This window comes from Psittacula echo, assembly GCF_963264785.1.
Source record: "Psittacula echo genome assembly, chromosome: 4".
In the NCBI taxonomy this organism is placed as follows: Eukaryota; Metazoa; Chordata; class Aves; order Psittaciformes; family Psittacidae; genus Psittacula; species Psittacula echo.
Genome location: NC_137738.1, coordinates 113,377,758 through 113,493,067, shown reverse-complemented (window position 1 = coordinate 113,493,067; position 115,310 = coordinate 113,377,758). Strand labels below are relative to the sequence as shown.

General features: G+C 41.4%; 5 protein-coding genes across 9 annotated transcripts; 3 read left to right on the top strand and 2 right to left on the bottom strand.

The window, feature by feature from the left end:
- Positions 1–7,059: 7,059 nt before the first annotated feature.
- On the top strand, positions 7,060–12,179 carry PROKR1 (prokineticin receptor 1; the record flags this gene model as incomplete). Its single annotated transcript, XM_080615650.1, has 2 exons — positions 7,060–7,556; positions 11,483–12,179. 2 exons carry the CDS (start codon positions 7,060–7,062, stop codon positions 12,177–12,179), a joined length of 1,194 nt encoding a protein of 397 aa, XP_080471776.1.
- A 7,787-nt stretch (positions 12,180–19,966) lies between these two features.
- Positions 19,967–44,783, bottom strand: APLF (aprataxin and PNKP like factor). 4 transcript variants are annotated; one of them, XM_080614652.1, is made up of 9 exons: positions 44,644–44,783; positions 43,149–43,300; positions 41,580–41,706; positions 38,031–38,266; positions 34,993–35,381; positions 28,753–28,878; positions 26,752–26,798; positions 25,322–25,360; positions 19,967–20,937 (listed from the first exon to the last, which is right to left on the bottom strand). In XM_080614652.1, the coding sequence occupies exons 2-9, from the start codon at positions 43,179–43,181 to the stop codon at positions 20,732–20,734; spliced, it is 1,203 nt and encodes a 400-aa protein (XP_080470778.1). In that variant the 5' UTR covers positions 43,182–43,300; positions 44,644–44,783; the 3' UTR covers positions 19,967–20,731. The 4 variants fall into 4 exon arrangements, with proteins under 4 accessions (XP_080470778.1, XP_080470780.1, XP_080470779.1 ...); XM_080614654.1 differs by having other exon boundaries at positions 38,088–38,266; XM_080614653.1 differs by lacking the exon at positions 44,644–44,783 and adding an exon at positions 44,489–44,619.
- Positions 44,784–44,926: 143 nt separating this feature from the next.
- Positions 44,927–47,601, top strand: FBXO48 (F-box protein 48). Its single transcript, XM_080614656.1, has 2 exons — positions 44,927–45,230; positions 46,811–47,601. The coding sequence occupies exons 1-2, from the start codon at positions 44,949–44,951 to the stop codon at positions 46,970–46,972; spliced, it is 444 nt and encodes a 147-aa protein (XP_080470782.1). The 5' UTR covers positions 44,927–44,948; the 3' UTR covers positions 46,973–47,601.
- Positions 47,602–57,298: 9,697 nt separating this feature from the next.
- On the bottom strand, positions 57,299–74,310 carry PLEK (pleckstrin). Of its 2 annotated transcripts, none has more exons than XM_080615256.1 (9): positions 74,153–74,310; positions 70,824–70,982; positions 65,758–65,939; positions 64,459–64,550; positions 63,859–64,043; positions 62,638–62,742; positions 60,899–60,982; positions 60,210–60,279; positions 57,299–59,263 (listed from the first exon to the last, which is right to left on the bottom strand). In XM_080615256.1, exons 1-9 carry the CDS (start codon positions 74,198–74,200, stop codon positions 59,124–59,126), a joined length of 1,065 nt encoding a protein of 354 aa, XP_080471382.1. In that variant the 5' UTR covers positions 74,201–74,310; the 3' UTR covers positions 57,299–59,123. The 2 variants fall into 2 exon arrangements, with proteins under 2 accessions (XP_080471382.1, XP_080471383.1); XM_080615257.1 differs by having other exon boundaries at positions 70,824–70,979; positions 74,153–74,288.
- An 8,988-nt stretch (positions 74,311–83,298) lies between these two features.
- Positions 83,299–89,133, top strand: CNRIP1 (cannabinoid receptor interacting protein 1; the record flags this gene model as incomplete). Its single annotated transcript, XM_080615967.1, has 3 exons — positions 83,299–83,477; positions 84,168–84,312; positions 88,969–89,133. 3 exons carry the CDS (start codon positions 83,299–83,301, stop codon positions 89,131–89,133), a joined length of 489 nt encoding a protein of 162 aa, XP_080472093.1.
- Between the last annotated feature and the right edge of the window lie 26,177 nt (positions 89,134–115,310).

Below are 115,310 nucleotides of genomic sequence, written 5' to 3'. Positions count from 1 at the left end.
TCAAAGGCTTTTGAATATGGGGTATGAGTAAAAGAGCTTTTGAGGAGGAGGCCAAATGCAGACTTCTGATCTGGATCAGAGATATTAAAATGAAGAATTTAATTTATCTGGTGCAACTAAGAAACATCTAATAGTTTCATACAGAAGACATGAGCTCCACATTACAAAATTTCTTCACCAACAGGCCAGGAAACCATTTGTCACACATTATTTATATATACGTAACACAGCCCAGGAACAACAAATTAGGTGATGATCCTAAAATCTCTTTCCAAAAGGTTGTTCTGTGTGAGCTACTTATTATTTCAACTTCATTCTCTTAGAACAATATTCAGAAATAAAAAGAACCTGACTACCTTCTTCAGTTGTAAACCTTGACTAATAAGTATCCTTTTGTACAATGAGCACAGAGGTAGAAGCAGAGGAAAATATCCAATTTCCAGGTAAAATCTCCAGAGTTTGAGTTTGAAAAGGCATTTCTAGAAATTCCAAGTAATTGCAGTAACATTCTTTAGAGGCCAGTATCAAACCAGAACATTTCAATTCGCTAAACTGATTTTTATCTTCAACTGGCAACAAGTTTCCAAGCACTCATCTTTGTTATTCCAAATATCTGGCATAGAACAGGCACAACTTACAGTGATATGGCCTTTTAGAATCTCTGGAAATGGTCTTAACAGTTGTAGTCTCAAATTAAGCAACCCCTAAGAGCTAGTGGGACTGGGACTATTGACAGGGAAGAGTCTTAGCAGAGAAAGAAGCTGGTAAGTGAGTGGAGCAAAGGAGGTTCTCTCAGCAATCGTCTGCCTTGCTGCAACAGCAAGGTGATGCACTGCTGCACACTGCTGCTGCCTGCAGCTGGCACATCAGTATCCACCAAGCTATGAGTGTGCCTAGGCAGGATTTGGGGAGAAAAGCATTTAAAATTTGCCTTTCAAGAGGGTTCTGCTCCAGAGAACGGTTTGTGGTAACAGGGATTTGCTCTAAGGAAGACTGAGTTTAAAAAAAAATATCACAAAGCCTAAGAAACACATCATAAATAAAGGAAAAGGAAAAAAAAAGTTATATTTAATAATTAAACAAACTATTGAATGTTTAAAGGCTGAAATGTTGTTTTTGTGGTCATTCATGTCTTACTACTGTGGCATCCAAACATGTGCACAGTCCCTGGGCTGGTCTCTGCTTTCTACATTGCTCCAAAGACTGTCATTTTTGCTGTAGGTAAGATGGGCCTCTCTAAGTATAGGTGGTAACTGACAGTTAGGAACATAAGCTTCTTACAGATATTTCTACATACTTCATAGACTATTATTGAGGGCAGGGGTGGGCTTCTCACAGAAGAATGCCATGCTAAGCTGAGCTGAGCAAAATAAACATCATCTTCTTACACATTCACAAAATTAGGAACAAAGATGACAAAAACAAAAAATACATGTTGGAGGAGAATTCAAAAGTGAAACAAAAGGAACAAGTAATAGGAAAGGGGCTTCTATTTGGAAGAAGGTTGCTGATTTCTCCTGGGTCACCTTGCACCATTAAGTAAGCTCTGTGCAGCTCTGCTAAACCTTGTGTCATCTGGCTGTGAGATCTGCCTTAATGCCACTGTCTGCAGAAACCTGTGCAGCTCTGAAAGGGAAAAACCTTTTGGATGAAGGCGCCATGTCTGCTGTTTAAACAGGGCTGACAACCCTCTCTGCAGAGTGTGCCTATGGCTATTGACAACCTGCACTGCTGCTCCTTCGGATACTTTGCCCCTTTTCCCAAGCCAAGAAGTGATAACACTCCGTAAAAGAGCAGGAAAAAGTGAGTAAGAGAAAAGCAGCATGATGACATAATCCATTAATAATCGCTCTGCTCTCTCCTGCTGTCTGATCCTGGGCTCTGCAATCTCTGCTCTCTCCTTCCCAGGACTTCTCCACAGCCCACGTCACCATCAGAACAGCTGAGTATGGTGAGATTACTCCTGTGTGCACCTTTTTGCCAAACTCCATCCAAAAGTCGTTTTCCTTTAGTACCGCAAGGCGTGTTTTCATGTATTAGGAAAATATACCTAACTCTTCACGTAAGTAAGTCTAGTATCCTCTCAAACACTGCTGTCAGTTACACACTCTCAGATTCAGTAAAGCCCCTGAGCTGAATGTCTGGTTAGAATACTGAGCAGAAATACACAACCCATGAGTGCTGCTACCTTATGAGTTTTTTCTCCAGAAAATCACAGGATGTCTGATGCTTTTGTCACATTTCACCAACTGATTTGCATTAGCAACCTTTGTAAAACTCCGACTATACTTTATGCAAAGCTTATGTAAGTCCCCTAGGATTAATTACCTCACTCAGAGTCCAATTTATTTAGCAATTAGGAATAAAAATTGACAGTAGCTGGTGAATTTGCTGTTTTGACATGAAAGGCCAGAGTCCTTTAGGTCTGTTGCCAGGCTAAATGCTAGTTTTAGAAATTCATTATTTGAAAGTCTCTAAACAAGTATTTTAGATTGCAATTTTTTTGCATCATTTAGCCTCCAAATAACTTCCCTGTTCAAACTGTGAACATACTAATGGAAAAACCAAACAAACAGGAATGTAAATTGTTGACATGGTAGCTTTCAGTATCAACTTTTCTTTCTCAGCCTGAATTCTTCAAACTGGTAACACTGGTCTCAGAAAATGCATTGTGATGCTACGTCAAATCTTGTGCCACCATCAGGGAACCACCAGTAAATGTTATCAAGGAGAAACCTTGTCATCATCATCATCTAATGGTTTGGGTTGGAAGGGATCTTACCAGTCATCCAGTTCCAACTCCCCTGCAACACACAGGGACACCTTCCACTAGACCAGATTGCTCAAAGCCCCATCCAACCTGGCCTTGAACACTTCCAGGTATAGCTTCTCTGAGCAACCTGTTCTAGTACCTCATCACCCTCACAGTGAAGGACTGCTTCCTAATATCTAATCTAAATCTACCCTCTTTCAGTTTAAAGCCATTGCCCCTTGTCCTATTGCTACTTGCTCTTATAAAAAGTCCCTTTCCAGGGATGTCTCATGCAGAATTCCAACACCAGAATCATGTGTTCTACAAAACAATGGGATCTTTGAAATAAAATGCAATAGAGTGTGATCATGAGGTAAATGGATGTCACATATGGGCTGTAAGGAAGGATCCCTCAGTCTCCTCAAACCTCCTAGTGCCCTGTTTCAGGAAGAGGAGACCTGTAGACTGCAAAGCCCCAGGGCTGGGCAATGCCGGTAGGATGAAAATCCCAGCTGTGCACAGAAAGACAAAGATGGTTGTCCAGGCCATACTGCAGCCTGGCCATGACAGGGAGCTGCTCTTTCAGCACATTTACACCAGAAGTCACAAGAGACTGCGATTTTCGAAGGCAGCCTTTGGGACTTTTTGTACAGCATCTATAGCTGGGAAATCTTTCTCCATACACCCCACAGCTTTAGAGTCTTTCCACTACCATCAGCCCTTGTTGTAGTGGGGCAGGTTATCAGGACAGTTATGGAAGCTCTAAACCCATCTGTTAACTTTCATTCTCCCCATTTCGCTCACGTGTCAGGACTACTGGTTTCATTGTCTATTCAACAACTTCTATTCAACTATAAAGCACCACCTTGCATAGCACATTCAAACCACAGAATTTCACAGTATTACTAGTATTTTCTGAGAAACAGCTTAACACATATAGCAAAATTACTCAGAGTATGGTAGATGAACAACTGCCATATAGAAGCTACGTACAGAGCATGAATCTAGAGCATGAAGGGGCTGTAGTTATCAGGGTTCCAATACCAACCTGTCAATGGGGATAGACAGTTCTGTAGCAGCTGAGGTTTCAGCCTAAAGCAATATAAGTATTTGGGTATCATGCTGATTGATAAACTCACTAGATAACTTAATGTGAGAGAGCTGAAGAAAGCCTTAAAGAGATCATGCATCGTCCTAATGTAAAGCTTGAAAGGGCTCCCTTCAGTGTATTAGCTTTTCTTAAGGGACATATAAAGTTTATGTGGCTCATTTTAGGGATCTTTCACACATGGTGCTGATGTATGCATTAAGTTCACTTTGCCTCTCCCTATACTTACTATGTTTACATTTTTTGTGATGGAACTCAACAAATAGACTGCATCTGATTTCCTCATTGCTCATTTGGTTGCACCCTTTCAGGATATTGAAATCTCTTGATGGCTTTCACCTATTGCACCGTTAAAATAAAGTCAGGCAAAGTATACACTGTGAAATCCTCGCTTCTGTCTGCTGGCTCCAGATAGTGGTGACTCTCTGACCTTCCACAGGTTTCCTGGAAGAAATGTCACATTAGTGGCCCTTTTGCCCCAGACATATTTCATACTAACAGATTTCTTTCCTCATCTGTTTCTTATACAGCTAAGTGTCCACTACCTCCTGAAACCTAGGTTTCTGCACACCTGCTACACTCTTCATGACCTTCGACAGTGCCCTATGGTCTCATCCACTGGTGACCATGTAATGTGTCCCAACTATGCACCTTGGAAAATATCATCTAATGTGATTAAGCCCAGAGCTGCAGAAGAGGACAGGGATCTGCTGCGGATTTCCTTTCTTTCTGGAGAATTGGGAAGCAAGAGAACTGCTCCCCGAGGTGCAAGTGCTTCAGAGCAATGAAGAGGCAGCATTAGCAAAGGACACCAAATCCTTAAGGATTCACTGCCCCTCATCCACTCTAAGTAATTCCCTGAGAGGGCAAGGAAAGCTGTCAGGAGTCCTGTGATCTATGGCTATTCAATGTTTGACCCTCCTTCTGCAGAAGCTGCCACAGCTGCAGTCTTAAAGACAATAGCCGGGGAGAGATACATGGAGAAAGGTCCCTAGGAAAGTAATTTCACCCTCCTTCTTCCCCCTCCTCTTCACTGGGAGGTTTGTGTTTTGCTTCTGTGTCACATCAGGTGTAGGTAGCTGCTGCCCAGCACAGACAAAAGTCAAGGAGCAAGTGCAGACTGGGATTTTAAACCTTCCATGCTCAGACTTGATGACAAAGCCACTCTGCCAGATTGATGCATTCAGGGGGCTTAAAGCAGAGTAAAAAAGGGCTGTGCTCTATTGTCACCGTATCGCACTGCCTCTTTAAAATCAGAAATGCGTGGACAGCTTCAAGGTGCCTCCCACTGTGAAAAGGCTTTAGATGCATGCACAGAGCCAGCGGAGCCATCCTCCCCTGAGCAGCAGGGCAAACCTGCTTGAGAGAGAAATGATCATTCAGCAAAGTCCTCTGGCTGCTTTCAGTGATCCTTTCTCTGCTCCTGTGACAGCAGCACATTTGCAGGGGACAAACCTGGAGGCTATCCCCGTGGTGCCTGAGAACTCCAAGAAGATAAGAGCAACTGCAGGTACAGTTAGTTGATTGTGTTATGTCAGTTTGTGGATGATTGTGTTGCCTGTATTTATTTTAAAGCTGTCTCTTGACACTTTGCAGGGAAACCTGTCTGGAACAGATACTACACCTTGCTTTGACCAATATACAGATTTTTGCATCCGAGTATTTGTTTAGTACTTCTCTTAAATGAACATTCACATTTCCAGGCAGCTGTGGGGATGTCTTGGAAAGCAGTCAGTTGTTTGAACTGCTATTTAGTTTCAGGCTTCAGTTTTCTGTTATTCTGTTATTCTGCAACTCTTCAGTTTGAAAAGCAATGTGGAGACAGAAGTTATGAGAGTTTCTCCTGAAATTTGCTAAGTATTGGTACATCAGGGTCGGAGGGTTCCAGGGAAAGAGGGGGACAATAGCTCTGCTGTGTAGATTGTCCTTTGTAGCCATGCTGGACATTGTTTGATAGCATCCAACACCCTGAAGACCTACTGCTTCAATGCAGAGAAGAGGTAATACCCCCCGATTCTCTTCTAGGATGGGGTGGGACTGTCCTGACAGCTGGGAGTTTGGTACGATGATTTCTAGATGTGCCATGGGAGGAAACAAGAAGACAGCCTTCCCAGCATTTTGTTAAAGAGGCAAAACTAGGGAGTGGGTTAGATTTTTATATATCAGTGTGGAAAATAAATCAATTTGTAACATTTGGTACAAGCAGCAGTACAAAGAAGGAAGCCTGTTCCTCCCAGTCTTTAACAGTTCAAGGCACTTTGCTGGGAAGGCAAATATACCATTCACAGGGAGAAGATCTTGTTTAAGGAAGATTTTCCTTTTCACCTCAAGAGTCTGTGGATGCAAAGCCCTACAAGCTGGTTCACAGGACAAAATCTTGTTGACACAAATTGGCAGAGCTCCACAGGTTTGGGAGAAGCAATAATGGATTATGCTGGCTGAAAATTTGGTTCCCCCACTCAGTTAATGGCTGCCAAAAGGAAAGTGCTGGCTTCACTATTTTCCCGGGGTTTGGCAACTCTTGCTTAATTAAGAAATGTACTTAGAAGCCAGAACATCAGTCCTGTTTTAATTCTCACCTACCACATCAGTCTGAATGACACATCTGGAATAAAGCAAAAACTTTTGTCCACAAGGCACGTCAGATACCCTTCAGCAAATTGAGATGTCATCTCATTTTAGCTTTTTTACCTTGCACAGGGATGACAGCACTGTGGGCTTAAAGGCTGGTGGAGGTTTAAACTGGATTTTACACTCCTCCTATATCATCATTTCACTGTGTGCTGAAAACAAAACTTCACCATTGGTAAATAAAAATGCTGGGTGTAACAAGCAGTGTATTACACAACTCAAGGGATTTTATGATAACAGAAGCATCCTTTCACAGAGTATTTTTTCCCACTGGGCACAGCCAGCAATAGAGCTTTTGGGCATTAAGGTGGCTATTGCTCTGGCTCCAGCACAGTATTTTTTCTGTAATTTCCTCTCAGGAAATGTTTTCCTCTTTTTGCTCCCACAGAAGGAGATAAATGAGGCTGTTTCTCTACAATCTTATGGGGACAAACACAAGGTGACTCACTGCTCAGAAGGAAACTTTGGATGAGGTCTCTTGCCTGCCAGCGTCGTACCCTGCCACACTGGGTAATTCCAACACAAAACCAAGGGCCAGCCAAGCCACATATGCCATAACAAGACAGCCATGGCCATGGAGCAAGCTGAACATAACTCAAATGCCACCGTTAACCCTAACTTTGCTGCAATCTACAATCTCCATGACGGGGATTTAACCTCCTTGCGAAACTTCTCCTTCCCTTTCAATTTCAGCTACAGTGATTATGACCTGCCACTGGACAGTGAAGATGACATGACCAAAACCAGAACCTTCTTTGCAGCTAAGATTGTGATTGGGGTGGCCCTGGTTGGCATCATGCTGGTCTGTGGCATCGGTAACTTCATCTTCATTGCTGCTCTTGCCCGCTACAAGAAGCTGCGAAACCTCACCAACTTGCTCATTGCCAACCTGGCCATCTCCGACTTCATTGTGGCCATCGTGTGCTGTCCCTTCGAGATGGACTATTACGTGGTGAAGCAGCTGTCCTGGGAGCATGGCCACGTCCTCTGTGCCTCAGTCAACTACCTACGGACAGTCTCCCTCTATGTTTCTACCAATGCTCTCCTGGCTATTGCTGTTGACAGGTAAGTGGGATGCTACGACTACTACACAAGGAGATGGCCAGAACTGCTGAGGTTGGCTGTCCACATTTCTGGGGTTTTAACATGGTATGCTGTTCCGCAGGGTTTGCTGTTGCCAAGGTAGGTACTATGCAGACCTGGGTGTCTTATTTAATAAAGATTTTATCATATAAGGTCATGACATTCCTCCAGAGAAAGCTTGGTGGAAATTTCTTGATTTAACTTTTCAGGTGAAAAGGACGGACTTATTAAAATGATTTTTTTTTTTTCATAAAAATATGTTTGATTCAAGTGTAGGAGAGGATTTATAAAATAAGGGAAAAAGGAGAAAGAAACAGACAAATCAGAAACATGCAGAGCAAGGGGTGTCCATCAGCACTATATAATCCTGATCCAAAACTGTACATCTGTAAGGTACTTTCACTACTGGCCTACGTAGCTTTTCTGATTCTGAACAGTGAAGTAAATACTCCTCAGCAACAGAAATAGCTGACTGGTGATACAGAATTTGACAGGTGAGTTTCCAACAGGGTTATTGCCTTGCTGGATATTTCTTTCTCCCTCTACAGTATTTTCACAGGTTTTGTTTTGGTGTGAAAGAGTCAAAAATCAGACTTCTGCATAGCCTGCAAAAAAGAGTTCTTATTGCCTATCATGCTGTACAGGAAAAAAAACCCCAACAATCATTAAATTAACCATTTGATGGTACTGAGGTTCTGGCTGGATGCTCCATCTCAGCAGTGGATGCTCAGTGAATGTGGCCAGGACTTTCCTCTCCGTTAAATTGCTCTCCTCTCATGCTGTCCTCTCTTTTTACACCTCTTTGAGAATGACACAGTGGCAAGTCACAAAAGACCCATAGGTCATTTATGGCACTGTCCAGAAAGTGATAAAATGCTCTTGCAACCCAGTTTAGCAGAGATTTTTCTACAGATTTGGAATAAGCAGAACATAATGATATCCACCTGCTATACTACCTGTTTTATGCTGCAGTCTTGAGGTATGGCTATGCCTGCTTCTCTCAAGGAATTTTAACAATATAATTTAACTATATTCTTTCTTATTACTCTTACTCTCTTAGCCTCATGCACTGTGGACTCCACATCAGTCGTGCCAGACTTATGTCGACATGAAGCTGATCCTCAGTGCCTGCAGCCATCATAAAAAGCCAGAGACCTGCAGAGTAAACTCTTTATGGAAAGGCCATCACAACAAGCCATTTTTTGTGTACAAACACAATCTAAATCTCTGTATACCCTCTGTATATATGTATGATTCCCCTCCATCCCCCTTCACTTTTTTCCCCCAATTTCTCTCATATGCCATTTTATGCTCTAGCCTAATATTTCACAGTTTTTGGTACCTGATCCAAAAGGCTCAGGTCAGTTAATCCTGCTGATGGTTGCGTAAGCATAGCCTGTGCGCAACTGATTATGCTGTTATTGATGTCCAAAGAAGTCTGTGGAAAGACTCTGGGAATGTTCAGAGATGTCCTGGTGTGGCAGAAAGTACAATCAGCCCCTATGAAACAAACTCTTAACAAGCGTCTAACAAAATAACCTTAGAACAGCAGCTGAGGACTCAGGGTTAAGCTTCTAAACGCTATCATGTATGCATTACCATTTTCTTTTTATTATCTTCTTGAACTTCTAAAAAATCTTCTTGGAAAGCTCTGCTAGTGCATCCCAGAATGATGAAGTAACATGGGTCACTGAGCCCTTATGCCTGCTAACAAATCAGACGATTTCTAGCATATCTCCCCAGGCATCTTTAAAAACAATCCTGGAAATAATTAATCACTGAAGTTTGTTGAAAGAACACACAGTTATGGTTCCACTGCAGGGTATGTTGTTTTGTTGTTGGTTTTCTTTTCTGTGAGCTTTTGACTTGGTAAACAGAGAGAAACCTTGTTCATTTAACAATCAACCATTCCATGTTGGTTAGGTCATGTGGGTTGTTGACTTCAGTCTCTACAAAGAATAAGCCCCTAACAAAAGTTTTCCCATGCCATTTAAAAGGGCTCACCTTTGTAGAGAGGGTAAACCTGTCCCACAGGATTTCCCTCAGGTGGGGCTCTCTTTCATCTTCCTTGATGTCTATTCACATGAAAAGTAGGAATTTTGCATACTTAAGGACACATCTACACTAGAAAATAATGCAGTGTGAAAGGACAGGACCTGAAGAGCAAGAGTTCATGCCAAGGGTCCAATGTTCATGCTGTAAATATCTGGGGGGGGAGCTTTAGTGGGTCCCCTGGACTGAACAGTCATGGGCACGTGCTGTGTTTTATGTGCATGTTTGGAGCACATCTTCCAAGGCAGTTTCATCTCAACTCAGCTCATGTGCTCCAAGACCATTTCACAGTAACAGCCCAAGTGTGGGAAGCAATGAGAATTGGAAAACCTACCACAAAAGCTCCCTCCTGACTCTCTTGTGGAGATTTACCCCATCCAGCCAAATGTTCTGCCGAGCAGATATTCATACCTATGAATGCATACACAAACATTATTCCACAACCTTGTTTCCACAGGGCCTGATCTAAAAATATTCATTTATCAGATCACAGTGAGGCTGATTAATTCTGCTGCCCCTTGACATCTAACCTGCACTATTAAGAGTGACAAACAATTCATCTGCTTGTAAGATCCGGCTGATGAAAAGCACCACTGACTTTCCATTTTATTTTAGAATTAATATATCCTGTGGATGCTATTTATGTATAGCCTCTACATGAATGAGGAATTCCAGGTTTTGAAAAAAACCTTTGTGTTAAATACAATTGTAGTGGGAACTCTGGAATGCCTCTGATAAAAAACTCCTTTTAGCAGAAATATCCTAATCTTTGTGAGAGTGTACGCTAATGTAAGTTCTTCCTGCATCTATAGCTTCTTAAAAAATCACCAACCCAAACTCCAACAAAAAAACCCCAAACAAACCAATATCCAGAGTGAATGCCATTTGGTCCTAGCCCCCTTTTAGCTGAATTGAGGGCAACTGATGAATCTTTCAAGTAATGTACTTCCATTTCTCCTCACTTTTTTTGTGAACCAGTGCAGTACACTTTAGCTTTACAGCCATAAGGAGTGCAAATACTAAACTCAAGTTTTATGGTTTGGCATATTACTTAACATAGCATATTTAAGATTAATTAGCAATATTCTCCTCCAACACATGAAATAAAAATTTCCATGGGCAGAAAAATGATACACAATCCTTTGCTGGTGGCTTGAAAATACACTCAACCGTATCCATTCGTTAACATCAGCTTCAGCTCTTTGCTTCTTGGTAAGAAAAAGCATATTTAAATAGTTCTCTGCCTCGGGAAAACATTTTTCCTGCTTCTACATGTTTTTATTTTTACCTGTACCTGACCAGGTGTAATTACTTCACGTTTCAAACTCATTTCCAGCAAAGAGTTTCCTGATGCTGTATCATGGCACGTCCTGAGTACAACATCACCTACGTATTGTGCTAGGTCCTGCAAACATATTTGCCAGTAACAGGCATATTACCTCTCTTTCCCCTTTCTACAACTCCCAGACATGTTATCTGTGTTAAAAGGAAAAGCTTGTGATACCAAATCAGAACTTTTCTAGTTTGATCTTGTTAACAGGAGTGAGTTTAAGACCGAAGCCTTAAAGCTACCCTCAGACACCTTAATGTATGCTCAGGTTTTCAGATTGACAAGTACCTACTGTCCTAACCTTCAGCCACTTGCTCCAGAGTTTCTGCCTAGATTTAGGAACTCGGCTCTTGGCTGCTACTTTGGAAAATTTTCTTAACTCTCCTCACAGATAAATTTGTCAGGCTCTCTCCTTCTCTCAAGAATGACAGCAATTTCCTTCTGCCTAACTCTGTCCACTCCGTATTCCAAACTGTGCTTTGATCAATAGTGTCTTCAGACTTTATTTTGTGTTTGTCTGTTCTAGGTATCTGGCCATTGTTCACCCACTGAAACCACGCATGAATTATCAAACAGCAACCTTCCTAATCGCCTTGGTCTGGATCGTCTCCATACTTGTAGCTATCCCATCTGCATACTTTGCTACTGAAACAGTGTTGTTTATAGTGAAAAACCAGAGGAAAATTTTCTGTGGTCAAATTTGGCCAATTGATCAGCAGATGTACTACAAATCATACTTCCTTTTCATCTTTGGCATTGAGTTTGTTGCACCTGTGATTACAATGACTTTGTGTTATGCCAGGATCTCTCGAGAGCTTTGGTTTAAAACCGTACCAGGATTTCAGACAGAACAGATCAGAAAGAGGCTTCGATGCAGAAGAAAAACTGTTATGGTACTGATGTGCATCCTGACTGCCTATGTTCTCTGCTGGGCACCTTTCTATGGCTTCACAATTGTCCGTGACTTTTTCCCCACCATCTTTGTGAAAGAGAAGCATTATCTTACTGCTTTTTACATAGTTCAATGCATTGCTATGAGTAACAGCATGATAAACACCATGTGTTTTGTAACTGTAAAAAATAACACCATGAAGTATTTCAAGAAGATCATGTTGCTCAGATGGAGATCAACATACAGTGGAAGCAAATCTAGCACAGATTTAGACCTGAGAACAAGTGCAATGCCAGTCACAGAGGAAGTAGACTGCATAAAACTGAAGTAAATTTTTTGCCATTATAATCTCATATAATGCCTCTTCAGAAACTTCTCCCTTGGTTGTGGGAATACCCACCAGTGGTGAGCATCCTAGAAAAGCAGCCTACTATGCACTTCCACCAGAACTCTTTTCACTGGACTGCTGTATAATTCTGTAACTCAGACTGATGCTGTGCTTCAGCCATTTGTATATTTGGGATGTAGACACTCATTTTAGAGTTGTTTAAAATTTAAGATGAACAAAAAAGTTGAATGCATTAAAGCCTATTACAACGATGGAAGAGTTAATTGCTGATCCTAGCAATGATGTGGCTTTGTTTCTTCTTAAGAGAAATCTCTTAACCCCTTTTAGCTTATCATTTGTACCTTTAAGCTATTTGGTGTTCTTTTCCTTCTGCTCACAAGAAGGAGGATGGCAAAAAAGTCCATTTTGCTTCATGTCACTCTTTAGCCTCTCAGTTTACTCCTCATGATGAAGCTCCTTGAAGTCTACAGAGCACCAGCTTTCTATTGTCCAATGTGCAGCATGCTTTTATGAAATGCACATTCTCTACAAAGCTAAATACTGTTTCAAAGTCTAGTGAAAACCTCAAGTTTCTTCCTGTGGTATCTTGTTTAAGAATGTTTTATCAATATTCCACTCTGTAGTTTTATGTAGTGTTACTCTATTATGTATTTGGAAATGGCGCAGTTACATGTTGAAGGACCTGTTCCCTTCTCTCACCTTGAGGCATTCTAAGGCCAGCTTCTGCTGCCTCAAGCCACTGAGCTCTTCAAAGAACCCACCACAAAACCTTACAGATGGGGAACATGTACAGATTGCCTAGTCTACCCCTCTGCTCAAGCAGGGTCAGCTAGGACAGGTTTCCCAGGACTGTGTCCAGTTAGGCTTTGACTGACTCCAGGGATGAGGACTCCATAGCTCCCCTGGACCATCTGTGCAGTGTTCAACAGCCCTCACAGTAAAATCATGTTTTCTAATCTTGAGATGGAATTTCATGTGTTTCAACATGTTTTTTGGTGGAACCTATATAAATCTATAGTGCATTAGTGGGAAAAATTCCATCCTGCTGAACCAGGCTTAGATATCTTACCAAGTCTGTGTACACCTTCAAAATAAAGTACAAGTAGGGCCAAAACAGCACAGATATCATGAGACAATCTGTCTTTCTGCAAGCAGCAGAGACAGACTGTAGGCTTCAGCAAGCTACTCGCTGATTGAGTATCTCATTGTCTGGTCAAATGAGAGGCAACAACTCAAGATGAAGTCTGCATTTCCTCTCTCAGTGCTGTTTTTACTATTCTGATTTTGTGCAACTAAAGGACAGGTGTTAAACTGATAATCATGATAAAGCAGGTGACAGTACCAGTAATACCTACTCATGTAAACTACACATAAGATATGGACTTTTGTGTATTGAAATGAAGTCTTTTTTATTGTGATGACAAATGCTTCCTGTTTTAAACTATGTGGTATAGCCTACTTTTGGAGTAAGTGGCTTTTGTAAATAATTTGTCTATTTGTGAATTTAAAGTGAGCAGCAAATCCTGCTAATAAACATGGAGTAAACAGTAAACATGGAGTCAATATCAGCATTGTGATTTATTGGTTTTGTATTTTTCCTTGGCGACCATTTTCCTACCCAAGTGACGAGTGTGAATTTTCCTATTAGACAAACTATCAGCCTGACCAATTAAATTTAATTGCAAAAGGATATTCAAATCCATTCAAGTGCCCCAATGTCATTAGCTGCTCTTAAAAAATGCACATTGGAAAGGGTTTCATAATTTGCTCTCTTAGACAAAACAATTACTAAAATCATTCTTCAAAATGACATTTTGAATAGGCTAAGTACTGAATCCATTTGCTTCCCAGCCTGCCAAAGAAATTTAAGGGACTAGAGCATTGCATTATTTCATCATCAAGAGGCTTAATGTTGCAACTTCTCCTGAAATCTTACGGTTTCTTACAAAACTATGCTCCCTTATTTGTCTTCTGAAACCTATACTAATTATAGGAGTTTAGCTAGTAATATTAGAGTGCCCTGATACTCCTTTCACTTATTTTCATAGACTTTTCTTGGTGCAACAAAGTCAAATAGCTGACAATTTTCCACACCTGGAAATCCACCTCAGACTGAATTATGTAAAACTAAAGAAAATAAAAGCTCCACCAAGCAGTATAGAAACAACCAAAAAAATGGGAGAAATAATTGCTTTAAAATTCAGAAAATCCCATTGAGAGCTCCAAGAGAGCTCTTCAGGTCCAGCCCTCCCAGTGTTCTCAGCCATCACTGCACCCCTGTCCCTGCAAGGGTAGTAAACCAGCAACTGCCACAGCCCCTACTGCAGATTTAGGTTTTGGCATCTGCAACATTGCTGTATTTTGGCATTTTGAGGTCTTTCCATCAGCAAAGCAGTGTTTCAGGCTGGACCACTGGGTAGGGTAGGAAAAAAAGCTGTTCTTTGCCCTCAACTGCATTTGTCGTGAGGAGTATCCCCAGAAAGAGGGGTATTCCCACTGAAGAAAGGCGATGTTCCCCTGCTCCCTGATAAGAGCATCCACATAGCCACATTGCCCTTCACCTGTGTCTGCACCAACTCAGAACACACCAACACAAGTCACAGTTTTCACTTTCAGGGACAAATGTCTGCTTCTAACCTGGGCTCCAGCAACCAGGCGCCCAGGGCAACAAGCCCTGCATGAGGACAGAAAACCCATTTTGTCCCCACAATGCTCATTCTGCCTTTGTAGTGACAGGTCCCCCTCCATCTTCCAGGGCCTGCCTGGCTGCCACCCATGACTGCACTTCCATGGAGAATTTGAAAGACTGTTAAAACCACTTAACTTCCTTTAAGTGCTGAAGTGTGCAGCAGGGACAGGCCCTGACCTGAGTGGCTCACTTGGGCAGGGGGAAGCAGGTAAGCCACAGTCCAACCACAGCAGCCAAGGGAGAGGGCCAGACCACATGCTGCCTATAGCTTAAGTTGTGCAGGAAATAAAAAGAACAGAAAGGCTTTCTTTGTAGCCACACAAGTTAGGCTAGGGAGCATGGACCTGCTCCAGAGGTATCCTCCCTTGGGTCTCTGATAGCTGCCTCCTGTCCAGCCCCTCCTTGCAGAAACACTTTCACACCTACACTGAATGACAACATTTAGTGAGGGAATGGAATATAGACTGCATCTATCCAGTGCTCTGTTTGCAAAAGCCATGCTTAAACAGAGAAAGAATAGCACAAGCTGGAAGGCAGACATGTCTCCTCTGTCAACAACGAGAAACAGCCCCTTCTCGAAAAGCTCCAAAACCATAGGTTTGCTTCCTTTTGCAGCAGCTCCTCCAGGGATAAGCAAAGGTGAATCCAGTCTCTGCTCCTTCACACTAGCTCTCTGCAAAACAAAATATAACTGTAACTAGAAACTAAAATGGTGATCTTGAATAGCTAAGAGAGGATTAAGAGAAAAAAAAGCAGTTATTCTCAGCTACAGGCAGTGGGAAAATGAAGTATGTTATTTTAATAAACCAATAGCAGGAAAAGAAGCTCCAACCATTGTCCCTCTACCAAAGAATGACAACCTGCAAGACCCAAGGCGAGGGTGGCTTACAACATGACACGAAATTTCTGTGAGGACTGACTGACTGACTGACTCAGGAGCTCAGACCTAACTGTGGTTTATTGAGCCTAAAAGACTTTTCTGTGGCAACAGCACCCTCCAGCTGCTGCCTCTGCAGCACAGCATCATGCCTACATCACTGAAAACTGCACCAGCTCGCACCAGCCACCTTGGTGACAGGGACATGCAGATATTCCCAGTCCTCCAATGCATAGCAACATATGCTTCAGCTTTCATCACTTGGGCACCTAGGCACTTAGCCAACACTTCTGGTGTCTGCATTCTCTCTTGGTGTCTAGAATGCATCCTGATCAGCTATGGGAAGCAGGGCAGGCCTTCTCCATTGGCTGTACCCACATGCAGGGAGCTTCCATCCCTGCCACCTCCTGCCTCCCTTTCCTCCCATTCCCCCACCGATCTTCCAGGCGTCTACATGGACATCAATGACATCAAGCACTAGTCAGAGGTAAGAGCCGCAGGCCCTGGTAGTATTCTCCTCAGGAAGAGGAAAACAGGAACAAATACATCCTGCTGCTTCACACCATCGGGCTGGTGACACAGGCAAGGCTTTAGCTCCTGTGACCACAGGATCCTTCCTTGAGAGACGTGCTGCTGGCCCAGAGACAGGGTGCCCTTGACTCAGCAGGCAAGGGAGGACTCTGCTTGCACTGCAGACCAGACTATGCCTGAAGCAGAGAGTGCAACATACGCCAACAGGAAAGCAGGAACGTTTAAAACGTTTAAAACGTTTGAAACCTTCAGACAAGAGAGAAAAAGGCAGAGAGAGATGCATAGAGAGGCAGCTTTGGCTCCCTGGCCAAGGGCTTTAGGGCATCAGCATCCCAGTGGGAAGACACCAATGAGAAAAGACAGCAAAAGCTGCAAGAACCATGAAAACAAACACTCCTGCATAAGGCCATCACCCTGCTTTCTGAAAAGGAAAGTGTGTCTATGGTCCATGAATGTGCACCAGCCCCAGAAGCTTTGTGTGCTTCAACTGTGTCCTCAGAGCATCATGGATCCTCACAGCAGGATAGTAAGAATTCACTGTTAAGAGGTAAGAGGGGTACAGAAAAAATCAAATTCCATTGAAAATTCATTCATTTTAAACTCAATTCACATTAACTAATCAGTTAAGTTCCAATTGCCACAAAAATACTAAAAACAAAAAAATAATCTGAGATTTCATGTGTATTCAAGCAGTCACAACAAAAACAACGACAAAGAGGGAATGGTGAGAAAGGAGCTAAATGTCCCCATTTCACATAGAATAGAATCATAGAATAAAATCAGAGAACAGTTAGGGTTGGAAAGGATCTCAAGGTCACCTAGTTCCAACCCCCCTGCCATGGGCAGGGACACCCCACACTAAACCATGCCACTCAAGGCCTCATCCAACCTGGCCCTGAACACTGCCAAGGATGGAGCATTCACAACCTCCCTGGGCAACCCATTCCAGTGCCTCACCACCCTCTCAGTAAAGAATTTCTTCCTTAGATCCAATCTAAACTTCCCCTGTTTAAGTTTGAACCCGTTACCCACAGCTGGAAAGTCATCAAAGAGCTGGTCCCAGTTGTATACAGCAAAGAAGCTGAGTTTGTAACCAGCCTGCCCTGGTCCCCTCATCTTCATTCCAAGCTCAGCAGAAGGTGCTGCAAGAGACAAGCTGCATTAATACAGCCCGTTCCAGAGATTCATGTCTGGGCTGCCAAATGTCAGACGCCAGCAAACTCAACAAATGAGTACTTAGAGGGAAAACAGTGAGCAACCCAGTGCAGTTCAGTCTAGACCCTCAGGACTTTGACACATACAAGGGTGGGGTGACCTTTCTGGAAGTGAGCCACCTCCTCCCCCTGCAAGCCACAGGGAGGGAAGAGTGACAGAAACCAGACCACAAGCAGAAGCACATTTGCAATATGGCTCTGAAATGAAGACTCCACACCAGCTTTTCAGTCAAGCACCCCAAAGCTGGGTGGCAACATAATTAAGCCCACTCAGGCAGCTCCTGCTTGCTGGGGGTAGGGGATGGACATGGCCATGGGTATTTCCCAGGCCAGGACCCTTCTCCCCATGCTCCCCAGGCACAAAGCCTTGCCCTGATTCTGCCCCACAAACCCCACCCATCGATGGAACTCAGTGCATGGGCCAGGCCTTATTTATTCCACACAAATAATTCACTCTGAAGAACAGGATTTGAACATGCTTGCACCTATAAACCTTCCCACCTGCCTCTTACGTCAACGCTACAGCCATACCAACTCCGCCAGTTTCCCACTGCCAAGGTGGGGCTGCAACAATCTCTGTTCGGGTGGAAACAGGCAGCATTCATGGTCCCAGCTTCTGACCCCAGGGCTTAGCCTCCAAACTGCAGGAACCTCACACCTCGAACACCCAGTGGTACACCCATCCTCCACAGCCTGGAGCACACTTGGTGCCCATTGCACTGCTGGGTCCTCACTGCAGGCCCGCACAGGCTCCGCACCCCTGGGCAGACTGCCTGCCACCTGCTTCCCTGCAGGAAAGCAGCTTTCTCCCCTTGACAACACCCCGCGCCACAGACCTGCTCCTCGGGAGCGCTCACTGAGGCACCATCCCCACAGAGCAGCTTCCCCTGAGGGGACTCCACCACAGCAGTCTCAGCTGCCCGCAGGTATGGCCTGGCCCAGTTGCAGGACCCTGCACTTGGCTCTGTGGAACCTCATGAGGTTCTCCTGGGCCCATTTCCCGAGCTTGTCCAGGTCCCTCTGGATCATCCAGTTCTAACCTTCTGCCACAGGCAGGGCCACCTTCTACTAGACCAGGTTGCTCCAAGCCCCATCCAACCTGGCCTTGAACACTGCCAGGGATAGGGCAGCCACAGCTTCTCTGGGCAACCTGTGCCAGTGCCTCAGCACCCTCACAGTAAAATATTTCTTCTTACTTTCTAATCTCAATCTCCCCTGTATCAGTTTAAAACCATTCCCCCTTGTCCTGTCACTATATGCCCTTGTAAAAAGTCCCTCCACAGATTTCTTGCAGGTCCCCTTTAGGTAGTGGAAGGCTACTGTAAGGTCTCCCCAGAGCCTTCTCCCAGGTGAACAAGCCCGGCTCTCTCAGCCTGTATTCACAGGAGAGGTGCTCCAACTCCCTGAGCATGGTCCTGATTCACTGAAAAAATATTCAGTAACTTGACGTATGAGTGTCTGCTGAGTGTCTGGGTAGTCTCATCTGTACCTCAAAGAGAGCAGGGTCCATCAATATACCAATATCCTGGAGACACAAGGTCAGCCCTCCAGAAGAATAAAAATATATCCTGCTATTAAGGAAATAATACAACTGGAAAATATGCTTTAACAGAGATAGCTTCAACCTACCAGTATAGAGCAGCTATATTCCAGCTTTGACTTTCCCAGTGTATCAATAATAAAACTTGATCTAATATGCAAAACCAAGAATTACTTCTAAATTTGCTTTTTTGTGATATGTATCTGTGAGCCTCCAGTGATAAAAGAGACTATTTCAACTTTTAAAAGTAAAGGGGCGTAGCTCCTGAGAGCAGTTTAAATAGCCATTCACAAAATAATGCTGTTAGAAAATGCTCCAGCTTGAGGGAGGTTATGGTCACAGAAACCATAAGACATTGTAAAAAAACACCTACTAGATTCTTTCTGCATGAAAAAGCTTTAGTAACCAGTATGCTGATGGCCAACAGAAGCAGATGTTCTTCAAACCTGAAACAGTTGCCCATCATCAATGTTTATATTTTTGATATCTGGAATGTTCGAGTGACACTTCTGACACACAACTGGCAAAGATGATGCAGTATCCTAAAGCAACCCTGCACCAGCTAGCAGCAACGGACATCTAATGTAAACAGAGAACATTTTGCCACCCAATTGAAAAGCTTGAGTGTATTTGGATGTCTGTCTTCAGCCATGATTGAGCAGATGTTCACAGGGGAACAAAGCCACACAAGAATGCTTACCCTGCTGAATTTCAGGACAGTGTCCAAAACCAAGTGCCAAATTCACATGGCTCCAGACATCTGTCCTGAAACATACTAGAACTTTTTAAACTTACTTTTCTGAAAGCTCAGGAAAGTTGTAAATACACTGAAGGCAGGATCTTCCAACAAAGTCTTTAGGAATCAGAGCCATAGTTACAGGTTTTTCCCACACTATGTTACAAGTTTAATTGTGCAAAAATACAGTCACCAAGACTTTGGATTTGTTGTGAACTGAACATAATTCCAGTGATGTACAGACACAGCAAATGATACTGCTGTAACGAGAACAAATACACCATAATTGTTGTGGAGACAACCGAGTGGTTTGATACACTGAGATGCAGTTCTCAAGTGATTTTAAACAACCTGTATTTAACTACTGTACATTAAGAGAATCAAAGAAATGACACCTAAAACGAAAGCCAGGAGCAGAATAATGAAGTTTAAGACTGCACCAACTTAAAAGAACATTAAAAAACTGGTTTAGACAGATTCTCCAGCAATGGCCAAGTAGGTCTGCCATACTGCAGGTGTGAAGCACAACCCCTCTTCATTCAACACAGTGTGTGTATACATATATATATGTATTGCATTTCAGCAAAACAAAAGGCTTTCCTAATGCAAACGTTTCTTTTAAGTATAGGAGGGTGAAGCATTAACAACCTTTAAAATTTTATTTCAACCTAAAATACACCAATGGTGTTGCAAAAGAAATAGATGAGGGGGAAACAAACAAAACTTTCAGAGCTCAGTCCTCTGGCTCCACCACTTAATGAAACAAGGAACCCCAACAAAATAATACATACGGAAATGAAAGGCTTTGGTGAATCCCCTCACCCCCATTAAAATCTTTCTGTAATGCCTACATCACTGAGGAAAAATCAGTTTTCAAAGCAATTCCTGTCTCTGCACATCCATGTTTTAACACAACCAGATCAGACATGTAATGTTGTTCTGTGCAGCTACATTTTGGTCTTAACAAATCTGCGTGCTTCTTGCAAAAGTGTTTCAACATCTTCATTATCCTTGTCTTCTGAACTTGGCTCCCAGTCAGAGTCTTCATCAATAGGGTCACACTCCTCTTCCTCATCATCTATAAAGCTGTCATCAAGGTCATATTCATCTGGTTCATCATCACTGGCACCATCTTTCTCCACAACCCTTTTTCCTGTACAGACAAAAATGTCATATATTCATGTATCATAAATACAGAACTGGAGACCTTCCAGAGACCATATAGTTAGTCTCTCTCCTCAAGAGGAGAAAGAATCAACTAAAGCACTCCACCCAACACTAATAATTCTGAGTTTGATTTTCAAGGCTGTCATGAAAGCTGTACTATCTCTCTCTGACCTCTACTGCAGCACTTACCCACCTGATCACTTACAAGTTTTTCTTACTGGCTTTACTTCCAGCACCTGGAAAACAGTATCAGGCCTTTTGACAACATCTTCTGGTATCAGAAAAAAACCAGAATCTGATGTCTTCTGATCACTTTTCTCAAGGAGTTAGGCACACAATTTTCCTAGTTGTCTTCCTGCCACTTCTGTACCTAAACAATTGATCTACCTTGCCATTTATTTTCAACCAAGGCTTTCTGTCTTCATCCACCCACACTTACTTAGGGCTATTTTATACTCTTACTCTGGCACGGCTTTTAACTCACATTCATGTCTTTCCTGAGTTTCAGGTATGAGAAGGGAATCTGCTATATCACTCACCTCCTATGTTCTCAACTTGGATCCCTGCTGGATAGTCTATGCTTCCTTTCTGAACATGGGTTAAGGAAACAACAAAAGCAGAACACTTTTTCCTGAGCTAGCTGCAACCTGTTTTGCAGTCCAGTCTATTCTATCACACTGCTTCCTAAGCTGCTGTCCATCCAGCTTCTTCACAACTTACATTTTGCACTCAAATTGGCTTCTCTCTTCACAGTATTTCACAAGGCTCTGTATTGACACAAAGACTCAGAAACCTCTGTTTACAAGAAATGGATACTGTTCACAGCATGTTCCTAACTCTTTACACAGCTTGTCTTGAAGCATTCTTTTAATTGCTCAAATACGTTGGCACATTTAAACCCATTCCCCAAGGCAGGGTAATTCTGCTATTTGAAGAAGTCTTACTTACCTAACTTGGCAGTGTCTATAAAAAGCTGCTGCCATAGCAGCACTGCCTTCTCCTCCTATTTATCAGTAGCTGTGAACCTTTAACAAGATTATTTCTACTGCTTCCTGATTTTGGTAGAAGTGCATAACCCTTGTTCTACAAGCCTACGCTATCTCCCTTTTTCTTACATGACCACAATTCATAACCGGCCAAAGTCTATTAATATTCCAATAGTGTTATTCTGCACTTAAGTCATACCTCTGAATAAACCCATCGTCATTCCTCTTCTTCCCAGCCTCTAATTTTTGCATTCTTATCTCATCTAGAAATAAATTATCTGTATGAGATCACTGACAGGTTATCTGTTGAGCAGTTCTTATCATTCAGATGAAACTATAAACATGTTTGGGGTTTTTTTAACTCAGCTACAGACCCCAGTCCAAATCATCAATGTTTGTATTAACCATAAGCATTTCTTAGCAACTTCTTGAAACCTCAGGTCAGAGCTCTGGGCATTCAAGCTATGTGTATCATGGGCAAACAAGAACACCAGCATCTTAGACAGTCAGATCACATCCTCTATCAGTTACATTTTTCTACTAGTGGGAGCTTTACTATTTCAGAATTACTTTACAGTCTAAGACTTTATAGCAACTCTCACCCAAGGTTATCAAAAGCATTAGTCAAGGTTCTCAAAAATACACAACTTTATGGTTGAATTTTCTACAGAGGCACTGAAAGAACTCCTAGAACAATGTCAGCCATGTGACACAGCCAATAATGTAACTGAGAAATATCCCATGGCTGGCCATATTCTTGGAAGGACCGACTCTGCACCACCTAGCACAAGATCCTGAAAATGCCAACTGTCAATTTCAGATGTAATCCACTATTGTTTACCTGACTTCAGGGGAAATCAATCACACCTATGCTTACACATACCAGAAGAGTTTCTTACAAGAACCGCAGACTATGGTCCTGCAGAGTGAATTATGTCTTGGAGGGAAGAGATCGAAACAAAGATGCTAAATACAGTAGGAGCAAAATCCCTCTTCTCAAACTAAACTTATGAAAATAATAAGCCCAAAACCTTCTTAGCAAAGAAAAGCTCTTCTTCACTTTCACAGCACTGTGGGTGGCATTTTATAGCAGAAGTAGGAATTCTGGCAAAATACTACTTCCGTGTTTTTCCTACAAATGTACAAGCAGCATACTATGTTTTTCATCCCTGTACATCAACAGATTGCATCAGTGAATGATGCATTTCTTTCTACGTCTTTCCACTCCACTTCTTTCCACTACAGTTTAATTCAGCCCCACTGCCCCTAAAGCTGCTCGCTCATTGGGTACAACTCTGCCTTTTCCCTAGTAGTGTATTTATACAGATGACCTTGAAGCTTTCTCTGAAAGCATCTCCTTCATGTGGGGAGAAAAAGCCTGTCAACTACCCCTTTCAAAGAGTTATATTTGCAAGCGCTTAGCAACTTGCTAGAAAACCTACAAGGAAATGCGTAGAAGAATCCTGCATAGCTGCAGCAGGTCATTCAGCTAAGTAGCAGCAGTGCAGTGAGGTCATTCAGTAGTAACAGTTTATTACAGCATAACTGACCTTTTTCTTTTCTTCCTCCCTTACAACTATTCCCCCCAGTAATTAGCTTTCTATGATTTCTCAGAACATACCACATTCTCTACAGGCAATTTGTAATCTGTCTGGTAACAATTAGACTAAAAATGTTAAAACCCAACCATGTCAAATGCCAGGTAGATAGTACCCTTCTTTTCTTGGCTGGTGGAGTTTAAATACACTTGCACAGAAATTAATGGTGTACTTAACAGTGTAGTTGTGCCAAACGGCACAGAATAAAGGTTAATGGCGCCCTGACTGTCTGTGACCTTACATGGCTCAGTGTGACTGCCTCAGACGTGATGGTACCGAGCACAACCTTTTACAAGCTTTGTGCTCAAGAGAGCTCAGAAACCAGTCAACAAGACATTGGGAGAAAAAAAATATCCAACCAGTAAATGTGATCAGCACTTTAATAAATGAATTCCTTTCTTTCCCATGTGTAGAATATCAGTTCTTCCCTGGTTGCCTCATTATAAAATCTTAACCCCTCACTGTTCTTACAATGCTATTAACAATTCTTACTGTGTTGGAATACACATTTCTACAAGGGAAGAGTGATCAGGGTGAGGCTGGTACTTTGCATAATGGGATGTGGCAAAGCATACAGGTAACAAACAAGCCTCAGAATGTCCCAGTTCACAGATACAATCATATCAAGCATTCAGTGATGGCAAAAATGCACGCATACATGATAAGGAAATGGGATGGGAAAGAAATTTCTCGATAGAAAGTATAAAAGCAACTTCTTGCATCCATCCACAACAGAACTGGAGGCAAAACCACTTTGCCTAGAAAACTAACTACAGCTATTTCCACTTTCATTTATTTTCTCTAGAAAGCAGGCATCTCTAACTTGAGGGTTTCTTTAGGAAATGCCCAGCCACACCTTGGTGACCTCAAGGAAGACAAGCCAGTTCCCACTTCCATTTGAGACGCAGCAGTTCCACTTCCTCATGCCTTGTTCAGGCCAGTGAACGTGAAGATGGCATATCACCAGACTTTCAGACTGCTCTAAAAGTTCACTTTTAAATTGCTTTAGAAAGACAGGAAGCTGAGATACAAAAAAAGCTGGAAACAGACCTAAAGGGTGTATAAAACTGGAGTTTATGCACCTGCAACATGTGAGTGAACACTGTTGGCAGCAGCAAAGCAACCTTAGGTGCGCCACTGTTACCAGTGGGGAGATATTCATCCACAGTATTACAACTTACATTATTGCGACACTACACTACAGCTTGCCTGTACTACCAATAATCCTCACTGACAACAAGAAACTAAGAAGGACATATCTGTAGTTTAGCATGAAAGCTGCCCTCAACTCAAAGGCATTAACCTTCTACACTTTAGTCCTAACAAGCCAGTATCTTACCTCACAGTAAGTATAAGAAAAGCTCATAAGCACATGCACAGACATCACCCAAAAGTTATTTAAAGTTTAGTGCAATGCAGAAGGAATATCTCAATGTTTAAAGAGCAATCAATCTTTACAGGGCAAAAAAACACTAGATTCCTTTCATCCTATTATGACCCCTGTGTAAGGAAGGAAGAACTGATTCAGCCACATGTGTCTCCTTAAAACACTTGTTTGTTTTCTTGTCTGCTTCTAGGGAAGTACAGGTATGCTCATCCAGGAAGCCTGGTACGAATTCAATTTCAACACTACTACTTTTAAAATAGCAAGCTGGGTTTTACTAAAATAACAACTACTTCAGGTATACACTACCAAGCATCTACAGCACTATTAAATGCCAGAAAACCACTGCAGATCTGTGGTCTCACGCTGATGTGCCCATTTATAACATTAGAATATACTCACCATTTTTTGAAGTTCTTTGTCGGGTTGCTCTTTCAGTTACTAAAGAAAAGAAACGTATCAGTCAGGGCAGACTACAGCCTAGCACAACAGTTATTCATAGAGTTTGCTACAACAGAACACTGACCTATTAAAATTAATGCTGCAATGGTTCTGTTCTATCTACGGTATGAAAACTACTCTGCTGCCCAAAAAAATCCAGATGAATTGTTCTTACAATTATGAACCGTGCCATCTGCAGACAAATATCATTAATATTGGTTCAGGGATTTTTTTAAGCAGAAAATTGACATACCAAAGCATTTAAGTATTTTACAGCATTGTTTCCATAAATGCAATTTTTCCTTAGTAATACCATAATCCAGATTCTTTAAAGTAAAATACCTTGTCGTTACATTTCCACAACTGTTCTGCTCTGAACTACTGCTCACTGCATTGGGATTTCAAGTGGAAAAGATCTCCAAGTCCAAATAATCACGAAAAAGCACAAGAAAATGCAAAGTATCTCTTTGAATTTTTTTACGAACAGACAAAATGTAAACAGTACATTCCCGAGTTTTTCAACAAGCCTCATTACTGGAATATAAAACAGGAGTAGAAAATTTCTTAATAGAAACTGAGATTCATTTTTAATTATATTCTCTCCAAGCCTCAAGAGAACATATATGCAAAACTCGGTTCTCTCAATAAGAAAAACACTGGTTAAAAATAAATAAAATTAAGAAATAGGTGACAGATCTGCTTGTAATGTTTGTTTTAGAGCATCACAAGACTTGAAAAATTGTGTGGTACCTGAGGATTTCCTATCAAAAGAAAAATAAGAATAAAAAGTAAGTACAAAATCATAAAATATAAATCTTTATAAAGCATAAGATATTTCTCTGTATATAATTTGCTATAGGGATGGGAGAAAAGCTATAAAAATCATTTACTGCTGTATCCACTCGAAATGTGGGGAAATACTTCAGTAACACCTAAATATATTCCATCTTTTCACTGCAATACTTCAGCTCTGAATGAAGGAAGCAGAATACAGAGATCTGGTAATGTTACACTATACTGTGTTTAATTTTCAATAAAACCTAAAACTCACGAAAATAGCCACTTGTCACACAGCATTTTGTCAATTCCTAAGATACAAATCAACCAGACTATGTCAGTTGTGTCTGAGCCAGCCTACCCCTCTTCACTTGAAAAACGTGTAAAAATGAATGCAAGTCTGCGATGGCCAAGAAGCCTCCTTACCACAGATAAGGGCAAGACCTCACACTTGAGAAAAGCAAGGGTGCAGGGCAATACAGAGTAAGCTGCAAATGCAGTGTTACTCACTTACAGTAGATGAAAGCATTTTATTACAAGTGTTTTTTATATTTGTTGCTGGGTTTTGGGGGTTTTCCCCTTGACTTTGAGCTGTATTGAACAAATGTTCTCACCTGGAGGTGCAGTGTGCTTGTATTCTAGCTTGTGCTGAGGATTCTTTCTGCAAAGAAGAAAACCACATAAGTGTAGAACAAGATAGTGAATCAAGCTTAACAAGACCAAAATCCCTTAGTATTTTTGATCCAAGACTCCTTGGTATTTTATGAATCATTTTCATTACTTTTAAAAATAAAGTTCTGTGACCAGTGCTTTACTGCAGTGTCTCAGCTTATAGAGTGAAAGAAAACAAATCAGGTTAAGAGAGTCTTCCTCTTATAGAATCATAGAATAGTTAAGGTTGGAAAGGACCTTGAGATCACCTAGTTCCAACCCCCCTGCCATGGGCAGGGACACCTCACACTAAACCATGTCACCCAAGGCCTCATCCAACCTGGCCACTTGTTACAGCATTAAAAAATAATAGATGTCTGATCAAAACCAAGACATGAGACAGTTTCCAAAGTTGTAAAATTAGATGCATTTGTTCAGTGAGATAAGAACTGATCCATGTGACATGCTTGAAACTGGAGATTCATTTCTGCAGCAGCAGAATTTTTTTGTGCATTTTACAAAATACCCTTGCTGTGAAGACTACCTCTAAAACTAGTTGCTTATTTATGTTCTCTAATTTTTCAAAAGCAGAGCACAGTCAGTCCTCAGTAGAAAAAACTGTTCTTATCTCAAAATAACTTGTGACAAATTCACATGCTTCAACTTGATTTACAATTCTATTGCTACTGCTGTCCCAAAGTAGATTATGCGTGCATTACAAGTGATGGCTATCTGAATAAAAAAACGGAAGTACAGCTTCCTACTAGATACACTGCACTGAAACATGAAGAATTGCCTATTCCACTGGTTTACTATTGTCACAAGCATCAGATCGTTCAATCCCTAACCAAGACACAGAGTCTTGATCATTCAGTTATGCTCCCTTCAAATAGTAACCAACAGATAAACACAACAAATGTAACACAAAACCCCTTTTTTGTTGAAAGAATTATCATTGCCTCGTGGGTGCCTCCTTGCCTCTACCCACCAAAGAATGAAACACAGATTAAAAAATGATCAATTAATACAGTACACAGGTGTTCTTATCTGGAAGGAAAGAGTTTAGTTTTGGATAAAGCATCTCTTGTACTCCTGAAAAGGACGTTGGTGATTTCACTACTGTTATAAAGCCAGCTTTCTCATCCCAGGATGAGAAATTCATCTCATAGATGCTTTTCAGAAGAGAAATACTTTCTCTGCATTAGCTCAATATAACATGGCTTTTTCTTAAAAGTTACCATCTTTTTGTTCCATTTCAGAGAGAACACACTGTTTAGGATCACCACACTTTCCGGGAGACAGAGGAGAAAATGCTTCTGCTCAGGCACAATCTTTATTCACAGCAAGTGTTATTTTCAATACACCCCCACAGAAGTGTCGTTGCCTCAAAACATATCCTTTGTCCATTTTATCAATTAAAAAATAAAATAAAATAAAATAAAATAAAAGTGTAAACCCTAGGTATTTGGAAACAAATGGAATAAAACAATCTTTTGAGGAAAATCTGTAGTGTTTAACAAAAACAGCAGTCAGCCATAAACTGGATTTTATTGCTGTGACTAAATTATGTTTTATAACAAATCAAATATTGATTAAGAGGTTTTGTACAAAATCTCAACAAATACTTTATCAAAATTTAAGCTAAAAGTTACGTAGCAAGAACATATAACAATAAATTATTGCTTATATAAAAGAAGAAGAGTTTACTAGATGTTGACAAGTTTAAAAGTGTTGATCTTTAGGTCACTGAATAGTTTCCAGAAGTCAAGTTTCCATGTTCACCAGCTCACACAGGCTCTGGTGCTTTAAAGGCAGAAATTTACTGTCTGCAGTAAATTTCAGAAGGCTACAGCCAAGATTTAACACCAAGAATTACTCTTTATTCTATTGTCATTTTGCAACTCCAGGGGAGATCATTCTTAACCTGTAAATTAAGATAACCCATTTTGTACAGCATTTCTTACCTGTAACAAGCTGTTCCATATGGACACTCAGGTCGGTTATCATTGTTATCCTGAGCTATGATCTCTGTTTCATAATAGTCATCATCATTAGGGTGACTGAACTGCTGAAAGTGAACAGGATTCTTCCTGCAAAAAAAAACAAATATTGAGAACTGACTGTTTCATTTAAACACAAGAAGTGAAGATAAGAAAGGTGTTACTGAATCAGTGACAACTCATTTTTCTGTGGTTACACGAAGGCGAGCTCTTAATATTCAACTTTATGCAGAACGTAAGACCTCCTTTCAGGATAACAGGAGAAAAGTTTTTTCTCAGCATATGCTGCAAAAGAGTGTAAATCACAGATTTTCCTCTTTGCCATCAGCTTTAAGTTGCAGACCCCCAACACATACGTCATCTACTGATGTAGTCTTATAGCATGAATATTACTCAGTGGCCAGCTTGCTGAGTCACAATTCCCTCTGGAGCTATTGAAATACCATGGAAAACAATACTGAAGTCTTAGCTCAAGCTGGAAGAGCCAACGCACAGCAGCAGAAAAACTGCTGTATTTGAAGACTCCCCACATCCTTGAGATTGCCTGTTAGCTCAGGCTCTATTATTTCTGTTCTGTATGCGAGTTACTGCCTACATGAATATTTAAAATGACAGAATATTATTCTAGATGGAGCAGTCTGCTGGACATTGCACTGATTATGCTGTCAAGTTTGCCTTGGCTACCACGACATTTCATTTGAAATGTCAAATTACAACGATGTATCATACTACATAACTACTCTGTATGCAGTTGAATCACACCAGTGTTAGTGATGACAGCACGTTACCAGCATCCAAAACTTCTTGCTCTACCACACTTACGCAGTTGAATCCAAGGTGAGCAAGTATTGAATACCAATATACACACCACTGAAAGAACAATTCTGCTTCTGGGCAACAGCTTTGACTGCAACCATACCAGACAAAGCAGCCATAAACATCACTTAGAGAAACGTTTGCTTTATAAAACTTCTGCAAGTGATGTTGAAAAGAACAGAGAATAACACATTAGGACTTCAGGAGAAACCCATGTGCCAGATCAAAACATACTACAAAACATTATGTCAAAGTGAACATACTGGTACCAACAGCAAATCTACTTTTCCTCTATGATTTATTTTAAGGACACTTTCTTTTCAAGCATAATATTTAAAAGTAAGAAATATGAGCTAATTTAATAAATGATTTTCCAAAAGGCATCCACAAAATACTTCAGTAATTTACCACACTAATTCCCAGAGTACATAACCTTCAGCGTGTGCAAATTATGAAAGTGAACTGCTTGCCTCAAGAAGGAAGAATGACAACTCTGAACTGCAAAGTACTTACTGCTTTAATTTACATTTGTTACAGCTGCATTTAGAAACACAAAGCCAGAAACATTTATGTAGCTAGCTACATATACAACAGCTCCCTCACCCATCACAGGCATTCTTTCCTTTAAATTCAAACCGACCTGTTAGGAACTTCATAGGCAACAGCAAATACTAATTTCAGCATTTCAACTACTGCCATCAGAAATAAAAGCTTTTGTTACAACTTTTGCAAAATGATTACTTAAGCATTGTGAGCAATACTGGTCATTCAGGCTTCCTTTTAGGCATCTGAAAAAATTAGATATTTAGTATTAATACTTTAAAATCTCCATTTACCTGGTATCTTCCACTCGGGAAACTCAACAAGAAAGCTACAGGTGAACTCTTTCATGCGCTACTTATGAGAGAACCAATGTCTCTTGGATCTCTTTACACAGGTGATAGACTTACGGTCCCAGTGTTTTCTGTTAATTTCTGCAAACTACTGGGTAAATAAATACAGTTTCACTAAAAATCATAGAATCATAGAACGGTTTGGGTTGGAAAGGGCTTTTAAGATCTAGATCCAACCCCCCTACCATAGGCAGGGACACCTCACACAAGAGCATGTCACCCAAAGCTCTGTCCAATCTGGCCTTGCACACTGCCAGGGGATGGAGCATTTACCACTTCTTTGGAGGACCTGTTCCAGTGCTCCACCACCCTCACAGTAAAGAACTTTACAGTAAAGTAAATCATTGCAAGGTTGCATTTACCAGTCTTCGACAACAACTTCTCAGGAAACATCACTTCTTACACCAAACTCAGATTGGCTGTCTACTTTTTTTCCCCATTTAAAAAATAAATGAGATGAGAACAAGTCATTTTAGAGGCTACTTCCTTTGTTTTCTGAATGTATAGAGCTTACTTAGTATTAGCAATAGCAGCAAGAATTTTCAGTAATTTGAAACACAATTCACCTTCTCAAAGGGATACAGAAGCAACTAATGTTGTGTGAAATTGTGGATGCCTCATGTCCTGCAGTGTTCGAGGCCAAGCTGGACTGGCCTTTGAGTAACCTGGCCTAGTGGAAGGCGCTCCTGCCTGTGGCAGGGTGCTTGAACCTAGACAATCCTTAAGGACCCTTCCAACCCAAACCATTCCATGATTGTATTTAATTTATTCCTATAGTAAAATACATGTAGCATCATAGTCACCAAGGAAAGAAGGCCTAGTAGCTGTTGATTATCCAACCTATTGTATTTCAGGAGATATCCATTTCCTTTTAAAAAAAAAAAGAAACAACAGGATCTTGATGTATGCTCCCTATCACAGGGCTTCAGGATTCTTCGGACCAGTTGATGATGCTCCTCAAATTATATGTTACCTATGAAGTACTTTACACATGTCCTGCTTCAGACACTCAGGACTATTAGAAACATCATATTTTATCTTACCTTTACCTGGATAATTTGTACTCATTCCACTTCTATGTGTTGTGTAACAATATCCAGCAAAATAAACAGAAGCATAGAATTGCATAGCTTGTATTAAGCAAACATTTTCCCTCCTTGCAAAAATCTAAAGCCTCTTCCTTTTATTAAGGGTTTGGCTGGTTTGAGGGGGTTTTATTTTTTTTTTTTGGGCACAAGGGATTTGAGTGGTAAGAACACAACATCTATCACGCTGTAAGTTGCACTCTGAAGCTAATTCGTTTCACCACAAAACCTCACTGCACAGGAATATGTTATTCGTTTGATCAAAACAAAATTATACTCACACAAAAATCAATTAATTAAAAATCTATTTTAAGATTAAAGCCTTACAACAGCTGCCTTCTCAAACATGCTTACTGCAACTTCACTTTTACAGAAGCTTTGGATTTATGTGCTTTCCCTTGACGATGCAAAAAATCATGCAAATAAAAGTTATGCAAATAAAACTTATCAAGTTCTTCAGAATCAATGCGGTCATCTCAAGCAGAAGTTGTGTACTGCCTAGTGAAACATTTAAGACAGTTTTTCATCTGTGCAGCTACCAAAAGGTACTTAGAAGCTTTTCCTAAAGCAAGTTTAACTGATTAGTTAAGAATCCCTGGCTCTTCATAATCACATGCAGAGAGCCCTGACATCATAAGAGCTATTTTCTAGCTAGTAAGGAAACTAGTAGTGAAAATGTAATGAATTACCAGCATTAGTTATAAAGCCACAGAATTCAAACCTGAAGTTATGCCACAACTTCATGTAACATGTTTCTAAGTTCTATATTGTAAGTCTTATTAGAAGACAGGACTCAAAAAAAAAGATACAGGTTTTCAGCTGACAGATTTACAAGCTTAAGGTGAAAGGAAAAATACTTATCTTCATCAACAAGGAGCAAAGCATTTAGATGAATGCACATACAAACCCAAAGTTCTGGTTGAGCATGCCCTGCTTTGACAGCTGTGAGAAAGCTTTTTACACAGTCAGCAGAGAAGAGGTCTACCTACCCTTCTGTGCAGCCCTTGAAAAGGAGGGGTGGGTTTGGATCTATTTTTATTTCTAATTTCCTATTCTTCTAACTTTGAAAAACAAGCAGCAGACAAGAAAATGAACACAAGAGAGTGCTGAAAGAGTAAGTTCCTTGACAAAAAACATTGCCAGATATAACACACAGAACACTTGCCTCCTAATAGCAGTTTCTTTCAACGTGGTAAAGCTTCAGGCTACCTCAGAAAGAGAATCTGACACTGAAGGACAATGAAAAGAAGCATTCCCGGAGTGAGGGGTGTGCATGAAGCTTGAGTCTTTCAAAAGCAGTGTTTTCATATTAATAAATTCAGAAACTGAACTACGGGTTACAAAGTTATTTCCTAGATGTTTAAGATGTTAGAGAAATCTAATACAATTAATAGAACATTCAATCTTTTCTATTTTACTGTGTACCAAACATGCTGGAGTTCTATCCAAGAGACAAGCATATCTTAATATGAGACTACAAAATAAAGACTACAACACTGAAGAGCATGTAGTTATTGGATAAATAACATTTTATGAATGACGAACCTCGCCTAGAAAAACAAAACTTCAGGGAAATGCTACGGTTACTAACGCAGTACTCATTTAAGATGTTGACTTGTTAGATGTTCTTGTTTGAAGACACCTTTCACAAAGTTAAAAGTCATGAAGGAGAAAGAACCCAACTACCTGTTGTACTCAAAGCAACTCCTCTTCCTTCACAACTCTAAAACTAGTTTTTGCACAAGAAAAACACTATGGAATGGAAAACTGTGCATATGCTATCAGTGTGCTCCTTCAAAGTATCCACTCACGTTACACTCAGGTATGTGTTGTCAAAAATATGGGTAACTGAGTGATCTGCTTTACTCTAACACAGCTATCTCTTCAATGCAGAAAGACTACTTGGTGGTCTTGCATCAAAAACAAATATTAAGACAGACTACAAAGCGTATTTCTTTTGCTGCAAACAAAAAGTAAAATTCTCTGTCAAAGTAAGATTTTGTTATGTGTTATTTCAGAGCATTCTTTTTTCTTATAAGGCAACACTTTCCAAAAGTATTGCTGCCAAATGTTTTAGAATAAAAACCCAAGAAGAAATGTGCACATGCAAACTCCTATTCCATATTACCTGTAACTAAAATCTGCTTTCCTAAACATTAGGAATACTTCACCATATCAGAGCATTAAACCAGCTTAACCTACGCATACAAGGAAAATCTTGTCTGAGCAAAACTAAAGATAGCTAAAGCAAACTAGAGGCTGCATTTGTACTACTGGATCAGCTTAACTGCCTAATAAAAAAGTGTTCTCAACATAATCATTAAGGGCAAAAATTGAGATATGAGACAGAAAGGCACATGCAAAGTGGAAGTCTGATGTGTTCATTAACACAACAGCTTTATGCTACTGATACATAGTTATCTGCAGCAGCAGGCACACCTCACATACACAATAAGCCATCTACTTGTGCTTGTTTTCTAAACCTCGCTGTTTTTTCCTATTGCTCAAGCCCACTGGGGGAAAAGAAAAAAAGAAAAAGAAAAATAATTGTTAACAAGAAGAAGAAATCACAGGACATCACCCACACCCCCCCCTTTTTCTGGATTACCCTTATCTTTTGTGCTTATAATGAACATGGATTATCTAGACCTCAAAATCTTCTGAATGCACTTCTCAGGTCACTGGTCATTTGCTAGCACTCAGCACTAGTGCTTTGGAACTTCATGGGAATATTTGTATCACACAAAACATGTCTGTATTTCACCATAAATTGCGAGGTAATGAGTAGCAGAAGAGAGAGTTAAAAAAAAAAAGTACTGCTCTTCACTTGAAATACTACCAAAGACACTAAGCAGATAAGCGTTAATATGGAGTTTGCAAGTATTCCGTGTTCTGGTTTTAGGAGGAGGACTGAAAGCTTAAAAAAAATAGGGATGACGAATAGGTATTTAAAGTATTCAGATCACAAAGCACACAATAACTTCAATAAATACAAGCATCTTTCATAAAAGTTTCATCTGCTAATAAAACAAGCCTGTTGCTCATTTCAACCACCTACATCTCTTCTCCCCCTGGTACCTGTAACCATACACACATGGTTTTTATTTCTTTTCTTTTTAAAATGAACCTTTTCTTGCTTCTTATTTCCTACACCGTCTTTTAATTTGCTGAAGTACTTCACCCCTTGTTTGGGTTACATTAACAGTTACCTGCTAATGCAAGACATCCTGGCTCCTCCTTTCATACTTTAAAAGTTCCTGTTACACCATTTGCTTCTCATCAGTCCTCTTTTTACCACAAGTTTTATTCTCAAATCAAAGCTTGTAACAACTTTACTGTTTCCTCTTCCATAGCTAATACATTACTTCTTAATAACAAGCCAGCTTAAGCTAGTTTTAATTTTGCTTTACCTGTAACAGCCTGATCCATACATGCAAGGTGTCCTCTTATGCTTGATTTGTCTGGAGCTTTCTGAAGCATCTGCACTTCTGGTTGAATCAGAAATTTCAGTCTCATAATCCAGATTTGCATCAGGCTCAAGAATCCCTTCCTGGGCATCAATATTTTGGGAAGTCCTGCCCCAGTGAGCTTGTTGGCTTGTAGAACCAGTAATCGGCTCTTTGTTTTCTGTTTCCTCAATTCTATTTTCTTTACTGGAGATCTGACCTACTTTTTTGGACCGTTTACTATTCAGCTGCCTATCATTTTTTTCCAGAGAACTTCCATGTTTTTTAGTTCCAGTCTTGCCATTTCCTTCCATGTTTCTCATGGTATTCTCAAGAGGAAATCCCGATGTATTCTGTGGAACAAGGTTACATTTTGAAGAACCTGAAAATTTACACTCTTCAGAATTAAAAGCTTTAAGGTCAAACTCTGCCTTATCATTTTCAAAATCAGAGAACAGCACAGGGTGGAAAGGACCTTGAAAGAAAAGTCTGGTCCAGCCTTTAAAATCTTCTGCTCCACTTCCCAAACTCCAGTTAGCTGCTAAATACAGCTGCTGAATGAAAGGCTCAAGTGAAGTACACACACACACACACTTTAAAGAAAAACTTATCCAAGAGCAACCATCCTCCACTCCATTTTCCTCAAACTGGAGTCAGGCTCCTCTCTCACTTCCTCAGTTTGTGAATAATCCAAGGACTTTAGTTTAAAATACTTATTAAAAATGCTGTTCCTGAAAAATGAATCGGGATTATATGTGTGAAGATATAGTAGGATCTAGAAAAACACACATTACAATAAAAGATTCAATTTTAATCGCTTAAGTACCAAGATATGTGGAATATATATTTCTCTACATAAAATATCATACGGGAGATACACGGGAATTCATGATTTACACCTTGAGCTTAATCCCACCACAATACATTGTAAATGCCTCAGCTTGTGACTCTAAATCATAAAAAGTTGTCAGTAAATACCATCAGGCAAAGACTTCAGTTTTGACAAGTGCTGCATTTTAAATTTTGGTGCAATGTACATTTAAAATAAGAGATGTGCGCTTTAAAAAAAAAAGTATACGAGATACATAACGAAGAAAGGAACATTGTCCTAACAATTGACACATTACCTGAAAGTATAGTTATACTGAAGGCTGAACTATTTTAAAACATTATAGAACTATTTTAAGGTCTCTGCTTTCTCCAGTTTATTATCTTAAGTTCTCCTCCAGCGAATTCATACTTAGTTTACACATGTGTTTGGCAGAGCTTGAAAATCGGCTGGTGGTTTCCTATTTTATTTTGTTCCTTTTATTGCAAGCCCCACAAAATGGTTAACCAAAATGAGAGACAATTAGATTTGAGATGGAATGTGATTAAGAAAGGGCAAAGTCCACATTAGTATCAACTGATCCTGACAGCAGCATATTCACTAATTCAGCTGGAGACAAAGATGACTCCTACCGAGACTCACAAAATCAGGCTCAGCAAACAACTGCAGCTTCATTAACAAAATGAGGACTAAATTAATTTGCCACTCCGATTTGCAACTCATCTACTACACACTTCAATCCACTGCCTCTATTGCATATAATGAGACCAAACACTTTCACATTTATTAGGTACTAATTAAAACCAGGTTGCAATCAAGGAAAACCGAAGCCATCAGCACTGCTGGCCCTGGTTCTAGCTCGTATGTGACCGCATTGCCACCTGGTGGCTGCTGGCCCTGGAAGAATTAACACCCTTTTTACTTCTACCCTTCAGCAGATTTTCTCAATCACCTTAAATATAACAGCAGGAGCATGATTTTGATATCAAAACTCCAATCGTATAGAGCTGTCTCTCATTATTACTTTTGCTTGCACTAACCCGTTAGTTTTTTTCTGCAAAGTTCTGAAGGCAATTTCTTACACTGTGCTTGGGATAAAAATGACTAATTAAATTATTAGGAGAAAATAAGTAAAGCTTTACACTTAAAAATTGCAAAATGAAGTAATTCATTATGTAGTCACTCACCTTGTAATTTGACAAAGAGAAAACAGCACTGAAGCTGGTATTAACGCAGCTAGTCAACAACAAAGCTCACTGCTCTTTTCAGATAAAGAAACCACTGTGCTACAGCAAAACCAGCCCAGCAGGGTATGCTCTCCATGAGTAGATCATTTCAACTATCCTTAAGCTTAATTAAAAAACAAAACCAAAACCCCAGTAGTTTTCAGTGTCAAAAACAATGATGCATACCAAATAATAGTATTTTATCAGATCCTCGAACAGATCCAGGCAATTCTAATGCTAGAGATTAAGAAAACCTCCCCAGGTTGTTCACTTAAAGGAAACACCAGTGAAAGCCTCTGTCTGCTCTCACCAGAATATAGTTTGTTTGTCTTTGATAATGATCCTTCTCTTTTCATTACTAGCAGGGTGCTATCACCAAGTCTTTTACTGCCTGTAAACACAGCTGTACTGAGGAAACACAGGGGTTGACCAGCTGGACTGAAGTATCTGTTCGCTCATTGCCACAGCTTATTTTGGATTTCAGGGAGCTTTTTTTCCTCCTTTTTTTGGCTCAGATTTCAAGATAGTGGCATAAGCACACTCCATGCTACCTTTCTTCAAAACATAGCAGTTGCTGAGCCACATACCCTGATCTTCTGATCATAAAACTTCACCAACTACAATGGCTCTAGTATGGACAAAGTCCAATGCTGCATTACATCAGTGTCATACCATCACCTGTCCCTAAAGAGTTTTCAGAAAGAAGAAACCATGCACCAAGCCACTGCTAGAAACAGTACATTGGCCCATGTCTTCCAGCCTCTTGCTATAAAGCTGAAAGTCTGGTATTTCTATTGGAACATTTGGGGCCTAAGTCCTAGATCCTGAGAAGGAGGCGCTAGAAACCCAAGACTCCGAAGGCTTCCATGATCCTTGCCATAGACCTGGCCAATGGACTGGCATTTCAAAACAACTGTTAAAGAACAAATCACAAGCAGAACACGTACTTCTGTTGTAGACCCAACCTTCAACATGACGTTGCCAACTACACTCTCAATAATTACCCGAGACAAAGGAACAGGGATGGAAAGACAGCTTCTTTTCTTTTGATCTTCCTCTTCACCTTCAAAATCCTCTATAGTTTCTTCAGAAGCTGATCTTTTTTTCTGCTGTGCATTTACTTCTAATTCTAATGACTCCATATTACTTTCTCCCCATCCTTGGCCTTTTTTCATTCTATTACCTTAAAAGAAAAATTAAAGGGTACTTTTAGAATGTAATTTTACAAGAAAATCCTTACCATGTTAGAAATCTAAAGCTACAGCAAAGCAGAACACTGAACAAAAGCAAGAGAAATAGCAGCAGCTGTGCATATGCTGTTTCAACAATATATATTTCACTTCCCACTTATAGGAGTAAAAAAAAATATATTTTAGAATAAAACAGATGCTTCAGGGGAAAATTTGGAAGAAAACAATAAACACGTGGCAAAGGATATTCCAGACTGAATTTGGAGGAAAATAATAAATACATGGCAAAGATTGGTCTGGACTGACTGTATCCGTAACACGGACAATTTCATTTACACAAGGGACACTCATCAAGTAAGCCACATGTCAAGAACAACTTTTATCACAGACATATCATGTAAGTATCACTTCAGACTATCAGTTTATACAAACAAACATCAATTAGGACATGGCAAAATCAGTGTATGCCCACTTGCGTAGTCAACCACATCATGGCTCATTATTTCATCAGCCAGTAACCAACAGAAAGGCAGCAAATGTTGTGCCTCTCTTTGGAAAGCTTCACACCTCAGAAAAGTGTAAGATCTCTGTACTGAAGCAGTATTTTCTGGATACACAGCTGGCAGACAGCTAAGGCCATTGTCCTGGTTTTCTTATAGCTCCATCTGCTGCGAAATGCATTCAGAAGGAAGATACTTGATGCCATTTTGCAAGACTTCAAAAACTCTTCCCCTTCAAAAAATACTGACGTGCCAAAGTCATGTGTATGAAGCAAGGAATTTTTCCAACTTTTAACACTCAATTTCAGAACCACAGATTAACATTACCTTTCCAGTAGAAGACAGACAAAAAAAAACCCGAAATAAATAAAAGAGCAGCCTTTTAGCTTTGTTCTCAACTTTTCTACCTTCTCATCCAATATAATCCTAAAAATATGCAAACCGTTTCACAATTTTAAGGGAGTATTTTAGATATACAGAAGGGATTCATCGTTTTATTACAGCAGCCCATTCTAAGCTAGAATCATGATTTCACATAATGATTTTTTAAACAGCTCCAATAGTGGTTGTAAGTGTCTCTAGCTTCTTCAAGATCAGGCCTTCAACAGCACACAGCTGTTGCCCTTTCCCTCTGCCGTGGTTTAAGCCCAGCTGGTAATTCAGTACCACATAGCAGTTCGCTCACTCCCCCACCTTCCTCCCTCCGCTCCCGGAGGGATGGGGAGGAGAATCGAAAGAATGCAACTCCGATGGGTTGAGATAAGAACAGTCCAGTAACTAAGGTATAACACAAATCACTACTGCTGCCACCAGTAATGATAATGACAAGGGAAATAACAAGGGAAGAGAATACAAACCGCTCACCACCCGCCGACCGATACCCAGCCCAACCCCGGCAGTGATCTAGCCGTTCTGGGTAACTGCCCCCAGTTTATATAGTGGGCATGACGTGTTGTGGTATGGAATACCTCTTTGGTTAGTTTGGGTCAGGTGTGTCTCTGCTTCCTCATGGCTTCCCCCCCTCCCCGGCAGAGCATGAGACTCAGAAAGTCCTTGGTCAGACTAAACATTACTAAGCAGCAACTGAAAACATCAGTGTTATCAGCACTGTTCCCAGGCTGAAAGTCAAAAACACAGCACTGCACCAGCTACTGAGAAGGAGAAAAATGACCTTTTACTGCTGAACCCAGGACACCCTCACAGCTCCAAATCTCCTACATGACCAAAACCTTCAGTCTTTGATACAAACCTTATATGGACATATATAACAAAATGATAGTACTTGTCAAAAACAAACAAACAAACAAAAAAGAACACAAACAAACCTCAAAAAACCAACCCAAACATAAAGAAAACAATCACGTTAGTGAAGGACTCAGCCAGTGGAAGTCTTCTTGTACATGCAATTTTTACATCTGAGGCAGTAAGTCAGCATGGAACAGTCTAGGTTTGGAAAGGGAAAGAAAGGCGAAAGGAAAAATAAAAGATAGTTTCTCAGAGTTAGCTTTTGAGGAAAGGAACAGGCAGGGTGTGCACTGGCATATGACAGATGTTTTTAAAGCCACCATTGTCCAGGTCAGTCGACCCAGACACCTGCATTTACTGTAGGAGATAAGAAGCAATTGGTCAGACACTGTATGAAATATTTCTGCAGGCCTGCTTGGGCATCAAGAGCAAAATTTCTCCATTACACCAGCTTAGCAGAAATAGAAGATGGGGAGAGAGGCATTAAGGAATAGCTGTGGGACACGGAGAAGCAGACAGGCACACACCAACCACAGTTCATACACTTACACTGGCTACGAGAGGAAAGTCAGCATCTAAACCACTTCGCACCTCACCACAGGACTGCGAGCAGGGTGGGGCACACAGAGAATGACAGAAACACTGGGGTAGAATTGTTAATGTCCATATTCATTTTCCTTCTCTCATTTCTTTAGTCCTCCAGTTCCATCAATAAAAGTCATCAGAGCAATAAATGCCTTGTGGCAAGTTTGTGACAGAATGTCTAATGGCAGTTTCAGAAGTCTTAACAAGCTCCCAGGACCAAAGCCAGACATGCTAGAAAATTTTCTTGGGATTGTGCCAGTGTGGCACCCCTGTGTCTCCCACTGATAGTGACTGAACACAGTATTTTGCTGCTGTTACTGCCAATACACAGCAGCAGGATGTTATCATACATTCAGCAATTTCCTTTTGTGGAAAGGAAAAGGGAATGCAATTCTATTTTGGCCTCATATTGGTACGAAACAATATAGAATATAGTTACTATATAGAAACCGCTACGAACTGCTCCTCCTAGAAGTAACTTTGGACTAAGTCATCAAGTTTGATGCAGTCACAGTTAAAAAACTAACACAGACAACCATCAAAAAAAAAAAAACAAAACCCCAAACAAAACTACCTTTAAGACCTGTGAAATTGGAAGAAACCGAATTTAGAAGGGCAACACATCAGTGACCTAAATGTGGAGAAGGCTTGGAATGAAAGGTACAGAAACTACGTAGAACTTGTATAGCTTATAGGAAAGGGTGTCCAAAGACAGTGTATTACCTGGCATTAAAAAGAAAACAAAAAATAAAAAAGGAACATACAGAAAATCAACTGATCACAAAGAACTCTGTCATGCCTGTAGGACTGATGACAAAGGAGGTAAGAGAAGTCAGTCTCTGTCAGCTGACAAGCATGGAGCATGGAAAGAGAAGTAACACATTAATACTTTCTACCACCACCATTATAATTGAAGAAAATTATATCAAAGCACACAAATGTATACTGGTATGCAAATGTACCACTGCAAACCTACCTCCTTTCGGTACAGGCTCAGAAATTCTCTCAACCAGGAGATCTTTTTCCAACATCCAAGATGGAAGCACTCTCTTTCTCCAGGTAGATTTTGACTGTTCACTTGCATTATCATCAAAAAGAGGAACCTGAAACAACATTTACTGTTTAGTACCTTTTTCCCGTTACAGAAGACAAGGAAAAAACCTAAATCACAAGTTTGTATACAATTATGTCCTTCAAACACAGCCTAGCTAACTACCTGCTTTTTGGATGGTGCCCATTGCCTGATTTTTCACATTTTTTTTTCTACTCCACTCAGAAAAATGACATCTGTACAAACATTGATGCAGGAAAAAAAACAAACCTCCTCAGACCTTTGGAATAAATATCTAAAAGGCTACAAACTGAAAATTTCAAAGAAGAGTTTTACCAGCATCTATCTTGGTATAGAGTTTCCGTATGTAAAGAGAAAGAGCAGGTTTAACAAACAAACGCCTGTTTGTCAAAACAGGCAATCCGTTCTCCAAAGACCCAAACAACCAAAACCCCAACCAACCAACCAACCAACCAAGAAAAACAACAGAAAAGTCTTGCTAGCATTCTTTCAATTCCTTTCTCCAGAAAAGAACCACACTCTAGCTCCTCTGTATAAACAATGTAAATACACCAAAATCACGTTCAGGACATACTTATTTACTCTAAGTCATTCCGTCTGTTTGAATCTCTACTTGCTACTGAAAGGTGTCTATCCCAGAAATCTCAGCTACAGTAACTGCTGACATTTCATTTCTTGTATGTAGATATTGTTATTATCTACTATACAATGATGTTGATCAGGGTACTCCTTTTAGCACCATGTTGGTAGACACACAAGAGAAGAACCAAGGAGAATCCTACTGGCTCCATATACTATTTATCAGACTGTCTGAAAGCCATTTGACATGGCAGTGTTTAAAAGAGGAAGAAGATTCTTGCTTTGAAAACTCTGTTTTGCTGGACAGCAAGCTGGCTGCCAGGTTAAAGCTGGAGGGCTTTTTATCTGTGTGTTTGGATGGATCTTCACAACACAACTCCATCGTAACTGCACAATTCAAGTGAAATAGGCTGCTGATATGCTACAAACAGATATTATTTGTAGCCAGCACAAAGCATCACCACAGTCCAACCACAGGCACTCCAGATGCACATTTCAGAGGCTTTCAGGCTGGTTGGAAGAACAGGCATTCATTCCTCTAGGCCTTTGCAGGTAGCAACACAGACCACAGCCCAGAACGGGACTTTGTTCTGTAGTACTGAACTCAGCTACAATATTGTTAGGTCAAAATATTCGTGTAGCAATAGCAATTTTTGTATATTTGAGAGAACAAATTAGTGCAGCATAACTATCATAAACATAAATACACAATACAAATATATTCATATACTTGTGTAGCACACAATCCTAACCAATAAAACAACAGATATTTTGAATATACAACTTTGTTGTTTACTTCTCAGAGAAAAAAAAGTAATGGGTTTAGAAAACACAACACCTTTCAACACATTGCCTACAAACGTTAAAAGTTAATTTAAAAAATTAAGCACCCACCGAATGTCTGGAAGTAGCAGCATTTTTTGTCATTTTTGCAGCTCCCTGTACCTCAGAGTTGGAACAAGCTGGTTCTATTAACAATGGACTACAAGATGTCTCAACTGGGGGAACACTCAGTGTTTCTTATGCATCAGCCTCCTGGTTTTTCTCTGACAAAGCAAAACAATTGTTAGTTATTCACACACAGGATCACAGGATATTAGGAACTGGAAGGGACCTCAAAAGATCATTCAGTCCAATCCCCCTGCCGGAGCAGGAACACCTAGATGAGGTTATGCAGAAGGCATCCAGGCGGGTTTTGAATGTCTCCAGAGAAGGAGACTCCACAACCCCCATACAAATCTAAACATGTACTTTTTACTCAAACACAGAAGTTGGTCTGAACATTGACCGTTAATACGCTTCTAAACTGAATGTAACATACTCTTACATCAATTTGCAAAGGAAACAAACATTCCTTCCTTTCTACCTTCCACTAGAAATAGTCTGAACAAAAAATGTTCCAATCCCTGCTGACCACCACTGTAGTGGTTTGGGTTTTATGTACATAATTTATACTAGTCACTGCCATGACAAAACTTTGAGAAAGCTGAAATCACAGCTTAGAATTTGTTTTTCTGTAAATCTTTTAAAGTTCCCAGAACTGGATTCTACAATAAAAGCGAGATAACAACATTAAGACCCAGTTTTCAGGATCAGCCACACAATGAATCCAGCACTTCTTGTCTAGCCCTCGCTAAAGGTTACAATTCTGCAGCTCTGAGGTGTCATCACACACCCAAGTGCTGGCTTTAAAAGCCTCAGTTCAGAGCCACCTCACCTGAAAGCACACCAAAACTGCAACTGTTTTCCCTTCAACCCTTTACCCTTCCACTAGACAATTCACAGTAAAGCTCACCTAGTTACAATCGCCTACTATGGGCAGGGACACCTTCCACTAGACCAGGTTGCCCCAAGCCCCATCCAACCTGGCCTTGAACATTTCCCAGGGCAGCCACAGCTTCTCTGGGCACCCTGTGCCCGTGTCTCACCACCCTCACAGTGCAGAATTCTTTCTTAATATCTCGTCTATATGTTTAATTACTTGCTGTATGCACCGCACAGCACCACTCGGGAGCCGCTGCCGCCCTTTCCACAGCTTCTTGCGTTACAGGCAAGGCACACACTCATCGGCCTCGCTGTTCGTTGCCTCCTGAAGAGGAACGCAAGCGACCAAGCAGTGCCCCACACAACAGGCCCCTCCGGGTGCTTCCAGAGAGGCTATGGGTCTGCACGGGCTCCAGCCTTGGCGTGTGCCCCTCTGAACACGGTGGATCGAGACACAAAACCACCCTGACCTCGGTCGGGAGCAGCCCGCCGCAGGGCCAGGAGATGCGCCCTACACCACACGGCAGGCCGAGGCGGGAGAAGGCCGCAGCCGGGCGCCTCGGAGAGGAGGCCGCGAGGTGATGTACCGGTAGCTCCGTGCGTGCAGGAGCGGGACCGGCCTCACCTCGAGGGTACCGGGACACGGCAAGACTCGGTCGCAGCCACCACCGAGACTCTCCTGAGGGTCGCTGGCGCGCCGGCTGATGACGCAAGGACGCTCCATCACATGACCCGCAGCGGCGGAGCCGGGAAGCGGAAGGGTTCGTTTCCAAACACGAACACCGGCACCCCAAGACACACGGGCACCCCCGCGGCGGCGGGCAGGGTCACCGCCATGCCGGCGGGCGCGGAACCGGGCCCGGGGGCTGCAGATCACCGCAGTAACCCGCGGTGACGGGGGGGTGCCCTCCCCGCCCCGAGGCTGCGGGGATGGACGGGGAACGCGCTGCCGCCGGCGGACCCGCGCTCCTCCCCTCCGGCCGAGCAGGAGGAGGCCTGGCTGACTTCGTGGCTCTCCTCCCACCGGAGGTCAGCTCCCGGATTTTCAGCGACCTCGACGTTGAGAGCTTGTGTCACGCGTCCGTGACATGCAAGGGCTGGCACCGCGTCATCGAGAGCAACGACCGCCTATGGAGACACCACTGCCTGAGCGTGCGGGCTGTGTGCCGGCGGGAGATCGACTGCGACCGAGGAAACGGATATTCCTGGAAGGTAAATGTAACGCCAGCGACGTCGTGTCGGCAGCGTCGAGGCTTCTGGGATCGGCAGTGAAAGCGTGTCAAATTACTTCAGCACAGCTCACCTGTCCCAGGGTAATGGGAGAACCGCTGTAATCACAGCGTCACTCAGTAGTGCATCCCAACAGCTGGACATCTGGTAAAATACACACAGGGATGAGTTCAGGCTGACCTGCTTCCTGCCCACGACCACATCTGGCCAGCTGAGATTGCTCCGGTTAGTCCTCACCACCCCACACAGCCTCAGCACTGATGCTGTGAATGCCCCATCCTTGAAGTGTTCAGAGCCAGGCTGGACAGGGCTTGGAGCAACCTGGTCTAGTGGAAGGTGTCCCTGCCCATGGCAGGGGGTTGGAACTGGATGAGCTTTAAGGTCCCTTCCAACCCAAACCATTCTGTGGTTCTGTGACTCATCACATCAAAGTCTGCACAGCCCTAGCGTGGAAGAAAGCCCACATTCCTGTAGGCAGGGCTGGGGGATAGAAGACAATATACCCCCACTTGGCAGTATGTGCTGTCTGGTTGTATTTGATGGGAATAGTTCTGGTGAGGAATGACTTCCCAGAATTGCATCTTGGATAGCGCTGCTTCAGTACACCTTAAGCAACATGCATCCAGGAGGAAAAAAAGTCAGGTTAGAGACAAGGAAACAAGGAGAAGCTCTGAGAAGCTGTTTTGAAACTCTCTCCACACACGCTCCCAGTCACAGCTGCTCTGAGGAGTTCAGAGCTGATCACACTGGAAGATCTATTGCAGCCTGCAAGCTGAGGTAGATCAGGAAGGGAGAGGTTTCACAGTTACTACTCTGGACCAGCTAGAGCGTGATTCCCCACCTTGTTTTAGCTGGTGTGTTCGAGAGCAGGGGGGACCATGGAGCGGTGAAAAGAGAGATGCAGCAGCAAAAAAAAGGAAAACCCAAACCCAAAACAACCTAGTTCTGGGCTCTCACATGTAGAGGTGTTTCAGTATGAGGCAAAGCCATGAGCAGGTAGTGGTTGCCTTTTGAATGTACAGATCTTGTTACTCTTGTGCAGGAATTTCCAGAACTACCTGTACTGATTCTCTATCTTATCTGGTGGGGATTTGAAGTAGAAGGAACAAATACACAGAATCAGCATCTTCTTGCACTAAAAGATTGAAGACAGTTTTCTTGCAACAAAAGGTTGCACTAAAGGCTGAAGAGAAGAAACCAGCCAGCCTGCATTAAGAGCCCAGATGAGTTAAAGGTCACAAGTAACCTCAATAGGAAGAGAAAGTGAAAGGCATCTCTTTTAAGGAGTAAGGAAGAAAATGAATTCCTGGTTTAGGGTTTTCATCTTGACCTTCAAAGAATTAAGGCAAGAAGTGATTCTCCACCCAACTTAGAAAAGTTGGAAATAGATGAAAGTCTGCTTCTCAGTAGCAGCATACCTTCCTGGGCTTAGTCTAAATATCCAAAGACATGTTTCAAATCCTTTTTCTAGCATTACTCTTCCAATGCAAAAAACTTACTTGCATTGAATGCAGCTGAAATCAGTTCATTCCCAAGACTTGAGCTGTCTGTTTTTCCATCAGATCACGTTACTGAGAAACTACTGGAAAAGCAAAGTGAAGCAAGAATGGCTGAGTGGGAAATACAGCAACATTCCTTCACGGAACAGCTTGCCAGAGAAAAGCATGTATCCCATGGACGCTGACACATGGGGAGAAATCCTGGAAGCGGAACTTGAGAGATGACAAGCCAGCGCTTGTTCTAGCAATTTAAGAACCTCCTATCAACAACTCACAGACTGCCAAACTGTAAATATTTTGCTGTTCAAAATCAGTTGTTTGCAAACATATGACGAAAGCTTCTAAAAAAAAAAGTTATACATATTTTTATTTGCACTTTATCTGATTATTTTTGTGTAAAATTCTAAGTAAGACTAAATATTCAGTTGTTATTTTATATTTGTAAGTTTAATGTTCTGCTGTATTGTCAAAAAGGTGTTGATTGCACTTTCTATTTCAGTTTGCACTTTTTATTTTGGAAGAGATGACTTTTAACCAAAAAAGTGTGTTTGACTTGAAGAGTATTGTACCAGCAGCACAACATGAGAGCCCGTGAAGGCAGGCTGGGGAAGGGGCAAATCCAGACATTGGAAAGAAAAGGACAAGACAGCCACTTCAGGATCAGCTGAACATTCCCATTGTACAGAGCCCTTCTCTGAACCTGTATCCACTGAAGTGTGGAAGTGTCAGTGTTCAGCAGTGCTGCATTTCCACTGTGGGATTTCTGGATTAGTACTCCAGGCACCAGGCAGGACTGAAGCAGTCACGTAATTTACAGCCTCTCTGCACTTCAGTCATTTGCATGAGGAGGAGTAGAGCAGAATTTACTACTTTAAATAAAACAACTCAGATAACCATGAGAGATAACACAACTTCATATATTTTTGTAGTTAGGCTAAAAGACATTCAGAAACTTAGTTTTTTCCTGCATCTCCCATCACATGAACCCTGCTTTACCAGCACTGATTTTTAGTACAGACTTTAAAAAATGCTGCTAGTAAAAGAGGAGATGCCTGTCACATTACACAACATGGAAGTCACCACAAAATCAACTTATTGCAATTCCATTTGAGTATCACCTTTCCCTACTTACTTTGCACTGAAGAGTAAATTAAGCGGGAAAACGCTTTGAAGGCCCCTACTGCTGGAGTTATTCCTACAAAATTCAGTCACCAATCTGGGATGAATTCTCTATAGGAAGATTTCTACCATGCTTATGAAACTTAGTTAATGTGAAGTGATTTCAAATCAACTACTGTGGACTTTGGCAGAGGACCGTCTGGCAACGTATAAGGACAGAAACGTCATGAGCATGAAATTCAATGGCAGTAGATCAGGCCCCTGTTAGATACTGAGTTTATTTAAATTAGGTTCAGCCCTGACTTTTAACAGGGCCAGATAACCCTAGATGGAGCAGTAGAGCAGTTCTGCTCTGAAAATACAGACCATGGTTGTCTGGGCTACTGTCCAATATTGGGGCTTTTTGTTCGATGATGCTGGTGATTAAACAAAACCATTAGTTTAAACCTGTGGACAACTTACCCATTTTTATTTGCTCACCATTATTTAACTGTTGCAGAATATCTGGTGAAAATATCTAGTATTTTTTACTCCCCTTTATTGCAAGTGTGTGGGCTCAGTCACCCATCTCTACAGGCCAAGAAGAAACAGAACAGCCAGGTGAAACTGGTAGCTCTAAAATGCTTCCAAGAACAGTACGTTATCTGTGTTCCCTTTACTAGTTTGTAACATTCAACAGATTTCATCAAAACTGATCCACTTCTCTTAGCCTCCTACATTTTCCCCATTAGAACAAACTTTCAGTTCATAAGCACCAGTACCTTTTCTAAATCATGAGTAACATATCTAATTAAGAGAGCTTTCTCAGCCACAATATTATGTGACATGATGCAATGACGGCATAATGTTCCTTACACATCTTCTGCAATTCATTCGTTATAGGTGTTAGTCCCAGTATCAGGACCTCATTGCATTAGGTTGTATAAAGATGCACGGTATCTCCCTTTACTGCCAAAAGAGTTGACGCTATTCTTGGGGGATGACTACTACATTAGCCAAAATGGATGCAACATCCAAAATTCACTGAAGCTTCTGATAATCACCCTGCTGCCAAACATGGCTGAAGTGTAACACAGAATAAAGAACATTGCCAAATATAGCGGATGCAGCACAACTCTCAATGAATTGCAAACACTGCTTCCTTTATTATTAGTAATTCTGCTCTGAGATTATATCTAGTTAGCTCAAATAAAAAACCCAACACACACACCACACCTAAGCACAACAGTTTTTCCACCGAAGGTGCTGCCTTACCACCTGCTTACAGTATCTTTTTACCCTGACTTTAAGAGAGATAGAAGTGAAAAAAACAGTGCATATAAATTAATAAAGAAGAAAATAATGGAAGCAGTGCATCCTCATCACCTCAGGAGTGCCCAATTTCTTATTTACAGGAAAAGCGCACAATCATGGATCTAGTTCTTCATCCTTCTCACCCAGCTTCCTGTTACCTTCTGTCTCTCACTTCCAGACATTTATCCCCTCTTCCTGCTCCTTTCCTGCCTCTCAGCTGTCGGTTCTCATGTATTTGTCATGTATATGTCAGTATATTATCATGTATATGTCAGTTCTCATGTATCATGTCCCAGGATACAATTTTTAAATAGAATAATTATTCTGGTATAAATCCTAACACAGAATTGTTTCACTGTGCACTTTGCTGCAGCTCCCCTTCTCATATGAGCATAGGAATCACCAGTATCTGTCCTGCCTCTACCTCTGTCCGTATCAGGTGGCTGTACCTCTTTAAACACACAAGGAATTAAACACTCAGCTGTGCAATTAGACAAGGCCCGGATCTTTAGACATGGAGTAGCAGTGGTGTAAGTTTCTCATGAAAAATCTATTACTGAAAGAAAAGAACCCAAGTATTTAAGTACAAGTTCTCATTAAAACAAAGTTTGTTTCCCCCCTCCCTATGCTGAGCCCCTCCTTTAAGGGATTTCATTCCCCTTGGAAATTGCATTACCTCAGTTCTGGTCTTCTGCTCTAGCCCTCTCTGCCCCTGCACCACCTACTCAGCCTCTCAGCTCTGCTGTAAGCTGGATGTGCTCTCTTCCCCTTAAAGACACCCCAACAGCATCCATCACTCCAAACAGCAGCACTTCCTACACCAGGTAGTTTAGGTTCATTTTTTTCCCCCTCCTACCTTTGAATCAAAACCGCAGAAATTACAGCAACAGGAAGATTGTATTGGTCCTAGATTAGCACTAATGCATAGGTATTCTTCCCCAGAGAGCAGCCAAGGCCACGCAAACCCTCAAAGCTCACCTGCTACTCCAGGACATGCAGCGGCTATCCTCACACCTAGGTGGCTGGTGAAACCTTTTTGTGCTTCAATGCCCAGCTCTCTTACCCACAAGTTTTTGAGGAAGTGGCAAGTTCTACTTTAGCAAACCCCACTGACCTTCCCACTGCACTCACACACCACTTCTACCCTCCTACTCAGAAGGTGTCAGCTGCAGAAAGGTGCCCAAGGCATCCATCACCCAGGCATCCTGTTAGCCACACGGCCTTCCTGCCGTTCCCCTTCTGCCACCCAGCTTTCCAAAGACAGAGGGGCATTCTGAGAGAGCACGTGAAGCTTGTGTGGTGCAGAGCAATTAGGACGTCCTCCACTCACACACCCCACATGGCTTAAACATGAGCTTAAAACAGCCAGGCCTCCAGTATGACAAAAAAGCTCCCTTGCTGTATAAAATGTCCCAAGCTGCTGCACACAGCTGGACATCAAAATGCTCAACCCGAGTGTGTTGTTTCTGTATTTCCAAACCCGCATGTGGTGTTAGAACCTTCCTTGCGACTACTCGGTTTTGCAGTGCTCCATTTCTGAAGGGAGGAGCTGACAGTGTGGCTTTATTGCACCATGGTGCAGGATGTGGCTTTGGGCCACTGCCATTAACAGTCACACTAAACGAAAAAGAAAGCACGAGATGTTTAATCACCACAGGCTTTTCTTCATTAGACCACTCAAATCTCAAAGCTAATCTTGTCAAAAGAAGCGTTTCTGCTGATAGGCTGGCACTAATGTCTGGTCTTTATCCTTGTCATCTCTAGAACGTACCAAGTGGCAGAGTTATCCCAACTGAAGACAGAATAGTTGGGCTCAGGACTCGGACTGGCTCCTTCAGCCCATCAGTGCTGACAGAAGGGTCATAAAAGCATACAGACAGGAGGATTTTGGTAGTCGTGGTGTTACTATTTTCTCTCCAAATGAACTTAGGTAGAGGCCTATCAGATTCGCAGGAGTTGCTGAAGCAACTTCATGCTTGTTTTTCAGCATATTGCTTGTTTGGAAAAGCCTGTCCCTAAAGCCCTGGAAGGAATCACCTACTGCATTTAACACCACGTCAGCAGCTGCTTCTGATCAGCACAGCAATGCTAAAAACTGGGGGTTAGTGGTGTTTTGGTTTGGGTTTCTTTTTTCTCAAGCCTCTGCTAAGGGCTAGACCCATTTCAGCTATTCTGGTAAACCAAAAAAACCTGAGCTACAACTGTGGCTAGAAGGGGGAGAAGGAAAGAGGTGATGGACCGCAAACTCGGAGGTCCTGGGAGACCTACCAAGATAAAACCCTAGAGGACAATTCCATGTAGCAGCAGTTACCTGCAGCCCCTCAGCATTGTCCTGGGCAACACTGCCACCCGTGTCCGGCAACCCTGGATCTACAAAGCTGGGGGGGGTTGGAATAAAAACGAGCCTACTAAAGCATGCAAATTAGGTACAACATGAGCTTTTCTTGTTCCACATGTAAATATATTGTTAGAATGGCACATGATGGTTTTAATGCATGGCCCTTAAAAATCTTAACAGGCAAAGGAGCTACTGCTTTCAGATGTGGAAACATCGACTGCATAGGTTGCTTTGTGGCCGAGATGCCAGACACTTGAAGCTCTACACAAAGACTTCTCCAGATGCCACAGGACACCATCAGCCATCAGATGAAGTATTAGCCATAGCACTAAATACTGCATTTATATGCCTGAGTGATCTCAGAACACCAAACAGAAAACACCACAAGATGCGTCCTTTGCAACCCTAACTATTCTATGAATCTATGCTACCAGCTACCTATTGGAGGATTCAACTTGAAGGCTGAATTGCAGGTATAGATTGAGCAAGCTGGGAACAGGAGGAAAACTTCAAACAAACAAATCAGCCACCTCAGGTCTTCAATCCTAACAGAGGAAAAAAATATGTTGAGAAAGCAAAATATTCTTCTGCATCAGCAGTATCTTACAGCTAATAAATGAAATATGACAGGACGCTGCGAGAACTTTATTCATCTGTTCAGCTGAGAGACTATTTTCAATAGCTATTTTTCTGTCACAATGCTAAAGAACAAGAGCGCTGTACAAATTTAGCTCGGAGTTCCCAACACCTAGGTTTCACAAGATACAGTATATACAGCCATTTGACAGTACAGCCAATAGCAGAAGCTTGCCTCAAGCTTCATCACATGTGGCTGACCAAACTAATCAGCTTTTCTAATGACACCTTTATTTTTGAACTAGTCTTTAGACAATTTTGTCTTACTTATACTGCTCTTTAAAGCCATTCTAACATGCAGCTTTTATCAACACACATACTTAGAGACAATAATGCTGGGGGCTCCTCAAATACTTAAATAAGGAGACTATAACAGCACTTAATATCCATAATGTAACCAAACATCTATACAAAGCACGTAGGTATGAGGAGATGAGAGGAAGTTTTTGCTGTTCTCAAGGGGTGACCAGAGACCACTTGGTATGCTGTAGCACATCTAAAGTGCCACTAGGCGTTTATGTATCTGAGTTCCACTCTATGATGCCTAAGAAGCAGAGCTACATGTTTGCTTTTTATGTTAGAAAGCTTAGGTTAAAACAGCTTTAAGAAAAAGGAGGTGTTGTGGAGGGAAGATGTAACATGGGGGGGGAGGGCGGGGAAGCATTCAAGTAAAAATATTAAGTTGAAAAAGGAAAAAAAAAAACAAAAGAAAAAACAAACCACAAAAGAAACCAACCTTATTTTACCACTTCTGTACTAGAATGATGAAATAGTTCCTTTTATTAATCAGAAAACTTCATAGGAGGGTTAAAAATCTGATCCAAACAAACCTTCCTACTATTAAAAAATATTGCATGCATGCATATCGACTTTGTTACTGTACTTTCACCATCACGTACGAGGGAGACACAGCTATTTAAGCCTTCAAAAGCAGGACACTTGCATACACACATAGCAGAAGCAATGAAGGACAAAAAGGAAAGTTTCTTGGTGTTCTTTTTATATACTTCAGTATATAAATATTTATATACTTCAAGAAAGGATTCTCAATCTTTTCCTTATGATGTGGAAGCAGGTAGATGAAGAGACCGATTATACACTGATTTTTATAACTGATGCTCTTATCAGACTGCGATAGGTTCTAGTATATTTGAAAAGGAGAAAGGGGTCAATGGCAATACATTAAGAAAGTTCTCAATGTCCTTTTAATCTCTGGGTTTGAGGATGTGGGAAAATTGGGGTATCTAGTTTTAGATTTCTTAATTTAGGTTTGGTTTTTTTCATTAAACTAGTCAACCCCCACTCCCTCCTCCTCTCCCTCGATCACTCTGGTTTATTAATATTCGACATGTTGGTGAAAGACATACTGAAGGCAAATTTTCAATTTTACAACATCTTTTCCCCTCCCTTTCAACCGCATGCAACAGAAATCCATCAGTTTCATGAGCATTTGCCTTTAGTACCTTTCCTCCCTCCTTCTCAGGCCTTTCTCAGGGATGGAAAAAGAGAGGAAAATGTGTTGCTATCTTAAAAACAATAATTAGCAGCCTATGCAGGGAAGATGAAATGTTTTACTACACCCCAATACACTTACAGTGGAAGTCCAATGAAGTATGAAAAGCAGCATTTTCCTCAGCTTTCACACACAGTTTTACTCTCCCTTCAACCAAACTGAAGGGGGGGGGGGAAATTAAGCAATCTACAGGAACCAGAAATGAAGCGTGGAAAGCCACAGTTTTGGTTTAAATGTAAAGCAGGGAGTTCTTTCTGCTAATCCAGGGAGGGGGGAAAAGCTTATTTTGAGGCCAAATGAGAAACTCTGTTTCAAGAAATCTCATGAGCAACAACAAAAGAAAAACTTTGTTTTCAGTGGGAGATTTTTGAAGGGTGTTTTTTGCTTGCTTGGCTTGTAGATCTCCACCCCACCATCTCAAGAGGAAAAGCAGTTCCTAAAATACCTTCAGAAAGTGATGAAATAACCACATTCAAATTATTCTTCATGCATCAGATTCAGACTTCAATTACATCATCATCCCACAATAAAAACAACTCATAGCACACATGGCAGCCACCTGCCACATTCATCTTTCAGATGGGCCTGGACTAAGCCTCATTCTTACTGACGCTGCTTTCACTCTCCTCTTTCAGGCTACAACCTAGCACTGTAGGAGCCTGGTGGGAGCATTACAAAGGCTCTATATTGCAAAAAGGCTCCCTCGGGCAGCTGAGCCATGTGTGGTAGGCAGGCAAAGTCATCTTGAAAGGCACCATCGCTTCGCCAGTCAGAACACTGACCCAGCCTCAACCATTTGCTTTTTAAGTCATCTCTGAGTTCCTTAGTGCTGCACAAGTAACACAGAAAGATACAAGATATTCAGGAGCCCTGCTCCTGGGCAGCAGAGAAAGGGTTAGAAAGCAGTAGAAAGACCCCTTGCGGTCAAGCTTGGTCACAAGAAGCAGTACCGAGATATCCATCCTGTGTTCTGATGTTAAAGGGCAAACATCTGACACTTTATACACTGAAAACTGCTCATTTTACAGGCTAAATAATCTAGCTATGCAATTACTTAATTGTATAATCTGAAAACAATCATTCAAACCAGAGGCTGTGCATACAGGCTTGCATTTTATTTTATCCTAGCTTTTGAAAAGAACCTCTGGCATATCGCGGTGCATCATTAACACCTATTTTCCACTTTATTTATTTTAGGACAAACTTAACATTACTGAAAAACTATTCAAGTAGGTAGGCTAAGGAACTTGGCACTATTTATTGCATAGCACATGCAGTTTTCTCAGGCTGCCAAAGCTATCAAACCCCAAAACTCCTCCAAGGAAGGTGACTGGTGAGAATAAAAGAGATGAAGAGTCTAGAACACACATTCCCCTGTTAGCTGGCAGAAAACTCAAAAGAGGAGACAGAAATTTGAAGCCTGCCTTCTACCGTACACAGAAGTTCACACTGAGCATGGTAAGGTCTCCATACATCAAGGAGAAAACCACAGTTCACAGGCAAATATACGAGCACTTTCAAATCACAGACTAAAGGCACCCACAGAAATACCGACTGCCAGCAAATGGCAGAGAACTGTGAACTACTCATTTTGCTTTTTAAAGTTCCTCCTATCCTCGCCTACAGTTTTAAAAGGTACGAACTGAAAAACAGAACAAAAAAACCAACAGCTCACCCCCAATCTACTAAAACGTTTCTGTGTCTCACCAGAAAGGTTATTTAAGGGAAGCTTTCAGGCTTCTTGGTGTTATCCAAGCCTGAACAAAAGGAAGCACTTTACAAACAATAAAAAGCATTTAACCAGAGCCCTGTGGAGCAAGTTGTTTAAACTTGAAATAACTTCTGAAGTATTTGAGAACAAATTAGAAGCAAACACACAAACAAGGAAATTATTGGTGTTTAACATTTGTAGTAAGGTGAACTCAAAGCCAGAAGCAGTATTACTGCACTGAAGAATGATCTGCAATACTACAAGAACAAATACAATTGAAAACTTCATCTAAAAGAGACTTGACAGTACACACTAGATCATACCTCAGAGGCCTTAATAGTTTTTCTCCCCTTTATGAACACTTTGATTAAAGATTCCTCAATAAACTGCTCTATTACTAAAACCACATTTTCAGTAAATCTTTAACACTTTCTGTTAACTACTCCCAAATTAAAAGCAAAAGCAGCACATTACAAAGAACAGCACCAAGATAATTACATTTAGCAACAAAATAATACTAACATTACCTTTCAGAAGAAAGTAGGGAAAGTAAGCAACTCCTGGAAACCACTGCTAAAGATGCATTAAGACAGAACTACTTCCATATGCAGTTTATTTAATTATAAGAAGTGACACCTGTGGCTGAAAGCTTGTTGGGTGGTTGTAGTCCTCATGGGTGTTATTTTTTTCAGTGTATGGAGTTTGCTTTTTCCTTGGTTTTGTCCATGTTTTCTTTTAAACCATGGAAGAAGGAGCTATGTGTCTACAGGAGTGGTTTTATGGGTGCAGTGGTTAATATACATTCCTAAAAACCTGACTGTAGTAAGTACACAGTCAGAGTTCCAGTAGAGGGAAAACTGCTCAGTGTGAGATGCAGCAAGGCAAACACAAACCCAAGAGGACCTTTATAGAAGATTATATCATACAAGTCTTCCAGTAACTGAAGATTTTAAATACAGTCCTTATCCACAATGGTTTATTTTCTTGCCCTTTAGTCTACAAAAAAGAACTAATCCATGTTATGAGTGAAAAAGGACCTGATGTTGATGTATCAATTGCTGAGCGCACGGAAGTGTGATTTAAATAGTTAGAAGGTGAAAACAGATGGAGGAAGCATGAACATGAAGGTCTGCTCTTCTGTTTTTTCTCTTTCAATTAGTAATGCCTTGTGGTAGGCCTGCTCCCTCTTCTCTTGTGCTAGTACTCAGGATAGATGTCTCTTCACTTCCATGCCTTCTGAGTAACTAGGTTGGCCTCACAATCTATGCTAGACATGTAGCTGCTTTTAAATACTGAATTGTACAGCATCTATTTAGTATCTCTAGAAATTGTAGTGATGTACCCTTTTTCTTTTCATATACAGACATGTATTACAATATTCAATCACCACCTTAGCTCCAGTAGCTCTCTCCTTAGCAACTTTCTTGACTCAGTTCAAGAATTGTGACAACTGTCATCATCTCACTTAGAACTCCTAAGGTCAGACTGCTGGTGGTATTCAGGTACCTACTTTGCTTTCTAAAAGCACTGCCATGAGTTAGGAAACCAAATCTCTTTGAAAACTAGCCCCATAATAACTCTGTCCCATGATTCATCCCTTGTGCAGGGCTTATCAGAGAGAAAAGGTCTGTGAAATGTATTGATTTTCTTGTCAGGCCCTGTCTGAAAATGGACTAGGGCACATTCTCCCTAGAATACAGAGCTAATTCTTGATGTCAAGAAATGCATAAGAACCTGGCTAAAAGGAAAAACAGTTTGAAGTCACTCCCAGTATGAGTTTCAGGCAAATGAAAGCATTTATAGCAGGAAATATAGGTAGAGTGGCATCGGACATACACTTCCAATTCTTCTGTTTCCACCAAGAAGCAGGGACTCCCACAAACCGTTGTGTGTGATCTATCTTCAAAAGAACTACCTATCAGGTTAGAGACGCTATTGCTATAGTCTGGTACACACATCAGAGCTCTTCCACAAAGACACTGACTACCGTCATCTACCAGAGAAAATACAGTTCATACATGGGCAGATGGACCCTTGACTGGGCACAGGGAAAAATGACACGGTCAGAGACTGGTAAAACTTTTTAGTTTTATTAAAAATTAGGAGTTCCATCCCTTCTTTGCTAAGCTGGGGAAGTTTCCGTTATTTGGTTGTGTGACGTTTCATCCATTTTCCTGTGCCATAAGAGTATTTTGGGGTTAGTGAGCTCAGAAAGCAAAAATAAGCAGCAACCACAAAGCAATTATCAAGGAAGCAGGCTGAGCAAACAGTGTAGTTTTTTTCCTTCCTCAGAATGACAAACCAGGCTTCAGTAGCCCTGTCAGCTTGTGTGGGATAAAGGAAGTGCCTGCCAGAAGCTGATTTCCCCTGGATGTCTTAAATAGACATGATGATGTGGTGGCCTTGCCAGCCTGCTGCCCCTCAAAGGCTGTGTTTCCTTTGTGACAAGCAGTACTAAGTCAAAAGCCTTCATGCTCATTAGCTCAGATACAAGTATAATTAAGCAGAATTGAAGAGAAGCTTTAGATCCAGATTTATTTTTAAGACTAAAGAGATCTGAATAAGAATTGTTAAGGATAAGGTACCTTATTAGATCCAGGAGCAGAGTTTTAAAACTTTTGAAGTTTCCTTGCACTCAGAAACATCAGTCTGCATCAGGAACAGCCCACATGCAGAATATGACATTAACTTTAATTTCAACTTCTGCATAAAATTAGACTTAGAAGCTTTATACAGCCAGAAAACAATGTGAGGATTGATCAGGTAAACTGATCTTGTCAAATAACGTTTATTTTAGTTACAGCAAGCTAAGGTTTCTCTTATACCACTAAGGCACAGAACCAAGGACTGAGTATGTTGCTGGAGGTTAAAAAAGAAAAACCTGAACAAACCAACTTCAATCAGTAGTTCAAGTAGGTAACCCATGGATCCTTTCCTTTCTCCTTTCTATTTAATTCAAATACAGGTCAAATCAGCAGTACCTGACATCCTACTAACTGCTTTGGGGATCTAAATGAAGGGAAACAATGGTCCTAGAGCAGATTCTTGTGGAGAAATTTAGCAAAAGTCAAAATCAGGTCAGATAAAGAGCTTGAACTGAGATTGCTTCATATTTGAAATACTGTGGAAAGAAACTTTTCCTCATACAACTGTCATCACATCAAGTTGTACTTGCTTTCTACAAGGTGTTTCTATAATTGTCTTCATTCTTCCCTTCCTTAAAACTGATGGATTATAAAGGAGTGGATCAGGTTTCCAAGCAAGTTGATTTCTTTCCCTAAATCTATGGCATCATTTGCATAGGTGAACAAGCAGTAAAAAGATCTAGCAAAGAAGGAAGCGTAAAGTTTGTCTTGGGAAGACTCTGAAATATCTCAAGATACTGAAATGCAGCAAAGGCTGGATGGTGACTAGTTCAGCTTCTCACAGTGACGTGACTCTGTTCCCTGTTAATGGTGAAATCCTCACTGCCAGCTGTGGCAGCACAAAAAGGTATAAAGTACTACCTTCCCAAGGTGGACTGATTACTCCAAGTGGCACACACTACTATGGCATGTTCTATGCTAAAATTCAGTAAAATATTACCATAACACAAGTGGAAAAATGATACTTTGTTAGTGCCCACTATAGCATTGAAACCTACTGCCCACCCTCACCCCTGCCCACAAGCCTTAGGATGCCTTTTTTGGATGATACTGCTTTCTTTCAGTGAAATTTCTGTTCTAAGTTATTCATTTCAGTTGTCTGTCTTCTTGGCAGCTCATCTTCATTTTCCAGTCCTAGAAACTGCCTGAATTGCTTTGATCCACTCTGTACGCTCTGTGGATGAGGCTGCTTGCAAGTAATAGTGGATATCATTTGCTGTGATAATTTCAAAGAGGATGTTCTCAACATCATGCTTCTTGGCTACGGGGAAGAGAAACAGGGAAGTCAGAAGATATGAAACAGTACCTTGTGTTTACAAAGTTTCTTCCTTTACACACCGTAAGGGGATTTCCTTCCTTTCTAAGGAGACTGATAAGGCCTTCACAAACTGATTGCAAGATCGGGTCCATGAGATAGGTCTCTCTTGGAAAATAACCCATGAATTCCACACATTTCACCTTCAAGAGTCTTTGGTTAATTGATCTCCAACCATGGAAAGGTCTGCAATCCTGCAGACAGGTCATATTCCCAATTTTCCCCATATTCCCCCTGTTCTTTAAGGTCCCTTCCAACTCTAACCATTCTATGGTTGATGAAACCCTTCCATGCCCTGCCAGCTACAAATCAAGACATTCAAGTTCTTGTCACATCCAGAATCTCTGGTTCTTTTCATATCTGCCACCACAGGCTACATGGGTGCTGAGATGCCAACAGACTTCCTTGCTGGGTATGAGTTTGCCACTCCCATGGGGAGCAGAATGCATGGAATGAGTGTTTCTTGCTCCTTGCAGCAATGCTTAGCCATTGCTGTTCCCACAGCTTCTAGTTTTGGGAGGGAACAGAATGCGAACAGTAACAATTTGTGGCATAACCATTTCTAACTTGAATGTTCCATCCCAAACTCATCAGCTAAAAAAAGCAAACTCAGCTTACTTTGTCTAAGGCCAGTTATCCCAACGTAGGGGTGGTGTTATCCTTTTGACAGGTCTTCTCTGAACAACTTATAAAACACAAGATTCCCTCTTGCAACCTTTACCATAATATCACTCTCCAGTAATTACAACAGCAATAGAGAGACTAGTCACTAGAAGAATTACTGGACCATTGCACACAGATTGGTTTTGAGTAAAAACCACTTGTGATTTCAGGCAGATTGAAAGAATGTGCCAAAAATGTATTATACAGCTAATTCAATATGGTTCCTTACAGTCAGGCATATCTTCCACTGCTGTCACCACACAGCCTCTCAAGTGAATGGCTCCCAGTGGTTCTTCTCCCTGGTGAGGACATGAAATCAAAATGAAATTCAACACTTCTGAGACTGTTCATATGTTAATATGTGGCTACAACACCAGAATGGAAACAAAAACATCTGGTGACATGATATGTCACGTGAGAAACCAGGGGATCCTCAGTCGATGCATGACATGGAGCATGGGGGGTATAGTAGAGGAAAATAGGAAATCTCTTCAGGGATTTGGAATTCAGGATCTGCAGGGTATTTAGCATGTCCTGAACAAACATATGAGAAGAATATGAGCCTTGTGCCAACTATAATTCCTTTTTCAATGTCACAGTGAATAGAAAAAGACCTAGTTCATTTTAATCAAATGAGAGCACACATTAATTCTAATTAATCCCAGAGAAGAGGTGAGAGCACAGTTCAGTGTTACCTGTTCCCAGGTCTGGGTGACACTTGCCTCCCTGACTTGGCAGCCCCAGAAACTATCCTCCACCCTGCTTTTCCAGAGGATGGCTAGGCCGTGTGAGCACAAACAGCTCCACTGTACTGCTTGGTCTTTCCTACCACGCATTCCCATGCAAATACTCCATTCAGATACTTCTATAAGGCATTGGCTTTAAAACAAACAAGGAAATAAACCAAATGTCTCTTACTCCAGCTGGGTCATAGTAGTGAAGATATGCAGGGTCCTCTCTTAAAACAAACTTTCTCACTTTCCAGTTCTTCCTCCGATGTCCCTAGGAAAATTCAAAACCAGGAACATCATGAACTGCTTTACCTGCAGGCACTTACAGTCAGCTTACCCATACATGAGAGAACAGCCAAATACGAAAGGAAAAAAGATGAATATTTTGGACAGGAAGTATTCACTGCATCCCACTTTTTCGCACAACTGGCCTTTCACACCAGTTTCTCTTTTTATGTGTCATATGAAGCAGAACAGCTTCAACACAGGAGATGCCCCTAAACACATTTCATAACCTGGTAGTCACGACATTCACATGAGGTGTCTGAAAACTGAGTTTAAATGCTTGCCAGAAAACATGGCTGCAAAATGTCTTGCAGGAAGGTACTGTGAGCTATTGGCAAGGATGAGCTGAAGGTCTTTCTTTCCTGCAAGACAAAACTGATCAACAACAAAAAAGGCTTATCTGGCTTAAGAACCCTGGGGAGGATTCCTGGCTGAGAAGCTCAAGCAGAAATAACACCACCTTCCAATATGGGTGTAGATGCCTCACTGCTGTTTTCAAGACTGAAATGATGGGTTGGGCAAATCTAGATCTGCTGAAAGCATTCTCAGCAGAAGCACTAATGCTTCTGAGCAATGATCCACAGGTCACTGAGGGTGACCAATTCCAGACCAACACTAGTGGAAGACTGTCACGAATCACTTCCTCTCAGCATTTCAAAATGTGTTTCTCAACCAGCTATGCTGCATGGAAGTTCTTACTAACTAGGCAGTTGTGAATGTGACAGGGTAAAAGCAGAAAGATGTGTATCTAACTGCTTCTATTTCTTTCGAGCAATCTGATTGAGCAATAGAAATACAAATGAGGACCACCAAAAAGTTCTTAGGCTTCCAAAGAATATTTTAACAGTGAAGGTTCAGACTTGATACTAGGAAACATTTATTTACAGAAAATATTGTCAAACACTGGTACAGGTTTCCTAAAGAGGTTGTCAATGCCCCAAGCCTGTCAGTGTTTAAGAGGCATTTGGGCAATGCTCTTAATAACATGCTTTAACCTATGGTCAACCCTGAGGTGGTCAGCCAGTTGGGCTAGATGATTATTGTAGGTCCCTTTCAACTGAACTATTCTCTTCATTTAAGAATCCTGGTCTTGCCTTCCATTCACTAATATCTGCTTGCAATGGCCCCAGAAAGTAAGCATCTTATCATCACAGTCACCATATTGCTTAAAGTTTTGCTGGAAAGGAAAGGTATACAGTTACCTGTCACCTTACAGATGGGACAGAATTAAACACTAGTAACTGAGAGGACTCTTTTGCTCAGGTACACTAAAAAAGCCCGTGAAAACTGGCAACTGAATCCAGTTGTGTATCCAGAGGACACTGGACTGGCAGCCTTTTTACCCAATTCACCAATGACTTGTCACATCTCCTGCTTTAGCACCCTTTACTAATCAAAGCTATAACCTGCTTTATTTTGTAGTAAGAGCAATAAACCTTGCAAAGTTGGGCAGAAGGCCTGCTGCCATGCTACAGCAAGCATTCTTTGTGCTAAGGCAAGAGGGGCAGAGATGAAACCTATCAAGTGCAGAGATGCCATAGGCTAGTTTCTCCCTTCTCTAAAGCTTTTTGTTGTAACAGTGTCATCCTGTTTCCAATGAACATCATCCCAGTGACAAAATGGAACACACGCAATACTGACCTGTTTCAGCAAACATCCTTGTTTGACCACTATGCCTCTGAATTCTTCTTTCAGGACCACATCATCATCACTAGAATTTCCATCACAGAAAAACCCGCTGTCTGGCTGCATGACCACAAGAGAAAATTCAGAAGTTACACAGCTGCCGCATGTCTATGTACATGTACAAATATGGCTTCTCTTTGGCTTCCCTCCTCCTTAATGTAGGATGGTAATGATGTAAATGTAGGTAACCATTCATATGGCTTAGAGTAAACATCTGTGCTGTCAACTGGTATGATAACAAGTCAGACATTGACCTGCTGTGGTCTCCTCACACCATATTGGTATTGAATCAAACTAGAAACAAGCTGAAAGTAAGCAGAGCACACATGGGCTGCTAGGAGTGCCCCAGGTAGCCAGGAACTGTGATGGCCACAAGGCTGCTTTCATCAGCTGTGTCTCTGCTTCCATTGCTGCACAGGTGAAGTGTCCCTGCCACAGACACATTCTAGGAAGACAAATTAAGTAATGGAAGAGTCATTTTCTGAAGTCAAGTGATTCTATGTGGTAAATGTAAAGAAAATTGTCATATTCAAGCATTTTCATGTGACAGAAGGCATACTTTTTGTTAGTGTAAGTTTATAAGCCAAACATCTTTAAAACAGTATTTGACTGTGATATTGCGGGTTCTTCAAATCAATCCACAGAACTCGAAGCAATAAATCAAAAAGGCTGGGTAAACTACCCAGGACAGGTGTTATTGGGGGATATTAAAATCTTCTTTGCTCAGAGGCAAGCTGTGTATGCGTGTATGACATGCACTGACTCAGATTTGATGGCTCTGCACAAAAGGAAAAAAAGGATTTGTGGCTTGTGTCATTCCAAGAAGCCCCATGATAATGAATTATTTGCTTGCCTCCTGCTGAATCATCAGAGGAACTGATGGTTAAATTCTGGTCACTGGTGAAATTACCAGGAACAAAGCCTAAGTTATAAAGAACCCAGCTTAAACTCAGCACTCAGTTCACACTTAGAAGGGTACGAGAAAAAAATGTCCTGCTTACAAATATTAAAGTGAGCCTGTTCATTCTGACTGTCACGTAGAGAAAGACAATTAACATAGATCTCTTTGCTTCTGTCCAATCTTTCCTCTAGGACTTAAGAAACCCATCAAGAAGCCTGAGAAAAGCAGAGCATTAGTAATTCTGAGACAATTAAAAAAACTAATGCAACACTCACGAAGTAATAGTAGGCATCGCTGAGATCTAAGAAGGGGGTGTCTGACAGTCCCTCAGCAGCAGCCTTGGATGTATCCTCTGCAGGCTGTAGGTAGCCTTCACTCAAGAGGGAAGAAGCAAGCATGAGACCTTCTTTGCGATTTCGGATGGAGTTACTAGACACCAGCCAGTCAATCACAGTAGTGCCTGGTTACAAAGGAACAAACAATATCAGCCACAAACCATTTGATGGAAAGCAAGACAGAAATTACCGTGTGACACTGCTTGTTGATGAATAATTCAGAAAGGAATAATTCTTCTGGAGTTAAGTGTTTCACGCAACTTTCTACAAAGATCTTTATCAATCTTTATGGCACTGGTTAAATTTCTTTCTCTTCTCTTGCTCACACAACCAAACACTTTTTCAAGCTTCATCCTTAGGTGCTCTAAGTTGTTGGTCAGAAACCAAGTTGGTCAACCAGTGTTGGTCAGAAAAACATCTGCCAGGCTTTCTTCTTAAACTTCTCTGTGCTCTACAGAGCTTACAGCTGTTTCATCTATATATAGCCTCTCAGCCTGTGCTCCCTTTGCTATACGAAAAAGCAGGACAAGAGCTCCTTACCAGTAAAACAGTGATTGTACACTTTTTTGTCTTTTTCCAGCTTCAACTCCTTTATTCCCTTTTCAGGATCTTTCATTGAGAGGTACAAAGCACTGCACATAAAAAGAACCACAGAAACTTAGCAAATAAAAAGCTTTAGCCAGTTTGCGCAATAGTATCATTGTCATTCACAGGATCTTCATGTTTTGCTGGCATATCACTCTCTGCAGGGTTACAGCACGGCTTAGTTTAATCTCCTGAAAAATCCATGTTGCAAAGCCTGGAGGCCTCTGTCACAGCTAGAGGAGCAGAGGGGCAAGTGCTCAAGCGGTTCACCACACCCCCATGATTTCAGAATGGAACAAATTATGTAGTGTGAACGCAGTGAATACCCACTCCTGAGGCATCTCCACAGGGCCCCACAGCCTTGGTGCCAATAAGGAGCTCACTGCTCTGCACTATGTTCCCCCAAAGGTCCTTGACTGAGCAGAAAACCTGACACTGTGACATCTCCAAAGACCACATGCTCTCAGAGGCACCAAGTAACCTCAGTGAGCCCGGGCATGACTTCCTTCCTCACATCCGCTTTTCACTTGCTCAGAACTCTTGGAGCTCTGGAATGACAAGAAAGATGAATATTAAATGTCCTTTGGCCTGTCAGTCAGGGTGATCCTCTGCTGAAGCAGAGAAGTGAAATTTAGCTGGATCTTGCCCTGTGCAGTTTTACTGTCTGATAAGGAACACTGCAGGTTCATTTGTATCTTGGTATTTACTGCTCAGAGGCAAGAAGTTGTCCTTAGCTTTTTAAAGTACTGACAAACAGATGGCTTCCTGCGTGTGACCTTTATCTCTTCTTCTCCATTTGCCAGTTCCAAGTTCTCTGGCAAGCACCACTCTACCCTCAGCATCCAAAACCTAGGCTAACATCAGCGTTCCTCTGGAAAGCAAACAAAAGCTTTAAAATATTTTTACAATAGATTATATATTGTATAAAAATGCCTCTCCTGGCAGAATCACACTTGGCTGGGGTCTCCTCTTCCACTGCAGTGTGCTCAGAAATCTCCTTATCAGCAAAATCCTTTGATAAATAAGCATGTTTTGGTAAAAGACGATGCATTGAAAATTATTTTCCCAGTTCTGATTGCTAGCTCATTTCTGCCACGTTCTGAGCTCTATAACTGTTAGTGATGTGGAAAGGACTGAAAGAAACCAGAGGGAGCATGGACAGACACGCTCATAGCTTGTCCAGAAGAAGGTTATGTATCTGGCACACTGCCTGCAGATGGAAGTAAAAGGGGGAGCAGAGCTGTGAGAACAAACCTCAAGTTGATTGTTTCAGGCAGTCTGATAGATCTTCTTGTGGATTTTCTGGCAAACCGCTGGCCTCCATCTATGCAATGAATCGCTCTCTTGATATCTCGTACCCAGGCATCTCTCTCCTCCAGGTAGGCAGCTTGAAAAAAGTGGTCCTGCTGCTTGGCTGCAGTGAGCTTGAAGACAAACTGGAATGATAAATGATGTTTCTTTTAGAAGTCACTTTAGTGTAGCCAGCTGGGCACAGTTAACCCAGTACCACCACAACATGCAGCCGACCTGTGCCTGAGGGACTACTGAAAGTGCCTTACAGCCACAGTTCCATTTAAAAACCTCTGAAGAAAAGCATGAACAGGCAGTGCAGGAAACTGACTCTTGTTATTTCCTGCTGGGTGACCCTGACATTGTCATTATAGCCAAGGTGAGTGGCACCAATGTAGTGGCCTATTTTAGCTTGTGCTGGGAAGTTCAACTGAGAGGCTCAAAGTGCCCAGCCCTGCAGGCTTACACTGGGTGTAAATTTCTGTTACTGTTTATAAAGATGTGGTCAGTCTGAAGGAGGGAAAAATACCCACTTCATGTAGCTCAGCTACTGATTCACAAGGCGAGAAAAGGTCACAGTCACACTGGAGAGCAGCTGAACACATCTGCAGCTGAGCAAGCCTTTAAGGGCTTGGTAGGGAGATGGTACATCCCACCTATGGCTACATCTTATGATCGCTACCTATCTAAGCACACTAGCAACAATGGAAAAACTATTTCCCAAAATGAGAAAAGATCTTTTAAAGGTAATTCTGAGCAGAAAAGAAGAACATCAACCTGGGGGAGGAGGGAGAAGTGGGGGAAAGAAATAAGGAAAAATAAAATCCAACCCAATAACCAAGAAAACCCAAACCCAAAGTTCACACTGTTTGATCTCATATTCAGCCAGTGATCTTTTCAATGGAAAATCAGAATCTAATTACTCAGGCAAGAGGGTTTCCACTTCCTCTAAAATACAGTTCTCCATAAGCAGAATTGTAATTTTTTCCATAGTTGTATTAGAGTAAGTACAAGAGGTTCTGTCTCAGCAGGCATCTAAAAGTGACAGGCGAATCAGCAAGCCAACAGCATGGCTTTATGAGGGCAAGTAAAGCAGAGGCTGTCATCATCAAAGAGCAGAGAGTGGTGAGTCTACAGCAGTGAACTGAAAGCACTGAGTCTGCTGAAGCCCACGTTTGTAAAAGGCACATTTCTGAACATCCCCAGTATGCATCTTCCAGATTGTTGTCAATGTGAAAAATTCTGACACCCTGACATTGTGTGGAAGTCCCACTGAGTTTCATGGAAGACAGATATCAAAGTTACAAACAGTGGGTCCTGAAAAATCCATTTCAGACAGAAAAGTAACCATTTCTGATGAGACACCATTCATCTTTCCAGCAACACCTACCTTTTCTATTATGCAGTAAAGAGCTATATCCTGAAAATCAATGTATGGTACATTTGTGAAAAGCAAACAGGTTAGTGCGAGGTGTCCCTGCCCATGGCAGGAGGGTTGGAACTAGATGATCTTAAGGCCCTTTCCAACCCTAACTATTCTATGATTCTATGAAATCCCAATATCCAAGAATCATGCTTACACACCAGGTTAACAGAATGAAATACCAGATCATTAATACAAGCTTTTACTAAAGGGAAAATCAGCAATCTCAAAGTCAAAGAGCTCAGAAGGAATGTACAGTGAAATGCCAAAGAAGAGTTTATTCCCAGTACACAGAGGAGGTTGGGAAAGCTCTTTCTCTTAACTTCAGCTCTTAGAAAGCTAGGCCACTAATTTAGACATCCAGGCTCCCTCTGAAATCAGTGAAAAGGTTGAGTTTCCAATCTTAGAAGTGACCAAGTCTCCCTCTGATGATGTGCTTCTGTTTGTGCTTTAGTGAAAATTAGACAATTAGACTGTACTAAATACTAACATTTTGGTTTAAATTAGGACAAATGTATCTGACTCTAAGCAACTATACATGATAATGCTACCCACAGGAAAGCCATGGGGAAAACAGAGAAAGCTCAAGCATAGCAGAATTAATATCGCATTAAGCAGTGATCAAACTTCAGGTCAAGAATGGTGGTGAATGCATTTTGAAACAGAATCTCAAAATATACAGTTGCAGTCTCTTCTGAACAGGTTATATTTATTTCTGTTTAACAAAGCCAAGATTGCTTCCTTTCCCCACAGCACCTGCTTTTGGCAACTGATTTAGTAAAAGTGTGTTGGTGATGCCTCCCGAGTTTTCAAGCTAGGCCCCAATACAGATACACAAGCTGATTCAAAAAGCTTAAGTCTAACCAAATGAATATAAAAGTCTGCTTATGGCTCAACAGTCCCTGTCCCAAACTGGGTCCAAGTGAGTGAGACTGGCTAATAAGAATTATCCCACTTTTCACCTTCAGAACTCCTGTCCTAAAAACATACATTAATTTCTAGCCACATGAAACAAATGTATACAAACCACTAAGAATCAGAATAATTCCCGTAAGAGGAAGAACTATATGTTTTGGCATGCAAGCAGTGAGAAGGCAGGATGGAATACAGAGGCATTGCTTGTATACAATCCCAGTGACAGTGTCATTCATACAAATAAGCATGTTGAAGTTTTGACTGTTTGAACAGTGCAAATTGTAATTCAATATGTTTCCAAGGCTATTAGTCTATGAATTATCTCACCAACTCAGTAAGGAGGATCCAACACCCGCTGAAGTTGTTTGGATTGCTTCCACTGACCAGCAAACTCTGCATCAGATCTCACTTACGAGAAGGTGGTTTGGGTGCCTCAACCCCCAGGTCTGAGATCCTTCCTTTTTTCTCTATTCTTCCTCAGAAAAAGCCCCAGCAACTAAAGTGAAGCCTAAAGTAAATCTCAATATTTAAACTCATAATGTAAAATGAAGCATCATGTCCACTGCAGTCAAAGGAAGGCTCCTCAAAGACTTCATCACCCTTTGATACAGATGCAATGTATCTTCTGCTAACTGCTACACCTTTAAGCAACCCTTTGGGCAGGCGAGGATGTCTCTCACTCTGCCCTCAGCAGACAACAGACACTTCAGACCTCTCTGCCTAACTTGTAGAATGTACCTATGCTGGTCAATTATCTTTTCATTATTGTTAAATGTGTTACTGTTAATGACGTTTTGTATTATACATCACTCTTATAGACAATAGTGATGTCAGTGCCTCAGTATGAGTTAAAAAACAACCCAACCCAACCAACCAATCAGGAAAAAAAAAACCACCCAAAAAACACAAACAACAAAAACACTCCCACAAAACTGTTTGGAAAAGAATGCTTTGTGAGAAAAACTTAACTTCCACCATTATAATGTAGGACCCATGATACTCTTGGATACAGTACCCTTCTCCTCATGCATTATACCACATAAGTAGAGTGCTGTGATGAGGCTTGTTAATTAGATAATGTAGGAACATGGTTTCAAAACAGCAGAATCAGAACCAAGTGTGTGATACACTCAGATATACTTAGTTTCTGTTCCTTTATTTGGTAATTTCATGTTCCTGCCCTGCACTCTAGTCCCTCGATGTAATTCTGCTTTACCTTTATTATCCATGGTTTACAAAAGATGTAAAGCCAAGTGCTGTAACTGAGGGCTCTCAGCAGTGCTCAGGCAATGCACTGACATGCAGCCACACTGGCTGAAGCAGAAGTTTAGGCCTGAAGCTGTAGGGGTCAACCTTATTGGTTGACCATGCCCAAGGGTGGCTCAGACAGGAGCTGTTAGCAATAAGGAAGAGTAAATGGGCTCCAGTAGCAGTCAATCTCAAACCCTTCTGAATCAGTTGAATAATCTCCCTTGCCAGCTCAGGGATCAAAAAGCCTGGGGTGGGAATATATGATTGCACAATTCTCTTCCAGGCATGACAATACAGTCTCCTTCTGTGGACAACTCCCAGCACCTATGGATAGCTAGGAAAAGCAGGTGGCTCTTGATGATCCTGCTTTGGATGGGATTACCAAGGTAACAGCTCTCTAAAACCTTTTGTTCCCAGGAGAAGCAGCCATCTACAACTTCTTTGACTCAGCACAGAATTAACAGCAACCTTTATTCTCTGCCCCATCCTTTTATTGTACTGCCTCAAAGAAGTAGGAGATCCTTTTTCTTAAAGAATATAAGTTTAAAAAGACTTCATAAGAATCAATTTCTTTTAATATATAAATATGGGGACTGCACAAAGAAGGAAAAATAAAAGAAAGAAGAAAAAAGAAGGAAAGAAAGAAAAAGGAAATCCAGCAGGTCCAAACCTGACACCAGGGACCCTGACTCCACTTACCACAAAACCTAAGGACAGGTATAATTCTCTCCACTCATATGAGAAAATGCAGCTTTCTCTCTCATGCACTCTCACACTTTCTTTCTATTTTTTCTAATGCTCTCAGACTTCTATCTTCAGTCAGGTATCCTCGTGGTAAACTTCTTTAAACTGTAATTATACAATCTTCCAGATTCTGGGGAACCCCTTTGTCAAAGGAATTCCTGAGGGTATGATGCCTATTTGATGAAACCAAGTTGCCGAAATAACAAACGACTGACCATAGATAGGATTCTTTGCCCATATTGGAAATCCTGTTTTACCAACAACTGTTTTGCATGAACCCTATAACAAAATATGTGTGTTTGTACATTTATCTTCCTCTATCTTTTTTCAGTCACATAAGACTCTGAATTTGCAAATATAGTCATCTCTGTGTTTTACTGGGGAGCGGGACCTGTGTGTGCACTTGCTACCTTTGACTTTAAGAGATCCCAATTATGTAGGCAACATTTGGACTACTCTCTCAAGGTCAGTTTTGGGTTTTACTCCCTGAGTGTAGATGTGACTCAGTCACTTGCAAAAGCCCTAGCAGTAACAATGCCGTGGTGATTAATACAGATTTCATTGATGTGAAATGTGTGGGGTCACCAAATGGTAATAAAATGGTTTGGAAATACAGCTTTACTTAGGCATTTGGGTCACAGCATTTATCTCTTTTCTGTATCACGATTTTTTTCATTGTTATTGAAAAAGTACTTACCATTCTTTTGCCAAAATCTTGGCATGGGCTGTTAATAGAGCTTCCCTTTAGTGGGACCATCCCTTTGGGGCTGTTGTCACCCTTCCGCTTGTAGAATTCAATTCCATCTTCTAAAAGCACAACCCACATCGGCTTCCAGGTATTAAACATGCTTCCCTGCTGCAATAAATCATTGTGTATATTATGTTCAATAAATCACTCTCTTCACATGATACCCCCTGAAGATATGACCTTCCAGGGAGTGTGTGACATGCTAAAATAACTATAGCTAGTGTCTCAAGGAGAACATATCACAACCGCACCCATAGAATCATAGAATCATAGAATAGTTAGGGTTGGAAAGGACCTTAAGATCATCCAGTTCCAACCCCCCTGCCATGGGCAGGGACATCTCACACTAAACCATGCCACCCAAGGCCTCATCCAACCTGGCCTTGAACACCGCCAAGGATGGAGCATTCACAACCTCCCTGGGCAACCCATTCCAGTGCCTCACCACCCTCTCAGTAAAGAATTTCTTCCTTATATCCAATCTAAACTTCCCCTGTTCAAGTTTGAACCCGTTACCCCTTGTCCTCTCACTACAGTCCCTGATGAATAGTCCGTCCTCAGCATCCTCCCCATCTCACTACACAGTTAAAGAGCACTGTTGTTATTCTTCTGACCACCATTTTTTGACCCTTGTAGTCACCTCAGCCATGAGTGTGTCCAAAAATCACACTGCCTGCCCCAGGAGGTGTTCCTTTTCAGTATCAGTCCCAACTACTGTCTTCAAGATGATATAGTAGCAATGTTACGAATAATCCTCAAAGTTTCTGGATGTGAACTGGCACATTAGAACTGTCTCATTAACTTGGGCATACTTTGTGATATTTAGGACTTGGTGCTACAATACAGTCAGCTGTTGAGGCCTGGCTGTCTAGTAAGAAAGCACACATCTCAGAGGATTTCTAGACATACAGGTACAAACTGTAAGGGTAATGAACAGTACAAGTGCCTGCAGCTGCAGATCTCCAGCTGCTGAGATAAGGAATTGAAGCGCTTCATTTCATCTTTTAAAGTTTTTACTTCCCATTCCTGAAACACAGGTGTCAGATGCAAGAAATACAGATATAAAGATAGGGCCAGATCCTACAAGTAGTGAAACACACAGTAAATTCTAAGGGTCTCAGAGAGGAACAACCTGTTTCTCTGTGTTGAGCATGATTAACTGCTAAAATTACTAAGACTGGTGCGTTCTAGCTAGGTGTCCTCTATGGTCCCACCACTTGTTGAAGCTGGTTGGGGTCACAATCCCAGGTACCCAAGTGATTTACTACTCAGCCAAATGAACATTTAGATATGCTGAATACCAACAGTTCCTCTGAAGAGTTACCAAGGCACAACCAACATTTGTAGGCCCCAAATCAGAGGCCATCCTTCAAAAACATTAGCTTCCCTTGCTTTCTGTTACAAAGAGACACCTAAATTTATCTTCCCCATCCTACGACTCCATCCACTGCATCCCTGCCCACCTCAGATGATGGTGGCTCAGCCGTGCTAAAGTGGCAGATAGAAGCAAGGCAGCCACAGTTATGCTGTGAAAATGGCCTGTTTTGATTTGGTAAACCTGAAAGCTGGGCAGATGCGGTTACATTTGCACTTTGTATTTCTGCAGAAGTGAATGGGACAGAAACACACTGAGCCTTTTGGTTTTGTTTTTGTTTTTAATTATTATCCAGATGAACCATTTGTCACATCCTTTTTGCTTCCCTACCTTCCAAGAAAGGCCTTTGAACTCTGAGTAAGACCTTATGTTCAATTACAGAGCAAGGAGGGAAAACTGTCAGCTGAGATCTTATTAAGAGCAAGACTTGCTTCTAGCCTCCGCAGCCCACACTAGGGGCAGAAGGTGCTCAACAAATGCTGATTATGTACTTTCCTCCTCTTCATTATGCCTGCAAAGTGAAAACATGGATTTGACCTCCTGAAGGAGTCATCATGCAGCCACAGGTCCCTTTGCAGACAGTGAAGACCATTTGTCACTGACTTTCTCCTCTTGATATTTACGTTAGGGTGGGGAACAGTGCTGTGCTTAGGGGTCAGTGCTTTAGCTTGGACAATATGACCTCCAAAAGGGAACAAGGGCCTCATCTGCATACGGGTTGACTGCCGTTTGCTTTTGATTCTATTTTTATTTAAAAAGCAATAAGAATTTACCATTATTTGAGAGTCTAAATTGACCCACTGGTCAATTTTCTGCTAAGAAATAAATTAAGACGATGGGCCAAGGCAAGAACTGTTGCAATTTCCTTTTGTTTGTGGGTTTACCATAAGCAGTATTTCTGCTCATAAACAGACAAGTCCAGCACTTCCTAAAGCCCAGACTCCAACATGCTTTACCAATGGAAGCCACTACAGAGCAGTGTTAAGACTGGCAGTCTCAGATGCACATCATCAGCAAACTCAAACATGGTCACATTGTTCTCATCTAGAACATCTTATGAAAGATAAGCAAGCTTTTCCTGGACTAAAGATCAAGCTGTCACACCTACTCCAAAGACTGCAGACACAGACAGGTTTTCGTTGAATTGCTCTATGAAATCATTAGCTACTTTAAAAACACACAAAACTTCCCTTTGGTAGAACAACTTTTTATAACATCTGCAGCACTACAATATCAGAAAATTAGCTGTTTCTTATGCTCACATGACACAAAGTCCCCAAAAGTATACAAACAGAAGTTTAAGCTGACCTAAAACCCCTTAAGGGGTGAACTTACGCTTCTTGGAGGTCACACAGTCCAAGCTAAACCACTGACCCTCAAGCACAGCACTGTTCCCCACCCTAATGTAAATATCAAGAGGAGAAAGTCAGTGACAAATGGCCTTCACTCTCTGCAAAGGGACCTGTGGCCCCACACAGTGCCTTGAGGCCAAAGTGATCTGACCTCTTTAATCTCACTATGCTTCCTTACTGTTTAACTCAGCAATTAAGTGCAGTTGAGTAGCCTATGTCCATTTCAAGCTGTTGCTTGTCTTGCCAGGCTTCCACTATGGGCATTAGATTACTTAATAAAAATACAAATCTTTTGATCCAAAGGTACATCCCAGATATGTGCAAAATGCCTTATGTAGTATTCTGAGAAGATAAAACTGCTAGCAAGTATCTCTATGATCACTAACACCACATTGGTTTACTGCTGAAGGAATTCTGTTCATTTGCCTTTTCTTTTTGGAAAAAAAATATCCCTTTTTTAATAACTGAAACCAAAGTATGTTTTCCTACACCTCCCCAGCCTGTTCAGAGTTAGCTTCCTCCTCTACTCAGTCCAAAGCTGCCCTCCTTACCTTCTTAACCAAGTACCCCTCCCTTATACGCATCGGTTCTCGCTCCATGTCTCAGGCAATCCCGTTCTCTGGTCTATCAGCGCTGGCCGTGAAGTTCTTCTGGCAGCAAAGTCTGTGGGCTGGCATTTTTACAGTACAGCTGTGTCACTTTCACAAGTTCCTCTGCCTGCTAATCACATGAAAACAAGCCCATTTCCTCTTACAGAGCGAGAGATAGGGAAACGCAGAAGCACGTGTGTATTTATAGTTCGCCTCTGACAGAACAAGCAACAGCCTGACAAAACGCTCAACTGTATCAAATACAGCCAGCCTTGATGACAGAGTCCTGAGAGATAAAATAAGCATCTTAGTGCCCAATCCCAATAAATCAGGCCCACTCTGCAAATACATGAACTCTAGCAAGCAAACAGCTTGGTGTGCTGAGCTGCTGCTTGGTGCTAGCCAAAAGGGTCTCAGAGGCAGGCTTCCAGCTCACCAGTTCTGTTATTTCATCCTGCCTTGGAAGTCTGACTCACGGTGGGTGAACATGTGGAGTCTGGCAGCAAGCTGGAGGGCCCTCGCTTGGTTAATGACTATGCACCCTCTGCTGATACAGAGGGTTTATCAGACTTGATCAGGTTTTGGAGTTTGATGCTGAGGCCTCCCAAAGAGGTTAGCTACCGAGTAGGCTAAATGAATTAGACCAGCACACCACAAAGCACCACAGAATGTCACTTTCTACGAGCATCTTTTACTTGCTGCAGAGCTCATATGGCTATATTTGGTAAAAGATAAGGCAAAACCATAATTTTCCAAAAGCCGGCATACACCAGATTCACAATCCCTCTTCCCCATACAGAAAGAAGGATGGTGGCATAGGGGAGGCAATAAGGAGGCTGCTGCATTGACAAGAGCCAAATATTCTCCCATGCACAAGACTCCAAATCACTTTTATAGCTAAACCCATTCAGATAAGGTTTGGGCCCAGAGTTTGCCATCTGTCACTTCTGCCACCTGTAAAGATTCCTCAGACAGGGAGGACTTTTTCCACAGTCAGAAATTCCTGCTCTGCATTTGACTCTGCCTCAGCTTTTACTCAGGAAGTCCAGCAAGATCTGTGATAGAAGATCAGAGGGTTTGAAAAGCTTTTCTCTAGCTATTCCTCACTGATACCTATTTAGTAGTGCTCCCACACATGAGACTCCACTCCTTCCTTGGTTATGTATTAGTGCTTCACCATCCCAACTGCTGAATGTTTCTCCTCACTGTCTGACTTGATATTTTCCTTTCCAGACCTTTCTCAACTAGCTGCTGCTCCAGTCCCATCATCAGGCAGAGCACCTGTCTAATACCAGGCTATACACTTTGCAGTGCATTCTGCCCTAAGCATACCTTTTTTTGTGATGATTTTCTGTATTACCAGCTTGCTCAGGTTTTGTTTCTAGAACCTGCAGGGTCTGAGTACATTGTTCCTTTGTTCATGCAAATCATGCTGACATGAGGATCTGATTGCTATTAGTTGCTGACCAAGCAAATCATCCATTAGGCAGTTTGCAAATCAAAGGTTCAGTGTATGCTTTCTAATTCTCTGGCTGTCAAGTATACGTGACATCAGCCAACAGATTCTAAAATTATTAGAGACAGAAACTCATGCATTAGCTAATAAAACCTTCATGCCTTTTGGAAACAGCTAAAAGTAAAAATTTATCACTAAAAAGTGATCACAGAGCTTTGTCAAATTTACAGTAAAGAACCTGCCTACCATTCCCAGGACCTGGAATGAATTGAAGATGCATTCCAGAGTTGAGATGATCTAACTGAATTTCTCAAGCTAAATTTCTGTGGAGGCTCCCTTCATTTCCCATAAGGCTTAAAATGCTTGGTGGACTCAGGAGCTTGTAGGCTCCTATAAAATACCTTTTTGGTCAGAAATCCCTTTTGCTTTAAGAAGGTCAAATATCTCCTTCTCTTCCCTTCCATTCCAGTGGTTTCATCTTTGGGAAAAGACACCCCCTTCCCCTCTGAGTGGATAACCCAAAACTACAGGTCATAGACAATGACAACTCAAATAACTTTCACTGTACAGCTGCAAGCCAAACTATCCTCTTATTAGCTGCCTTGAGGCCATAATACTACAAAGCCGGCAGTGAGTATTGGGAACTAAGAACTGGCTCACAGTTAGCTCTTATGTCTCTACCTTGCTGACCATCAGACCTGAGGAAAGGAAACCCTTTCCCAAGTGGAATGGCTGGAGTGGAACAAACACGAAAGAATCTGCCAGCATTTTCCTCCCTGCAGGCAGCTTTTCCACAGGTTTTCCTGCTCCTGCTGGTTCAGTGTTTGTGCTGAGTCAGGATGACAGGGCCTTGCACAATAAATTGGTGATACGAAATGTCCAGAGACTGATCCTCTTCAACAGGATATCTAAATGACCTTATCCTAAAAAGTGGTTTAATGTAAATAGAAAAGGATGCTGACTCCACAATTCTGCAAAAGCTCAGTTTCTCATTTACCCGCATAAAAAGCCCTTGGAGGTGTGGAATGCAATTCTAGATGCAGTGGCACAAAGCCAATGACTCCAGAATTTACCATTAGCTACTTAAGCAAATCATTGTCAAAGCATAAAATTACCTCCATCCAGCATTAGCTGGAAGCAACCAGCTAATTATGTATAGTTTATATATATATATGTCTGTGTGTAATATATATAGTTTATAACTCTCCTTTTCTCTATTTTGTTGCTATTTCACCTTCAAAGCTCAGCTATTCCTTTTCCCGTTCTACCTCACATGTGTCTGGAACAATCCTTTTCTTTTAACACTAAGGCTTGGTTTAATTTATCACACATCACCACAGGGGAATCAACATTTCATCCTCCCCCAGGCAGAAATGTGCTGATCAGCTAAATCATTAATGTGAAGCAAAACGGTCCTTAACCATACATACAGTGGTCATGGGAGGTGTGAGAAACAGCCCGGACTGCTGATGCATGTTGTCTTTGTGATGCCATTCCTAAAGAACAGCACCGGGCTGAGAGAGAGAGGAAGAGCTGTGTTTCTTCTAGCTCTCCACAGAAGGAAGGATAGAGCTTTGGGTGGCAGAAAGTGACCTGCGCTGTGGAAACCTGCTATAACTTACCCTGTCTCCATTTCTGTCCAGAATAGGTAAATGACAATGGATTAGCAACATTTGTCGCAATAGCACAATCTGCAAGAGCTGAGGATCTTAGCTCAGTTTACTGGTAAGTGACCTGTTCTTGTCCAGCAGATCTTGCTGCTGTAATTCCTCAGAAAATTCAGCTTGTATTTTTTAAACACTTTAAAATTAAAAAAAAAAAAAAAAATTAATTTTGCATTTTAAAAATTGCATTTTTTAAACGAAGTGATCAACCACATTTATCTGAGCAAGTGATCTGCTTGAGCTGAGAGACTGATAGGCCTTCATACTGAAAACTGGAGCCCCATCTGTGCAAATAAAGGTGCCAGCTGCAAGGAAGGCAAGTGGTTTCTCAGCTTGTTGCATCAGCTTCACTGTTCTACTAGCCCTTGCATAGCTGCTCTTCAAACATGGTTGCTGCACTGTAAACGCCATAAGCCCACTCCATGTCTAACTGAGCACACGAGTTCTCCATAAATGTGCATCAAATCAAGCTGCATTTCCAGGTGAAATTCAACCAAATGCTGTATGCTCAAAATGAGTGATGGGGAAAATAATAGGCAAGTGGTTTGCAAAAGTGATAAATACTCAGTCCGGTTTACAGTCCATTAAACCCCTTTCCCACTTCTGTGCAGAGGCAGAGGTGTCAAAAGAGTTACAGCATTAAATTTAGAGCTGGCAGGTGCAAGTCTCAGCACAATTCACTCCATATGGAGCCACACATATGTGGCTATTTTTAGCAAATGAGAGATTGTGGCTTTGCATCCGTGTCTTGAAAAGAAACCCAAATCCAGAACATTTCCAAATTTAGCACTGTGGTAAGAAAGGAATCAAATAGGGGCAAACATGAAAAGACCTTATAGGTATTGTCTATATCACCTTGGAATCTAAATACTGTGGGTTGGCCGTCATAAATGAACCATCTTGTTCTGACCTCAATGCACATTTTATACATTTACTTATTGTGGAGCTATGCAGCAGGATTAGCGCCTTAACTCCAAGTAGGAAGGCCTGCATAAATAGTATTACTGAAAGTCTTATGCAGTTGACATATCACCATGCCTAGAGAGATCATATTGTGTAGATGCAGTCAAGAGATCAAATAGATTTTTCCAGAATGTTTTCTAGACAAATTAGACTTGCACAAAGCATAAGTCGTGGCTTATCTGCATATTGGATCTGACTTTTCTTTGGATGCATACAACCTCACCTGTGACATGCTCACCTCTCCCCTGCAGTAGTTCCTCATCAGTGATACATGCAGGTAATGTGGCTGCAGCAGGGAAGGCTTAGGCACAAGAGAGAGGTCTTGGAGGATGAAGCTGTACTGTGTAAAGAATGTCCTAGTTCTGGGAAGAAAAAGAGATGAGAATAGCCCAGCACACTGGCTGCAGCTCACCTGAAGAAGCCCACCACTCCCTTCAAAAGCATTAAGGGGGTTGCCAGGGAACAGGGGAGTGCTGCAACGTTCCTGTCCAAGGGAAGGAAATTAGCTTAACGTACCTTGCTGACTCCAGACAATAGGCTGGGAAGCCTCAGATGCCAGGAGAGCAAAAGATAGATTTGAAGGACTGGGGTTAAAAAAAAGCAAAACCAAACCCAAACAAACATAAAAAAAAAGCAGTTTCGCACTTTACAAGGACATTAAAGATTCCAACCTCCACCCCTTAAATGTAGGTGTAGGGAATGGAGGAATGGACACAAATTTATCTTTGTTCCCAGAAATAAATTACTGCTGTGCCTTGAAAGAAATACAACCTTGTCCTAAGATTTTGAGGATCTATTTAGCTTTGAACCTGGTAAACATCAGCACATTTCTTCTGTGCTCCTGGCAAAACCACACTGCCTCCATCTTCTTGCAGGTATTTTGCTCCCTACAGAACATCAACCAGTATCAGGTAACCATGCTGCAGCCTTCAGGCTGGAACCCATAGAAAATCCCCATGGGGACTGGACAGATACGAGTTTCTCCAGTCCATCCCACCACCCTCAGTGAGGGGACAGACTGCAGCATCAGGCACCTCCATGGTAGCCAGGTAGTCAGCCTGCAGGTCACAATCAACAGCATCCATGGCTGGATACATCTGTGGCAGAGTTGGAGACCAACACCTCTAAACATAACTCAAGAAAGGATTGATGGTCCATGGGCAGAGGGGTGGGCAAAGGCCCCAGGTGAGGCTGCTCATGGCTGTTAAGGTGGAAGCAACAAAAGTAAACTCCCAGAAAGACTTAGCAAAGATACTCCGTTCCCTTGATCTGCACTGATAGAGTGTCTGGTAGGACTGGGAAAGTAAATGTGCTGATGTATGCAAAGTTATCAGATTGATAAAAGGAAAGGTAATTTTATGCTTAAAATTCCTTCTGTGCAAATGTTCTACTCTCACCAGATTTCACTTTCACATGGTAAACCAGTTACTCAGATATATGCTTTTTTAGTTCTCCCTTATGTTTGCTACTTTTTGCCACAGTGGTCTGGAATAAAGTCACAGTCTGAGCTGCATCCAGAGAAAGATGACCATTCAGGCAGAAATAATAAGGGAAAAAATACTCGTTATAGATCTGACCTCTCATGTACTTGGGAAACTAATAGCAATCAATGGCTTCAGCTACACACAATTTACTACAACATGATATGTCTGGCCCAAGAGGTGAGTAAAACTGATCCCTGGCAATGACCATTATTCTTCCCATGCCACTTTAAGTGATACTATCAGATTCCCCATGTGTAAGGCCTCTGTGATTTCATACTGAATTACATTTAAACTTACGGAAGTGGGAATTGCTGCAAGCCTAACTTTAAACAGCCACAAAGTGCAGCACTTTCAGCAGAATGCATTGAAAAATGGAGTTCTCAGAAGAAGATGGGGAAGAGATGCACGTGTGGTCTTCTTTTGTGGAGCCATACTGTTATGAGATGTGTGTGTGTATACAGCAGCTGCTTCCTCATCTGAAAACATCTGTTAACTTCCAAGATACTTTTAAAACCATTCATTGTTGACCTTGACAGTGGTTGGAGGGATTCATCTTACCTGATTTTGGTGGTCCTCTAAAGTCAGAAAAGATCTTTGCAACAAATTGATGGAGGTCAGCGTATGACTTGTGATCAAATGCTGGCCCTCACAGTGGGATGAGTTGTTGCTGCAACTTAGTATTTGATCAGATGCAACCATTCTTTGATTAGGTGCCCCTTGATATTACACCAAACCCAAAAGATTCTTCTCATACATTAATGTTGATAACGCTGCTACCTCATTATACAAAGGAATATGCTGGGGGTTTTTAATAGCTTTTGTTTCACTCTTGACTATTCAGTGGGAGAAGCAATGGCTGCATTTGTGTAACAACTCCCCATAGGGGAGACCCCACTGGCAGTGACTGTTATCAAAGGGTAGAATGTTACATACAAAACTCATCCCACACAGCTCTGAGAGGCAGAGATCATGCCCAGCCCTTATCTTTGTGGAAACCAGGCTGGCTGGACACATTATGAAACCTGTTCTTGGCTTTACACTATTTATACATTTTTGCAACCAAAGACATCAGCCTTCATTGATAACAAGTTAAATAACTCTTTCATTACTTAGTACTCAATTTCCTATGTGTTAAGCAACTCTTGCTTCTTATGCTAATTAGTCCATGTGGTCAATCTCTGCTTCTCTTTGAGGGGGGTGGGGGGTTGGTTCCTGAGTCAGTGGTCAATGAATTGCTGGTTCTGATCTCCCCCTGACAGAATTACCTTTTCCCCAGTTAGTACTTCACCATAGAATCATGGAATGGTTTGGGTTGAAAAGGACCTTAAGGTCATCGAGCTCTAAACCGCTTGCCATAGGCAAGGACACCTTCCACTAGACCAGGTCGCTCCAAGTCCTGTCCAACCTGGCCTTGAACCCTTCCAGGGATGGGGCAGCTACAGCTTCTCTTGTCGACCTGTGCCTGTGTCTCACCACCCTCACAGGAAAGAATGTCTTCCTTATATCTAATCTAAATCTCCCTTCTTTGATCTTAAAGACATTCCCCCTTGTCCTGTCACTAAATGCCCTTACAAAAAGCCTCCCTCCAGGTTTCTTGTCGGCAGCTTCAGGCACTGGAAGCTGCCCTAAGGTGTTCCAGAGCCTTCTCTTCTCCAGGCTGAACAACCCCAACTCTCTCAACCTGTCTTCACAGGAATCATAGAATCATAGAATAGTTAGGGTTGGAAAGGACCTTAAGATCATCCAGTTCCAACCCCCCTGCCATGGGCAGGGACACCGCACACTAAACCATGTCACCCAAGGGCTCATCCAACCTGGCCTTGAACACCGCCAAGGATGAAGCATTCACAACCTCCCTGGGCAACCCATTCCAGTGCCTCACCACCCTCACAGTAAAGAATTTCTTCCTTAGATCCAATCTAAACTTCCCCTGTTTAAGTTTGAACCCGTTACCCCCTGTCCTATCACTACAGTCCCTGATGAAGAGTCCATCCCCAGCATCCTTGTAGGCCCCCTTCAGATACTGGAAGGCTGCTCTGAGATCTCCACGCAGCCTTCTCTCCTCCAGGCTGAACAGTCCCAACTTTCTCAGCCTCTCTTCATACGGGAGGTGCTCCAGTCCCCTGATCATCCTCGTGGCCTCCTCTGGACTCATTCCAACAGTTCCATGTCCTTTTTATGTTGAGGACACCAGAACTGCACACAATACTCCAAGTGAGGTCTCCCGAGAGCAGAGTAGGGGGGCAGGATCACCTCCTTCGACCTGCTGGTCACGCTCCTCTTGATGCAGCCCAGGATACGGTTGCTTTCTGGGCTGCGAGCACACACTGAAGCCGGCTCATGTTCATTTTCTCATCGACCAACACCCCCAAGTCCTTCTCTGCAGGGCTGCTCTGAATCTCTTCTCTGCCCAACCTGTAGCCGTGCCTGGGATTGCTCCGACCCAGGTGTAGGACCTTGCACTTGGCATGGTTAAACTTCATCAGGTTGGCATCAGCCCACCTCACAAGCGTGTTGAGGTCCCTCTGGATGGCATCCCTGCCCTCCGGCGTATCAACTGAACCACACAGCTTGGTGTCATCAGCAAACTTGCTGAGGGTGCACTCAATCCCACTGTCCATGCCACCGACAAAGATGTTGAACAAGACCGGTCCCAACACCGATCCCTGAGGGACGAGGTGCTTCAGCCCTTTGATCTACCTTTGTGATCCTTTGCTCTAACAACTCTACATCCTTCTTATGCTAGAGGCCCCCGAGCTGAATGCAGGCGTGCAGGTGGGGTCTCAGAAGACTTAGTTTGGCACAGCTCATTTCTTATGGTATACATCCAATTAGGTACCCAAATTATCTTTAAGAATAATGATTTATTAATAGTTAAGCTACTAGCAATGCTTTTAGTTTTGTTAAGTGTTTGAGATCAAAGTGATTCTAAAAAACATCCCAATAGAAACACTAGACTAGATATTAACTGTTAATTTTGAGGAGCAAGAAAACGACAGTTTAGGCATGGTGGCTCAGAAAAACCTTTCGCCACACAGGGAGAGAAGAGCCACAAATCCATGTCTTTGCTCTGCTCCGGCCGGTGGGGGAGCCCCACGGGGCGCTCCGGGCCCGCGCCGCTGTCCGCGCCCGTGGTGCTGAACGGCGCCGCCCGGTCTTGCCCGAGTCCCTCGTGCTCGCTCCGGGAAGAACGGCGGGATTACGGCTGTAGTAATTGGGGCCGGATTAACTCCCTGGAAACCGGCTGCAATCGCTGCAGCTGCAAATATCCCCACAATGTGGGATATGGAGCGGGGGGGCCGCATCCACCGCCCAGATGCTGCGTCGCTATTGAGGGACGGAAAAAACAAATATATATCATCCGCTGCTTTTGGGAAGGGCTGGGCCGGCGGGGATCAGGCAGCCCCTCCTCTTCCTCCTCCCTCCTCCTCTTCCTTTCCCTCGCAGCCTCGCTCTCCTGTTCCCGCCAGCCGCGTTCCGCGGAGGGGGCGAAAGGAGCGCAGATTTCGCACTCCCCCCCCCCCCCGCCGGTGACAAGCGATGGGCGACATTCCCGGCCTCGTGAAAATCAGCGTCTCCCTCAAAATCCAGCCCAACGACGGGGCGGTGTATTTCAAGGTGGACGGGCAGCGCTTCGGCCAGAACCGCACCATCAAGCTGCTGACCGGAGCCAAGTACAAGATCGAGGTGGTCCTGCGGCCCGGCACCGTCCAGGCCACGTAAGTCCGTGCTCGGGGCGGCTCCCCCGGCCCTCCCTTCCCCGCTGCTTTATTTTTAGAGGTTTAATGTTTTTTCCTGGCAGGCTGACAGCGCGGGGTTTCCATGATTTCTCCTTCCCTGCCTTTTTGCTTTGATGGCCCTGTTCCTCAGTCCCTGGCCAGCTGTTCCTCGTGCTTTGGCTCGGGAGAGAGGCCATGTTTGGGAGTCTTTTTCTCCCCTCTCCCTTTTCACCTTCTCCCCAGAGCTCTTTCAAGTCCAGCTCCTTCTTCCTTCCCCACGATTTGCTCTGGAGACAGAGGGAAGAGGCCCCTCTGGCCCTGCATGTCAGGATACACCATGCCTAAGCCTCTGCTGCAGCATGGTACAGCAGAGACTGGGACCAGGGAGGATGCAGCTGGGGAACCAGCTCCAGGTGGAGGGGCAGCCCTGAAGAAGGGATTTGACTAACCTCTCCCCAGCTAGAGATCAGATCCCTCCTGCCTTTCCTTTTGACACCTTCCCTGGAGGACTGCAAAGTCCTGACATTTTTCAGGAGCCCCAGTGAGTCAGCAGCACCTGCAGGCCTGCTAAAATCCCTGAGGCATCCCCCAGCACAGAGCCTGCCAGGCTGCAAGCCCACATGCTGGCTCCAAGCTGCCAAGGAAGGGGGGAGCAGGGCTGCTGAAAGGCTGGATCCCGTCTCTTTGCAGAACAATGGGCATCGGCGGTGTTAATGTCCCACTGGAAGAGAAATCGAGGGATGCACAGGTGGTCTCTTACACAGGGATCTACGACACAGAAGGGGTGCCCCATACCAAGAGTGGGGAGAGACAGCCCATCCAGGTCAACATGCAGGTATGTGGTTCCCCAAACATGGCCTGGGAAGACAAGGGACAGCAGCAGGGGGCTGCCTCCCAGAGAGAGGTGTGGAGGTGAAATATTCCAGGACAAAGTCTGATCACGGCTGCTGCCTCCTGTTTTCTTTGTGTCAGTAAGACTGCTGATCAGAATAGAGCTAAAAAACACAAGCCCTGCTTCCCAAGGGGAAGCCAAGAGAGGCCAGGAAGCAGCAGGGGGATTTCTAGAGACCTGCAAAGCCCTTTCAGGTGCTGCAGCAGGAAGAAATGTGAGCTGAACCTCTCGCCTCTTCTGCAGGACGCTACAGACATCAGGCAGCTCCTACCAAGATCCCTGGCTAGGAATCCAATCCTAAGCCCTTGGCATACAGGGACCTCCCTTTTGCCTGCCAGCACCACCAAGTATTTTGAAGCAGAGCATGCCCTAAGCACAAGGGGTGACTAGTACCTTCCACCTGTCGTCTGCAGGATGCATGAGGACCCACCAGAGGCTGAAAGCATGTGTGAAAACAAACCCAGGGCTGTCTTTTCCCTTTCCCCATCTCCTTCCATTATCACATTATCTCTGCATCCACAAGCAAGTTCTTATTCAAGTGGCTCCTCACCCCAACCTTAAAGAGAAGCTCCGAGAGCCAGAATTGGTATATGCCGTGGCCTCAAAATGAGATGACAAAAGCTCCAGCGTGTAAGGCAGCAGAGTTGACAGAAGACAGGAACAGCAGCAGGCAGATTTCCATAGCACTCTTTGGCTGGTATGCTCGGGGTGCATAGGGAGGTCTGTCTTGTTCTGGCTTTGGTTTGTTTGGGTTTTTTCCCCCTTTCCTGCTTACAGTTTTGAGGGATTCTTGCTGTTTATTCTTTGCCTACTGTACCAAAAAGGGGAAATGGGGCAATAAGCTATCTTCATCCAAAGCTCTCTTAAGCGTCTGTTCCAACTCTCATACATTAGGACATTGCCAAGCCCACCAGATTTCAGCTTTTTCTCACATTTGGTCACGGCATGCAAGATCTCATCTCGATCTTTTATCTTCACTATTTTTATCTGCAGCCATCATTTAGCATAGCAGTCCCCCTCTGAATAAGAACTGTAGCATCTCTATTTGGTGTTTCTGATAATTACAGCACACCTAACTTCATTGTGGAGACCCACATCACATTAGCAGTTACTACTTCAGAATCTTAGGTTAATAAGACTACCCTGAAGTATCTGTCCAGGTTAATCACTTTTGCATACAGTCACCTCCTTTTAACACCCAGGAAAACCTAATGCCAGTATGACTCCTCAACCAGCCGAACAGGGCTGCTGGATGCCACTGATGCGTACTGCAGTTAAATTTCACAGTCCTTATAGCAGGAAGTGAAAGGGCAGTGCTCCCCAAAACCCAGCTGTTTTGACTAAGGCATCCCTATTGTGATAGCCACACTTAGCCTTAAGTGAAACACTTACATGAACCCTGAAAATCTGGATGTTTAACTTTTCTTATGGAGAAAACCAAGTCAAATCACAAATAAAGCAATTCCAAGAAATGCAAAGAGGGTCTGATTTACAGATACAAGCTCTGAGGTGTTTTGTTGCAGCATCAGAATGCAAAGCTACATTATTTGCCCAAACAGTTGCTTTTACAAATCAAATCCTGGGATATTAACCTGATGCTAATAGGATTTTCAAGCATTAAGCAGGTCCTCAACCCTTTTTAGGATCTGATCTTCATAGATAGGTTCTTCAGTACTTACTCAGGATGCCCACAATTGTTACTTTTATGTATTAAATATAGGCATCTCACCTGGGATTTACATGTTTAACTCATCATTTAGCTGCTCAGCTAGACAGAGCTGTAACAGATTTAGGCAACCAGCCTCAGATACCCCAGTCCAAAAGCTGCTTCTAATACCTAGTTCCTGATTCTTCAAAACTGGGCTTATTACATATGGCTTTAAAATTTCCTACTTCTTTCAACTATGAGGAACTTCTGCCTCCACTTCCTTTTCTAGAACTGGCAGGATCCTGATACACCCTAGGGAGATAAGGACACTATTTAAGGCATAAAATCTGAACTCATATTAGAAACAGACTGTGAGGTCAATCCTGCAGTTAAGCACTGGTTTGATACTCCTGAAAGATGCAATGTCCATAAAGGTCCATCAGAATTTATTTTCCAACTGCTTTAAAACTTCAAACAAATAATTTGTGTTCCTTCTTCAACTGGCAAGTAGACATCTGGCCTGCTACAGCCATAGTTTATACATGTAAAACAACAATCCTTCTTCTGAATTCCAGAATCTGAGGATGCATTTCTATTACATGAATGCTCAGTTAAGCTTACTATCCAGAAACTGCTCAACTCTCTAGCAAATGGTGTAAACTTATTTAGAAACCTCTCATTTTATTCTTGGCCAGACTAGTCTCAGATTGAATAAAGAAGCTAAACCTCTATTCCCAGTAATAAATAGTCATCAAATCATCTTAGCATGCAAATTCAGAGGGAATGATTAACTGTTCACACCTATACTTCTGGATGAGAGAGAATAGCAGACAGGGAAGTAAGCCTGACCTACAAGTAGGGCCATGCCTCCTCTCTGAGGAAACCCATATACAGGCCCAGTGGAGGAGCCAGGATTTAGCTGCAGGAGTCATGGGAATTCAGGGGAACTCTGAGGATGCAGAATGTTCATGATGCCACAGAGCTGCTGCATCTGCTAAGCACTGGGTATGGGGGGAGGCACAGGGTAGTAGAAAATCCCTGCAGTTAATTCGCTCCTTCTCCTGGAAATCCACAGCAAACTACTCGGGGTAGCTCAGCAAAACTGGGTCATTGGAGGAATATAGAATTTGCTTCCCTCCTCTGTCTTGTTGAAATTCAGATCCTTCATACATTAACAAAATGAAATGCTCTTCTACAAATGCTACTAGAAATGCCTTTCATTCCTCAGTTTCCACACTGAGGGTGGCTTATGCTCCTCTCTGACAATTCCTCTTTCTGGATTGTGCACAGTAATATCCAATGTGCTTAACCTTTACTCCTTCATTATGAGTGTATCAGGATTACTATCAAACAAGTAAACAAAACAAACCCCAGACCTTAATTAAGGTTTTAGTTGCTGGGAGAGATAAAATAGCCTGTCCTTTGACAAAGACATCTGATTCTGTCTTTGTCAAATGAAGGAGCAGAAATTATTTCAGATATTCCTTTGAGGTAACACTTGGAACTGGAGCCAAATAAAAACCTTCCCCTAACAGCACACAGCAATTTCTGCTGTTGTCAAGGCTAAATTTAACTTACCACAGTGGGCTGAGGAAGGTTTAAAGCAATGTCCATTACGCAGCAGCAGCTTACAAGCCACATCTTAAATTAAAAAAAAAAACCAACAAACTACATGTCCTTCGGAGAAAACTGGATAGAGAAGACCGCTTGTAACTCAGGAAGAGTCACTGTGTAAAAGGGCTTTCACACAGACTTTGCAATTGGGATTGTAATAGGCAGATGATTGAAGGTCAGCTCCCAGGCACATGATGGAAATGGAAAACAGGCAAGTGAAGGAGCTGTCATTAAAGTGAGTGATGGAAATATTTAAAAGGAAAAAATGTTGAAGAACAGTGCTGTTCAGTAGCACTGAATCCACATCTAGTATCTAATAACATAACACAATCAAGCCGTACTACTGGGACGAACAGCAGTACACACAGGCTTCACACCCACACTTCAGATTCTCTGCAAGGTCTTGAGGCACAGAAACTCAAATTCTGCAGCAGCATTATAACTGATCATAATCTATCCTTGAAATCCTCACAAGGTTTTCCTGATGTTGTAAAGGTGTCCAGCAGTGGCTTAAAATAAAAAGGGGAGATTTCTGTTCTACAAAATTTACTAGAACCATAGTCTCATTCACTCCAAAGTTACAAATACAATAGGACAACTTACAGACAATGTCTCACTACTCCTTCACTGTACTTGACACTTAAGTGCTAATCATGCTGATTATCTCCTTCCTAGCTTCTGTTACTCATACCTCAGTTTGAAAAGTGCACTATCACAGTACAGCTAGCAATTACAGTAATGCACAAATAACTTCTTTTGCTTGTTTCATGTAAAATGTGGAACAGAATCCCAGGGAAGGAGTAAGTGGTCTAATAGCAGCATGTCTCAGTCAAGACACTGCTAACACAAGGCTACAAAATACAGGGGGGAATAAAGATTACAGATTAAGCAAAAGAAGGAGCAGCCTCTAGGTATGGTATAAAGGTGAAGTGATGGCCTGTATCACTACAGGTTGCTGCTACATGATCTACAATATATACAAGCCACTTGAAGATCATTGGGCCAGCTACTGCTGAGTCATCCTAAGGATTATGGCTTTGATTCTTGCTGTTAGTAACATTTATCCGTGTAGGATCTTGAACATTTTTACTGACTTGCCTTTCCAGATGCAAGTGCAAGCAGATAGTACCTGCAGAATCTGACCCTTCATGGTTTATATATATGCCTCACCATAAAAGACTTTATGACTGCTAGAGCAGGCTTTACAAATCTTTGATTTATTGGGTTGAGGAACAATAACGCTTACATCAGCTGCTTTATGGTCCACAGTTTCATTAAGAGAGAGAAACCAACAAAATAATCAGCTCACTAACACTGATATTCCCTCTTCCTTGCAGTTTAACGACATTGGCGTTTTTGAAACAGTCTGGCAAGTCAAATTCTACAACTACCACAAGCGGGATCATTGCCAATGGGGTAACAGTTTTGGCTGTATTGAGTACGAATGCAAACCAAATGAAACACGCAGTCTTATGTGGATCAATAAAGAGACCTTCCGCTGAAGAGTCTAGCAGTGGCTTAAAATGAAAAGGGGAGAATTCAGATTCACACTGAAGAGATGTGAAACCAGTACTGCTGGACAATCTCCCTAAAGAGGAATCTACCTTTTAAAACCAGCAAGAAGCCTTAACAAAGGCATACTGTAACATTGCTTTGTTCTATAAGGTTCCAACAACTATGTTGTATATACAGGTGGTGTCACTAAAATCTTTGCCTATTACTGTATATTAAGTTTACCATGGCATCTGCAACATTCTTTACCTGTCATCCTGAGAATACTGAAAAGTTCATGGTAAAGAATATTTGATAGCTGGGTAGAAAGTCATACGATCATAATAGCGTCATAAGTATCTGGATTATTCCCACTAAATGGTTCCACTAGACATAACTCTTGCAAAGTGTTTTGCTTTATTGCTTAGAAATTGGATGCAAGATCACCTGAGTGATTTCTGTATTTGCATTTGTGTTTGCTCCTAAATCGGTGTGCTCCTTCAAACATTTTGTCGTACATGTCACCCCAGCAGACAGCAAAATGTGCAAACTATGGATATTTGTAGGTTTAGCTAAATGGCAGCTATTGCACTGTTGATATTGTGCTTTCATACCAGGGAATTTGGAAACTCATTCTCCCTTTTGGTAAGTGCTGTTAAGATATTTTGTGAAGTTTGCTAATTTACCAAATGTCTCAAGATAGGATTCTTTGTTAAGTTTCGCAGTCTCTGAAATAGTTTTAGGAAACTCTATAAAATATGCTAACCTGAATGAAGGAAAAGCAATAAACCAGCTGTGGTAACAGACACCTAACAACATGGCTAGTATCTATCTTAAGATCCTACAGGATATTCCTGAAAGATACAGCAACCATACTTCATTTAGTTCTTAAATTCAGAGTTCTGGTAGTAATCTTCATTTTTGTTTTAAACACACATTGCTCAAAACAGTTAAATCCTACAGATCAACTTTTTCAAGCCTGGCCACTGTATTATACCCAAAATCCACAGGATTTCTGACCAACAAACACTTAGCAGTGTGAAGAGCACAGATCCCATTCATGTTTATACATGCATTGCACTCTTTCAAATAAAGATAAGCATGTAAGCATTTGCACGGTTATGACTAAAGGTGCTACATAAACACTAGATCAGTGTTTAACACATACAAACAACAAAAACCAAACATATCTTCTATTTCAATAAATAAAAGCAGAGAAAAAAAATACACTCTCCCATCCCCAACTTGGGCTGAAGCTGTCAGTTCTTGTATATCTGTGATTCCATTTGTGAATAATTTGTAAATTGTGTATGTAAATGGTTACCATTACTTTTGATCTTTGTAATAAAGGACATAAACGATTTCTTCCCTAGTATGACCATATAAATGAGTTGAAAATACTATATCAAGAAAGTCATTGGTTTTAGAAAGTCAGACAGGAGAGAGTTCGTAGTCAGTGCTGTCTGAGAACCCAGTCCAAAGTACTCATGTTCTTTATCCAAAGTTTTTAGGAAATACAAATTCAGTGTGTTAGAATGCAGACAGTTAATGTGGTAACACTCAATAGAGCTTACTGATAAAATGCAGCTGAATTTTATTATACTAACATAGTGTGGATGGTACAGATTTAGAACACAAGTAATATATCAAAGATATATTTTCTTTAGTTGAATTATCAATCAAAAAGCTTGACCATTTACAGATTTCTACAGACAGAAGAACCTGACAGTAGCACTGTTGTAACACACCACTGGAACAGGTTGCTATCCAGCTGCATCTCTGCTCTGAGGCAATATTACCCAGGCAAATTTCACTGTGATGAAATTCTGGAAGTCATCTATGTTAACATCTTTCCTAGGCCTTTCCTAGATTACGCAAAGAATTCTTCAAAATAAAAAAATGAACTGATCAAATTCAAATGAAATCTGTACTTCAGACAGAAGTGTTATTGCCAGCACTTCAGCAGAAGTTCCAGATAACAGGCTTCAATGATACCAAGCTTCCAGCTGTCAATCAATTCTAGCTCTGCACTACTAGAAAGAAATTGTATTCTGCAACAACTGGCATACTTAGGATTCTATGAAACCAAAAATGGTTTGGGTTAGAAGGGACCTTAAAGATCATCTAGTTCAAATGTCCCTGCCCTTCCACTAGACCAGATTGCTCAAAGCCCTGTCCAACCTGGCCTTGAACACTTCCAGGGATGGGCAGCCACAGCTTCTCTGGGCAACCTAATTTTGGTTGTACACATGAACTGAAAGCACATCAGCAAGAAATTGGGTGGCATGGTTTAGTGTGAGGTGTCCCTGCCCATGGCAGGGGCATTGGAATTAGATGATCTTAAGGTCCTTTCCAACCCTAACTATTCTATGATTCTATGACTCTAAATATGTATGATAATAAATTAACAGAGAAGCTTCTATCCTAGTAAAATTAAAATGTGTAAGACAAGCCTTCACTTTGAGCTCTGCTTCTTTGACCTATAATGTCCTAGCTCTCCAGCATTTGAGAAACATTAAAATGAATAAATCTATCCTGGCATGTGAAGGGCTGTTAGCTGGGAAACACACTTTTCCCATGGTAAATACTCATGCCTATATTAATGCCAAATAGGACAGCTCCTTTATGTCCTAGCAAGTCTTGTAGCAATTCAGTTCAGAGGGTGGTCAAGAAAAGAGCCTGGAGATGAAGTGAGTTGCTTTCACAAGGACAGAAAGAAGAGTGAGACCACTTGTTTCTTGGAGGCTCCATATCCTGAGACTGAACATGATTGTAGCACCCCTTCTACAAACAGTGGCAGTGATAAAAAGGACGAGGACTGGTTAACAGTTTATCTCGGGTCAGGTGAAATGGCATTGATCAGCTGTTAGACCCTTCTCCCCTAGATAAGGTTTAAGCATACAGAAATGTGGCTTGATGGCCTTACATCATTCCTAAATAGATTATTCAAGTGGTGTTTCTCGAGTATTCATACCACTAGTGCTGATACTTGGCACATGTAAAGCAAACTAGCCCCATCGATCTCCCCTTGCACAAGTGCTTTGCTAACAAAGCAAACATTTGCTCCTAGTAAAGGTGATGCCAGACTTCAGCAGTTCCCCGGAGAGTAATTGTTTGAATTTCTTTCATGCAGGACAACTCTGGTAAATATTCATGGAGCGTGAGTCACAAAAAAACTGTTGCTGTGACAGTTTGTTGCATTATTCAATCAGCAGCATTTAATCTCCAGACAACTTTGTTCTTTACACAGCTTTTTCTAAGTAGTATTGCAATTTTAGTACAGAACTCCAAAATTCAGAACAGGACATAATACACTAAGCTTAAATATATATTTATTCATTACAGTGTCAGAAAATGCTGAAAATGTGTCAATCCACTGAAACCACAAGACACTCATATCTGAAGGTTTTATACATGAAAGACTTCAAGATTTTTCTCATGCAGTGTTCCAGCTTTCATTTTCATAAGAAAGATTGAAACAAAGATATGAAGTCTTTCAGAGTCACTTTTTCATCTATATTTAGGTAGCAGTTAACACTTTCAAACTGCTGAGTAACAGGATCCAAAAGCAAGTTTTTAGTAATGATTATTACAGTTGTGATCATGCACAGGGCTTATATCATTAGAGTCTGCACAAGACTTTGTGTTTAGTGCAGCCACTACAGGCTTTGGTATGTCCTACCAGCCGACTGCATCTGAAAAAGAAATAATACTGCTAAAGTCTCCATGCCCTGCTAACATGAGGTAGGGAGATTTCACTGGCTTCAGCTGAGGTTCCACCCATTGGTTTGCAGATGCAGAGTGACCCTTGCAGATGCCAGACTAGCAGAGTATCAGAAAACCTCATCTGTTACATTCTTCCTACAAAAGATGTGAACAGAACTTCTGTATGATGAACCTGTAAGTTCTACAATGTAAAGATTTCATGTGCCAGCAAAGGTTGGTTTCCATTTGGTTAAGAGTGCCTGCCTCACTTGCTAAGTAAAATTTTGATGTGTGTGCCATGCTGAACAGTTCTATTCTTCCAGAGTCTCCTTGTGAAGCTTTGATTAAATAAGGATGTGGCATCTTGTAAATGCTAACCTTTTTGAGATCTGAAACAAGTGCTTTGGCTTCCAGAATTCAAAGCATTGAATTAATAGCTGTGTCAACCCTACAGCACAAAGCAGCAGTATAATGAGTCTTACAACATTCATGTTTTCCCTTAGCTCTACAAAGCTCACAAGCAATGATTTGAAAGTCCCCTTAGTGCAGCTAATCCAGATCTCTGGCTAGGAGAGACAGGTGCTTCTGCCCACAGGCCTTCCCTGCTGCATTCCTGGCAGCTTTTGCCAGCATTCCTTGGACTGCTTCCTTTTCCCCTCTCCCTGAGACCAGCATTTAAAGTTTCAGATCCCTCTGAGCCCTGGCTTTCAGCCTTAGGAACACAAGACTGCATCGACCCAGGAAGAGGGAAACCAGCCCTCTTTGCATCATTTTCTCTGTTCCTACTTCAAAGTCATTATTTCTCTTATTAGTCAACACAGTTGAGTTCTGTGCACTCAGGAAGGATAATCCCATGAATGACCTTACACATTACATATAACCTTGTCTATCTCTTTCTGCAGAAGAAATTCACAGGGATTCCAACTGTATCCCAACTATAAATAAGAAAAAAAAATGAGCAGTTGCCAAAAATATAAAGAAGTAAACTTGGACAGAAGGCACTGCTGACGGTCAGTGGTGGAGGTGCCACAGCCATTACAGTGCTGAAGAACTCAAGACAATCACAAAGATTGTTTCCACAGTGCTCTAACACTCACTGAATTTCTCTGTAGAAGATATACACAAGTGAAGAACCATTAAGTTCTCCCACTGCAGTCACTGGAGGTTGTAATCTTTTGACCTGCAGTGAGTTGCACCGCTCAGGAATGAGTACATAGATACAAACAGATCTCCATCAGAGGCAAGGCTTAAAAGTAATGACAGCTTTTCCATCAATGTTGATGCCCAAAATATTCAATTAAAAATATATAATTCATAACATGTGCTGCTATTAATTAGCATTGACAAAGTGTAAGGCTTTGATATTCTGTTTTTCCTCAATGCTGCCATATATAAATACTTCATACACTAACTATAGTGCTTTTGTTTTCCTCCCCCAGAGAACAGACACTCTTACTCCCTTTATCCCACATAGCAAGGCACAGCGTGGTATTCCATCCGGTAACTTCTGTAGCCTCCAAACCCCCCTGAGAGAAGCAACAAATAAACTATCAGTTGATGATGATGAAGGCAAGAACCATATGACTGTGTTGGAGGTAAAACGGACCTTCTGCCCCTTCTCAGCATGTTAACTACAGGGTTAGGTGCCATCCTGCTGTTATGGGAGTGACTGTTGTAATGTAGATCTACATCAAGCTACAGTGTATGTGCTGTCGGGACCAAATGTTCTTAGAAGCTTGAACTGAATCATTACGAGTTTAATGTGAACCCCAGAGGGCCCTGTCTGCAGAGAAGTGGCAGTAGCATGCAACAGTATCACAACATACACTATTTTCTGACTATGATGGCACTCTTCTGCTCAATCTAAGTTGCTATGCCAACAGATTCACCTAAGATACTTCCACATTTCAGACTTACTGTAACGAAAAAGCTCTGGCCAATTCTATGTATAGAATGTATAGTCTAAAGAGTTGGTGCTTTCTTTTCATTTTGTGTTTTTCCTGGTTTTTGTTGTTTGCTTGTTTTTAATTAACTGATTATTTTAGTCCATCTCTTTCTTACCTTCTGGGCTTTTAATAAAAGTCACAGAAATGAAAGATTAAATGAGGTAATGGTCCTTAGGATGCTTTGAAAAAGTAGGCTGGCTCTATCACATCTCAAATCAGTTATGAGTTATCTGCTATGTAGCCCTTCAGATGTGGAATTCCTGGAGGAGCAGGAGAAGGATTTAGTGCAATCTGCACCAGATAATCCAAACCCATGCTTTAAATTACTGCAAAAACATCAGACCATTTCTCTTCAATTATTTTATCCATGGTCTACAGATTTTCAAACGAGACTTCATTTGAAGTGAGCAGGTACAAATTATTAGTCATTACAGTCAAGAATAAATGCCCAGCTCCGGTAAATTTTCTCTTACCTATTTTAATAATTATTTCAATTCCCAGTGCTCCAGTAAAAGAAAACTAACTGCTGAGGATTCAGGGTTTTGAAGCAATGTTCTTTCAGCTCACAACTGGTTCACAAAAATCACTGCCCTGTGAATATGAAAAACACAGTAAAACTTTTACTTCGCCTTTGTTCTCAGTAGTATATCACAGTGAACTGTCGAACTTACAGTGAACTGTGGGCTTATTTCCTGTCCGTCTCCTGTGGATTTTCTGGTGGTTTAATACTATGGTTCAACACATATTGCAGCCCCTCTGTCATTATGGACGCTCTGTTCCGATATGTGATTTCATCAAATTCAAAGCAACTCAATTACAGGACCTTAGCCTCTCAGTTTTCATGACAAACATTTAACATTGAGGGTGGAGACAAAATGTGCTCAACACTAGCTTCAATTTCTTAAGAAACCAGAATAGAACTGCCAGTGAGGAAAAAAAGCAGCAATCAAAAATACTCCAGGCAATCACTAGATGGTGCTACTTAGAGGAAACGTAGCACGAAGTAACTTTCAAGACCCAGGAGCCATCTGTAAGCTGGAAGCCACATCAAAAAGACTCCCCCACACCTTTTGTAACTTCACAGGCCACTTTTCCCACACAAACACTACAAACTTGCAGAACTTGGTGAAACTCCTTAAATGCAAAAGCGACTCCCCTTCACTTGCTGAGTTTATTTCAAACTGGCACCTGAACAGCAGCAGCCACTGAGAGCTCTGTGGTCCAAATGGAGATCAGAGACAGAATGAGATCCATGGAGCTCACACATTACTGAACTTCTTGAATAGAGCACTCCTACCAGCATCCCTCATCACCCTGACTTGAGCATCAGTGCATGCTGCCTCATGAGCAGTTTCTGCTTTCTCTCAAGTTCAGCAGCATTTCTTAACATGCACTATCATAAGGACTATTCACTAAAGCTACAGAACCTTCACAGTTCTTATAAACGAAGATAACCAAACCTGACTAAACCATTACATGTCACAAAGAATTTGCCAAATCACATGTTTCTGTAACCAAAGTTACATCCACATGTTGCTGTGTGGCACAAGCTAGAACCCAGCCAGCTCTGAACAAGATTGTAATTCAGCATTTGCCAGTTAACAGGATTGCAATACCTAACATCATTTTTCTGCAGTGGGTCAGCGCACTCTGTGCTGTGTCAGTCCTCTACCTGGCAATGAATCTGAGTTGGTAAATATAATCTCCACTGCAAGGCTAAATAATCTGTCTCTCTCCTCCTCTATCCTACCTCTCACCCCCCCCGTGCTTCATTCTTGGGGGAATAATATTAGCATTTATGGAAGTAAACACCTCAGGGTTTTGCTAATGTGCTAATGAGCTACAGCCTTCCACCTTCAGATCACAAGCATGAATCATATTCAGCTCAAAGGTAAAAATACTGTTTCTAGCAGAAATTTGATATCAAGATGAATTCTAGTTCCAGCTCCTCCACAAATTCATCTTTATGCTTTTTGTGCAGTTGTATTTTCCAACTCAGAAAGGGCTTTGATTTCAGCTTTGACCCCCAACTGCAGCAATATCAAAAATAATTTTGATACAGATTGTCAGGATATATAGAACAAAGTATTACATTTAGAAAAGAGAAAAATAATTGAATTTTTTTTTAAGTTATGTAAATTCTATGACTCTAATTCACAGAAGTGCCCAAAATACTTAGGTTTTTCAGCAAAGAGCTACAGAAAGCAAAATCTGTGTAAATATAGAGCCATAGAATTGTTCGGGTTGGAGGGGACCTTGAAGATCATCTAGTTCCAACTCCCCTGCCATGGAGAGAATACCTTCCATTAGACCAGGTTGCTCCAAGCCCTATCCCACCTGGCCTTGAACACTGCCAGGGATGGGGCAGCCACAGCTTCTCTGGGCACCCTGTGCCAGTGTCTCACAACCTTCACAATGAAGAATATTTTCCTCACGTCTAATCTAAATCTCCCCTCTGTCAGCTTCAAGCCATTCCCCCTTGTCCCGTCACTAAAGCACCCTTGTGCTTTAGACACCTTTGACACTAAAGGTTCCACTGTGGCCGTATGCAATGATCCAATTTTGCTTACAGACTGCAAACAGCTACAACTGATACATATTAGAAATAAGTCATGCAAAATCTGAAGAACTTGCTTTGGGAACAATAACAGGGAACAGGCTTTTAAATTCCAGCCTCTGCAAACCCCTACAGGGCTTGTGCTCTTTTTTCTTGCTAATATAAAATCAGACTTACGCCCCAACGTTGCTCATAGTCAATGCAGAGGTCCATCTCTTCCACAGGAGGGAGCTTTTCTCTTGCAAAGTTGACTGAATCTTTGTAGTTCTCATTTTGGAAACGTGTAGGAGCTCTAAACAGTTCTGGAGTGCCCCACGCCTGACAGCTTCCACACAGCATTAGCAAAGTAGATTCAGAAAATGAAGAACACCCCCCAGAAAACAAAAGATCAAGCACTTATAAGATAAACCGTTCTTGAACGTTTGTGTTATATCACACTATTACTCCTCCCCCTCATGCAATTACTTACATAGAAGAAACTGAGAATGTCAAGTCCAACACCGTTTATATCCAGACGTACCTGACATATATAAACTTCACTCATGTGACTGAAGGTATCAGCTACCCAGACAGTATTAGAAAAGAAACAATAAACCATGGCAATTCAAAGAACAGAACATCTTGAGAAGAGATCTGGCCTAACAGATGAAACAAATAACTGAATACAAATTTGAAAATATATTTTAAAGGACACAAATGAAAGCAATCCTCTCTCTGATAACCATTAATTAATGAGCAAGTGACATAAGCTTTACACTAGGGTCAGCCTGGATGGCTGTTTTTTCCTGAAGAAACAGCTCACTTCCATCATTCAAAATCCTTAACGGGCCACACTTGGTCTGCAGCTCTGAGCTGCAATTTCTATCAAGGTAGCACTGTGCTATCATCACATTTCACAGCTGCTACTTCCATTACTATTTCCTTAGCAAAAAAATCACAAAATGCAGAGGTGACAAGCCAAGTGGGATCAATGCTGAAGCTGTGCTGTTCTTGCCATCTAATAGCTGGAGGATTTCATACTCCCTACTGTTTAAGTTCTAGTCCAGGGGGTATATTCTCCTCCTGATGTGTGCTAATTCCCACCATCAACAGTGGGAATAACACATGCACACAAAGGGGACAAGGAGCCCGTGAGGCCTGTTGTAAGTAGTAATTTCAAAATATCAGGGTAAACGTATTTTGCATGTGATAGCTAATAAGCCTGGGCACCAGTTTCTCTATTTAAGAACACATCATGGGTCTGTATACTCAAAGCTCTACAGATACCCTACTCGCCTTATTTCCAGCTTTGTACTAGGTTCAAGAATTGGTTCTGCTATGAGTAACTGACTGCTACATATACACATTTATACACATAGATGTAATCACAAATCAAAGCTCTGTGCAGAAAATGAGGTAGAAAGGATTTCGCAAAATACATCTTCTGCTCCAAAGATCTTACAATCTTGATGTATGACTAGCCACATAAAAAAATAGCACATGCTGCTCTGAACTCCTTCCTCCTATTAAAGTCATAACTAAAAAAAAATATTACAAGGCTTCCCTGTCTTCAATACTTGCTCTATTACTGCAAAGCCAACTATGGTATAAGCATGCAGGCTGTGTTTTGGCTTACACATAACCAACACTAGTAAAGACAGATTCAGCTGCAGGCCATGGTCAGCTAAACAGAAGGCTAAATGTTGAGTCAGAGAAGTCACCTCTGGTCTGATAACTTAGCAGTGTTAACTTTTCTTTAATCAAAGCCCAAGCTAACATTTTATTAAAAAAACATACATCCAAACAACCTGCAGACCGTGTCAGATCACACTCTATGCTCAGGGTAGTTTTGCAGAACAAAACTTCCCCTGTTCACAGATAATTAACCCTGCAAAATGATCATGCTATATGGTAAAGGTAAATTGCTAAATATTAATAATGAAACAAAACAGGCCAGACAACATAGTTTGAGAAAAGACTGCAAGTCCCTACACAAGCAAAGGCAACCAGAGAGTTTTGTTTGTGTAACACTTAATAAGTCCCAGAAGGAAAAGGGACAGCTGTGTAAAGCTGCCTCAGTTGTCCCTTTTATTTTTTCATCACAATTATATCTGTTGCTGATGCTTCATAAACTGAAATGCCAAGAGAGTCTCCTCAAAGCTCAGTGTGAATACTGATAAAGCTTGAACACAGAAAGCAGGGAAAAAAGCATCCTCAGTGATACATTTTGGAAGGCAGCCGAGATCATCTCGGAAGGTTAAATCTCCTTAGGTCAAGTAAAAATCTTTACTGAGGAACACTGCATTTCAGCACTCATTTGACTTACTTTAAGTACAAGGACTTAAAGTGACTGACATCAAGTTTCACAGTAGGACTTGGAGCTTCAAAGACAATGTGTCAATATTTACACTCATTGCATGACTCCTGTTTCTCTAAGTAGATTTTCCCCCCTTATATTTGACAAGAAATTATGGACTTCTTAAAGATCCTGAAAATAATCACTTTCTCACAACTGGAAACTGCCACTGAGAAACAGAAAACACTGGAATAGATTATGCTTAAGATAAAGAAGCAAAGGGCAGAGTAAAAGGCATGTAATTAGAATTCAAGTCTGGGCAACAGGATTACTTGGTTTCACTCCAGTTCCAATGATCACTGTTATAAACTGATCCAGAATGTTTTAACCAAAGCTAGATACCTAGATACATAGCTTGATTTTCAGAATTGCCACACATCTATCTGCTTTACTTGCTTCGAAAGACAAAGGGACACCAGAAGCCTTAAATCTCAGACAATTGTGAAAAGGGAACAATTGCCCCTTGTCATGAAAAGCATTTCCTGATAAAGATTAGAAAAACACATGCCAACTAACACCTCACCAAAACCTTTTCATTTTCAAGCATATTTAGCGGCAGTGAAATACTTACATACAAAAAGCTCACTGGAAGTTTTGGATGCTTAATTTGTTTGATCTATAGCTGGAAATTTTGTAACAGAGAATTTACTACAAAAACCTGGTTTGGTGAGAATAGCTTCACAGTTAGTATGTCATTACTAAGACTGTATATAACTAAAGTATAGCCTAGTTCTGTATCATGCCTGTAAAATCACTATGGATCGTAGACATAAAACTGAAACATCAAGTGTGAGGTTGTTGTTTTTCTTTCTAAGTATTGCTTTCTAACAAGATGAAGGGTTAAAATAATTATTTGCCTCCCTAAGGTCCTCTTGGCCTCAACCCTTTCTCTAGAAAAAAGACGTGGTAGGGTAGGATCCTTAACAAGCTACATATCTGCTTATCCCTGAACATTGAGTACCAGATCTTTTATCCCAATATGGTTCCTTTTTGTGCTACTCTTGCAGAAGAGGCATACTACAATTTTAACTAAAGAAAAGGGGATGTGACTGAAGAGTCCAACCACAGTCTCGAGAAGGCATAATTTAACTCCTGCCTGGCACAGTGAGAACAAGAAGCAAGTGTAGAAAACCAGAACAGTTACCAGGATGTTTCTCCTTCAATTAGATTGCTATTTGATTGTGAAACTTGAACTTGGGCAACTACAGCGCCTGCAGCTTAGGAGCAAAGGTAATACATTGGTTTGGACGCACACTTTTATGATCCAGAGTGGCTTTAAGGTACTTGACCTGCTCAACAAAAGAGAGCATTTGCAACATTCTAGGTGATGAACTGCAATTTCTGAGTAATGTGCATCTGTGAAATACCAATGGACACAAAAACATTGTTTTCCATACTCTGAATACAACAAATAAGAGCAGGAGCCTGTAAAAGCACCTGCGTTGAAGTAGAAGTGTAAATAGCTAAAAATTAGAATTCTCCACAAAAATATCTGATATTCAAGAAAAAAAAAATTAGAAAGCATATGGACATCTTCACTGAGATTTGAGACATACTGCACCAAAGTGGAGCAGGTTTGCTGGCAGGACTTTTGACCCTGCAGGGGACCCACACTGAAGCAGTCTGTTCCTGGACTGCGCCCTGTAGAAAGAACCCACGCTGGAGCAGGGAAGAACTGCAGCCTGTGGGAAGAACTCACACTGGAGAAGTTCATGGAGGACTGTTTCCTGTGGGAGGGATCACATGCTGGAGCAGGGGAAGAGTGTGAGCAGGGAAAGAGTGTGAGCAGTTCTCCCCTGAGGAGGAAGGAACAGTAGAGACAATTTAGGATGAACAGACCACAACCCCCATTCTCTGTCCCCCTGCACTGCTGGGGTGGAGATGGTAGAGAAATCGGGAGTAAGCCCATGAAGAAGGGAGGGGTGGGGGAAAGGTGTTTAAAGATTTGATTGGTAATAAATTAAACTAATTTCCCCAAGAGGAGTCTGTTTTGCCCATGGTGGTACTTGGCCAGTGATCTCTTCCTGTCCTTGTTTCAGCCCACAAGTATTTCATTGTATTTTCTTTCCCCTGTTCAGATGAGGAGGGGGAGTGACGAAACAGCTTTGGTGGGCACCTAGCATCCACTCAGAATCAACCCATCACAGTAAGTACTGGAATTATTCCAAATTATTTTTAATGATGTCTACAACAGGAAATAAAACTAAAACAAAAATAGATGAGCAAAAGTAATTGACAGCAGAAAAAAGGGCTGAGTCAAGTTGTGGCAAGATTTCAGACCCCATCAGGTTCACACAAACCATGCTCAGTCAGGCCATAACTCTACTGTATCTCCCAATTCCAATACTGTTCTGTAAACTTCTCGCATGTACTTGCAGCACACCATTCCCCCAAATACCAGCTGTCCCAGCTTTTCAGGAACTGTAAACTTGGGGGACAAGATCTGTCCATAATACCAGAAACAAAGATGTTTGGTTTCCTGGGCACTAATATTCCATATTTGGTTGACTGGTCTTTAAGAAGTTGAAACCTTTTAACACAATTGAAGCTTTTAATACAAATGGGACAATAAGGTGTTGGTCCTCTACAACTTTTTGGTGTTTAACAAAATTTAGGTAGATATATCTTCCCTCCTGTAAGGATAATACAGAAATCTTTGTTCTCTGCTCTACAGTCTATTTTCACACAGGGATCTTATTATTTTGAAAAATACTGCTGGTCAAATGCAGCTGATAATCACTGCATACACCTTGTTCCTTAAAGCTAGCTAAAAAAGGCTTCTCAAGATGTTAACACAGTAATATTACTTCCCTTGGCCACAATTTTTTTAAAGCTCAAGCAGTTACTGGCATTCATGCAGCTGTCTACACAATTTTAAAACAAAAAGGGGTGTGTGGGTGTGGATGTCTAATCCAAAACAGTTATACTCATAATGCAAGCTCCACTGCAGCTCACCGTTAACATACCTTAACCCGCATCTGGAAGGACCACATTTAGCCTTCGCATCCATTCCTGAAGGAGTAACAGGACTCCAATGTTCCAACAGCATTCTTTTCCACAACAGTGCCAGAAACGTAACGTGCACAGTCCTTTTAGGAGGCTATCAGATCACTCAATCTGGCTAATAGATGAAAACCTTGCACAGTACAAACACCACATACTGAGAACTGCAGACTCCAGTTTTCTTATATCTATGTTCTTTTTTAAACAGTACTTGGAACACTCACAAGATGTTTTTATTAGAACTACAGCCAAGGACACTTCAGCTATAATGAAACAGTAAAATTTAACTGCTGCCAACAACATTCTGCTTTGGTCTACAGTCAGTTTGAGCTTCTGCCCAACATCCACTTGCCATCAGACTTCCATACAGTGACACTAAGCTGCTTTGTCAAGAGTCTTAAGAGTTTATTTTGCTTTTACTGCAACTCTTCACCATGCAGCTGCGCAGTAGTAAACATGCCCTTAACATCGAGTGGAAGTCTGGCAACAACTTGATTGAAAATGTAATCTACAACAGCTACAAAAGTTAACCAAGCCAAAAGCAGAGTTACAGCTCTTAAAAACTCAGACTATAAATGGTTATACAAAATCACATTTCATGCTGGAGCTTGCTAGCATGATTAGCAGTGCTGTGGTACACCTGCAATCAGGGAGGTTGTGAATGCTCCATCCTTGGCGGTGTTCAAGGCCAGGTTGGATGAGGCCTTGGGTGGCATGGTTTAGTGTGGGGTGTCCCTGCCCATGGCAGGGGGGTTGAAACTGGATGATCTTAAGGTCCTTTCCAACCTTAACTATTCTATGATTCTATGATTTCTCTTTTTGCAAATATTGCAGAAGTAATGTGGATGCCCCACTACCTGACTATCTTCAAATCAGGTAACAGTACAAGAAGAGTAATAAATCAGTGGTATCACTTGAAACATGCATTGTTAAATAAGGGAACATGTCTCCATGGGATCAGGACCTTGGATGGTGAAGTGATGATCTAAAGTGTGCTGCAAAATAAAATGGCACTATAATTTTCAAAGCTCAAAATGAAAGCCTGGTTAATGTAGCAAATAAAAAGTAAAAGCTTCCATCAAGTTTTAGGAGAAGTGTTTTAAAAGCTGAGTCAGTCAAGTTTTATAGTTATAAAACACATTCTATTGCAATGTTTTATAAGACAGAGGGAGCAGCTGAAAAAGGAGTATGTCTGAGATTTATTTACAAATAGGCTACAAAAATAGCCAGCTACTCCCCTTGCTGCTATTAAAAGAAAGCTGAAGTAAAAAGATGAGGCTTCTCTGAAAGCAATTATCTAGATAGAGATGAAAAGAAGATAAAACTGAAAACAGAGAGATGCAATAAGTTGATTGTAACAGAGCTTCTGAAGTGAACATTCTCATAAAGGACTGTGGCCACTTTTCAGAGGTGAGCGTATGAGACATCAAATTCCTACCCTTTTTAGCATTTTCTCTTTTTTACAACAGCACTTGAGTATAAGCAGTAGATATACTTGCCTCAGGAATATGATGCTAAAGTCACAAAACCACTTTCAAATTAATACAGGTTAGATAATTTCCTCACTTAAAATGGCTTAACTCCCAGCCCAATGCCTGGTTTTCAGTGATTTCAGCTACAACCCAGTCAGACTCTAAACAAGTAGCTTCAGCAACAGTTTTGTAATCAGCTTAATTTGTAGCTGTGTCTCCCCACGCTTATCACAGTCACACATTATCTACTCTCCCCAGGTCCTCACCAATGTTCATGCAATACCATAGTTAGCCAGATCAGAAGAACAATTTGGCGTACACTTATTTTGGGGGGGTTATTTTTTCAGTCGCATTAGCTCCCTGTTTCCACCATAGCTGCAGTCACTGGAATACAAGAGTGGCACAAGGGGGAGGTCAAGAAGATGCAGCAAGGACTAGCTGTGCCTCAATCAGATGTGAAGCTGCACTCCAATACAGAAATTCAGGCCTTAGCTCACTCCAGTATTTGCAACCCTCTTCAGCAAAGCACACTGACTTGAGGCCTCAGTTACTATGGTGATGAGCATGGAATAAATGTTTATATATAATTTAATTCTCCCTTCAAGAAAGCAGTTGTCCTTCTCACAGACAGCTACTCTTTAACTAAACTGATGTAGAAAAAGCACTAAAATTTTAAAGCTTAATATTCACTATTTTTCATTAGCAAGTTAATAATGGTTTAAACCTATGGCAAGAACTAAAATAAAAGCACATGAAAAATTAGTCAGTGAGAATCCCATCTCTTCTAACATCTAAACTGCTAAACTCCCTAGAGATGAAGTTAATGCTTGGTTTTACACATTTTAGGGCTTGCTTAAGAAAAACAGGAATGAATAATAAAACTCACTGTTTAATAAAGCTTAAGAAATACTTACTGAATAAAAAATTAAAGTGCAAGTCCTTTTCTTCTATGCAATCACTAAACTAAATCACCCCTACTTGTAAAATATAAACAGTATTTCCTAACAATAAGCTTACTGTAAAAGCAGTAAGCCAATATAAACAAGTTAGTTTAGTCAAAATGCTTAGTTCATAAACTCACTAGTAGCTTACTTCCTTTTCAAAAGATTATGAATCACTAATTACTGTAAACCCATCTGTCACAAAGATGAATATTCTGCTTAGGGTTTTGGGGAACCCTTTGTCACAACATTTATATATAACTTGAACTTTTTTTTGATTAAGCAAATCAAGTCCTAAAATATGATCATTAGCCATACTCCTTAGCATCTAATACTGAATTTAATATTCCTTAAATTTAAAGCAGAGTAGACAAGATGATTTCTTAGGATCAATGACTATAAAAAACAATGACAAAACTTAACCAAAGACTGGATTCCTCCCTGAAGAAAAACAAATAATTGGCAAAATGCAGCAGAAACATTGCCAGATGATGAGCTGCCTCATTCTTTCCACTATGATACCACCTGTTGCCAGCTCTTTCCTGTCCACATGCACTACACTCCCTCCAACTCTCAGCCTGACCCAGATCCAACCCTGGTCTGATCATGAAATCCAGCTTTACTCACTCATTGGGTGTCAATAACTACACCTGTGGCTGGAGATGGTGCACTGGGGACAGTGGGAAAGAAAAGAGGCTTCTACTCCCAGCCATCTATTACAGCTCTCTTCACTCACTGAAGTTTTTCTCTCTTCTCCCCAGCCTACCAACACAACTACACATTATTCACTCCCCAGCCCAACTGCCAGAATAATTAACTTCAGAAAAGCTTTAAGATAATAATTTAAGAACTGAGTTAGGAAGCAGCCACATGCAGATTCATGCAAGTAGATCATACGTGGGAAACTTCCAGTATGAAGGGCAAAGCCAACAGCGTATACCCTTCTTTTACTGCAGCATGGAAGGAGCCAATGGTATCTACCCACACTCTTAAACCTAATGGTGAATCTTAACCCTAATAAAATCGTTGAGTAACATTTAGTTATCCTTTACAGTTAGGCTGTAAATTCCCGCAAGGCAAAGACTTTGCTCTATGCCTTGCACACATTGTTGATAAGGCAAGAGATAATAGGAAGATGTACAGCTGATCATGAAGAAGCAGAGTGTAATTTTGACTTGCTCTAAGAATAGGCCAAACACCTTCCTACAGTTCGCATGCAAATTTATTACTGAAGACAATGCAGGTATTTGAGGGAAGAAACTCAGTTTATAATCTGAATAGCTATTCAGGGATCATCCAAATCAAACCCATATCTTCTCAAACACCAAGGTTTACAGCTTTACGATATTCTATTAAAGGATTTTTAAGTTACAAGCATTTACATATTTATAGAAGTGATCTCTGATTCAACTGCGCATTTAGCTATAAGCTAATACTCAACTGAGTATTTATTTAGCTATAGCTAAATACTCAGTTATTTAGCTATTGCAGAAGGCAGTAACTAGATAATTAGGTCAAACTAAATCCCCTTTTATCCTTTAAAAAAACATGTGTCACTATTAATTCACAAAATATTAATTTATATTTACAAGATCCTCCTTTCATTTTAAACATGAAACAGTAAAGACTTTAGCTAAGTATTACTTAAACTGAATTCACCATGAATTTAGACCATAGTACTGAAACAAAGAAAATAGGCAGCTTGTAAGATTTTTCTCCTTTTTAATACCTGACATTTTTATTAATGAGCTATTCTGCTTATCTCTTTTATGAAGATAATAAAAAAAAAAATAAAAATCCCCTAACACTGTTGATATTACACTTTGAAATTATTTTCAGTCAAGAAGAACCTGGGGGTTTTTTCCCCTTCTACAACAAAGTACTTAGGCTGGACATGTCAAGCAGCCCTGCAGAGAAGGACTTGAGAGTGCTGGTTGATGAGAAAATCAACATGAGCCAGCTTCAGTGTGCACTCACAGCCCAGAAAGCCAACCGTATCCTGGGCTGCATTAAAAGGAGCGTGACCAGCAGGTCGAAGGAGGTGATCCTGCCCCCCTACTCTGCTCTCGGGAGACCTCACTTGGAGTATTGTGTGCAGTTCTGGTGTCCTCAACATAAAAAGGACACGGAACTGTTGGAACAAGTCCAGAGGAGGCCATGAGGATCATCAGGGGACTGGAGCACCTCCCGTATGAAGAGAGGCTGAGAAAGTTGGGGCTGTTCAGCCTGGAGAAGAGAAGGATGCGTGGAGACTTCACAGCAGCCTTCCAGTATCTGAAGGGGGCCTACAAGGATGCTGGGGAGGGGCTATTCATCAGGGACTGTAGTGGCAGGACAAGGGGTAACGGGTTCAAACTTAAACAGGGGAAGTTTAGATTGGATATAAGGAAGAAATTCTTTCCTGTGAGGGTGGTGAGGCACTGGAATGGGTTGTCCAGGGAGGTTGTGAATGGTCCATCCCTGGCGGTGTTCAAGGCCAGGTTGGATGAGGCCTTGGGTGGCATGGTTTAGTGTGCGGTGTCCCTGCCCATGGCAGGGTGGTTGGAACTCGATGATCTTAAGGTCCTTTCCAACCGTAACTATTCTATGATTCTATTCTATGATTCTATGAATTTACCACATTTGAATATCATGCCCTTTTAAAAAGTAATTATGGATTATACTTCATAAATATAAATGCACACATAAATACATTATGTGTTTGTATAATAATTTCCAAAACTTCCACCTAATAGTGCTATTGCCTTTCAAAAAAACATTTCAAAAGAGGCCTTGAAGTTTACATGCCCACCTGAGATACTGAGTGTGTAAAGTCATGCAAATGAATGACAAATCTGGTGGTAAAAATCTATTTAAATTCGGTGACGTGAACAGTGTATTAGTGGAAGTGTTCCCAAAGTGACATCCAGAAAAAGCATGTACACTAGAAAACCCGTCTTAAACTTTAGGGTTAACACCCACCTCACAGATATTAAAGTGATCAATTTGTTAATACTGGTAGCAATGAATCACTGCGGTCCTGATCAAGACTTGTCATCCTCAATTCCACAAGAAACTTAATACTGAAGTGCTTAGTAATCCCTTAAAACAGAACAGAAATAATAGGGTGCAAGCTAAACCTGATGCAGGCAAGAATGTCTGGACCTGGTCCGTGGTCTTCATCAGAACAGCATCAGGCAGAAGCACATTACTACAGATAAGGACATGTTTGACCAAGGTGTGGTTCCTGAACAGAACCACACACCATATGCGGACATTAAAGATGCTGGAGAGCCTATATGCTAGCTCTGAGGGAGTGTGCAAGTCGAGCTGCCCACAGCAACAGCCTTTCATTGGTCTGCTCAGTGATTCAGCACACTTCCACCTCAGTTTCATAGCTCAGTGGAACCAGACAGTCCTCGGAAAACTATTTGCATCTCATAACTGGAAGTTATTTGCAGAGTTATCCCAACACAAATTCTCTCAAAATACAATTTTCATAGAATGGTTTGGGTTGGAAGGGACCTTAAAGATCATATAGTTCCAAACCCCCTGTCACAGGCAGTGATATCTTCCACTACATCAGTCTTAAACTCTTCCAGGGACAGGGCATCCACAACTTCTTTGGACAACCCATTCCAGTATCTCACCACCCTCACAATAAAACCCAAAACTGTCATGAAATATACAGGAGAATACTCAAAGCTGGCTACTCACGAATGGAGAACTTGAGCAAACACACTGGTTAATATAATGCCAAGAACTCAGTATTTTAAGCTTCTGTTATGTTCTATAGCATACATCTACAGATGTATGCTTTCAGTTAGAACAAACACCCACATATTCAAAACAGAATACATGTTCACTAACAAATTAACCATTTGAGCAGTAAAATGTGCAGTGACTGTTACTAAAATACCAATAAACTAAAGGACCTGCCACTGGAGAGGCAAATTCTTGCTTAACAATTATATAAACCAGATACCTGATTGAACGCTGTACAAACAAGGTGCACTCCCAAACCTAGAGTTACAGTACTGGAAGTTCCATATTCTTGTTGTTTTCTTAATTCTTATACACATTTCACTCCACATTAACATGAGTTAAAAGATGGCACATTCCCTGGTTAAGTTTTATTTCTGTTCAGTAAAATAACTCCCAAGAATCTAGTGCTTTATCAACAGATCCCAAGTGCTTTAGAAGCTTCCAGATCTGACTGCTTCAATGATGAATGTTTTTTATCTTAGTACCAAAAGCTTTACTGGCTTTACACGTTCTCAGGTCTTTTTTAGAACCTTTAGGGGCCTTGATCACAAAGCAACATTTCCTCTTTAAAAAAACCATTTGAAGGGTCACTCAGATTTTGCAGGAACTGGGAGGCTCCGAAAGCAACACAGCTCAGATCTGGGGAAGTTTTTTGTTTTATTTTTAAAACACTGCTTACTCCACACAACTATTTCAAAGGCTCTGGTCTCCCAAGGTTTGCAGCAAACAATTTTAGGCTATATCCAAAGGCCTGAAGACTGTTGACAACCAGGTTATACTGAAAATTATTTCCCTGGAGAATTAATCTAAAATATGTTGTATTTATTGCACTCAGCACAGCAGCACTTAAAAAAAAAAATAACACCCCACACAAGAAGGGCTGCAGGTTGTTCAACATGAAAGGCAGATCTCCATTCATGTGTCCGAGTAAAATGGGAAGCCTCCACGCACACTGAACAAATTCTCTCACCATCCCAGATGCGGGTACATCTTGCATGCTATCAATCAGGACTGTCCTAGTCAGCAGAGGAAGAAAGGGGTTCACTCCCAAAAAGGATTACATACATACTACTCCTCCTCCCTAACAGCAGTCCTCTCTTCCCTGACCCTAAGCTAAACCCAGTAATAAGTGCCACTGTATTTGTTCAGCAGAAAACTGGGTATGTATTTCCTGGTATTGAGGCATTAGTTAGTCCCTTTTATCCCACGGTATGATTACAGGATGCAGACACAGGGAATGAAAGTCTTCAGCTGCTTGCTACTGAAGCGTTGCTTGAGCTGAAGAGTTCACATCCAGAAGGGCAAGACAGTATTGATGACCTGTATTTATTCTTTACTACATATGCCAAAATCAGCAAGTAGCATGCTGCCTCCCCATGCCACGAGGGGTGTTTCTCAGAATAGTTTCTATTTGCAAGAGGGGCAGAACATAAACATTTCCCAGACATGTCCTACGCTTTTAGCTCTGCTGGTTAGTGACAGGAAGGTAGCAAAATACTCCTGTGAGCACAAGTCAGCCAAAAAACTGCAAATTACGTCGACCAAAAAGCCACTACAGTGTTGTTTATTCTAGTCCAAAATTGGTGTGAGCTATAACAAGACAGACACTGACTGCAACTACACTAAGGAGGTTTGTTAAAGACTGTCAGTACTGCCTCATCCACAGGCTCTACTGTTATCTTGGGAATAGTGGGCCTAACAGAACTGTATACACCTCAGTAAATCTTCATTCACTTTCAACCCATGCAGTTGTAACATTACTCATAACATGCTTATTACAACTCTAAACAAGCTGCCATCTTTTTTTAATGCTGAGATTTACATACATTACAGAGGTCTCATGACATTGTGAAGTTAATTCACCTACCAGTGCACTAACTCACCATTGCAATTTTACCAGTTATCACTAAGTCTGCAGAAAGGGTCATGTAATAACTTCAGCTGAATGGGAAAAGACAAAGTTGAAGTTCTTTAAATCATAGCATAAATTTTTCAACACAAATAGTTTTGTCTCATTAGTATTATCCTGATAAGAATAATCTGAACTACTCCTTTTTGTGTGATGATATTTTCTTAAACCTCTGTTTGGTTATTTATGTATAAGCACATGCACAGAAGCCACAAAATGTTCTGTTGAGTTCCCCACCAGCTGAAAAGCATTAGAATCACTACTGGTCTTAATCTTCCTGCCACAGACAAGGCTTACAGGAGTGGGTTTTTGAAACCAGATTTCATGTGAAGGACAGGCTGGAGTATTTCTTATATGATATAAATGCTGCCTACCTAAACTAGGGACAGCACATTTAAGTAAATTATCATCCAGTAGAAAAACTGTTTGGGCTATAGTAGAATTCCAATGGTGGTGGCACATTTTCCAGAGAGCAGAATTCTTCCCTATTGACAGAGGGAATAAAATTGTACTGTATGACTAAGTCACCCAATATTTGATGGTATTTACTTAGGAATTTCACTTTTATTATGCATACCTGTCTGCAGGGAGACAGAACTAGTGAGGCATAAGTCCAGTATGAAAATATGAGCAAATGTCTTTATTCTGATTTTTGAAATATCCTCTGGGAACTCTGCAAACCCTCCTGGAAAAGGAAAATCTCTTTTTTTTTTCTTGTGGGAGAATTCAGCAACAGCATGATTGATCACAAGCTAATGTAAAATCCACTGAACTTACAAATCCATCCCACACCAGAAAGTAGATGGTACTTTGCCAAATAGGTAGGAGGCAGAAGCATCATGACTTACAGCTTACCACAGTTACAAGCTGCACCCCATCCCTGGCAAATGCCCCCTTTAATTAGGCAGCCTCTTGCAACATGGAGGCCCAAAGACTTAAGTAACACAAGATCATCAGATTAACACAGATTAACATCAAGTCCAGCCAAGTTATAATTCCTGTGAGGAATTCTTTAACCTCTGTGGAAAGCAAGAGCACCCAACAGCTGAAATAACTCTCTAAAAAAGAAAAAAAGTTGCGGTCTTTTAACCACTCTTTCTCTAAGGAAGAAGACGATGCCAGTAAACTAAATCCTTTTATGATTCCTTAGGTGACCATACTATGTTAAAAGTGCAAAGAGCAAGCATTCACTGGCAGAGTCTATCCCTTCCAGCATCAGGGTGAAAGGATAAAACCTAGGATGTCAAAACACCTTGGATTTAGAACCTGAACCTACTTTACGGGAACAAAACACAGAACCCTTATCCAACAGCATGAGAGTATCTTCACTTTTCTAATGAAAGATGTGGAGCAGGACTGAAACTTCACCCACCACCAAAGACCTGAGGTGATTTTCTAGGCCCATGCTGCAGATCCAGAATATTGGAAGACTACCATGGTAATGAAAGGCAGGATCCAGTGATGATTTTAACACCAACAGACAGGCACAGTTGATAGACCAGGTGTTTTGCCCCTCAAGAAAAGAGCATCATCAAAACCAGTTTCACCCTGAAGTTTCACTACAGTAGTAAAACCTGTCACAGCTATAAAAATACAGGCAGTATTCTGTACTAGCATCACATGAGTTCCTTGGGTGTTCTTATATGCACTTCTGAATTCCTGTGGCAAAAAAAAATCACAACCTATGTCAAACTGACCTAGTTGGCAATGGGGTATACTTCCTCCTAGTTCTCAAATTGAAACCTCAAACCAGAGTCCTCAATATACAGTCCCAAGAAAGTCTCTGCATGGAACAGATGCACAGAGTGGAGAATCACACACACGGTGCTTACCTCAGTGTTGTCTCATCTCCTCAGCTGAGGGGGCCTTGAACATTTATATGAATATATGTGATTATGCTGCATCATGTTTCCCTTGAAAGTCCTAACAAGCAGCTTAATTTTTCACACAGATGACAGCACTATAAATTAAAATAGATTATATGAGCAGTGAGATCATGGTAATCAAAGCTATGGAAAAATGCACAGCTCAGATGGATGCAATCTACCATATCATAACACAGATAGCATTTTTTTTTTAATGCAATTATTTTCCGTGACAACAAAAAGGGTTAATAGACACAGGACTTCACATTAAACACACTCATTAAACTCCCCACAACACATACAGATATGCTAAAAGGTACTCCACATAACAACATCTATTTTGATTAGCTTTGAGAGAGTCAGGTTACTTACTGGTATTCAAAATTTGTCCCCAACTCAAACTTTTAGAAGATCAACAATCAAACAATTCCCCATTTTTCTTTCTGCCACAAAAGAAAGTATAAATTAAGACCTTTTGGCATTGTTTCAGTTCAGACTCTGCTGTTTCACTATTAAATTATCATAGAATCATAGAATGGCTTGGGTTAGAAAAGCCTTTAAAGATCATCCAGTTTCAACGCACCTGCCATGGGCAGGGACACCTCCCATTAGATCAGGTTGCTTCAAGCCCCATCCAACCTTGCCTTGAACGCTGTCAGAGATGGGGCAGCCACAGCTTCTCTGGGCAGCCTGTGCCAGTGTCTCAGCACCCTCACAGTAAAGAACTTACTGGTCTAGCTTGCTGCCTGAGTCATCACCTTCAGAATTCGTATTGGCCCAAAACCTGAACCAGTCAGCCAACACATGACCAATGATAAACAGGCACCATCTTAAAATTATTCAAGTGATTTGTTTCCACAGATTGAAGTTACATACATTAATAGATCATTAATATCCTGTGCAGGCCAACCTCTTCTGCAGAATCAGCTACTACAAAAGATAAGAATTTCACAAGTCAGATATATGCATATCGATAGCAAAGTTAAACAAAAGCAATAAGCCTTTACAATAGTGGTAGACAAGCACATCAGTGAAAAAATCAAACACTGTACTGGTGCTCGCAGCACTTACCTCCAGTTGTTGCAAGGTCTTTGAGCAGTCAGCCCACAGCTCTTATCAGAGTTCCCCAGAACAAATGTCTTCAGAAAGAAGCTGCCAATTATACCAACCATAGCTACAGCTGGATGCCATCAAGAAATCTTATCAGCTGCTAGGCAAATAAGATCACTATATGAAATTTTTATGCAAACAGCACAGTCTCAAGAAAAATGTAACCTTTTAGTGTCAATCTTTCTTGCAAATTATTTCCATATATTTGTTCTGCACAGCGCTAGTTGATACAGTGATACGATTACAGGCACAGGGTCAAATATACAGAAAGCATTTTTACCCCGTTTATCCAGTTTATTTTTACCAGTTTATTCTAGCCAGAACTGGTAGTAAGTCCAGGAAATCACAAGACCACTCTTTATAACCCAGTTAAGGGGAAAAAAAATAGTGCCATGCAGGGATTTTCAATCTGTGGCTTCCAGTCCTTGGGTGCTGTTAATTATCACAAAAAGCTGAAAGGAGTACCTGAAGAAATAATCCTACTCTCAGGACATTTAATTTATACCACCTCAGGCAGCAGGATCTACAGATCAGAAGCCTTTACAACCACTGTTTCATTAAATTCACATATGCTAGAGACAACTATACAGCTGCACTTGCTCTAGCAGTTTGAATTCCAGCATTCTGCAGTGATGCAAAATAAACCAATGGGTAACCAAAGATCACCCTATTAACCTACAGCTTCACAAGACTTCTGTGGCCCGCACATTTCTTCTGGTCTTAAGGACAGTCCTGTTCTTCATTTTCTAGGTAAGGAGAGCAATGTTCCCCTGTGCCTCTAGGTCTTGCATTTCACTGTAATTTTTTTTCAGCTGAGCATTACTGGATCTGAGAAGTACCATCTCCTTCCCTCTCAAATGCTGGCAATTCATACATGCTGTCACAAATATGCAAGAAAATAAGGGCAGACTCACTTTCTCTCAACTGAAACGACAGATGTAGGTGTAAGAGAGATAAAATAAGAGGCACTTTATCTTTCCAATCATTTGGCAGTTCTAGTCAGTATTGTACATCTTAAGATTTGCTTATTATTCTACCTGTTGTTACAAATGAAATGAGATGAATAAACATAGTGCATCAGTTTTACAGACATTAGAGTTCATTTTACATCATTAGAGTTCAAACATACTGAGAATGGATGGGTTTCATTTCCATCTAAAAAGGCTTCCTCTTTTGCTCATAAAATACAGCCTCCCTGCCCACTATAGCTGAAAGCACTTTACCTCAAGGCCAAAAAAAGTGGCTTTCCTTTTTTCCTTCTAGAGCATTAAAAAAGAATAAGAGTTTATTTATTTTTAGGACACATCTACTGGAACCCACATACATATGCTTAAAAACCGTGTATTTTCAAGCTTTACTGCACTGTCCCAAGACTTTACCTGCTTTCCTGGGAAAAGCTGCTTACAGCCTGTTGAGGGTCAGGGCGGAAGATTATTTGATTAGGAGGCAGCCCTCACCCTGAGGTTAACAGAGAGATGAATGCTCCATACAAATTGCATACAGTTATGTTTTTGAGTAAGGGATGTTTACATGAGGACCAGCACAAGGCAAGACAAAGCAGGACACACTCAGGGGACCAAAGATACATGCTATATTAAAAA

Excerpts from the sequence above, each read along its gene's own strand:
- FBXO48 (XM_080614656.1), top strand. The coding sequence starts at position 44,949 with ATGGACGGGGAACGCGCTGCCGCCGGCGGACCCGCGCTCCTCCCCTCC. Across the intron at positions 45,231-46,810 it reads GAAACGGATATTCCTGGAAG|ATCACGTTACTGAGAAACTA; the intron begins GTAAATGTAACG and ends TTTTTCCATCAG.
- PLEK (XM_080615256.1), bottom strand. The coding sequence starts at position 74,200 with ATGGAGCGAGAACCGATGCGTATAAGGGAGGGGTACTTGGTTAAGAAG. Across the intron at positions 70,983-74,152 it reads AGGGGTACTTGGTTAAGAAG|CAGGGAAGCATGTTTAATAC; the intron begins GTAAGGAGGGCA and ends GATTTATTGCAG. Across the intron at positions 64,551-65,757 it reads CCTGAAACAATCAACTTGAG|TGCTTTGTACCTCTCAATGA; the intron begins GTTTGTTCTCAC and ends TTTTATGTGCAG.
- APLF (XM_080614652.1), bottom strand. The coding sequence starts at position 43,181 with ATGACAAAAAATGCTGCTACTTCCAGACATTCG. Across the intron at positions 38,267-41,579 it reads TGAGCCTGTACCGAAAGGAG|GTAATAGAATGAAAAAAGGC; the intron begins GTAGGTTTGCAG and ends TTTTCTTTTAAG. Across the intron at positions 28,879-34,992 it reads TATGGATCAGGCTGTTACAG|GAAGAATCCTGTTCACTTTC; the intron begins GTAAAGCAAAAT and ends TTTTTTTTGCAG.